The 144,179-nt window shown below is 42.4% G+C and overlaps 1 protein-coding gene across 4 annotated transcripts; it reads right to left on the bottom strand.

Annotated features, from left to right (window-relative positions):
* Positions 1-61,920: 61,920 nt before the first annotated feature.
* GPBP1 (GC-rich promoter binding protein 1) lies at positions 61,921-122,477 on the bottom strand. 4 transcript variants are annotated; one of them, XM_073343972.2, is made up of 13 exons: positions 122,290-122,477; positions 120,877-121,125; positions 118,895-118,963; positions 91,022-91,142; positions 81,865-81,988; positions 79,924-80,153; positions 79,053-79,119; positions 75,337-75,521; positions 74,016-74,156; positions 73,055-73,219; positions 67,486-67,667; positions 63,923-64,025; positions 61,921-62,882 (listed from the first exon to the last, which is right to left on the bottom strand). In XM_073343972.2, the coding sequence occupies exons 4-13, from the start codon at positions 91,082-91,084 to the stop codon at positions 62,724-62,726; spliced, it is 1,419 nt and encodes a 472-aa protein (XP_073200073.1). In that variant the 5' UTR covers positions 91,085-91,142; positions 118,895-118,963; positions 120,877-121,125; positions 122,290-122,477; the 3' UTR covers positions 61,921-62,723. The 4 variants fall into 4 exon arrangements, with proteins under 4 accessions (XP_073200073.1, XP_073200074.1, XP_073200076.1 ...); XM_073343973.2 differs by having other exon boundaries at positions 120,877-121,121; XM_073343975.1 differs by lacking the exons at positions 120,877-121,125; positions 122,290-122,477 and adding an exon at positions 120,057-120,075.
* Between the last annotated feature and the right edge of the window lie 21,702 nt (positions 122,478-144,179).

Genomic DNA, 144,179 nt, shown 5'->3' with positions numbered 1-144,179 from the left:
AATAAGCCCTAGGATCCTGCCATGGACTACAAGTAGCCCTGAGGAGCAGAGGAAGTTCCAGGAGTACACCCAGAGGTGGGTCATAGGATAGAAGAGAGAAGTAGGAAAGAGCCGAGGGAAACAGCAACAGGGTCACAGCTAGAGCAGACTGTGGTTGCTGGGAATAGGGGCCCGGGCTGGAACCTGGAGTAGTGGGTGAGCCCAGGTTCCCCTACCAGTCACTGGGGAAAATGGCATAGACTTGGAAGTGGATCAGAAGACAGCAGATAGACAATTTGTCCAGCAGGACTCCGGTACCTTAGAAGAGGACAGCTAAATAGTGGCCTGGCCAGAGGCTGAATCCCTTGAATCTTGAGGAGCAAGAGGGGCCCTGGGGCGAGCAAGCAATGACAGGGAATGCTAGATGGGATGAAAGCTAATCCCCAGACCCAGCCACAAGGGGGTGCGTCTAGTGCGGAGTAGAAATCTGCTACAGTGCTGCACATTTTAGAAAAAAAAAAAAATCAGGCCATTTATTGATATGCCTTAAAAATGGTCATAGGAGCTTAACTTTAGGTACCCGTTTTTGAAAATTTTGTCCATTATTCTTGGCACAAGTGTTTTCTTCTCATCTCTCTCTCCCTCAGGTTGTAAAGATGCTCCCTGCATTGCTGACATGGGTAAGATATGTACTCCAGTGTAGGATCAGGGTCCTGACACAAAATACACAAGTTCTAAAAACTTTTTTAAAAGTCAGCCTTCTGGGACATGTATGTTAATTCTCAAATGGCAGAATGAAGCACCCCAGCAGGGAGTTAAGGGAGGATTTTATCCCAAATATATTTCAAGGGAATGAACTGACTGTGGAAAGGGTTCATTTAAATTGTGTATTAGAATATTAAGTGCCTTTCCTCCTGTATTTGTGCTGGGGAAATCAAGGAAACATTTGACAACATCCCCAAATGGACAGAACAACATGATCTATTTGTTTATGATTATACAAAGCTTGTGTGTTAGCTCAGCACCCGTGTGATCACCAGGGGGCGGTGCAGCTCCCTAATGACTCTGTAGAAGTTTGAGGACTCCAGTGGGGGACCTTGCTTTGTCACCACACCTTACTACTGGGAGCCCTCAAAGCCTAGCAGCTTGGCTTCCCATGTGCTAGATGTGAGAGAAATTGCTCCCCTCTCTGCAAGCAGCATGGTTATACTCTCTATGGGCCAACATAGAAGACGACCAATGCAATTTGCTGAACTACATGGACAGTGATTTCTGTTCTCTCTATCGCCTCCTACTTCCTTCCTCTCAGCCTGCCCTGATTGCCCCTTTTCCTATATCCCCTGTCTTCCTCTGCCTACCCCATGTCCTCCCTCCATACCCTGTACTTCCCCCATTGCCCCTGCATACCTTCTTCTGCCTCATCTCCCACCCTAACATCTTCTATAATCTCAAATCCCAAGTACATGAACATGAAGTCAATATAGAAGAGTCACTTGTTCAACTGGATGATTTGCTGGGTTCAGTGGTGCAGTGAATGTATAATTTGTGGGAGCAGTTAGATTTCTCCTGGTAGCTGTGTTTACAGAACATGGAAGGGAAACAACATGTGGTTGTAAACTAAAAGGGAGGCAGAGCCATGCTTAATTTGTGCCAGGGTTGAGCCCCAGCACCTCTGGGCTTGCCAGGTCAGTTATGAAAGTAAAAGAAAAAAATTGCTTGAGCCCTGGCATCTCTTTCGTTACAAATTAAGCACTAGGGAGGGGAAATGTGCCCCTGGGAAAGTAATAGTGTCTCTCAGTGCACCAAAAGGTATTACCGGTACTGTGGTGTTTGTGTTGCAAGATGAAAAGATTACAAGTTTAGGGAATAATAAAGAGATATATCCTTGACATAGCAGGTTAAGAAATATTACATGTGTGGAGCATGTGCTCCCTTTCTATCTCCTTACAATGTAGTTACTACTTTATGGTATGGGAAAATGTAGGATACCTGTTAAAATAATAATTTAACTAATGACTATTGGCTTCTTGGATGAGAGGATATCTTTTACTGGCTGGTCCCCTCCAGAACTTACAGTTGGTTTAGTTTTATTTATAAGAACCGACATACTAGGTCAGACCAATGGTCCTTCTAGCTTAGTATACAGAACAGGATAGCTGGAGTGATACCCCCATCTTCCTCTCCCAGCTTCTAGCAGTCAGGGGTTCAGGTCTATGCTGGACATGGGGGTTGCATCCCTGACCATCTTGGCTAATAGCCAGTGATGAACCTATCCTGCATAGACTTCTGTAGTTCTTTTTTGAATCCAGCTCCACTTTTGGCTATCACAATATCCCACAGCAATGAGTTCCACAGGTTAATTGTGTGTTGTGTGGTAAAAGTACTTTCTCTTATTTGTATTAAACCTGCTTTTTATTAATTTCATTGCATGACCCTGGATTTTTGTACTCTAGGAAAACACTTATCTTCTCTGCACCATTTGTGATTTTATAGACATCTGTCTCCCCTTTGTAGTCCCTTTTCTAAGCTGACCAGCCCTAATCTTTTTCATCTCCCCTCCTATGAAAGCCATTCCATGCCCTTGATCATCTTTGATGCCCTTCCACTATATCCTCTGAGATGGGGCAACCAGAACTGGACACAGATTCAAGGCATAGGCACACCATGGATTTACATAGTGGTATTATATTTTCTGTCTTATTTTCTAACCCTTTCCTAATAGTTCTTAACATTGTTAGCCTTTTTGACTGCTCCTGTGCACTAAGCTGAAGCTTTCAGGACAAAGACACTGGAGCCTTCCCAAAAGTGACGGGGCCAGCCCCCCCCCCCCCCCCCCCCAAGATCCTCAAAAGAAAAAAAAGACTCTAGCATGTAAGTTACTCCCAGTTGTGTTGTGTGAGTGCTATAGCCAGCCACTCAAGAATTACACTGCAGAGAAACACCAGCAAATTCCTAGTCCCAGATTTTCCCCAAAATGTGTGTCTTGTTCTGCCCAGCTCTCTCCTAATCAATACAAGTGCCTATAAAGTCCGTAATTTTATTAATAGAAAATGATATGCACAAATATTATTTACTCCTTCTCATAAACACAAGAACTATGGGTCACCAAATGAAATTAATAGGCAGAAGATTTAAAACAAACAAAAAGGAAGTATTTTTCACAGAACACCCAGTCAATCTGTGGAACACCTTACCAGAGGATATTGTGAAGGCCAAGACTGTAACAGGATTCAAAAAAGGAACGTGGTGACTTATTACCGTTTAATCAATTTGTTTTAATACCTCTCTACTGACATATCAGTGTGGGTCAGTATTTCAGATTTGTAGGCCAAAAAGGATAGTTCTGATGTGATGCATGGAATTCATTTAGCTTCTCTGCAATGGCCTTGTCTTCCTTGAGGACTCCTTTAACAACTTGGTCACCTAGTGGCCCCATTGCCTGTCAGGCAGGCTTCCTGTTCCGATGTATTTTAAAATAATTCTTAAAGTCAGTTTTTGCATCTTTAGCAAGTTGCTTCTCAAATTCTTTCTTAGCCTGCCTTGTTAGGTTTAACCTGCCAGAGTTTGTGCACCTTCTTATTATCCTCACTAGGACTCTACTTCCAAATTTTAAAAGGATGACTTGGTGGCTCTAATGGCCTCCATTACTCTGGCTATTTGCCATGATGGCCTCTATTACGGTGTTTTTAAATAGCCCCCATGTTGCATTTAACCCTTGGGACCAGCTCCTTTTAATTTCCATCTAACAGCATCATTTTTATGCAGTTCCCTTTCTGAGGGGAAATGCTGCTATGGTTGGGGGGGAGGGGGTTGGTATTATTCCCCCCCTACAAGGATGTTAAATTTAATTACATTAGGGTCAAGGTTACCAAGCAGTTCAGCATTTCCCCTCAGAAGGACTACATCAAGAATTACCTCTCCCATTGTGGGTTCCAAGAAGCGATCACTTATAGTGTCTAGAAACTTTATCCCTGCATCACACCGGAGGGACATTTACCCAGTCAATTTGAGGATCACTGGAAATGTTAATTATTGTCTTTTCATCGGGGTCTACTATGCTTAGTAATAAGTTAGACAAGTTAAAGCAAAAATATAAAAATCTCTTTGTGCTCTTCCCTCCCCCTCTCTTTCCTATTCCCTGAAAGTCTGGCAAGAGGCAAGCATCTGACAAAGTAATTCAAAAATCTGTGGAATAAATGTCTAGCACACGATAATTGGAATTTTACTCATGTTACAAGTTCAAGTCAGACCCAGTGGAAATAGTATGTAACTAAAACCCTTATTGTGAAGGGAAAAGCCTTCAATATCTAAAGGAGAGGTTCCAGTGTATCAAATGAACTAAATGGTATTAAAAAGAACATCCTTTTCAGAAAGTTCAGATGCTTAAATACTACAGGGCATTCATACAAAAACCAAGACAGGTAGATCTTTAAATGACAAAAATTAACAGAATTCTCCAATATTCAATTTTTTCCAAGTATGGAGACATCTTTTAAGAATTGCTTTGTACTTTTTGCATCCGATATTACAGTGTGAAGCCAAGTTTGTTGTTCTCCACCTGCTCGAGACTCTTCAGCCAACACAAAATGTGCCCAATAGTAGTTTTACTCAAAGGATTATTGCAAAATATTCATGCCACTGAAACATAAGGTTTTGTTCAAAGCAAGAGTCCTATGTTTTTGCAGGCCAAGAGTCATTCTATCCACAAGACTCCATGTCCCTTTCTTTCCCACAAGTGGTGAAATATTTTAAAGCTTAAACAAAGTTTAAGAAGAGTCTTTGCTGGAGAGAAGGTGGAACATGGCATTTTGAGGGAGAAGGAGAGGTATCTTAGCCTTTGGAAGGCTTCAGGTCCATTTGGCCAGTGACCACGATGGACTTGAACTACATCTCCTAGTAGTCAGTGGGGACACCTGCCATCTTTAGGGGTTTTGTTTGTGTTTTTAGAATCAGAGAAGGGAAGGATTTACAGACTCAATTTCATATCAGATCAAATTCTCAAAAGTCCCAGATTTTGCTGTGTACAGCAGAAAGTGGAGAGGAAAATTTGGTACAGTTCTAATTGCCATGAACCCAGTGTCCTCTTACTATTGGAAAATAGCATCAGCTTCTGGTTCAAGTGTAAATGCAACCAGAATAACGATGATTACAGAGCAATATCTTATCATATTTGTATTAATTGTGGAGGTGGAGAAATACTCATTTCAGTTGTTCATCATGTGTTACACTGAATTTGTAGATCCACTGTTTCATTAATACAAAGAAAAAAGTATGAAGTGTGGAAGTTAAGCATATAGTACCAAGAACTCCTTTTCTGCAGAAAGAGGGTAGAGAATGGATAGTTTGCTCAAAAGAAAAAGGTTTTTCAGCTATATGGAGCAAGTTCTTCAAACCCTTGCTCTGCAGAGCCCAATACTACATCACATCCCAAGTGTGAGGCCTCTAGAGCATCCATAAGTTGCCTTTGCCCAGCAATCTCTTACTGTTTGGGTCTCTCCAGAAACACAGGTTCCCTAACAATGGATGACTACATATTACTCCTCTCTCTGAGGAAGGCAGATCCAATAGACGGCTGTTAATGGTGCTTGAGGACTTCTGCTGGGAAGGTTTTTTTAATAAGGGGAGCCCATAACCAAATGCACAACTTTCAGTTGCAAAGTGTTTTGTTTGCACATCTGTGGAGGGAGCATGCTGGTCAGCCTTATCTATGCAAACACAAAGAGAAGAGGAATAGAACTGCATACTCCTGATAGCATGTGCCTCTAACATCATTAAAGCAAGAGATTAATCATATGTTTTGTGGACACTATCACAGAGCAGTTGCTACAAGGCTCCACACCCTATTTAGGTTTGGTGTTCAGCAGGTGTGGAGTACTCTGATTTTGCATCATTCCCCTGGTTTTACTTCCAGAGGCCCTTACACCCCACCCAATATCCACTGACTGCCATTGACTTCAGCAGGTGTCAGATTGAGCCTTTCATGAGGAGTGGAGTAAGAGAAGTCAGCATAAATGCTACTCCTACACTGCTATATTTGGGGTTTCTCACTGCTTTTGCTCCTCACCACAGTGTGCAGTGGAGTGCATAAAGCATGCATTGCATTTTTGTAAGAGGCACATAATATTTTTTAAAATTAGTCACTTGTCCATCAAAGATTTTCTAGGTGCATTACATCAAATTCCATAAAGCAGATACACACGTAAGAGACATGAGGTGGGAACTTTCTAAAGGTACAAAAGACAAGGAATCTTTCTTTCATAAAGATGTGTTATTGATCCTGTAAGAAAAATCATTAATGTGAGCCATCAGCAATTTGGAAACAGGTTTGGCCTTTAAAAGCTCAGTCAAATTTGTTTTTCAGGCATCTTTAAATGAGGACTTAATGTATCCTGAAGCAGATGGTTCACGGTTAATGCTTCCTGTATCTAAAGTAATTTATTCACTATTGCAAAACAGCAACTTTAACAGCTGTTGAAAACAAATACTAATTATAGCATGAGGATATTACCATTTGTGTCCCAAAACCATTAATAAGTCAAACATGAACATTGAGGATGCTAGCAACAGACAATAAATGGTACCTTTTTGTGCAGGTGTGATTTTATACTAGGCAGACACTACCATCTGTGGTTAATTATTCCGGGATCATTGCCACTGTTTTTCAAGTTTTATCGTCTGGTTTTAGTAAATTAATGAGGTGTAAATGGATGGGAATGGAAAGTATCTGTACTATTGTTTATACAGCTGCACAGTAATCAAGAGTCTTTCCATCCTACCCTGTAAGCTTTCATTCTTCTCTATAGACTGTTTTAGCATCCTATCTGCTAGCTATTATGTAGGACTACGCATACACACACCACTAAGTTAAAAACATTAAAGTTGCAAAGTCAAGCACTTCAGGCCAGATGTTCAAAGGTATTTAGGCACCTAAAGACACAGACTAGATGCTTCTGAAAATCTCACAAGGCGCCTACATACCTTTGAACATCTGGACCTTAGATATTTTTTACCATCACATTTCCCACCAACGCTCTCTGCTCCAACTGTGGGCACACTAGTGGAGATGGGCATGCACCACATGCCTACGTTTTCTTCACAACACTAATGGATTTTCCTAAGGCTCATTCAGATAGGTTGCAAACTACACTTAAGGCATATCTAAGCCTTGACCCCCCCAAAAAAACAAAAAACACCACACATGAACCGTTCACTATCTTGAAAAGTAGTTCAGGGTCCCAGAAAATGTTGTTTGTTTCTAGTTAGCAGTAACTTTTGTTCTTGTTAAACAATTCAAGAATACTACAAATTCCTTGATTTAGCTTCCACTCTGGCCTTTCCATGAACAACGGGACGTAACATTTACCCGTTCCAAGATCTGTCTTATGCTATTGAATTCTTTCATTCTATTTGCAACTTTTTGCATGTTCCCTTTTAATTGAGAGAGAGAGAGAACGAACACATGAATGTTTTTCAACAATTACCATTACTATCAATAAAACTTCTAGGACCAAATCTTGCTACCCTAGGTAATGAAAACGGTCCTGTTGAAATCAGTTGGGCCAAGAAAGGTGAATAGGATGTGGCCGTATTTAGAAAGTTAATGTAACTTTTAGTCTTTGCCGGATTTCTTTCTAATCCAGTGTCACCAGATGTTTCATTCTCGTTATTAAAAAAAGATTGTATCAGTCATTCCTTACAAGCCAAGTAACTTGGCTACTATATATACACACAGTTCTATATTATCGATGAGTCTGGTAGCACCACCTATTGTTAAGGTTGCCCAGTTCTTCTCATTATAGGACCTTGTTTTGTAAGGTTATAAGCAACTGAAAATTATTTGGGCTGAAATGTCATGGTGGGCGTTGGCTTGAGGCTGTTTTATTTTGGGGAGGGGATGGGAAATTTGAGCTAAAATGGTTCAGACATTTCTGAGAATGAAGTTAGGGGAAAATGTTTTGCCCGTGTTAATGAAAAGATTGACTTTCTTTGAACAGCTCTAGCACCTCCATGCTTTAGAGCAGAGACTTAATATTTGGCAGGGAGCTGCTTTATTTATTAGGGATATGCCTTCTTGCCATCCCTCTGAAAATCCACCCAAATTAGATCAAATTATAAGTCTATGAAAAACAATTTTGCACATTCTCAGTTACACATAGCTGTTAAAAAAAAAAAATCTACGAGGATTCCAGCTTTGTTGAGAATGCTTGAAACTCTCTCAGACTATGCATGCACCCATCCCCAAAGCACCTGTGCTATCCCCAGAGTGGCTCAGAACACTTCCCTCCAGCCCTAGGCTTCAGAGATGAAGCCTGACTTTCCCTGTAATGGCTGTTTGCTCTCTGTTCTGTTCCTGGCCCAGAACAGAGAGCAGGGAGCCTGTCTCCCATGCTCTCAGTGACATTCCTTGCAGGCACCCAGGCAGTGTGGAGGATGAATCTGACTGCTTCCAAGACAGCCTGGACAAAAGCCAGACTGGAGGGAGGAAGAGGAAAGTAGAAGATTAGAACAAGAAGTCTGGCTTGGCCCTGAAGGAGCCTGTCGATGTCTCATTTACAACACGCCTCCAACTTCAGCAACAAAATTAATCCGGGGCCCTGTAGACAACAGCCTCCTTCACTCCATAACCCAAATTCATCTCCAGAGAAGAAGATCAATCCTGTGCACTAAATGAGGCAGTGTGGAAAAAAATAATAGGAGTACTTGTGGCACCTTAGAGACTAACCAATTTATTTGAGCATGAGCTTTCGTGAGCTACCGCTCACTTCAAGTGAGCTGTAGCTCACAAAAGCTCATGCTCAAATAAATTGGTTAGTCTCTAAGGTGCCACAAGTACTCCTATTATTTTTGCGAATACAGACTAACACGGCTGTTACTCTGAAAAAAATAATAATATGTGAGCAGGTATTAGAGACTGTATCATAAAGCACAAGGCGGACAAATTGAGGTTGTAGAGACCACCTTATTCCTAATCTTTAAGTGCTTTACTTTGCAATCTTAATGTTCTAAGCAATTTGTTTGTGTGGTACTATATCTAAATAAAACATGAATATTTAAGCAGCAATGATGGAGACCCATGGCATTTCCTGAAGATTAATGGCCGACTTGGTGTGTTGAGCACCAAGCTAAGGACTATCATTACTATCAGTGAGGCACTGATTATCGAAGAAATGCCGTTGGGATGAGGGCATCATTGCTGTAATAGGGAAATGGGAGAACTGCATATGGGTGATTTTGGGTAACTATCTATGTTGCAAGAGGGGGAAATGGTTCTATTCTACATTTCAACTTGATGCTACAGAAACAATTTGTCTTTGTGAAATCCTAAAATGAACAAAAGATGTGAATAAACTTAGTACAAAGCAAAAAAAAAAAAAAAGTAGCGGAAGAGATGAGACTCGTTTGTTTGGAAGTAATTAGTTAGGCATTCAGTCAGATGACAGAGGTTACCATTGAGCATAGCTGAGCATCCACTTTGAAGCAGCAGTTCAAAAACATTGTCTCAGTCTGTCTTAATTTGGTATAATCCCCTGAATCTATTAAACCAAGACCAGCTGTCTGACATTCTTCACTATTTTCTTTTCTCCGCTTGTTCTTTTCATGTCAGCGTGTCTAACCAATGTGACAGTTGGGTTTTTTGTTTTTTTTTCTCCCTCATATCTTAAATATGAGGTAGAAATGCAAAACCAATCCAAATGTTTTGTTTGAAATCATGAACCTCTCATCCCCACGTAGGGCTGTGCCAGTCATTTACACACACAAAGCAGCATTCTAAAGAGCCAGTAACCCTGGTTCTTGTTCCAAGTCTTAAGATCTCTTAAGTATAATAGTTAATACAAAGCCCTGAAAGTAAGCATTACCATCTACATATGTGGTTTAGAATGACAAAAAAAAAAAAACAAATGAGCATCAGAAAGAGGAGTCTTTCTGGGGGCGCCCCTGGAGTGAAGAGATGTGGAGGGGAGAGTAGCAGGTTCACAGCAACCATTTCACCTAAGGGTGAAATTCCAACCCTACTGAATTCAACAGCAAAACTTCAGTGGGGCCAGGATTTCACTCAAGATGCAGGGAGGTCACACAGAAGTGTAAGAATTGTTATTACTCCTCTTTATCCCCTTGCATGGGCAGAGAGCCTACCTCAGCCTCTCACCCTGAGACTGTAAACCCTTCTCACAGCAGAGATGCTATATTCATTTGTTCTTCCAAGTGGCACACATAGCTATGGTGCTACATACATAAAGAATAATAAATCCAAATCCAAAGCTTCAAGCGAGAGGGAACCTGGCAATCCCATTCCAATCCCTGGGCGTGCTTATCACAAAGGAAAATATACAATGCTGTGACTCCTGCATAATGTTTGATAGGAGCATTTCTCTTAGAACATTTATAGTAGTTCCTTGGTTCTGTACAGCAGCAGTGGAAGGCTGTGTTCTCCCCCAGTTTAGTGACTACTGGAAATATAGCATTCAAAGTGAAAACCTCATGTGAGATCTTGCACTCACAGGACCTTTAGCCAGTGCATTGAATTCCAAGGCCTGCAGATATTCTACTCTGGCATCAAGAAGATCATTCTCATACCAATTTTATGTTTTCTCTATTTATTAGAGAGCACTAGAATGGCAAGAAAGCTTAGGAGACAAATTGCTGCTGCAGTGATGGGGGCATTTTGTATTGAAAGAAAAAACAAATATACTTCAAATGTCTTATAAATTCACTCACACACACACCACACTAGATGAGGAAAAAGAGGTAAGAATGAGATCTAGTTTAATTCCTTTTTTCCTTTAATCACAGCTCATATGAAAGCTAACTCATTTCAGAAAAAACGAGGAGTCCTTGTGGCACCTTAGAGACTAACAAATTTATTTGGGCATAAGTTTTCATGGGCTAAAACCCACTTCGGGTGTAGTTTTAAGAATGCTTGCTAGAGATCAAATGAAGTGGGTTTTAGCCCACGAAAGCTTATGCCCAAATAAATTTGTTAGTCTCTAAGGTGCCACAAGGACTCCTTGTTGTTTTTGCTGGTACAGACTAACACGACTACCACTCTGAATCATTTCAGAAAGCTTCCGATAGCTAACTATCCAGTTAGCTAAACACCAGCCTCACTCCAGCAGTTATACGCGAGGGAAACTACTTGCATTTCTCAGCGCTAGAGAAATTAATTCTTCTTCTGCAGTGACAGGGCTGAACTTTCACAAATTGGTGCCTGAGTTGTGACTGCAAATTAGGAGCTCGTGCTATGTGACTACTCGCAGGTTTAAAAAGTTAAACACGTGCCTAAGTGCTTTGCTGGATCAGGGTCTATATGCACACAGGCTAGAACATGCATTTGCATATCAAAATGACTGATCACACATCATTAACAGTTTGGCTATTTGAAAGGTTTTGTTTGTTTTTTTTAAACAGGCGCAACTTTAGATTGTAAGCTCTTTGGGGCAGGGACCATCCCCACAATGGGGTCCTGGTCTGTGACTGGGATGCCTTGGTACTATTCCAATAAAAAAAACCAAACAATTTGAGCACCTTGTAAAGTAGTAAACACACCATCCCTAGCATCCCTTTCTGTCAAGGCATGATGCTGCAAGGGGTCCTTGTCTCCAGCATCTCATGCAGGCCATCTGCCTCTGACCAGTCTTCTGTGGCTCAGCCTTCCAGCCAAGCCACAAAGTTCAGTTCCCTTCCCAGGGGATCAAGAAAGTCCAGTTGAGAGTTCACAAAACATCCCAACATGAAAGAGCCTTCAGCCCCCCCCACCCTTGGGCGATTCTTCAGCCCGTACTTTGGGATCAGTCTTCAGCTCCACTGCGGGCTCAGCATTACTTCCACTGGACTTGCATGCCCCTTCCTCAGAGGTCAGTAGGGGAACCGAAGCCCACCCTCTACTCTGGGTTTCAGCCCAGGGTTGATGTATTAAGCAGATATGTCCAATTCTCCTGAAGTGCTGCTGTTTCCCTCAGCTGTTCCTAGCTCTCACTCCCCTTGTGCTGCTTCCCTGCTGCCTGTGTTTTACACTGCCTCCTTTTGGTTCTCAGGCCTTTGGCTTTTCCCTTCTGCTGACTTGAAGATATAAATTGTCCCCAAATCTAAAAGGCATTGGCACTCTTACAGCAGGATTATCTGGCTATTTGGACTCTCTCCTCAGACCCTACACTACCAGCACTCCCAGCTATCTCCGAGACACCACCGACTTCCTGAGAAAACTACAATGCATTGGTGATCTTCCTGAAAACACCATCCTGGCCACTATGGATGTAGAAGCGCTTTACACCAATATTCCACATGAGGATGGACTACAAACCATCAGGAACAGTATTCCTGATGAGGCCACGGCACACCTGGTGGCTGAGCTTTGTGACTTTGTCCTCACCGACAACCATTTCAGATTTGGGGACAACTTATATCTTCAAGTCAGTGGCACTGCTATGGGTACCCGCGTGGCCTCACAGTGTGCCAACATTTTTATGGCTGACTTAGAACAACGCTTCCTCAGCTCTCGTCCCCTAGTGCCCCTCCTCTACTTGCGCTACATTGATGACATCTTCATCATATGGACCCACAGGAAGGAGGCCCTTGAAGAATTCTACCTGGATTTCAACAATTTCCACCCCACCATCAACCGCAGCCTGGACCAGTCCACACAAGAGATCCACTTCCTGGACACTAGAGTGCAAATAAGTGGTGGTCACATAAACACCACCCTATACCGGAAACCTACTGACTGCTATACTTACTTACATGCCTCCAGCTTCCATCCAGGACATATCACATGATCCATTGTCTACAGCCAAGCCCTAAGATACAACCGCATTTGCTCTAATCCATCAGACAGAGAAACACCTACAAGATCTCTATCAAGCATTCTTAAAACTACAATACCCACCTGGGGAAGTGAGGAAACAGATTGACAGAGCGAGACAGGTACCCAGAAGTCACCTACTACAGGACAGGCCCAACAACAGACCACCACTGGCCATCACCTATCCCGGAAAATGATCCCTCACTCTCACAGGCTTTGGGAGGCAGGCCAATTCTCGGTTACAGACAGCCCCCCCAACCTGAAGCAAATACTCACCAGCAACTACACACCACACCACACCACAGAAACAGTAACCCAGGAACCAATCCCTGTAACAACCCCCATTGCCTTCTCTGTCTCCATATCTACTTTAGCGACACCATCACAGGACCCAACCACACTATCAGGGGCTCATTCACCTGCACATCTACTAATGTGATATATGCCATCATGTGCCAGCAATGCCCCTCTGCCATGTACCTTAGCCAAACCAGACAGTCTCTGCGTAAAAGGATAAATGGACACAAATCAGACATCAGGAATGGTAACATTCAAAAGCCAGTAGGAGAACACTTCAATCTCCTGGACATTCAATAACAGATCTAAAAGTAGCCATCCTTCAACAGAGAAGCTTCAGAAACAGACTTCAAAGAGAAACTGCAGAGCTACAATTCATTTGCAAACTTAACACCATTAAATTTGGGCTTGAATAGGGACTGGGAGTGGCTGGCTCACTATTAAAGCAATTTTCCCTCTCAGTATTGACAGCTCCTCATCAATTATTGGGAGTGGACCACATCCACCCTGACTGAATTGACCTTCAACATTGGTTCTCCACTTGTAAGGTAACTCCCTTCTCTTCATGTGCCAATATATATTTATGCCTGTATCTGTAATTTTCACTCCATACATCTGAAGAAGTGAGTTTTTTTACCCACAAAAGCTCATGCCCAAATAAATCTCAGGGTTTTTCGCCTTCCTCCGCAGTATGGGGCATGGGTCACTTGCTGGAGGATTCTCTGCACCTTGAAGTCTTTAAACCATGATTTGAGGACTTCAAGAGCTCAGACATAGGGGAGAGGTTTATTGCAGGAGTGGGTGGGTGGGTGAGATTCGGTGGCCTGCATGGTGCAGGAGGTCAGACTAGATGATCATAATGGTCCCTTCTGACCTTAATATCTATGAATCTATGAGTCTTTAAAAGTGCCACCGGACTCCTCATTGTTTTTATGGGTACAGACCAACACTGCTACCCCTCTGATAATTAAAATAGATAGACTCCTAGGAACAGGAATACTTCCCTGGGCCCATCTGCCTGTACAGTATTGTTTCTTCTTATCTGCTTCCTATAATGTCCCATCAACTGTCTCTCACCTTTCTAATTGTAGCTATTTTCTATAATTGACTTCTGTTTAAGAAAGATTGAGTCTGTATATTATGATAAACAGACACAGACAAAAAGAAAAGGAGTACTTGTGGCACCTTAGAGACTAACCAATTTATTTGAGCATGAGCTTTCGTGAGCTACAGTTCACTTCATCGGACGAACATGCTTCCACACAGCTTGATTTGCAGCTTTGCCTTCCTTGTTTGTCAGCCTACCTGGAAATCTATACAGCACAGAAACCCCTCCTGGCCAAATAACGTACCGCAAGTAAACATGCGGTTGCTTTGTTTCTAAAATATAATACCCAGTATTGTTTATTATAATGGTGACATTTACTCCAGTCTGTTACTACAAGATACTTGACCATATCGATCATTTTTTCATAAGTACGCAATAACTTCACAGGGGCTTGGGAGACTCTTGTTTCTGCTTTGTTTCAGATTGCCTCAGTCACATTGGACAAGTCAAGTCATTTAGGTGGGCTTCACAAGGAGCACATAGGTACTTAAGTCCAAAATTTAGATCTTCAAAATCCCCATTCAGCTGCTACCTACCCCTGTAGGCACCTGAACTTCCTAATGGCCTATATTTCTGCAGTGGCCATTTGCACAGCCACTTGAGTTAAGACTGAGCCACAGTGGGAGTCACAAAATAGGTATTCCCCTGCCTAGCAGTCCTGCAGGGCCACCCAGTGTGGTAGACATGCTCAGAAGCCAACTTAGAGAATGGGATCAAGCCCTGAACAAAACCCAGCCAAAGGAGAAGGTGGTGGTGATGATCTCTTATACCAGATATTTAGAGCACTCACTCAGAATGTGGGAGATCCAGATTCAAATCCCCCTCTGTAGGGTGCAGAGTAGGGACTTGAACCCAGGTATCCCACCTCCTAGCTGAGTGCCCTCACCACTGGTTTATAGAGTCAGTCTCATTCTGTAGCCCAATGAATATTTAAGTACTTTACACATAGTGAAAGTGTTTCAACAGAAAAGACAGAGACCCCCATACCAGAATATCCTCTAGCCCAAATGTAGATATAGGAGACTCAAGTTCCTACTCCAATAAATATTTAAAGTTAGGGGAAGGGTATTTCAGAAGGGTTGGGGGTGGGGCTATTTTTTTCACCAATACAATTGGACAAATTTGCAAAATGTTTCTGTCAACCCAAATCTGCATTTTTTCCAGTGGAAAAAAATTAGTTTGAAAAATTTCTTTCAGCTCTGGTTGAAAGGATACATATATCAATGGTTGTGAGCTGCTCAGGGGACCATACCTGAGCTAGAGATGTATGCAAGTGTTACTATCCGCATGCCTTTTCATACTGCTGCATTATAGGAGGATAACGAAGCCAATAACCTGGTCCATTTCTGCATAAAAGTGGCCTAGCTAAGCTCTTATCTGTGCTTTAGGCCATGAATTATCTCCTCTAAGTTATAATACTGTGCATTCTATTATTATGCAGTCTAGCAGCTCGCTGTCTTCTCTGTAGCAGCCCAATAGACTGAGAGCTATACGGTTTGTGTGTTTGTTTGGGGGAGGGAGATTTGAACACTAGCACATAAATCTCTTTACCCTCAGTATTTTCCCATTTAACAGACATTCTCTCATTTGGCTATTTGTTCCTATGCTTATTATTCTATTATCTGAACTGAAATGCATTTGCCATCTGTTACCCTAATGACCTAAAGTGCCTGTCACACAGTTCCTCTCACTTTGGCATCACCTGTGACTATGAACACATGTGCTGAACGGTAATTCTCTTTCAGCAACAAATGAACAACTGACAGAATTAGTCTAGGTGCATAGTAGAGACACAAGCATTAAAACACTTTAGAAATAATTTCAGTCTGGAAATTGTCTGTGACCTAAATGCTTTATATAGATTACCATTTCTCATGACTGTTTCCTAATGGCACAGTAGAACCTGTATGCCAGCATTTTAAATTAATTGCTAGAGTCAAATAGAAACATCCAAACAGCTGACAGCAAAGCACAAATAATCTTACAGTTTTTATTATGGGCCTGATCCTGCAAACACTTGTGTTTAAACTTATCAATCCCTTCTCTTCTTAGATCCACTAAAAATAGGCCCCTTTTCATTTCAAAGCTCTAGGAAAGTGGAATCTATTTAATCTCCTTTGTTTTGAAATTGTATTTAAAAAGAAAGAAACGAACAATAGGAAAGAAAAAAAATCTTAACCAGACGAATATGGCAGCTACCACAACAGATACTAGCACTTCCAGACGAATCGGGCAAAATTGTATTTCAACAGTTTTCTTAAAACTGTGGTTCTAGTCTGAAAATGACGACATAAAAATGATATGTTCATGGGTTTGTTGTCTCTCAGCAGCTTCATCTCAGGTTTGCTCAGTTTACAAGCAATAAAGATGTGTTTTCTAAGATCTGCAGTGAATGGAATTACATCAGGGATGAATTTGTCACATCCCGCCTACCTAGAAATTCTATCTGGAGCTTCAGTTCGTCTTCATATTCTTCATTTCCCATCCTAAACTGAAGTGTAATGTTACTATGCAATGTTACATCGCTCCTGTGTACTATCCCAGAGGTGGCTGCATTTCAGTTAAGGACAATTTCTAAACATACTGCATAGAAGCCCCAATCCATCAACGCACTAGGGCACATATGTAACTTTAAGTATGTGAGCAATCCCAGTGAAGTCACACACAAATAATTGGTTCTATTGTCATGTTTAAAATTTCACGAGCTTAAGTATTTTGAAAGATAGGGCCATCGTCTATAAAGTGCTTTGGAATAATTTTAGGGTGAAAGGGGTATACGGTAATATATTAAATACCTCAACTGATATAGTAAACAAGTTATTATTAACTACAGTAAGTAGGTTTGACCCTATTTTTAGAAGCAAATTATTCCTGTTAGGCCTAAACTCTTCAAAGACTTTAAACAAGAGTAGACATGTTAAGTGTTCATGTTGCATCCTTGCTGATAATTAATGTTGCTCAAAATTGGGTCATTTCCAAACCTGTATTTGTATTTGTTCTCCTGAAGAGAAAACCATTAGCTTGACTTTGTAAACTATTGCTTTAGACATAATTAATGAAGGGGATGGGCTGGTTAAATGGAAATAGTGCTTCAGAGATTTTTGACTAAAAGTACAAGCTGAGATTTGAATGTTGAAATAAAGAGGGTTATTGCTGGCCTCAGCTCAGTCTAAACTACTTTTTGTTATTGATTAGATAATAAAGCAAACTAACAACAAAGAGTCCTCATATTTTCTTAACCCTTTTCTCTCTACTGTTAAGCCAAAGCCCTGGGTAGGGTGCAACAGTCTTCATCCAATCCAGAAGGAGATCATCAGGCAAGACCAAGCATCCATGCCAGTTCTTTTTGCCTTTGGTGGCCACTGTGACACCTATTGCATTTCACACCTGTGCCCCAAAGCCTCCACTTGCTTCCATTTGTTTTCCAGGTGCACCCCACAGATGTCACGCGGACGATCAGACCCTCCGTGTGAAAGCTGAAGAGTTCCTGAGCCCTGCTGAGACGATACTTCACTCTTAGCAGCCACGCATAGCTGTTCATAGAGGAACACAGGGTGAAATCTGAACTCAAAGTCAATGGTAAAACTCCTACTGACTTCACTAGGGCCAAGATTTCACCCAGAGCATGTTTAAACACAGGTAAGGTTATCTCACTCTCCAACTTTATAATGTATGTGTAATATGTATATAGCATAAGGTCGCAAAATCAAGTAAAAGGTAGGAAGTGCCAGAATTAATGCTGTGCAACCATAATAGAGCCCCCTTGCATGTATGCATTATGACAGTCTCTAATTATATGGTCTCATACTATTTTTCCCCTTCGTTCAATGTACAGGATGGATGGTGCTCACTTAATGAGCAGCTATTCAAGTTTGTGTTCTCCTCATTATTTGATATGTGGCTGTAGGCCTTATCTCCTCAGTTTTCCTCCTCCCTGCCTCCTTGTCCCAGGCTCTCTGCACAGCCAGTACTACCCAGTCAGAGAAATCTATAACAAGGGGGGAGGGGAAAGTGTGTGTGGGGGGGGAGAATATATATTTTTTTCTCCCCCACACCCATGTTCCACTCCCCACTGGTTCCTAGTCCAAGTTTCCTTGTCCAGCCAGTCCCATCCTGTTGTAAGCAGGACAGACCACAAGGTTGAGATGTGGGCGGAGGCCAGATGGCTGGTGAGCATGCTCAACGCAGGTGGTCAGGGAGCAGCCAGGTCTTGCCAAGAGATCGGTGAGAGGTTGTTATCCAAAGGATGAAACAGATTGCATCAGGAGTGGCAGGTTCAGTGGCTGGGCTCAGTCTGGGGGGTGGGGGCAAGGCAGGTGATGAGCAAGCAAGGCGCAGGGATGGGATGGTCAATATAGGTAGCATGCAGACCGAGGGACAGGCTTGGCAGGATGCGGTTCGGGCAGGTCTGAAGACTAGCTTGGCTGAGCAGAAGTTTGGTTGGAGGGAATGCAGTCTGCTGCTAGTCAGCTGATCCTACTGAGTCAACAACTGTAGCCCCTGATTGTGGGTATCAGTTGCAGTTTCCTTGTCTGACCTCACAACACGGTGGCACAGAAGGAAAGGCTCTTGCTTGGCACCCGTACAGGTCTTGCTTCAAGATCAACAGCCCCTGACATCACCTACCCTCCACTCCAGCTCCTCTTTTGAATCATAGAATATCAGGGTTGGGAGGGACCTCAGGAGGTCATCTAGTCCAACCCCCTCTCAAAGCAGGACCAATCCCCAACTAAATCATTCCAGCCAGGGCTTTCTCAAGCCTGACCTTAAAAAATTCTAAGGAAGGAGATTCCACCACCTCCCTAGGTAACGCATTCCAGTGTTTCACCACCCTCCTAGTGAAAAAGATTTTCCTAATATCCAACCTAAACCTCCCCCACTGCAACTTGAGACCATTACTCCTCATTCTGTCATCTGCTACCACTGAGAACAGCCTAGAGCCATCCTCTCTGGAACCACCTTTCAGGTAGTTGAAAGCAGCTATCAAATCCCCCCTCATTCTTCTTTTCCGCAGACTGAACAATCCCAGTTCCCTCAGCCTCTCCTCATAAGTCATGTGTTCCAATCCCCTAATAATTTTTGTTGCCCTCTGCTGGATGCTTTCCAGCTTTTCCACATCCTTCTTGTAGTGTGGGGCCCAAGACTAGACACAGTACTCCAGATGAGGCCTCACCAATGTCAAATAGAAGGGAACGATCACGTCCCTCAATCTGCTGGCAATGCCCCTACTTATACATCCCAAAATGCCATTGGCCTTCTTGGCAACAACGGCACACTGTTGACTCATATCCAGCTTCTCGTCCACTGTAACCCCTAGGCCCTTTTCTGCAGAACTGCTGCCTAGCCATTCGGTCCCTAGTCTGTAGCAGTGCATTGGATTCTTCTGTCCTAAGTGCAGGACTCTGCACTTGTCCTTGTTGAACCTCATCAGACTTCTTTTGGCCCAATCCTTTAATCGGCCTAGGTCCCTCTGTATCCTATGCTGTACCCTCCAGCATATCTACCTCTCCTCCCAGTTTAGTATCATCTGCAAACTTGCTAAGGGTGCAATCCATGCCATCCATCCTTTGAGCTTAATGTTTCCCTCCTCCAACCAACTAGCTTCTCATTCCCGCTCCCAGTCCCAGACTCCTGATCCTAATCTATTCCTTTCCCTCCTCCCAATTTGGCTTTTTGCCCTCTTCAGTTGAATCAGATAGCTTCCTAGATGCCAGAAGAGAGAGCACAAGAGAGACAGGCTCCCTGCTCCCAGTTCCGCTGCCCAGCCCAGATCAGTCATTACAGGAAAAAGTATGCCCTTACCCCTGGGTGGGAGTATGCACAGTGGCTCTATAGAGATGGTGCATATGCAATATGGTCATACATAGGAGCTTGAGGGGATGGAGCATGCTCAGCCCCTCTATAAGGATGGTACATGCTCTATCTGGTCAGTACTAGGCACGGAGAGAGGCTCTAGTTTGTTCATTGGGGATGGAACCTTTGGAGTCTGTAGCTGCTAAAAATCTAAAGAGTCTCTATTGAGCATGTGCAAACTGAAATTTTTCAAAGGTTTATAACTTAGCCTAATTAGGGCAGATTTTCCTCAGGAATGGAAAAAGAGGTACATCTCTGACACAAAGGCTCTCTCTGACAAATTTCCAATCCCTGTTCCAAAGCATAGGGATATTTAAAAAAAAAAACCACACACCACACACGGGCAAAACGTTTTTCCCTAGCCCTATTCTCAGAAATGGCTAGGCTATCTTGGCTGAAATTTTCCAGAACAATTCAGCCTGAGGCAGACACCCCACGTGTAAAATCTCAGCCCAAACAATTATAAAAAGAAAAGCAGTACTTGTGGCACCTTAGAGACTAACCAATTTATTTGAGCATAAGCTTTCTGATGAAGTGAGCTGTAGCTCACGAAAGCTTATGCTCAAATAAATTGGTTAGTCTCTAAGGTGCCACAAGTACTGCTTTTCTTTTTGCAAATACAGAGTAACATGGCTGTTACTCTGAAATCAAACAATTATAGTTTGTCAAAGTTAAAGCCACCAAAAACAGCATCTTATAAGGAGAAGAGTTGGACAACCTTACATACGTTGTTTAAATATATTTTTACAAAAGAGATAAGCTGGGTGAGGTAATATCTTTTATTGGACCAACTTCTGTTGGTGAGGGAGACAAACTTTTGAGCTTACATTGAGCTCTTCTTCCATCTGACTTTGTCTCTTTAATATCCTGGGATCAACAAGGCTGCAACGACACTGCAAACAATGGAAGAGATATATATATTTTACCTATCAGTTAGAGAATGGAGGAGACAGACTTCCTCCAAAGCCTGCCAGTCTGCCCCTCTTAGAGGATGTTTTAGTGCACATTTTCATTATCATTTCACAATCCTAGCTTCTTCCTACCTCCAGTCCCTCTTTCTGCCGCTTCGTATTCCTTTGGCCCCTTCTGCTCCTTTCTGCATTTCACTATTTGTTTTGGGTGCATTTGAGACAGATGCCATGCTTCAGCACAGCAAAGAATAAAGGCCTAACTGACAGCCCTTTGCTCCAGAGAAGGTATCTTTGCAGCATTTGTGAAAGTAAGTTCAGTTATTCATGCTTCATCTACTAGCGGTGGTAGGTAATGTCAATCCTGCTATTCATTATTGGGTCATTGATTGTAGGGAGATAAATTAACTTGTTTTTTATCCATGGGTAGGTAAAGATTTCTTCCTCAGCTGAAGTGAGCAAACAGCCGCGGTTGCCAGATACGATTTCCTTTATAAGTGATAGGGACTCCAGAGATATCTAGGGCTATTGCTTAATATAATCAAATATTCCAAAAGTTGCCTGCAGGTTTAGTAGCTTGAAGGAGGGATCCGTTTGCTTTTGGGGGGAGGGGATATTGGCCATACAGGATTAGCAGCTGGGGTGGGAAGCCAGGTACATTGCTAGTCAGTAGGGTTGGAATAGCCCCAAATTCCGAGGTTTTGAACAGTGAAAGGCAGGCCCCTTGCTCAAGAGATGCAGTTAGAATTCAGCCACATGGGAAGGCCAAAGAAAGGTACTATATCCATGCAGGATGTTGTGATCATTTCTTTCCAATGACCCAAAAACTACCAAATAAAAACACAAGATATTTGAGTGTCACCCTGCAAACCCTGAAATGGATAAAAATATATTTAAAAAAAAAGTCCCAAAGGGACTGATCCTGGGATGTGGTGCTGAGCGCCCCCTGCTGCTCCCATGTGGGAGGCACCTGGCACATGTTTGTATTAAAGTATCAGCTAAAGGTCGCAACTGAGATCAGGGCCCCATTGTGAGAGAGTCAATGCCTTAAAGAGCTTAGAATCTAAATAGACAAAAGGTAGGAGGAAAAGCAGTGTGGAGCGGGACACCCTCACTCTAGTAGAGAAGAGGCTAAGGAGCTGCCTCCAGGGATAGAGCAGAAAAGAGGAAACCAGTTGCAGACTGTGAGATTGTATAAAGTAGAGGGTACCAAAAGGAGGGGCTGGAGGCAGACCCTGCCCCTGATCACAGAGCCTGCAGATAAGCTGGACCCCAAAGGGGTGACCAAAAAACTACCTAAGAGAGTGGCCACCTTTGTCTTTTTTTTACTCTGATTCTCCATCACCTAGGGGAGGGAGCGGGAAAAGCCAGTTTTTGTTTGGAGAATCCCTTGTATGCCACAAGCAGGGAAGGACTCTGTGAACAGCCCAAACTGTGGTCTGGTGGGGACTCGGGGCAGCCCTCACCCTACATACAAGAACATAAAGACATGAAGTGGCTTGCCTAAGGTCACACAGCAGGTGAGTGGCAGAGCTGGGATCTGACTCCCACTCTAGTACTCTATCCCCTAGACCTGTGTTTCTCAACCTTTTCTGATAACAGGGACTTGACTGTGTCAAACAGATCTCAGGGAGTGGCGCTGACTTTGTGGTGCTGACTTTGTGGGGGCAAGAGAGGACCTTGTCTTCTCCAAACTGTCATCCTCAGGGGCAGGCAACCTGAGTGTACAAATGCAAGGAGTTTTCCAGAGGAGACGGGAGACTGCTCCCAGTTTGCACTCCTGAGGCAGGGAGTAATTTTGTTTACAAACAGTGATTAACAGGTGATTAAGATGAGAAAGCACTGTTAGAATGTTTCCTAAAGTTAAATGATCTATTCCAAGCTTGGTGAACTGCAAAAAGTAAGTAGCCTAAATGATAGAAAGGAACTGTAGATTTTTCTACAGTTGTTGTATTCAAGAGGTGGTAGCAAAGTTACTAATAGCTTTAAGATAACTGATTTTTTAGACAAAGGAAATGCAGTAGATCTAATATACTTGGATGTCAGTAAAGCATTTGATACGGTGCCACATCAGAACTTATTAGTTAAATTGGAAAAGATGGGGATTAATTGAGAACTAAAAGGTGAATAAGGAACTAGTTAAAGGGAAGACCACAACAGGTCATATCAGAAGGTGACCTCTCAGGCTAGAGGAAGGTTATGAGTGGAATTCCTCAGGGATCAATCTTGGGACCAAATCTTATTTAACATTTTTATTACTGACTGTGGCACAAAGAGTGTGAGTGTGCTAATAAAATTTGCAGATGACAAAGTTGGGAGGTATTGCCAATACCAAGGAGGACTGCAATACCATACAAAAAAAAAATCTGGATGACCTTGTAAACGGAGTAATAGAAATGGGATGATATTTAATAGTGCGAAGTGCAAGGTCATACATTTAGGAACTAACAAGTTACAGTTTCTTTAAGCTAAGGACTTGTCCGTTGGAAGTGACAGTGGATGAGAAAAGAGATGGGGGTATTGATAGATCACAGGATGACTGAGCCATCAGTGTGACATGGAAGTGAAAAGACTAATGCGGTCCGGTGGTGCATCAGGTGAGGTATTTCTATTAGAGACAGGGAAGAGTTAGTACCATTATAAAAGGCACTGATGAGACCTCACCTGGAATACTGTGTGCAATTCTGGTCTCCCATGTTTAAGAAAGATGAATTCAGGTGCAGGAAAGGGCTACCAGGATTATCTGAGGAATGGAAAACCTATCTTATGAGAAGAGACTCAAAGAGTTTGGCTTGTTTAGTCTAACCAGTAGAAGGCTGAGGAGAAGGTATGATTACGCTGTATAAATACATCAGAGGGATACATACCAGGGAGGGACAGGAGTTATTTAAGTTAAGCGTCAGTGTGGACCCCAGAACAAATACATATAAACTGGCCATCAACAAGTTTAGGCTTGAAATTAGGTAAAGATTTCTAACTATCAGAGGAGTGAAGTTCTGGAGCAGCCTCCCAAGGGGAGCAGTGGGGGCAAAAAACCCAACTGGCTTCAAGACTGAGCTTGATAAGTTTTTGGAGCAGAAAGTATGACAGGACTGCCTACAATGGTGTGTGACCCATCAGCGACTGCCTGTAGCAAAAATCCCCAATGGCTGGAGAAGGGACACTAGATGGGGAGGGCTCCGAGTTAATACAGAGAATTCTTTCCCAGGTATATGCCTGGTGGGTCTTGCCCACATGCTCAAGGTATAACTGATCATCATATTTGGGATGAGGAAGGAATTTTTTCCGGGGTCAGAGTGGCAGAGACTATGGGGTTTTTTCCACCTTCTTCTGCACCATGGGGTCACTTGCAGGTTTAAACTAGTGTAAATGGTCGATTCTCTGTAACTTGAAGTCTTTAAACCACAATTTGAAGACTTCAGTAACTGAGCCAGAGATTAGGGGTCTATTACAGGAGTGAGCGGGTGAGCTTCTGTGGCCTACAATGTGCAGGAGGTCAGAGTAGATGGTCCCTTCTGACTTTAGTAAGAATATACATTACAATTTTAAACCTAACCAGTGTCCCAAAAGTGACTGGTCACAAGTTGTCAGAATATTATTATTATTAGAGCTGAGTGGATCTAATATTTATTTAATTTTCTTTCTTGATATAGGAATTTGATACAATGCTCCTGTCAGATAGTTATTATCTATAAAAACACTAGAGTTTTCAATTGCTCAAGTAGCCTCCGGAATCACAGTTTAAGTTGCATGTTTTTCCCCCTCCCACATCTGAAACAGCGCTCCTGTGGGCAGGCATGGAATTTGTGTCGTGTCCCCTCTCCCCCCACCCTGCACAGCTCTGTTGGGCTGACTGGAGCCACCCTACCCCACCCCAATATAGAAGTCAAACTATGCCTATGGGCGCTGGTCCACCACCTGGTCATTGAGAAACACTGCCCTAGACCACACTGCCTCCCATTACCTTGCAGAAAATATCACCCCAGAACTCTTGTTTCAGGAGGAACCATGGAACTCACTCCACAGTGCGGCAAGGGTTAAACATCCTCCCCTGTGACTATTACAATGATTGCACAGTGTCTAGCACAACTTGTGTTCTGGGTTTTGCTGTGAGACATGTCTGTTCAAGAGACATTAAATCTTAGAACTGTTATGTTTATTAAAAGGTGTCCCTGTGGGTGACAGATAAGAATGACGACTATGTTGGACTAACAGCTGGTATCAGATTTAATTAAAAAGGTGGCTAGTCGTGTTCTGATTTCTATGCAGACAATGCCAACTTTACTGCATACACATTAAGCCCTCATACAAGTTCCCTTATATCTGACAGATTTTCTACTGAAATGGTGTTAAAAATGTATTTGAATTGGATGCTGTGGCACTTCTCAAATCAAAACAACTCTGTTAACTCATTGTGTCAGAGTCCACAATTACAGGTGTCAAGAAATTCCAGGATCTCTAATATATCAAGCAAGAAACTGAATTTTAAAAAGAATTAGCTGTTACGCCAGATTTCAAGTGCTCTCATTGCATGACTATATCTCTACTGCTATAACAGTGAGCGTAAACGTATCAAAGCCTGTGTTACTCCCATTAATTTAAGCAGCTCAGAAAGGGCATGTCATTGGCTTACACTACAGTGAAAAATAAGCCACATGCAACATCTTGAATCAATAAATGCATCTGTGATAACTGGTAACTTTTTTCCCCAAAAACATTTAATGTGTCACTGATTATATTCTGGGCAGCTGAATTTTTTATTTTTCAGATGCATTATTTTATGTAAGTTAGACTTGATGTGGGTGCAAGGTTACTATGGGTTATGCACGCTCCGTAAATAAAGAAAAGCATAAAAATATACCATGCCCTACTTCCAGCCAAAATCCAGCATAAGCCAGCAACTATTGTTGATGGTAAGAGATACTCTAATGCTGTCAGTCATGCAAGAGCACCAGGTGTAATCTAAAAGTGTTTTGAAAGGCAGGAAAAGATTAGTTTATGGCTAAATATATATTAAAAAAAGAACAGGAGCACAGTTAATAGTAGGCTTATTGCCACATTGTGAATCAATTCACAAATAAAAAGGTTAACCCTATAATAGCCAGCATTGATAGTTGGGGACTTTTTTATATGATCCATGACACATTATGCTCTAGCGATAGGTGATGGCTTTGATCCTGAAAGCCCTCATGCACTGCACAGCATGGAAGGCTGTATTACTCTGTGACGTTGTATCAGTGCTCATGCCTATACTACATCCTCTGGGGCCCCTGTGCTCTGCTCAAAACACATCGGAGGATGAGCAAGGGCAAAATTAGCCTTCTGCCATCTCCCTCAGTTCTGGGACAGCCAAGAGCCAGTTCAGCACCTGGTGCACGCCGCAGCAGGCCTGCTTTAATTTGTGCTGGCAGCAGCAACCAGCCCAGGATCAGAGGAGCTCAGACCAAAGAGCTAAGCAGCAGTGTGCGAATTCACCTGGCTATAGGCACTTTATGGCATCTGAAGACTTCCCTGAATCTAGAGGAATCCCCAGCTGCCCACTGTTCCCTTTGCATGGCAGAAGAGGCACAAAAAGGACAGTGATGGGTCCAAGAACCTAGTACTATATAAGGGAGCAGATAAGATGAAGCACTAAGCATTATCCTTTGCTCAGAGTGGTGAAATCATCAAGTGTCCTCTGTGCATATTCACTACAATTAAAAAAAAAAAAAAAAAGAGGAGCAGAGTCTGGGCAGAGAAGATGAGGAAACACAGGCCCAAGGAAATGAAATTCTTAGCTCAGCATGCCCACCTTGTGTTAATCTTGCTGCCCAGTAGGAGGAATTTGGTGACCACACTGCAGCACCCTCATTAGCACAGGATCAAATTACTTGAGATCAAGGCTCGGGACTTCTGCTTAGTGCAGACTACTATGCTCTGCGCGCTGAACATTGCTTACTTCCAAGTGTAACTCCTTGCTGGGCACTACATAGGAACAAGAGTGAGGTATAGAAGTGTTACTATCCATTCTAATAGCTAGCAAATCGAATATGGGGACGTCCATGCGCCAGAGCAATGAACAAAGATGGGAAACTATTGTGCATGTTAAAAAAAAAGTCTAAACAATTAAGCAAATCTAGAAAGAATCCAAATGCATTTCCGGTGTTGGAATGAGCTCCCATATGGGATTTTCCCCCTACTCTTCCATTAAATACATCCTTAGATGTTCGAGTTTGTCCTTTGATGTAATACTCCACAGATTGCTTTCTTTAAAGCATCCCGTTTGCATAAATTGCAAAGAAATTTGACCTATCTGGTCGAAAGGAGGGGTAGAGGGAGAACATCCAATACAATTGGACAGACAGTGTTGGTTAAACATTTTTTTAATGTTTAAAATAATATTGAAAAAGTCTCTCCTTTGGATCTGTTAGTTCATGAAGATCATGGAGTCTCCCTCAGTGTGTCATATCCTGACAAAGAGAGGATGTTTTCTTTCCGTCAGCCATAACATTTCCAAATAATGTACTATTTGCATGTGTTGTATTTTTTTATGTCACAAGTCAGAGTTCCAGGTCATGCTGGTGATTCATTGGATGCTACAGTTGCGGGTCATGCTAACTGTAAAGGAAAACTCTTGGAAAATGTCAGCTACAGAGCTCATATTGGTGATTTGTTAAAAACACATTAAAATTTACACAAAGTGGGCCAGTCTGGCAGGGCTGTGAGTTTGTCTCCAGCTTGCACCTCAGCTAGCAGTGATTGGGAGGGAAGTGTACTCAGCCCATGAGGAAAGGGAGCACCTTTGTGCAGTTCTTAAACTCCTCCCTCTGACTGACCCAGGAGCATGAATGATGTGCTCTGGATGGTGCTGCATCCAAACCTCCTCCAGTAGAACGAGGAATCAGCCCAACACTCGGCCTTTCTAGTCAGTAGTTAATAAAGGAGGAACATAAAGGGAGCCTCAGAGGCAAATTTTACTTAAAAAAATTAAAGAAAGATCTCATACTTCCTCTCATGCCTGCATGTACCAATAACCACATTCTATAAAGAGACTAAACGCATCTTAACCCGGTGGAGGTGCCTGTGGTGTACGTGGCTAACAATGCCTGATTTAGAGTCAGAAGTTACGTCTACATTGTATTTTAAAATCCAAGGCAGCAAATGCTGCAGTCACACCCTGTGAGTTTGAGGCTGGCCATTCATGCATCCATAACAGTCAAATTACCATGATTGTAAGGTTATCAAACTCAAGACTGAACTCCTATGGAAAGTTACCTTTTTAGTGACAGATTGACTTGACCTTTAACTTTTCCTGGTCCAGGTAGAGTTTGCAGTGGAATATGAAAGCTCAGATAAGAAGCCCCCTTGGAAAACTACCTCTCCTCGGACACATGGCTAAAACTCCATCTGCTAACAGCCTAGGAGGCATTTACGTCATAGACTGTTCCATATAAACATGCAAACTTGGAAAATTATAAAGAGGAAGGCTTAAAATGAGTGGGAGCTACGCTAATGTTGACATTGCTATTCTGCTGAGGGTAGTAAACAAACCTCGGTGTATAACGCATACCACAAAGAAGCCAAAATGGCTCCTCCAGTGTATATCAAAAAAAGCAACATAACTAGAATTACCCCCGGCATAACTTGGCTTTATTTAGCAAAAGGGGAGTACAGAGAGAGAACTTCTCATTGCGTATTTTAAATGAGGGGGGTGGGAAGTCTATTTTTATGCTCTCTCTTTATCGAAAAAATTTAAATTCTGCAGCTGTTTATTTCTGTTCTTTGTTAGTTTTGGAGCCTCTTGAGATGGTTTGTAGTGTGCATCTATAACAAGGTTGCTAGCAAAACAAATACAGATCTAAACAGACAGATTTCTTCTCTCCGTCTTTCAAAGGCCTTGTATAACAATCATTTAAATGTTACTGAAGCTGTGCCTCAGACAAGTGTAATTGCAGGTTTCCATGATGAACTATTTCTATCCTTCTCATATCTATGCTCTGGATGCACACGAGTGCAATTTTAACAAGAACAAAATGGCATCAAGAAATAACTTTAGGATGTAGTGGTGGACCATGGCAAAAGCATAAGGTACTGCTATAGGAGGTATCTTTAACTTTTGCTCCTCAGATTGTTGTCATGGCTCCTAGGATAGTGGGGATAAGAGCACCATCTGCGCTGCTCTGTCACTTGTCCAAAAGGGGTTGGTGGAGAGGACTCTCTTCCCACATGCCTGTCCTCTCCACCAACCCCTTTTGGACAAGTGACAGAGCAGCGCAGATGGTGTCCAGAGGATTTGCCAAGCCCTTCTCTGCTCAGAGGAAAGAGAATGATGTGATATGAGAGAGTCTCACAGCCTTGCCCAAAAAACTCTATGGGTGACATCTGCACCCCAGCTCCAGGCCCTGTATTCCACATAAGATGGCTAGAGAGGTGTAAAGGGCTACGGCTGGGGAAACATTCCCTTAACAAAGGCACTGCAGAGACAGTCAGAAGGCTGTCTTCCAAAGGCCCCCATGGAAGTCTTGACATAGTGCCTGACCCAGCAGCAGCACAGAACATTCCAGAGATTCCAGCCATAGGCAGCTGAGGCCAGGCTGCTGTAATTTAGACAGGACCACCAAGCTAAGTTATGCCAGGAGCTGCAGAGAAGCCCACAATTGGGAGGGTGAAAGTGTAGCTTAACACTACCATAGCCTCTTCTCTCAGGGCAGCGAGTTCTGCGCTATGTCCGGAGGTGCAGCATTGAATCGCACCTATTTTCTCAAGTGTGTAACTGTCATGTAAAGAGTGAAATCCTGGCCCCATGAAGACAATGGTAGAATGCTCATTAACTTTAGTGGGTCTAGGATTTCACCCAAAATGTTTATCAAAGGTGGCTGCCATGTCTGCTAAAGACCAAACCTGGCAGTAGCTTGTGCATTTTTCAGAGCACACTGTTCAATTGTTCTATCTTGGATAACACTCTTAACATCCAGCAGCAGTGACTGTGCCAATGAAGGAATCTTCAAAGCTCTGTCTTTGAAAGGTGAGAGGAAAGATGCCTCCCTACACCAACTTTCCCTGCAGCCAGTCATTGAGGCATAAAGCCAACCCTGCCCTTCCCTGAATTACACACTAAGGCCAACTTATTAAATTCAAGATCAACCCTATAAAAGGAGGTGGCGCAACAGCATAGTGGTGATAGAACAATTATTTCCATTAAGGGAACTTTCCCCCAACAGCAAACTTTACATAGTTTACATCCCTGCAGCCAGGAAATTAGTCCGTACCTATTAATGAATGTACATTGTACCATGCAGTCTCTATCACAGTAACCAAAATGCAATGTGTATTATATGGTCATCCTTAACATGGATCAAATAAAGGTCAAGGACAAAAAAAATATGGGTATATAGATGACAGTTTTAGACTTGCTAAATGGACACTCAGTTCAGCAATAGGTTGCAAGTTATTTTAGGAATTCTAGGCACACATTAGGTATTGTCAAAACCATAATATAATAAATTAATTTATAGCAATTTATTGTTGAAACCTTCTAATCAACTGGAAGACAATGGCCCAACATTTCAGAACTGGTGTAAGCAGGAGTAACTCTTAAGGGCCAAATCCAACAAGGAGAAATAGTGATGCAAGTTGATGAGAAAATAGATGAGTAACTGGTGAAATATTTTGTCTTCCACCTTTATTTGCTTTTCCTGAACCCACATTGCACATCTTTGGCATATTTTACACACCCACTTAATGCCAAATAGGGGAAAGTTACTCAGCAAATGACATCCATTGTGTAATTTACACCATGCCTCTGCTTAACTGGGACTGCACTAGGGCTGGCAGAAATTTTTCTATTAAAACTGTTTTCATTGGAAAACTGGGTTTTTTGACTAAATCACACTTTTCTTGAAAAAGTGCCCACTTACTGCAGAAAATTTTTATTTGTCATTGGAAAAATTATGCACCTGAAAACTGAAATATTTGAATTTGGATATGATCCCATGGTGCTTTCTGTCCCCATTAACCTCTATAGGCCAGGCTACATCTCCCAGAGGAATCCCCTAATGCCCCATCATCAAGAGGAGAGACCGTGCTGCATCACAGGAGATGTAGGCCAACCAGGGAATCTGGCCTATAGAGAAGAAGAACATGAGACTCACAAACTACCAGTACTATGATGGCATTTTGGAACAGAAATATTTTGGTTTTCAATTTTCACCAAAATGTCAAAATTTTCAGCAAGAAAAAAAAGAAAAAAGAAAGAAAACCACTTTTCTATCAGTTCTATTATACGCATTTCACTGTTCTCTCTCCACAATGCATTGCACCCCATGCTGTACCACCCTTTTGCTATTTATAAAATGATTTGATCAAATCTCAGTTCCAGAAGAGTAAAATTAAAAAACTATTTTGCACTTTAAGATAATGGCAAGGTGCCCAGAGCCTAGGATTGGTGCATTCTTCAGTATTTTAGACATCTAAGCCAACAAGAATGACAGAATTGTTATTAAACATCAATATCAAGCACAAAATTATGTGCTGAAACCTCCATAATTCAAAAATCATGAGCAAGGTCCCCAAAAATCATGAGATTGGCTTCAAAAAAAAATCACAAGATGTTCAAAATAATAAATTTATGGTTCTCTATTTGCCTGATGGGTTTTGAGCCTTTGGTGTTCATGTTTTCCAGTGATGACGACTAGAAATGCATTTTTTTAAAAAAAGAAAAAGAAACCTGAGGTAATCATATATTTACAAGACTCCAAGAACTGGGTTTTTAAGTAAAATATCAAATATTGTGAGACATGATAAAATCATGAGAGGTAACAACACTTCCAGTCAGAAAAGAAGAGAATGATAAAAGTGTTATGCTCACACTCAGCTAGCGACCTAAAACTTTCATCACGCTGCTCCCATGTCCCTTACCTCTGAGACATTGGAAAGCCTGCCCCATGCCTTCGTTGAGTGGAAAGCAGGTGCAGCAAAGGAGAACAACTGGTCTTTTACAGCCCATAAGGGGAGGGAGAAGGGACACCAGCAGATCTAGAGTTTAGCAACAGCAAAGAAAAGAAAAACACACACACAAATCACACTCCATGTTATTCATAGAATATCAGAGTTGGAAGGGACCTCTGGAGGTCATCTAGTCCAACCCCCTGCCCAGAGCAGGGCCAATCCCCAACTAAATCATCCCAGCCAGGGCTTTCTCAAGCTTGACCTTAAAAACTTCTAAGGAAGGGGATTCCACCACCTCCCTAGGTAACGCTTTCCAGTGTTTCACCACCCTCCTAGTGAAAAAGTTTTTCCTAATATCCAACCTAAATTTCCCCCACTGCAACTTGAGACGATTACTCCTTGTCCTGTCATCATCTGCTATTTATTATCACCCACTGCCTGCAACAGCCCTTTGGCTTTGCCTTCCTGGTTAGATTCTTTGATCTAACATTTCAGATGCAATCACCACCAAAAGGTCTGCAATTCTGTTTGATGTTTTGGTACAAGGTACCCCACCTGTATTAATTTATACTGTAAAAATATGCAAAGAAGGAGACTCCTGTGTGAGATTTTTCGAAACCCTTACCCACCACTGACCCATTGTGGCTTGCAAATTCAGATCTACTTTCCCCTAAGATTCACAACTAAACCTGTACAAGATTTTTATAGCTATTCTTCTGAAACCAAGGTCATCATAAACTCAGGAATTTTTAAATTACATTTTTTATTATTGTAACCCTTCTGCCAGGTGGAGCCAGCAGCAACAAGGGCCAGGTTCAGTATCTAGGGGTTCCTTTTCAACAATACAACACAAAACTGGCTTGAGCCCCCACCCTGTGACAATTACTCACCACCCCGTGGGTGCCTCTAAGAGGCAATACTTCCCCTCTTGCAAGTACAGAGTCAGAGTGTAGCAAAAACTTTTAATAAAAGAGGGGAATTAACTCAGCATTAATTCGGGAAAACATCGCAACCAGGGTTCACAAACACAAACCATGAGCAAAAGACCCACCACCAAGTAAGTTGGGCAGTGTCCTTTTTCCCCTCAGGGTCTTAAGTCCAGCAAACCAGAAGTCCCTTTAAGGTGCCCAACCCTTCTATGTACCCCACTCACAGTTGCTGTCCTTGACCAGTGCAGCCTCAGAGTTCACCTCTCACCCTGGGGGGGGGGCGGGAGGGAGTGGGTAAGGAGACACCTTACATGCTCCACTGCTCAAGCAGTTGCTCGACGCCCCAATGGCCGATTTCCACGCTTCTGCAGGGCTCTGCTCTGGCCCCCTCTGCCAGCTCCCCTGCTGGCCGCTTGCCATGCTTCTCCACCAGCCGCCCTTCTGGCCACTCACCAAGATGTCTTCAGGGCCCACCCCCCTTTAACACAGCTCTCAGTGATTTCAGCTGTTAGTGGGGGAGCCTCACTGCTGGTGCACACTGGGCAGTCTCTTGAAATAGTGATTTCAGCTCTGCAGCATGTAATAAGACTCTCAATTGAATCTAAATTAGCTCTATTATACCATGGAGAGAGGAAGTGTCAAATGGTGCCAAGAACCCTTAAAGAAGGCCCACACTACCCAGTACAAGTACCTGTCCCCAGCCTCTCTCAGCTCATTGGTCTTTGGAACACCATGTCCCCTGTCTAGCGAGTGCCATTCAGTTGAGGGCGAGTCCCTCCATCGGGGTATGCCAGGTACAGTTCTGCTGCCCTCAGTTCACACAACTCTTTATTACTCCTGCCCCAATAACCAGGAGACTGGGGATCCAACACCAGCCACAAGTGATCATGCTGAGCACCTAGACAGGGTGGGTGTGTCCATGCAAACATGATCAGCTTCTGAAGTCTTTTTCCACAGCTCACTACTAGATGTCAGGGGAGAGCTCATTCAAACTCTGCTTACATCATGACCCCAAAATGCATGATAGTCCAGGAAACCTTCCAGCTGCTTTCTAAGAACTTGGGGCTGAACTGGTTTCTGGTTTGTTTCAACCCAGCTAGGCCCTCATCTCCCTTCCCCCCTGCCCCTCCCTCTTCACACAGGAGACTTGGTTGTGTGCTGCAGAGGAAGCCAAAAGACCTTCTGTTTCCATGAATAGCCCTCTCCAGCCAGCTGGTCCATTCTTGGGTTCCTGTTCTTCAAAGGTCAGAATGTTGCCAACTCTTGTGATATTTAGTGTACTTCTTACAAACCCAGCTGTTGGAGTTAAGAGCGTCTCGGCTTTCACTTCAAAAAGAATCTCTCCAACCCTCACCATTACAAAGAAAGGCTTAAAAACATGACATGAGTTCACCCTAAAGGCTAAGAAAGCAAAGAAAAAGAACAATTAAAAAATTTTTTTTTTAAAAGAGCCATGATTTTGTGGGCCTGACTCATGACTTTTGAACGCTTAGGTTTGGCAGTGTGGCAGGCCCCACTAAATCCCATTGTATGTTGTGGGATTTAGTTTGTTTGTGTCTAGCAGGGGAAGAGGGCAGTGAGTCTGTGCTTTTGTTGTGAAACATGACAGGGATTTTTTTGCTTCTGGGTTTCCTATGAAGCCTAAACTGACGTGAACCTCACAAGAGTATCAACTTCTTGAGGGCTTGGCTTCCACAAGAGGTTACCCAGGGAGTTTTGCACACCTCTGTCCAAAACTCAGTCTGAATGGGGAAAATTCAGACCTGGGATAAGTGGACTGATTTCACCAGGGTGGGACCCGCTTACAACGTGCTCAGTATATTGCTAAAATTGCTGCTGGTGCCTAATTTAACAGTTACACCATTTAAATGTGTACCTTTTGGTAAGTAATGCTGCAGTTGAAAGGGCAGCATCCTGTTTACATTTTATTGCAATATTATTTGTTTATGGTTCAGCAAAGTAGGGGCCATAATCACAAAATGTCAGCAGCTTCTACCAGGGTATGTTAGTTAGATAGTGTTTAGGTTAGACAATCCATTGTTGATATAATCTTGCTGAGTCATCTTGAACTTTCCTGGAAAATGAGTTTGTGACGTAGATGGGTCTTGTTGCACTCAAGGTATGAATCACGAAGAGGTCAGTTTTTACCCTGGAAACCATGCCAGAGATTCATGTTCTGGCAAGCAAATCCTGCCAGTTTGCTGGACCCATTGCTTTGCTTGATGGTATGGCCAAAAGGTGCATAACCTTTCATGTGGTCTAGCTGATAAGAGAAGAGACCTGCGGGTTCTGGCCCTTCATTTGGAACATTAAGATACTCCGGGTGAAACCCAGGTCCCACTGATTTCAATGGGGCCTGTTTTTCAGGAGTACACGGAAGCGTGGAAGGATGGAATCCTACCTACTTCCTAAAATAGGTGCTTTGGCATTCCCTTTTATAAGTATTATTTTTCAGTTGTGATCTGGATTCAGGCAAACAGAAAATCTGAGTCTCAGCTGACCTTGCACAGCTCATGAACTGTTCAAACCTTATGTTCATGGAAATACAGTTTACGAGAACTAAGAATGTACCATATGATTCACATAGATTTACCAGTTGGCACCAAGTCACCTAAATATGGCAAATCCTCCAAAGGTGCATTCTCTTTAAGGATAATTATTATACAACACTTATATAGCAAAGGCACTTAGAGGCAATCTTTCTTAGCTATGGAAAGAGCTTGGTTTTATAATGCTACCTCAAACACAAATGTCTTTTGAGAAAGGTAGAGCTACTTTGTAGCATTTATGCAGGGTTCATGCACTTGGCAACACTCCAGGCACACCCGGAGTGTTGTGTAGGAGCAGTGCACACACGGCTCCTCTCAAGGGCATGAACCTTGGAATCTCGCCCAGAGGACATGAACCGTGGGAAGCCTCCCAGGACTGGGCTCAAGGCCCGAGAGCCAGGAATGCGGTAGATAGATATTGGTAAATAAGAATATTAAACAAAGCCAGTGTATTCCTTTTATCTGTTGGAGTATGTAATGCGCGGGGGGAGAGAGAGAAATAAGAGAGAGGGTGAAAAGCTGACAGGCAAACCAGCCGTCGGCAGACCAGCCTGCTTGCTTGCTTAAAGCCTTGTTCTGTCTTGTATTTGAACCGCAACACTACTTATCACACTCTAAACACTCATTTTTAGAGATGCTTTCAAACCATACATTTTCTTAGAATAGTAACTAAATTTTGATCAAGAAACCAAAATATAATCATTTAAAGATGAGCTTTTAATTATGGATCTATTTGAAAGAAGGCTCACTACTTGCATCTACATTTGCTTGACTGCAACGAACAGTAGTGGGCAGTGGACAAAATGGGATAGGGACTGAAATGTAGAATACTGTGAGATGGAGGATGTTTCTGAATAAATCAAACTGAATACATACAGGACACAGGCTAGATTTCAGTGTTATTCTGAGAATCTACATAATATCAGCAAGGTTACATTAATTATATCTGGGATTAATGAGTAAAGTGGCCAACTGATACTGGAGAGACAAAGTGGGTGAGGGAATCTCTTTTCTGGACTAACTTCTGTTGGTGAGACAGAAACTTGTATGCAAGAGAACTGTGTAGCATGAAACTGATATTGGTCATTTTTGGCATATACAGTGAAGCGGTCAAGAGGTTTAAAAAATTGGGGGCAGAATATCGCAATAGTTTATAGCCTTAATGATCGGTCATTGATCAGAATAAAAATTTTCTGGGGGTGTCTTATCTGTTGTGAGGCTGGCTCATGCATCACTGGTATAAGGCCCCTGCTCAAGAACTTGTGTAATATAATTGATGCTTCTTTATGTCTGGAAGAGATAAATTGAAAGCTCTGCTTACACATTTTAAAATATACAGGTGCTATGTATGGGGATAACAGAAGATTCCACAAACCAGTTACAGCCATGAATATAAATACAGCTCTCCTTAAAATCACCTAATACTTCTACTATGTTTCACCTGCGTAGCAATCCCTTAAATAAAGGATGCATTACATAATGTTTACCTTGCATCAAGGATTTATTAATACTTAGTCTAGGATTTACTTATCTTTAATCCCTTGCTGGATCTTCTGTATTGCCATTTCAAACTTTTTCATGCTGCTCCACTACAGAGTAATCCAACACATACTGGCTGGTCTAAGCTTATTATTTTAAATGCAAAAAACTCTCAGGGTTCCCTTCTAAAATATGGGCCTGATTCAAAGCCCACTGAAGTCAATGGGCTTTGGAACAGGCCCTTATAGGTTTGTGAAAGACCAGCTTTAGGTTCTGTCTGTTGCTTATCTTCAAAGTGCCAAACTCAGATAACCAGTCATAAAAGACATGTTTGAATTATGAACAGAATGTTGAATACGTACACAAACGGTTCTGATCCAATCCACAGAGGAAAAACATACCCACCAAATCAGAACTTTTAAAAAACAAACAAAAAAAAAAAACATGGTATTTACTATCATCAGATTGTTCACTCTGTTAGTGTGTTCAACCCCTTCACCTACCATGTGTGTCTTGTCTATTTACCTTGTAAGCTCTTCAGGGCAGATACTATCAGCTACCCTGTGTTAGTACAGGGCCTAGCACAATGGGGCTCTGTCTCTGATAGGCTCTTAAGCACTACCATTACTAATAAAGGAACACAGGCAAGGAAGCCATGACCTGCTTACAGGCATTACATGAATAAAGAGACAAGCTTAATTAAATAAATTTGCTGTGAGTTATTCACTCAGCCCCACTGCCAAATGAAATATCCAGATGTTATGGCAAGATAAGTAGCAGCATTGTACAGTTATTAAATTAATGATTGTTATTTATGGGAAATATGAATGCAACTCCATTTTTCAAATGTACATTTTAGTAAGCAGGAGTTAATCATGCACATATTTTCAGTTTCTACTATAAAAATGGAATATTCCAACACAGCACCAGGACTGCAAAGAGCCTTTCTGTAATGCTTTTTAGCAGTATCACAAGGCCTGAGCTTTGTAATTAAGCTATTGGAAGAAAAATGGCAAAAGTTACATTTGAAACCAAAAGGAAAGTTAGCCAAAATGAGTATGCTGCTTAAGCTGAAGAGGACCGTAAGACAGAGGCAATGGACACAAATCAGATGTCAAGAATTATAACATTCATAAACCAGTCGGAGAACACTTCAATCTCTCTGGTCACGCAATCACAGACATGAAGGTCGCTATCTTAAAACAAAAAAACTTCAAATCCAGACTCCAGCGAGAAACTGCTGAATTGGAATTCATTTGCAAATTGGATACTATTAATTTAGGCTTAAATAGAGACTGGGAGTGGCTAAGTCATTATGCAAGGTAGCCTGTTTCCTCTTGTTTTTTCCTACCCCCCCCCCCAGATGTTCTGGTTTAACTTGGATTTAAACCTGGAGAATGGTCAGTTTAGATGAGCTATTACCAGCAGGAGAGTGAGTTTGTGTGTGTATGGGGGTGGGGGGGATGTGAGAAAACCTTGATCTATGCAGGAAATAGCCCGACTTGATTATGTAAAGAGTTGTCACTTTGGATGGGCTAGCACCAGCAGGAGAGTGAATTTGTGTGGGGGGGTGGAGGGTGAGAAAACCTGGATTTGTGCTGGAAATGGCCCACCTGTTGATCACTTTAGATAAGCTATTACCAGCAGGACAGTGGGGTGGGAGGAGGTATTGTTTCATGATTTCTGTGTGTATATAAAGTCTGCTGCAGTTTCCACGGTAAACATCTGATGAAGTGAGCTGTAGCTCACGAAAGCTCATGCTCAAATAAATTGGTTAGTCTCTAAGGTGCCACAAGTCCTCCTTTTCTTTTTGCGAATACAGACTAACACGGCTGTTCCTCTGAAACCTGTCAAAGAGTAGAGAGTAATTTACTTATCAAGTATCATTTAACATGGCCACCGATCCATGGGAAAGATGAGCACCTGGCGAAAGCAAACAACAAGGAGTGGAGAGAGGGAAGATTCTGTCCCTAGCTCTGGCAAACTTGAACTAGTCAAAATTTGGCCCAAATTTTCACAAGTATTTGATAATTTTGCGTACCCTGCCTGAGACATCAAGGGCCTGATTTTCAAAGGTGATCAGCTCCAACTGATTTCAATGGAATTAATGCATTCTGTGGAATATGGGGATAATTTACTGTGACAAAGTTCCTCCTCTGCCTTGGTGGGTCCTGCGCTTATTGGTGGATTTGCTCACCTCAGAGGTTCACAGCAGCTCTCAGTTTGGCCACTTTAATGGCTCAGATCTGCCATTCACTCAGTTAGCCTCATCACTGGCCAGCATGGGGAAAAGGAATTCTCCACCCTCTCTGCTGATCCACCTAGTGGATCAGGGAACAGGCCAGAGACCTTCCCCTCTGGTAGAACCCACAGTCCAATTCAACTCCTCCAGTATCAAGTTGGGGGGGGATAGAAGGAACCCAGGCCCGCCCTCTACTCCAGGTTCCAGCCCAGGGCCCTGTGGATTGCAGCCGTCTACAGTGGCTCCTGTAACAGCTATGTGACAGCTACAACTCCCTGGGCTCCTTCCCCATGGCCTCCTCCCAACACCTTCTTTATTCTCACCACAGGACCTTCCTCCTGATGTCTGATAATGCTTGTACTTCTCACTCTCAGCTTCTCGCTCCCAGCTTCTCACACACACCACAAACTGAAGTGAGCTCCTTTTTAAACCCAGGTGCCCTGATTAGCCTGCCTTAATTGATTCTAGCAGCTTCTTGATTGGCTGCAGGTGTTCTAATCAGCCTGTCTGCCTTAATTGTTTCCAGAAATTTTCTGATTGTTCTGGCACCTTCCCTGTTCCCTTACCCGGGGAAAAGGGACCTACTTAACCTGGGGCTAATATATCTGCCTTCTATTGCTTTCCTGTAGCCATCTGGCCCAACCCTGTCACATTACCAACCTAGGAGGCTTCAATTCATCATATGTAAGGTGCTGTAGAAATGCAAAGTTAATATATTATCAGTATTACCCTTCTATTCCCTCCAGTTGCATCTAGTTTTAATGTTTAAAATTTAGTTTTAATGGCCTGACCCTAAATTGACCCATTAGTTCAAATGGACCTACTCACATGAGTTAAGTTATGCATGTGAGTGTTTGCAGAGGTGGGCCCTTAGATTCCAGGCTCTTTGGGGCAGAGACTGTCTTTTACTAAGTGTCTGAATGGTGTTGAGCCCAATGAGGCTTTTTAGGCACTACTGTCATCCAAATAATAAGAACAGATGCTGCAGGAAAAGCCTTTGTCCTGCTGTTGACCTCAGCTATTAATAAACTTTTTCACAACCCTCAATACCATTTTTTAAAACCCTCGCTCATTATATTTATCAGGGCAAAGATTATTCTAGCCTCTCAATTAAACTTTCAAGAACCAGAAGAAATCCTATGGGCATTTAAGTTTATTTCCATGGCCTCTAAGCTTATAGACACAGTTCATTATGTTGTTTCCAAAAATCATTTATTTTCCCCATTGGTTAATTCTCTCACTCCTCTACTCCTACCAGTGGAGCTTTTAGACTCTGGATGTACATTTTATCTGTAAGGGGGCCACCAGCAGAGTGGATAAGTGCCAGGGTATTTTGTACAGAATGGTTGTTTTTTTAATTCTTCCTACATACTTTCAAAAAAAATTAAAAAGAGGCCTTTTCTCTGCCCTTTCCTACCCAATTAATCTTTTGTTTTATTTCACTTCCTTTGCTTGTTTTAGATGGTAATTAAATTAAATCAAAACATCAGTGACTGATAGCAGTGAGCAAACACAGCTCTTTATGATCAACAATTATTCAGCAACTAGTGAGTGCCAACTTTGCAGGATAAGGGCAAAGATACACCCTCAGGAGACAATTTTATAACTAGATATTGGGCAGAAGCCCTCCTACATCTCCCCAACCCACCTCCCACCCCGCACTGCTCCCCATAATTCTAACATTACCACAATTTAACTGACACTAATTTACAGTGTAGGTATGTGTGCTTCTACTTTATGATAATTGGGGCATTCAGGGGAGCAATCCTGCTAACGTTGAAGACAATGGGAGTTTTACCAGATTGGGGAGCAGATTTGGTTCTAGGTAAACATGCCATTGTGGTCAGATCCTTGGTCCCCACTCCATCCCACTGTGCTGTTTCCACAATGCAAAGGAGGTGGTAACCTGTTGTAATAGTAAAACTAGTTGGCACCTGGGAATTCCCCTCACAAGGGGTAATCTCTGGCTGGCGTAGAGTCAACATATATGGCTCTGTACCACTTTCACCAACACCCACCCAGCATAAGTAACATGTCGGGTAAGGAGAGGGTGTGGGTAAAGTGCTTTTCAATCTGGTAAGCCTGCAGTGGTAGAATGCATACGTTAGTCAACTACTATTAGACATAAAAATCTTGATTCTGTTTATAACATGGATTTGCACAGCCTAGTACGAAGAGCGTTTTTATGAGGTTCGAAAAGAAAAGCAATTTTAAATCAAAATCGTCTCTGTGTGGTTGTAACCCAAACAACATTATGGTGGTGTATGGGAACTATGCAGGCTAGATACCACAGTGATGGGTACTCTTAACAGAAACAGAAAATAAAAACTGAGAAATGAACTAGTCTATTTTAATTGCTCAATTAATCAATCAGAGAGCATTAATAATGAAAGCTAATTAGCATTTGCAGATTTAATAAATCTTACTACTTTTTAATGAGGTTTTGTCACTATAATCTTGAACAGTTTTTGTCACAAAACAATACCACTTTTGCTCTATTTTTCTGCTTTCAGAAGTCAGAGAGCGGTCCCAGGCTGTTAATTTGTGCATCTTGGAGAAATGTGATAAACAATGTAAATTACAAATTAAATTAACATGTCACAAAAGTAAATTTGCATTCTGAGAAAAGTCTGCCACAACAGCCAAAAGTTGCTGATTGCTGCTTTTGTTTCACAAATGCAAACTCACTGCCTATCATAACATCTGCAATGCCAGTAAACAAACATGATGAATGCATTTAATTTAGAGTTTCCATTAACCTCAAAATGTCTTAAACTTCATGGACAAGAGTCATTGTGTGACAAGAGTTCTTGTGCTTTAGAATTTATTTTCCCCATGGTTCTAACATCTGGTGTAAAAGGTCTTCAACAAAAACAGTGTCACAATTTTTCCTTTCAAAATAAGCTGATTCATTGCTGAACCTGATACTTCACATACACTGAAGGTTCAAACTTATACTGTGTAACTCCAGGTTTCAGAGTAGCAGCCGTGTTAGTCTGTATTTGCAAAAAGAAAAGGAGTACTTGTGGCACCTTAGAGACTAACCAATTTATCTGAGCATAAGTTTTCGTGAGCTACAGCTCACTTCATCGGATGCATCCTGTGGAAAGTGTAGAAGATCTTTTTATATGCACACAAAGCATGAAAAAATACCTCCTCCCACCCCACTCTCCTGCTGGTAATAGCTTATCTAAAGTGATCACTCTCCTGAAAATGTGTATGATAATCAAGTTGGGCCATTTCCAGCACAAATCCAGTGTTTAACAAGAACGTCGGGGGGGGGGGTAGGAAAAAACAAGGGGAAATAGGCTTGAATAGAGACTGGGAGTGGCTAAGTCATTATGCAAGGTAACCTAAGTTAATTGTATCCAATTTGCAAATGAATTCCAATTCAACAGTTTCTCGCTGGAGTCTGGATTTGAAGTTTTTTTGTTGTAATATCACAACTTTCATGTCTGTAATCGCGTGACCAGAGAGATTGAAGTGTTCTCCAACTGGTTTATGAATGTTATAATTCTTGACATCTGATTTGTGTCCATTTATTCTTTTACATAGAGACTGTCCAGTTTGACCAATGTACATGGCAGAGGGGCATTGCCGGCACATGATGGCATATATCACATTGGTGGATGTGCAGGTGAACGAGCCTCGGATAGTGTGGCTGATGTTATTAGGCCCTGTGATGGTGTCCCCTGAATAGATATGTGGGCACAGTTGGCAACGGGCTTTGTTGCAAGGATAGGTTCCTAGGTTAGTGGTTCTGTTGTGTGGTATGTGGTTGCTGGTGAGTATTTGCTTCAGGTTGGGGGGCTGTCTGTAGGCAAGGACTGGCCTGTCTCCCAAGATTTGTGAGAGTGTTGGGTCATCCTTCAGGATAGGTTGTAAATCCTTAATAATGCGTTGGAGGGGTTTCAGTTGGGGGCTGAAGGTGACGGCTAGTGGCGTTCTGTTATTTTCTTTGTTAGGCCTGTCCTGTAGTAGGAGACTTCTGGGAACTCTTCTGGCTCTATCAGTCTGTTTCTTCACTTCCGCAGGTGGGTATTGTAGTTGTAAGAATGCTTGATAGAGCTCTTGTAGGTGTTTGTCTCTGTCTGAGGGGTTGGAGCAAATGCGGTTGTATTGCAGAGCTTGGCTGTAGATGATGGATCGTGTGGTGTGGTCAGGTTAAGTCATTATGCAAGGTAACCTATTTCCCCTTGTTTTTTCCTACCCCCCCCCCGACGTTCTTGTTAAACCCTGGATTTGTGCTGGAAATGGCCCAACTTGATTATCATACACATTTTCAGGAGAGTGATCACTTTAGATAAGCTATTACCAGCAGGAGAGTGGGGTGGGAGGAGGTATTTTTTCATGCTTTGTGTGCATATAAAAAGATCTTCTGCACTTTCCACAGGATGCATCCGATGAAGTGAGCTGTAGCTCATGAAAGCTTATGCTCAAATAAATTGGTTAGTCTCTAAGGTGCCACAAGTACTCCTTTTCTTTTTGTGTAACTCCAGTTATCCAGATTCCCTGCATCTGAAAATCTTAGTTATCCGAATCTACAGCGTGTCCTCCGGGTAGTCTTATGTTCGTTAATCACTTTTATTTATCTGCATGCCTTACCTGAAACTTTGGATGTCCCCCAGGCCATTCAGATAAGCGTGCCGTATCAGATACTGTACTTTAGAACAACTAAACCCAGTTATGCTTCGTAATAACCTGAAACTACTTGTGGTGTGTTCAGTTTCTGTTCACTGGAGGGGCTGGGGGAAGAGGCTAGGGGGAAGAGCACTGTATTTTGTGCTACTTCCAACAGTGTGCTGCAATGTTCCCCTTAGACTAAGGGAGAACGTTACTACAGAATGGAGCTGTGCCATGCCACCAATGCATGAAAAAGAATATTTGTATAAACCAGTAGCCTGCATAACTAAACACACCCACTGTGGCTTTTGTACTGGGGCAGATGTGGAGCCCTGCATTGCCACATGGCAGCATATGTAAGCAGGGGCCACACACAGTGCAGAAACCCATAGTGAGGTTTTCCCAGTCCCTGAGCTCTGAGATGAAGTCCACACACATACCATTTGAAGATGGCCCGCATATGCTTAGACCTCACTGAAATGTTTCCATTTTGCCACACCAAGGTGTAGCTTTAACCAATAGCAAACATACACTGCTCTGAACAACTGTAATTGACTTTTCTGTCCGATTTTATAGGGACAGTCCCAATTTGGGGGGCTTTTTCTTATATAGGCACCTATTACCCCCCACCCTGTCCCAATTTTTTTTTACACTTGCTGTCTGGTCACCCTAGGCGTAACTAAAGCCAAGATGCAGCATCACAGCCTTACTTTGTTTATCCACCTCGGTGCTTCTCTGACTCCTCCCCCATCCCTTTGGTGGAGTTTGCAAAGGTACATGGGTCCTTGGTATCACAGCAAACCAACTAGTAGCTTTTAGCTTGAATGTAGAACTTGGAGACAAGTTATAAAATAAACTGCTAGACTACATCAAGCTCAAGCCATGGAAACATATGACCTACTATTTTCCTGAGAAGAGGATATTCATGTCAGTGGGTTTAATGCCTATTAATTACAAATGTAATCAGTGTTTCTGTTAGCAGAGCACACAGGGAGATCTGAGTGCTGCATCAAGGAAGAGGTAGCAATGTTAGTATTCCAAAGGAAACTATAGATATAAATGTGGGCCAATTTTTGGAGTTTAAGTGTGATTAAAAGATCCACTGGCTTCAAAGGGAGTTTTGCCTGAGTAAGATTAAGGTTTTGTCCCAGCTGATTATCTGGGGCGTATTCACACCTCACAAAGTATGCACATCTGTCATGTATACTAATGAACTTTTTGCCCCCAGCAGGAATTTTTCAAAGTTTAAAAATCAAACCAACAAAGAAAATTACAAGCCATCATTTGCTAAAAGTCTCCCTTCTTAGGTTCTAAATGTTTGGCATGGACTGTGTGATGAACAGTGACATTTACGATTCTGTAGTACACTGCTGCTGTATTTCATCTTGCCATACTGTCAGATTGCTCTAGATAGAGAAGAATGGTGACAATGTCAGAATAGCTGCTTTAAACTTCCTAACTCACTTCAGTTGTTGCAAAAAGTTATTTTGCTATGGCAGCACTAATTCTTATGAAGTCGGGTATCATCCCTCTTTACCATAGTATGTATATCTAATGGAAGGAGTCCTCCAGTCAACTACACTGTTATTTATTGTCCTGGCACACAATTTTTCATCTCTTAACTGACTTTGTGCAACATTCCTTTCTCTGTAGTGTGAGAGTTTTTTCAAAAAATTTTTTTTTGCAAGATAAAGGATTTTAGCTCATTTTATAATCTAAATAATTATGTCATAATGTGTCTTTTGAAGCCCAAATTGCCTCAGACTATTGGAACATCTGTACTGAAGGGAGCCCTTTATGAAACTTAAGATGAACAATAAATGGCAACATAGTACAGCTGCTTTCCCTCCTCACATTTCAGAACATAGGTAAGTGGCCTGCTTTCCCCCTACCCCGACTGCCTATAGAACACACACATTCTCTCCCACCCTATCCTCAGCTACAGAGGATTGCAAACATCGGCAGATGGAGGGGTGTAAAGTAACAGGCCTCCAGGTGTAAGGTACAGCTGTCTGAAGGTTAAGCTAAATTACACTGATTGCCAATGTCCCCATGGGGTCAAATTGGGAGCTGAGGTTCAGCAAGACAAAGAAGCTCTGGCTATGTTCTTTTTGATCCAGCTACACCACTAGACCAGCAGAAAAGAGATTGTGAGGCTGCTACACTGTTTATACATCACTGGAGGATACCCATATGGTTGGATGACCTTACCAGGGCCAGATACACCAGTTTACAGCCAGATTCTGCCAGCAGTTTGTTCCAATTTTACCTCCTTTCCTCAGCTCTCCTTCTGTGGATCTCCAGAACCTTTACATTTTCTCAATACCTTCCAAGTAGCAGCAGTTGCTAAGTATGCTTCTAATCTCTGCACTGTGCAAGAAGGTCAGGTCCTTTTCTTTCAGGTGCAGACATTGCCACAGATATCCATGGCTGTGTCACCTTGAGGATGGGCGACTTCAAATGTGCAATACATGAAGCTATTCCAGAAAACCATCCACAAGTTGCAGCTAGCACAAAACAAGATGGTCCTCTATTAAGTGTCTGACAGACAGCACACAGCTGTGGTCTATCATTTACTGTGGTTACAGTAGTACAGAAGTTGAAGGTAATAGCTTTGACCTAAGAGGTCACAAATAGTTTATGACCCAACTATTTGGCAGACCACCTCCCTCCCCATTATACTGCAACAGTTGTGACCATCTGAAAGGTATGAGCTAACATCCCCACGCAGAAAGTCTGGGGGTTGTTCCTCTCCCCCCCCCACCCCGCTCCCGAGAATGGACTAATCTTGTTGCCTACACTCAGATAGCAGCAGACAACACCGTTTCATTTGGAACAGTCCCAACATAAAGTCAGCCTCTCCCACTTCAGCAGCAGGCTTCCTGGGTCCCAAAAGTGTATTCCAGCCGAAGTCTGTAAAAGTAAGGCATTCATCTTATGTAAGTGCACAGCAGCCATTACACCCATAGCCTTTCCTTTATTTGATTTTATCAAATTTAATAAAATGTTCATTATAAAAGAACAGGGAGGGGTAAGTGGCTTTCTGGCCCAATAGCGTTTTCTGCTGTACTGGGACTGACCCAGGTTTACAAATGAACATGGGTCTATGGATTTCTGGCCATCTTATTTTACAATACATCACACAGATTGAAACTTTTAGACAGTTTTATTTCTGCAGCCTATGTCTGGAGACCTGCAGCATCTCCTGCCTGACTAGAGGACTTGTATAAATATCCACTGTGAGTATAGATGCTTACCTTCTCTCTCAGGTAGAGAAAGAAGCTCAGAGAATCCTTAGAGGCAAGCAATAAAGAGCATTAATTAAGGGCTATAAGCCAATATTTTCAAATCCGGCTAGCTAAAGTCAGATATTTAACTATGGGTTTAGGAGCTTAAGTGTCAGTGGCCTGGTTTTCAGAGGTGTTGAGGACTGGTAGCACCCACTGGCAACAGGAACTAGGATAATTGCTCAGCACTTTTGAAAAATAAGGCCACTTCTAATTCAGAGCTATGCAGGTTTGAACATTTGGGCCATTAGGCCCAAGAACAACTTGTTTTAACTGCTATTGGCTGGCTTCCAGCACATATGCTTTAGCACTAGAAAAGCAGAGTAAAACCCAGGTTAAAATTTGGGATAGTAGAACAGAAATAGACCACATGCAAGGCAAAACAGGTTAAAGAGAGAACGAACACTGGCTTTTAAAATCTAGTGGAAAATAATGGTCACTTCTTTAAGCTGCGGGTTGCAGATGTTTACTGTCAGAAAAATTTATGCTCAGACAAGGAGATGAACTTTAGCTGCCAAAAAAAAGTGTGTTTTGTGGACATCCCTTCGCTGTCCTCTAGTGGCAGCCTTTTAGTTAAACAGCAAAGTTTGATAAAACGTGAATCTGTAGCATATTTTCATTTGTTTCTGAATAAAAAACTAATGTGAATTATAGTAGATGTACTGCCATCTCCCTGCAAGAGACCCATTTTCCATCAAACCAAATACATTATGAAAATATAGACCACCATTTTCAAAGACCGTTTGTTAGGCTGCAAAAGCAGTAACAGCACAATAGAATAATGCAGCTGGAAGCCTTAACACAATAGCCTTTATGCCAAACTGAGAGCCAACACAGATTGGAGCCTACAACTGGCCTTGCCAATTTATTTTCCCTTTAACATACATTTTGGTCAGTTATACAGTCTATTCACCCTGGCTAACTGCAGTATTTCCCTGAAGTTAGTGTATAGCTGTCCACTGTTATCCGACAAGGATGTCAGAGCATCTCGTGTGTTCCCTTTGGCTGTATAATCCGATCGGTGAGGAACAAGGTTACAAACAGATATCACATAGAATCCTTAATGATGCATGAATGTCTGTGTGTGAGGTTTTTTTTACATGAGAAGATCATTACACAGTGGCAGTATCATTCTCTTGGCTGCTGAAGTGAAAGACCAATGCCACGAAAAGTCACAGTGACTGGAAATTTAAGAAGCCACCATGGCTGGCCATTGACTTCTTTTGTGCCTTGCCAAGCCCTATATAGTCTACAATACATCCTTGCAATGCCTTTCTACCTGCTGGACTTAATATGCTGTGGATAGGCATTTCTACCTTCTACCTGGTTTAGCCCACCAGTCAAAGTGGTGTTCCAGGATGTGGTCACAGCTACTTAGAACCACAGGGGAGAGCTGGGTGTGAAATGAGGACCAGTGAAAGAGAGCCACTCAGAGTAAAACTGTGCCACAGAAGGGGTTGTATTAGTACAACTAGGTCAGTTAAAAAAAAACACAACTGAAACACCCCTCACCCAAATAATTATATTGGTAGAAAATCTGTGTGTAGACCAGGCCTAAGTAAGATCAGAAGTGGGCCCACAGCCTTTCAGAGAATCACTTTAAATAGAAAGATCCTTAGCACCATCTGCTGGTTTGTGAAGCATATTATTCATCAAGGGTGCCACAGGATAGTTTATTGATGACTAAACAATATCTCTACTATCATGACCAACTTAGAGGCTAACTAGCAGGCAATACAGGAGAGATAGCACAAAACATTCAGTTGAGCAGTTTAATATCCTTCCTTCTATTAAAGTTTTCAGAAACATCAGACTTGAGGTCCATAAGGCATTATTATAGGGTGACCAGATGAAACGGACAAATAGTAAGACACATGGGGGAAGCAACAACAAGTGGCCAGAGTCGAGTTGCCGAAGCAACAAAAAAAAACCCGCCAGAGCGTCCAAAGCCGCAATATCGGGAGAAATGGCGTCCCGACCATGCATCGGTAGGGACATGGGACAAAGAACTAAAAATCGGGACAGTCCCAATTTTATCAGGACATCCAGTCACCCTATGTTATTATTTGTATTTCTATAGCACCTAAGACCCCATTGTACTAGGCACTGTACAAACACAGAATAAAGACCAAATAAAGAATAAAGACCCTGCCACAAAGACCTTACAATCTAAGCAGAAGACTAGAGACAACAGATGAGTAAAGGTGGACTAATGGGGGAGTACCAGGTAACACTGAGAATGTATGGGCCAAGGCATCAAGGCAAAGGAGAGTTTTAAGAAGCGATTAGCAGGAGGAAAAGGCTGCAGTTTTGCAGATGTTTACAGAAAACTCTTCCCAAGTGTGAGAGCAGCATGGGAGAAAGCATGAAGGTGCTTGTTTGAAAATGTAACGAGTGGGTGGTGAAGGCTGATATCACGGACCAATTGCAGACGGGAGTTAACATTTCGATAGCGAGTGAGAGATAAGTAGGGTATGGATAGGCCATGAAGAGTCTTGAAAGTGAAGGGAAGCAGCCAGGGGTGAAAGCGAGCTGGTAGGGGGCCAGTTCTGCGTACCGGTAAGAACCCACACCAGCCCATACCCAGCCCACAGAAAAGCGTTGCCGCAGCAGCGCTTTAACATCCCTGCCCCTTCCCCCTGACGGAGGCCCTGCTGGTAGGGTCTGTTAGGCATAGCTGGGAGGCGATGACCTAGAGAAAGCTTGTGAAGAACAACAGAGATATCTGTATCATTTTTATTAATGCTGTGTACCTCAGTTTACCTGCTTCCTGTTATTCCATCTGACTACATGGAGTTGAATCAAAAGAGGTTGTTAGGAAGAACAAGCAGGAAATGAAACAAGCTACAACAGCCAGGGCTAAGACATCTTTGGAGTAAAAAAAATAAATAAATAATATGTTGAGGGCCATTAACTGGGAAAATATTTCCAGGTGCCAGCCAAAATTACACAGCTGGGTTGCCAAGACTGAGAGCCTAAGATCAAAAGGACATGGAACAATTAAAAACTCTCTCTCTCTCTCTGGAGAGATAGGGAGGTTTAGTCGTCAGGGCTGTTGACAGACAGCAGACAGACTGAGATGCAGACTCTGTGGGATGGGCCTGGGCAGCAAGACTGGCCCAAGACCCAGGCACATAGGCCATTTGTTGTTTTAAGCTTTTCTCTGATTGTTGTGGGCCTTTGCGTGACTAAACAATACACTTGTTTTTGAATAAGCTGTTCTGAGTCACTTTGATTAGCTCTGGTCACAGGCTCCTGGAGGAAAGTTTCTTGCAGGTGCCAAATATATTTGTGCCACGTCAACATGGTTGGAAAACAGGGGGCTGCAACCCAGAGTTCCAGCCTAACAATAGTTGAACCGTTGGATACCACCCTTGAGAGGTGAAGGAAGCAAAAGCTGTCATCTAAGGGGTACCTTCAAGAGGGATTGCAAAGGGGGCTAAGGCAGAGGTCATCCTGTAATTGTGATAGAGGTCTGAGATGAAGATGAAGCCCAGGTTATGAATCTGAACGACAGGACAGATGGTGGCCACACTGATCAAGAAATGAGATAGGGGTTAAGGCTTGGGGGAGGGGGACAGATTAAGAGCTCTGTTTTAGCCATGTTGAGCTTGAGCTGATGGCTAGACATCCATGAAGACATGTCAGAGAGAGAGGTTTTAATTTTTGACAAAAGCAGATAGACCTGTGAGTCATCAGCATAGAGATGATAGCTGAATTTGTGTTTGTGGATGAGTTTGCCCAGAAATAAGGAGTAGAGGGAGAAGAGAAGGGGACCATGGACTTAGCCTTGTGGAACCTGCACAGAAAGTTGTAAGGTGGATAAAGAGGATCCTCCAAAGGACACACTGAAGTAATGACTGAAGAGGTAGGAGGAGAACTAGGAGATGACAGTTCTCGATGCCAAGGGCTTTTCAAGAAGAGGAGTATGGTCGGGGCTGACGACAAATCAATGAGGGTTAAGACTGGAGTATGGGTTGACATTTGGCAAGGAAGAGGTCACTGGAGATTTTGGTGAGAGCAGTTCCAGTTGAGTGCAAGGGGCAGGAGATAGACTGGAGATGGTCTAAAATGGAATTGGAGGAGAGGAACTCCGGACAATGATGGCAGACAGCATGTTAAATGAGCTTAGAGGTGAAAGAAAGAAGGGAGAAGGGGCAATAGTTGGAGACACAAATGGGGTCAAGGGTGGTTTGTGTTTGTTTTTAAGATGGGAGATACTAAAGCATGTTTGTATTGTGACGGGAGAGAGCCAGAGGAGAGTTAGAAGTTAAGGTGAAGAGTAAGCGAGGGGATGAGAATGGGTGCAAGGGAGATCAGGAGATGGGATCACTGGGGAAAGTGGAGGGGTTAGAGGAGGAGGAGAGCTGTGAGAGAGAAATGGAAGTAAAGCAAGGGGAGGAGGGAGGTCACATTTTGTAAACTTTCTCTTGGAAGAAATCAGTGAGATCCCATGAAGAGAAGCTGAGGAAGGAGGAAGGGAGGGTTTGAGGAGTGAGTCAAAGGTAGTGAAAAGGTAGCTGGGATTGCAGGTGTGGGATTCAGTTAAGTTGGAGAAGTGGAATTTAGATAGAATGGGGACAGAAGTGGAGGAAGAGAGAAGAAATTTACAATGGAGGAAGTCAGCTTGTATGGGAATTCTGCCAGAGATGCTCTGCAGAATGAGAGCAGGAGCATAGAAGCAGATGTTGGGGATAAGTAAGGGCTGGGGGTTGGCAGGGTGAACCTTGTGGTGGGAAAGAGGAGCAAATATAGAGAGAAAAAAAGTAAAATCCTTCATTGTAGGGTTCTTCAAATGCCATACATCTTTTAGCCCCAATTCTTCTATATAATCTTTTGTAATGTTTCTGGCATGTGATTGTGTATGCTGGAGCTGCCCTGATTTGTCTAAAAAAGGGGCCAACACCTCATTAAAATCTCCCACTATGATGGTTGATTCTAATCTGATTGACTCCGTGCTTAATAATGAAATCCAGACTATCGTGATCTCTGATCATGAGCCAGGGATACTACAATTTCCCCCTCCAAAAACAAATTGGACTTGTAAAAGATGGAGACTGAACTCTTTTGAAAGAAAAATTTTCAGAATGTCGCAAAAGAAATTTGGTTTTTCTTCAAAACAAATGACAAAAGAAATATCCTGATCCACTAAAAACATTTATTATTAGGTGGCAGATCACTTCCTACTCAGCAGGTTGGAAGGCAGCTAGCCAAGCTTGGCTCTGGAATTAACCAAACAACTTAAAGCTATTGATTCAGAATATGCAAGCTACCCTTCACAAGAAAAATCTTTAAAAAAATCAATCAGTCTTCACTTGGAAGTCAATAGACTGCCTTCAGTGCAAGCTGAATTTGCTCTTTTTAGACTCAAACATATTGAGAGTTGAGAGAGAGAGAGAGAGAGAGAGCAGGGAAACTTCTTGCATACAGACTAAAAGTGATACACTAAAAGTGTATCAAAGGCCCCAAATGATACCATGCAAATCGGAATGTGAGTAGATTATTAACCAAAAAGAGATCCATGATCAATTTTTGAAATTCTCTTTACAATAACGATTCAGCACTTGACCCAAAAGAACTGAAAAATTTTGTTTAAACTCTTATCCCACAAATCTCAAAAGAGCAGCAGACCAGGTTGGCCTCTCGCTGGCAATAGGAGGAACTAATTAAGTCTAGGGAGAAGATGGGTCTGGGCAACACACGCGCACACACACACAATGGCCTACCAATAGAATTGTATCAAAGTCTGAAAGAAGTTCTGGCCTCTCGGCTGTTATCCATTTACAAAGATGCCTTAAAGAAAGGTACATTACATCCTAGTATGAGAGAGAGCCTAATTACTATAGTACTTGAATCAGGTGAGGATGTGCAAAAGTAACAGCTATAGACTCATTTCTTTAATAAATACTGATATAAAAATACTTTCACACATATTGGCTAAGGGGCTTGAAAAAGTGATTTGGTTCACCCTAATCAGGTGGGATTTATTAAACAAAGGCATGGTTCAGATAATGCACTTCAGATGATTAAATGTTATGGCATTCCATCAACACTGTAGAAATTCCCATGTGATCACTTTACTTGAGAAAGCCTTTGTCAGAGTGAACTGGCAGTATCTGTCTCTTACACTGGATAAATTTGGGCTGCAAAATTTCTTTATTTCATGGATAAAGCTGTTATATTCCAATCCCAATTCTTGTGTCCTAACAAACAACACAATAACCCCCACCTTTGTTCCGTTTTGGGGAACTAGAGGGGGATGCCCCTCTCCCCACTCCTTTTCAATCTAGCATTAGACCCTCTTGCATTACTAATTAGGGAACACCAGGGTATTCAAGGGATCAAATCAGGTCTCGGGGAGACAAAAATCTTTATGCAGACAACATCCTCCTATTCATTAAAAATCCAGATCAAACTATTCCAAATATCCTACAAACAATAGATAACTTTGGCAAATTCTCTGGCTACAGGATAAATTGGAATAAGGCAGAAGCAATGACGATCAAAGTGGATTTAGTTGGAAATGGCACCCCATAGGAACATTTAGATGGCAACAGACAAACCTCAAATATCACATATCCTGTTCCCTAAGGAAATTAAAAGCATAGTGTGACTAAGTGGGAATTTTTTTGTAATATTTTTATGAAGCCTATGTATCCCTCAGTTTTCCCTATATGCTGTATTGTTACCTAGTTAGGAGGGCGGGGGACTGTTTGTTCTCAGAGCAGGCTAAGACACAGGTGCGAGTACCATCTAGTTAAGTGCTAACTTAACCCCTACGTTCTGGGAATGCTCCTATACCCATACGTTTTAAGAACTTAATTGCAGAGTTAATTTGCTCCTATCAGATCAACTTGTGTTACAAGCTAAACATGTAATTTTCAACCTAATGGCTGTTAATTGGAAGCTGAATAAATCTGAACAACTGTGGCTCAGCAGAGCATTAAGAATTGCTAAAAGACTAATACGACAAAAATGGAAATCCAAACCTCAACCAACAATTGAAGACTAGAGCACAGACATTGTAAACTTGGCTCCATAGACAGAATTGTATAATAGAATAGAAATACCCAAGACAAATTCTGTGGTATGGAATGTCTGCCTGGAAGTAGCTGAATTATGTGATTTAATGCTTGGGTCCCCTTACTTCCCTCCCTATCTATCCACCTCTTCTGAATTTTGCTTCTATTCTTTACCTTATTGTAATATTTTTAACTAGTTGGATTTTTATAAACGAATTTTGCTGGTTTGTAAACTGTATAACAAATCGATTTATATTTTAATTATATTATATATTAAATCGTTCAAATATAACTAAGGTTAAGTAGCAAATGGTTAATAAGTTATGACTCTACCCTCCTCCTGTTTCATCCCCTAGTCACTGTACCCCTCACCCTCATCCCTGCCCCAACCCACTGGGCAGCCAAAGGAGCCAGTTCCCCCTTCCACTCCTGCCTATTGCCTTCCTTTCTTTATTTTATTTATCCCCTCCAGTTTTTGGCTGTTAGCCTCTATTTTCCCTACCCACCCCCTTTACCATTTCTATCCCAGCCTCTGGTGGCTGTTCGCATCACCTGCCCTCAATGGTATAACCCAACTTGGCCACATGTGAAGCTTCCGTGCCAGCAGCTTTGTCGATGGGAGGAGTGAAGTGGGGAACCCTTGTCACCTTCTTCTCCCCCCTCTGCCACCACAACACAGCTGCCAGTACATCAGTGGCCCCACCAGGGTGGCAGCAGCAGGCACAGGTGGGGACTCTGCTGCCAGACCTTTACCACCATCACAGGAGCCCCCTTTGTCAACAAAAAGAGCCAAGGTTAGGAAAAGGGCAAGAGCTCCAGCTGGAAGGCTCCATCCATCATGATGGCTGTACTGCTACGCCAACAGCCATGACTCCCCATCACCCTGCCATCAGCTGTGTGGGTGAGCACCACCACCCTGTATGCACAGGTGGCCGGGTCTGTTGCCCCATCACCATCTGCCACAGCCTTTCCACCCACCACAGTCTCCTCTTTTAACATCAACAGCACCTGGGAGTCCTTCCTCACCCTGACCAGGAGGCCTCCATGCAGGAGGCAGGGGAAAAAGGCATCTCAGTGGGGGTCCTCTTGTTTGTCCCCCTTGGTCATGTGGGAGGTCCTTATCTCTATCCCACCTTTTCTCCCCAATGCTGCCCTGCTGCTTCCCCTCTCTACCTTAGGGAAACTAGTCTCCGCCAGCAGCCCTCTGATGCTGGGCTGTAAAGGACCCCACCCTCCACCACTTCCACTCATTCTGCCAGCAAGTCACCAACCAGTTGCTGGCAACAGTGTGTGGCAGGGGGAGCTTGGTCCTCTATGGTGCCCAACCAAGGCTCCCTGTATCAGGTCCACTATTCAGTGGGGGAGGATCAGTGCTTCCTCTGGCAGACTTTGGGGCACGTCCAGAGAGGCAGTCCCTCAGCTCACCAAAAGAAGGATGCTGGGCACTCCTGAAACCCAGGAGCATATGGCCCTGCCATCACAAGCGACCCTATCTGCCCAGTTCCTGTTCCTCCTGCCCCAGCTGACATCCCTGTTTGAGAGCTCGGAAGCCCCGCCCCTCCGCAATCACACCCAGCCAAGCCAAAAGGCCCCACTGCTGATAGCCATAGGATGGGGTCCACAGAGGAGGGAGTCGTCACAATGCCCGGGAGCAGGCTCACCTCAGGGTAGCCCCATCTCTGTTTCCCCAAGTGCTGATCCTATCACCCTCGTTCCATGGACCCACACCACCACTGAAGGCTGAGTTCTAGTAATGTGGTGTAAACATGGTAAGCATAAGGCACAAGTCCACTACCTCCCTCTGGAGCAGGCAGCTGTGGTCTTCTGTAAAGGATCTAGGGAGGCTGCCAGTGTGCCTGCTGCTTCTACAGCTCTTGAGAAAGTCCAGCTGGTGGAAGCAGCTAAGGAGGCTCTGACAGTGGAGAGGGCAATACCACCCCCTTGCAGGAGTTCCTTATGGAGGAGGCCTCAGAGAGCACCTCTTCCACCTTTCTGTCACGTCTCCGCAGTCGGCACAGAGGTGGAACTCACCTCAGTTGCTGAGGAGGACTTCCTTGTGGCAGGCAGGGGAGGCTTCCAGCCTATCTAGAGGCCCTAGGGCTGGTCACTCTTCCAGCATCAGGTCCCAACAAAGCTCTGGGAATCGACAAGCTGACCATGGAGTTCTACAATGTATTCTGTGACATCCTCTGCCTGGACCTCGCCACCTTCTGGGCCCAGTCCTTGGGGAGCAGGGTGTTCTCTGTCATGCAGGTGGGCTGCGCTCATCCGGCTGCATGAGAAAGGGGACCTCCGTGACCTCAGCATGGACTACAAGATTGTAGTGAAAGCCATTTTTTGCTAGTGGATGTGATCCACTGTGATCAGACCATCTTCAACAACCTCTATCTGGTCCAGGACCTACTCCATCTTGCATGTGGGGATGGTCTGTCACTCACCTTCCTGTCCCTAGACCATCAGGTATTTGACAGGATGGATCACAGGTATCTCATTGGCATTTGACTTCAGATCCTGCTGACTGCCACCGTGGAGTGTCTGGTCAAGCTCAACTGAACCTTGACCAAACCCATTACCTTTGGATGAGGGGTACATCAGGGCTGTCTGCTCTCCTGCCAGCTCAATACCATCATTAGAGCCCTTCTTCCATCTCCTCCTCTACAAGAGGATAACGAGATCGGTGCTGTGAGAGCCAGACTGGCAGGTGGTCCTGTAGGCCTATGCCAACAATGTATTTCTTGTGGCCCAGGATCACAGAGAGCTGGTGTACTGTCTTGCTAAGCCATCCTCCAACTGGGTCAAAAGCTCTGGCCTGATGTTTGCAGACAGGCTGGCTCCCTCCCATCCACGTTGTGCCATCCAGTGGTGCACACAACCACTGCTCTCTGGGCATTTACTTTTTGCCACTAAGCCATCCCCACTGGAGAACGGAGTGAGCAAGAGGCAAGGTGACTGACCAGTTACGGAGGCAGAAGGGGCTGCTCCAGTCCCTTTCCCTTTTGGGGAGGGTGCTGGTGTTCTACCAACTGGTCCTGTCCACACTCTGGCACCAGTTCAACACACTGAACCTGCTGCCAGGAACCTTGGCCAGCCTCCAGAAGATGTTCCCGGAGTTTTTCAGGCTGGGGCTGCACTGGGTCTCTCTCACAGACTGAGGTAGCAGAACAGGGAAGGTTGGGCTAGGCGGAGTGGATTGTCTACTCTGCATCTGGTCCAGCTGCTGCCCTTTCTGCTCTTTGACGGACACACAGACTAGTTTTCACAATTTTTTTGCATTGATTTAACTATATCGAAATTGATTAATTACTGCCATCCCCTAATATGGATGCAGTTATCATGGTATACAGATACTTCTGTTGGCCAGCCAGTGTGTCTGTCAAAGCTATACACATATGCAATGGTTAAGGCCCACTGTTTTCAGTTTTTACCAAAACATTCTCAGGTTTTACAAATTTTCACCTGAATGTTGAATCAAATCCAATTCACTAGGTAGATGTGTTTATAGGAAGAATAAATTAGTTTAAGTATATATGTGAGGCTGTCAAAGGCAAGCAATGTAGTGGAAGAAATATCCATGCACACATGTACATACTGTTAATGTTCTTGAAATAATCCACAGCATTAAACTTACTTTCCATACTTACTTTTCTCTATTTTTTGCTTTTGTTCTGTCGTCCTGTCACCCAGTATTAACCCTGATATTTTCCCAGAAAACTGGAGGGTCTTTTGCATTGACTTTCACCCATTTTTAAATGTTTGTAATTAACATGTATAAATTCCCAGGAAATTTTAAAACAGAATAAAAACCTGAAACAAAGGGCATTGGCAACTTTATACTAGTATAACTGCAATCAAACTAGACACTTGCACCTATTTAACTCTACCAGTTTCTGAACAGATAGATCAGTTTGTTCAAAACCATATTTAGAAAAGTCCTAAACTGTACAGAGCCAGCAAGTGTAGTAGAGACTAGAGAAGGATAATGCCATTTCAGCTGTGCACAGCAGGGAAGCTTTTAGGCCTGGTTCTCCCTTCCCACATGAAATCTTGCCATGGGTTCAGTGTAAAGGCTAGGACTGCCCCCCTTCAAACACTCAGTTGTTCATATATTATATACATTATTCCCCTGTCAATTTTCTCCAAGTGTCATTAATTTACAACAGTCATTTACGACGACAAAATCCCCATTCTGACAACACCATTTCCCCCAGACTGGGTACATAACAATAGTTCTATACCACTTACTGCAATAGTCTTTCTAAAGAGAATTATAGAGGGGAGAGTGGTTTAGCTTTTGGAGTACACACCAGAAGCCAGGACAGCTGATTCTATACTGAAGTCAGCCACTAATTCCAATGTATAACTTTGGGCAAGTTACTTAACCTTTCTGTGCCTCAGCTCATCCTAACAATGCAGGAGAAACCTCCATACTGATGCAAAAAGTTATAATTTATTCTCGTTAGGTCATTACAAACTTGCCTGCATCTTTACTGAATTTTAAGAGATACCTACAATTATTAGTCCCATCATGCTTCGAAGATATAGTAGCAAAGCCCAACATTTTTGGTTGCTTATTTTATTTAAGATGTTGTTCAAGCTAATTAAAAAGATTTATGGTCAAGCCCCCTGGAATCTCACCTACGAGTGTTTACACAAACTTGAAAAGGCAGCTTCCATAACTTTTCTATCTTGTTTTATCTTTCTATATGAATTTCCTTTACACTACGTGCTGAAAACTTATGTAAGCATTGGTTATTGAAATTTGTGCTTTGAATAAAATATTCAATAGAAGTCTTTAGTTGCAAGTTGTAATATACTGCAAATGATACATCCAAGGTCCATTTTGGCAAAAAGGCATCAAGGAGTTTTATCAAACAAGACACTCGTCTGGTACGAAATCTCATTTGATAGAATCTGAGAGAACTTTTTGCAAAATATTTGTTTTAGAAAGAGTCCCAAGTTTAAAAGACAGTAAGGATGTCATTCTGTTAAAAGAAAAAAGGGAGGGATGCATAAAAAATGTTATCAGAAGCCATTAAACTAAAATGTTAAAAAATGGGCGGGGGGAGTCCTTTTACCTATTCCTTTTCTTCTTTGCAGGAAAAACCTCAGTTAACGCCTTCAAAATTATTAGGAGTAATTTCTTCTATAAACACTATCTTTATATTTGCAACTAAGAAAAACATTGGTTTGAAAATACCTTACAGAATATGTTGTTACCTCTAACTCAGATTTCTTCTCAATGATACAAAGTTTATTCCTTAAATGCCTGGAAATGACAAGCTTCTTTTGAGATGTATATTTGCAAATGTTACCTAAATGCAAAGCTACTGAAATTTAATAGCTCCCCATTATCTTTGCTACATAAATGGCAAGATGTTTTATGTACCATTATGGAGTTCAATAACTTGCTGTAACTGTTCACTATAAAATCAAGAAGCTATTTGAGTATAGAATATTTATATTAACTGGGAATTAATTTATCTGGCAATGCTTAAGCAATGTCCATACCAATCAGAACAACAAAAATCACTTCTTCAAAGATTAATGAGAGGACAACTACATCAACTGAGTTTAAAAAAACAAAGAATTAATAAAGTTTAAAAAGACTATTTTGAGAACCAAAAAGCTTTAAGAGCGTATGGAATTATTTGAAACAGAATTTCAACTCCTATTATTTCCTTTAGCTTCATTGGGGTTTAATCTCTGAAAAATAGACTAAAACGAAGATGTTAGGATAATTTCCTGCCACAAAAGAAGGATAACAATCAAGTTGAGGAAAAATTACACCCCCTATTGCTTATACATTATTCATGAGCTGAAAAGGTTACTAAGGCCAACCCAGGAAGGCACTGAACCAGTGAATGGATGACAACAAATTTGAACTTAACCAAGCCTGAAAGGTTTGTTTTCCTCCTTGCATAAATTTAGAGGAGAGCAGTATAAAACTCTGAACTGAGCAAGCAGTTCGCTCTGTGCTCCGCTCCTCAATTTTACAGCACTCAGCACAAATCATCCTGTTCATCTCTGCATGGTAGCTGTAACAGACTGGAAAAAAGAAAAGTCAGAGCAGCGTCAAAAAGAAAACCTACTAGTTCAAATGACACCTTCAGGACTTTTGCCAACTTTCATTTTACTGATCTATGCTGAAGCATGTGGGCGTACCATGGATTTATAAAGCGGCAATATCATATTTTTTATAATCCAGTTTATTTTCCATGTAGATCCAGTCAGTATAATCAATTTTTCTGCATGTGAATAATTTATCAACATGCAGATGTGGTCGCCCCATTTCAAAAAAAGATATATTGGAATTGGAAAAGGTTCAGAAAAGGGCAACAAAAATGATTAGGGGTATGGAATGGCTGCCATATGAGGAGAGATTAGTAAAACTGGGACTTTTCAGCTTGGAAAAGAGACGACTAAGGGGGGGAATATGATAACGGTCTATAAAATCATGACTGGAGTGGAGAAAGTAAATAAGTGTTATTTACTCTCTCATAACACAAGAACTAGGGTCCACCAAATGAAATTAATAGGCAGCAGGTTTAAAAAAAAATTTTTTTTCACAGTGCAGTCAAACTGTGGACCTCCTTGCCAGAGGACGTTGTGAAGGCCAAGACTATAACGGGATTCAAAAAAAGAACTAGATAAATTCCATCAATGGCTATTAGCCAGGATGGTCAGGGATGGTGTCCCTAGCTTTGTTTGCTAGAAGCTGGGAATGGGCAACAGGACATGGATCACTTGATGATTACCTGTTAATTCCCTCTGGGGCACCTGGTACTGGCCACTGTCTAAAGACAGGATGCTGGGCTAGCTGGATCTTTGGTCTGACCCAGTATGGCCATTCTTATATTCTTAAGGATAGGTGCTTTACACCCAGAGTCCTAGGTAAAAAAGATTGGGGATACCTAAATTAACCAGGTCACACCTTAAGCCCTTGGTAGGGTACAGGGGGAGTGCCCTAAACGTTTGCAGTTGACAGCATGAAAGGTGCTGTGAAGTGAAAAATCAATACAAACCAGATTAAGCTATCAAAAGTGAGTGACGGAGAGGGTGCATTTTGTAACTATTCCAGATTCTGATATTAACATGGCAGTTCTCTTTAGAAAGAAAAGATTCCCATTCTTATTAGCATCTTGGACAAAACCAGACAATTAAAGAAAAGAACAACATCCTTTCAGATATTCTGTGCCCAAATGAACACACACTTAAATTTGTTCAATTTTCAATAGAACCCTGCCTTCATGCATGGACTAAAAGTATACCGGTATTTGTTAAAACTCCTCTTTTACCCTCTGCCAAAATGAGTCTATGTTCACTTGTAAAAATTTTTCCCAACCTCAAAAACTAAAATATGAAAAAAAATCTGCCCTTTAGAAAAAAAATTTTCCACTGTGAAAGTCAATCTTGGATAAAACATAACACTATACAAGATCTAGTACAATAGGAAATATTTTAAGGGGAAACCTAAATATATCTATATAGATCTACATTATAGAATATGAAATATCAAAATGCATTTATGCTTATGAATTATACTGTTGGAACAACCTCAGAAGGAAAAATATAAAAATCTAAAAAGGAAAATGAACCAAATAAACCTGTACAAATAATTTAAGAAATGGCACTGCCAAATTATCTCCAGTAACCAATAAACCATATAACAAGACCACAGTGGTTTAAGAATTAGTGAGACTATAAAACAAGATTTTAAACAAGGCCACTGAAATAAACTGCTTATTGTACAGATGAAACTGACCTAGCAGTAAATGCAAAGACTGGTGATCAAATTTTGTTTTACTTTCTCAAAGCTTAAAAGTCAACCATTGCTGTCACAGTATACTTCCAACCTGATAAAGATAAAACAAACTAATTGGGTTTTATAAACAATACTTGTGATGTTATGCACTGAGACAATATTCTGTAAATCCAGTTTATTTTCCATGTAGATCCAGTCAGTATAATCAATTTTTCTGCATGTGAATAATTTATCAAAATGTTTATTTTCCAACAAAAATCTTTGTTAATATCCACTCAGACTCCTGGACCTTGCAGCACCCAAATAAAGCTCTTGATTTTAAGTCAGTTCTATAAATCTGGAACTGCAGCAATAGTCTTTTTGCTGTAACAATAATTGAACTATTAAGGGCTAAAGAGCAATTATGTTTGGAAAAAGTGGAACAGTACAACAGCTCAATTCAGGAAAACAAAGTTTTAGTGCACTTTGCTCATTTTAGCCAACATGCTACATTGCCCATATTTTTTTTTTTTGCGTACAAAGTAGACTTGAGAGTTTCCATTGTAAGAAAGAAATGACTCAGCAAGCAAAACACTGTCAAGTTGCCCCTTTTTGTTAAAGACCTGGACATTTTAAGACAGAAGCTTTGCAAAACATTATACAATTTTTGCTTTTATTATTAAATGAGAAAATCTCATTTGTTACATTGTCACATTGCTAGTCGAGAAATGCTGCAGTGATGAAGAAAGTCGACGCTGGATCAACCAAAGTCCTCATTCTACAACATTGATTTACAAAGTAATTATAGTAATGTTCACAGCCCAACACAATATTCCTTGTTTTCTTCATAGAGAAGTCCAAAACATTCTTCCTCTAACAGGGTATTTTTCTACATAAATTATAGTTTGGGGGTGGGGGGCTTGAACAATTCACCCCCAAACCTGCATGAGATCACACAAGCTTCTAAAGCTGTTAGAGAATTCTTCACACATCATCATCATCTGATGTGTCACTGCTGCTTGTCTCTGTATCCTCATTCTCAATAGTGGGTTTGAAAGTGCTGTTTTTCCAGGGGCTAAATTTAAAGTCACAGATGAGGCCATTTTTTAGAATGCCATTTTTTCTAAGGCCATTTTTTCGTAACTGAAATGTAAAAACAAACATTTAGTGAGCTGAAAATTGACAGCAGTAACGAATTACACTAAAACAATATCGCTTTTTTGTACATCAACAACTATGCCTCTCATAGGACAGTTCATATGTATAATGTGGTAAGATTCAACACAAAGAAATAGATTTTTTTCTTGTCATTAGGATCATATACTAAAAATGAGAAAAACCGTCACAAGGTCAGAATTGTTTCTTCACCCCTTTTCCTTGGAAATTACTGGACAAAGGTTTCCAGAAGCCAAAGAAAACCAAGATTTTAGAAAATTATGCAACTGCAAAAAAGCATGTAGGTAAGAAAACCCCCTCTAGTCAGATTGAGATGAAGAAATTGGAGAGCCCATGGAATCTGTGCAGCTCCATCACTGGTAGCAATGAAAGGAAATTAAATAGTTTTACTGCAAGTCCTAGATGTAAGCTTATCTTTTATAGACAGACATTTCATGCACTATGAATTTTCAAGGCTCACTCCCCTAGCCTTTTAAGGCAGGAGGGGAGGATTTTAGAGCCCTGAAAATCTGCAGATTTCTGCAGATCATTTTTGCGGATTAGATGCAGATACAAGGCTCTAAAGATTTAAAAAAAAAAAAAAGGGGGGGGGGGAGAAGGGAGGATAGTGTCGAGTGCCAAAACCCTCTAAGAGACACAAAGTGGGTGAAGTAATCTCTTATTGGACCAATTTCTGTTGGACAGAGAGAGACAAAGCTTATGTCTCTCTCACCAACACAAATTTGTGCAATAAAAGATATCTCGCCCACCTTCTCTCTCTAATATCCTGGGGCCAATATGGGACAACACTACTGCATTAACCCTGTAAAGCCATCCAGATTTCTGAATTTCCCTTCATACTGCAGAACACAATACATTTATAATATGTACCTGTTGTGGAGTCATCTCGAGCTACCCAGTTCACTCACTGTCTCAATCCAGTTTTGACAATCCCTCAATTGTGTTTTTTGAAGCACAGTGTAAACAAATAGAAAATGTAATGCTTGGTAGTTTTTAGTAAGTATCACCTGTTCACTAATGACTTGGAATTCCCTCATCTCATCCTCTGTTAGTGGAGCACAGGTTTCATCATTTTCACTGTCTTCCTGCCAACCCATCTCCTTTAACAACCTTTTTTTAAAAAAAAGAATATTTTGACATTTACATCAAACATTCAGAATTCTGCTTTTTGAACATCGCTTAAATAGATAACGTGTCTTCAAAATTTGCAAGCAATCAACAATACTCAGTTGCAAAATACACATACTTCATTATGTTTGTTTTTTGACACAGGGGGAGTTTGTTGCTTTTATTTTATTTAACCTATGCACACAGGTTGAAACATGAGCTTGTCCTTCAGAGTTATTCTGATTCTTCAGTAAATGCCTATATTTGTAACTTTGTAAATTAATCAAACATGTCTAAATGCTAAAGGTGAAGCTTTCAACAGACCTTCAAAAATGTGTCCACAATACCTGGAACTTGCACATGCCAACTATGTAGTTAGGCTTGTCACTACCAGATTGGTCAATGGATCCATGTCTAGTTGGCAGCCGGTATCTAGCGGAGTGCCCCAAGGGTTGGCCCTGGGACTGGTTTTATTCAATATCTTCATTAATGATCTGGAGGATGGCGTGGACTGCACCCTCTGCAAGTTGCAGATGACACTAAACTGGGAGGAGAGGTAGATACACTGGAGGGTAGGGATAGGATACAGAGGGACCTAGACAAATTGGAGGATTGGGCCAAAAGAAATCTGATGAGGTTCAGCAAGGACAAGTGCAGAGTCCTGCACTTAGGACGGAAGAATCCCACGCACCGCTACAGACTAGGGACCAAATGGCTAGGCAGCAGTTCTGCAGAAAAGGGCCTAGGGGTTACAGTGGACAAGAAGCTGGATATGATTCAACAGCGTGCCCTTGTTGCCAAGAAGGCCAATGGCATTTTGGGCTGCATAAGTAGGTGCACTGCCAGCAGATCGAGGGACGTGATCGTTCCCCTCTATTCAGCATTGGTGAGGCCTCATCTGGAGTACTGTGTCCAGTTTTGGGCCCCACACGACAAGAAGGATGTGGAAAAATTGGAAAGCGTCTAGCGGAGAGCAACAAAAATGACTAGGGGACTGGAACACATGACTTATGAGGAGAGGCTGAGGGAACTGGGATTGTTTAGTCTGCAGAAGAGAAGAAAGAGGGGGGATTTGATAGCTGCTTTTAACTACCTGAAATGTGGTTCCAAAGAGGATGGCTCTAGACTGTTCTCAGTGGTAGCAGATGACGGAACAAGGAATAATGGTCTCCAGTTGCAGTGGGGGAGGTTTAGGTTGGATATTAGGAAAATCTTTTTCACTAGGAGGTTGGTGAAGCACTGGAATGCGTTACCTAGGGAGGCGGTGGAATCTCCTTTGAGGTTTTTGCAGTCAGGCTTCACAAAGCCCTGGCTGGGATGATTTAGTTGGGGATTGGTCCTGCTTTGAGCAGGGGGTTGGACTAGATGACTTCCTGAGGTCCCTTCCAACCCTGATATTCTGTGATTTACACATGCAGAGATAAACTGCTAACTAGGGAGGCCCACTGAAGAGATACCCATAAAAATCTACTTTTCACAAAGAGACCACCACCACTCATGCCATCGTGAGTGAGGAGGCAAGGACATAATGTTCACATAATAGACAGCATCCCTGTTTCTGATCACTCATAGAATAAACCATATGATCTATTTTCTAGGGCTGACAATAGTGCTCTATCAGTCTAAAAATGAACTGAGGGTTTATTTAGCTCCCAGCTTCTCTCCAGAAGTATGGCAACAAGGAAAAACAGACTGGAAGCAAAAGACCAAGAGATGGAAGCTGGACCACAGTCAGAAAGTTAGAATGCTGGTGTACAGCCTGTCTTAAAACAGACAGACAATGTGTTAGCAATAAGGACCTGCAGTTCATTAAACTATTGCCATTAGCAAGGAGATTTAAGATATCTGGGATAACTGTTGATGGGCTCAAAATAGTGGATCCACTAATTTGTTAAGACCAAAACTCAGATTCCATGCTTAAGCTAGTAACATTACCAGATGGTGAAACATACAGCTTTATAACAGGATAACCGAAGAGTAGTTTTCCTGTTCCAGAAAATCTACAAGGACTAATGAACTCACTTTGGGTCTGCTTGTATCACTCAGAGGCTTTAACCTGCCCCAACTCCATTAATACCTTATGGGATCAGTGTGTTAGAGAAGGTGCCATACAGAAATTGTTCCTTGAAGAAGGGAAACCATGAGAAGGATCTCCCCCTACCTCCCATTTGATACATAGTGACAAACATGTTCTGTTCACTTTACTCAAGAGAGCCACGTAAGAGAGTCCTCCCAAAAGTCAACCACCACCAAAAAAAACTCTAGAAGAGTCCATTCACAGGGCACCAGTATAAGGAATCAGGACTGTCAGCTCAGTTTACCAAACCAATAGCGTACGCAGAGAACACCTTCACTACAATCCAATCCCAGAAAGAAACACTTCTGGAAAAGTCACCTTCATCTGGAAGGCTGTAGAATACTTAGATGAACACTGTTCAACGCGTGTCACTGCCTTACTAGAAAGAATGCAGGCACGGTTAACTAAGATTCCTTCTACTTGAGAATGTTAATGTAGAATTCAGTCTAAAGAACTCCAAAAGCCCAAAATGTGGTCTTTTAAAATTGATAGTGCATAAGAGAACCAGTACAGGCAAATGAAACCTAGTCCTATGGACTCTGATGAAACATTAAAAAGTCGAACAATTCGGTTTTTAGAAGAACCCCCCATGAGAAGTTGTATTTTAAACCGATTAACTATGAACTCAATATCAGGGCATGAGTTTTATCCATATATTTAAATTACTTAAGTTTATATCAGTCATGAATAGGGCCCTACCCAATTCACGGCCATGAAAAACGTGTCACAGACCGTGAAATCTGGTCTTTTGTGTGCTTTTACCCTATAGTACACAGATTTCACAGGGGAGACCAGCGTTTCTCAAATTGGAGGTCCTGACCCAAAAGGGAATTGCAGGGAGATCACAAAGTTATTTTAGGGAAGTTGCGGTATTGCCACCCTTACTTCTGCACTGCCTTCAAAGCTGGGTGGCCGGAGAGTGGCGGCTGTTGGTTGGGAGCCCAGCTCTGAAGGCAGCGCCTAGCCTGTAGCAGTGAGGAAGTAAGCGTGGCAATACCATACCATGTCACCCGTACTGCTTCTGGCGGTGGCTCTGCCTTCAGAGCTGGGCTCCTGGCCAGCAGCCGCCGCTCTCCAGCTGCCCAGCTCTGTCTGAAGGCAGCACTGCCACCAGCAGCAGCACAGAAATAAGGCTAACAGTACTGCAACCCACCTCCTACAATAACCTTAAACCTCCCTCCTCCCCCACACAACTCATTTTTGGGTCAGAATCTCTACAGTTACAACACCATGACATTTCATATTTAAATAGATGAAATCATGAAATTTATTATTTTTAAAATCTTATGACTGACACTGACCAAAATGGACCGTGAATTTGGTAGGGCCATGAATTCAGGAAAAGATGTTCAACAGCCAACACAGGCATCGATATAAAGTACATACCTATGCTCTGCCTCAAGTGAACTTGAAAGGACATCTGTCTGAGGGAAAGTTGAAGATCGAATGATCTGCTGAGAAATCACTGAAGCATTTCCATTCTCTTGAGGAATTTCATTTTCAAAGTTTCTGTTTATGTCCCTCTCATGATGAGCATTGTTGCTGTTATGCAAATTAAATGAATCATCCTGTTAAAAAAGTACATTAAATATAGATTATAATTCAAAGGAGACAGTATCCACAAAGTAATACTCTGGCAAACTGCCATTTTTCTGGGATTATGTACCATTTAAAATTAGCTTTAAAATGGAGCAACTCACCATCAATTCACAAAATCTCTTTATTCATCCTTCTAAATATATTTAAAGTTAGAGGTACTGGATTGCCCACAGCAGTGGAAAAGGCAAGTTAGTTACCTTATTGTAACTACACTTCTTTGAGATATGTGGTGCCTGTCTGGATTCCACTATGGGTAGACATGCAATCGACAAACCTGAGACTGAAGGTTTCTTGCAATTAAGAAATTGTTGGTTTGGTTGATGCCTGTGACTCCACATAGTGTGGACTGACTGTATATCCAGTTTCTTCTCTACCACGAATCTCGTCATGATTCAACACAGAGAGGAAGGGATGGGGACAGGGTAGTGAGCAGGGACCATACCTCTTGAAGAAATCATTACAATAAGGTAAGTAACTTCCCTTTCTTCAAGTGCTGGTCCCTGCGAGTATTCCACTGTGGGTAACTACGAACAGTACTCAGAGGAGGGTGCGAGAATGCTACTATAGCTGCATGTACAACTGCTGTGCTAAATGATGCCTATGTCTCATGAATGTGTGGATGAAACTACACATAGCTGCCCTGCAAATATCAAGCAGGGACACCTCTTGAGGTGATGCTACTGAGGCTGCCTATTGCATTGTACAGCAGTGGTCCCCAACTTTTTCAGTCACATCCCCCTTACCCGGTCCATGCCTGTACCATCAGAGTAGGTGTCGATGGTAGTTCCTTATGGGGCTCTGATGGTACTTCTGGTAAACGAGTCTCCAACTTGATGGTTTCGACAGTACCAGCAGTTCCCAGTACTTTGAGTCCTAGTGTTTTGTTTTAATTGGTACTACAGTTGATGCTGAAGTTGGTACAGAGGCTGGTACCAAAGGATCCTTGCCCCATGTGCCTTCTGATCTGCCCATAAGGCTTTGGGGGGGAGGGGAGAGAAAGAAGAGGAGGTGGTAGATTCTTGTGGCTTGAGCACACTTGGCCACAACTTGGAAAGGGATGGGGATGGATCTCTCCTCCCAGAAGGTCTAAGAGGGGGATCTACTCTTAAGTCTGAGAGAGAGTGCTCTTTATTCTCATGACAGGGCCCAGACAAAGGGTCTTTTCCTCTGATCCTTTCTGCTCTGGAGTCAGACAGTACTAGGTGGCATGCTCCTCAATGACTCTGGCCAACGTACAGTGGGCTTCCCTGGCACAAGTCTGACTGAGGCCTCATTGCATGCTCCACAATGTGCTTCCGAAGCTGGAGTTCTCATGCCTGCCACATTCAGCTGGGAAAAGAGCAGCTGATACTGCGCTCAGCAGAGATATGAGCTTCTCCAAGGTAGAGGCAGTGCTGATGGTTGTCGCTGACCTAAAGTGAGCCAGAGCAGGAGGTGCAGTTTATGAAGCCTGGTGTTTTGGACATAATTTAAGTCACATGCCGGGAGACAGAGAAGGTTCCCTGGGGTGGGGATGCTAACATTAAGTAACTAGTGAACGATCAGAAAACTAACAACAAAAATAGATATATACAACTGAATATTTATAGAAAGTAGACAAAGGATCAACTCCAGACAATAGACTCTGGTCACAAACTAGAGAGACAGTCCGTCCACCATGCCCGTTATACCTTCTGTGTGGAAAGCAAGGAAAAGTAGGGGTGCAGGCACAGCCCAACGGACACTGCTTGCAGGAATTCTCCAGTTTAGGTACGTGGAGCTTATGTATACCCAGAGTGGAATACAAATATGGATCAGTACTCAAAGTAGTACCTAGAGTTCAGCCACAGATCAGGTACAAAACAGCATTGCAAGCTCCCCTTTCTCTCTACCCTGCCAGTGTCTCTCAAACCTGCCCTGGATGAATAATTTCTATAGGTAAGGGAGGGTAGCTCAGAACCCATCTCTGTTGAAGCTACCAACAAAATCGCTAGTTATGCTTGAGATATGGCCAGATATCAGTTGGGAACTATTTGAAATAACAGCATCCCAAATTTAACCCTTTTATGGGACAGATTATTGTACTGGGGCTTAAATACCACGACAAGACTCCCCCTACCAAACCTGTCTGTCACAAGAGTGAAAAAGCCTGATCTAATTACTCTGTTTTTGAAGTACTGTATAAATTTACAGTGCTGTGATTTTTTTTTAATTAAAAAGCAATCAGCAGAACAGGGCAGCTTTCTATTTCCCCTTTTGTCTAGCTTTTGCTCTTTCCTTCACCAACGATCCCCAAATCAGTCTCTCAGAGGAGATCTGCAGCAATCAATAGGCATGTCTGGCCTCATCCACCTCAAATCCCAGTTGCCAAACCCACTCCCACTCCTATCCTTAAGAATTCTCCACGTCCTAACCAACATATTGGAAACCAAGAGCTCAGGCACAAAGCAGAACACCAACCTTAGAAACAGCATTACTTCCTTTTGCCTGAACCATAGTCCAGTACCAGCCTAGAAGAAAAGTCTTTTTCCTGCTGCTTATCAGGAGAGTATGCAGGCTTCATTCTTTCCCACCTGTCTCTGCTACTCAGTAACTTCTAAGCCACTTCTGAGCCCACTGCAACCAGGCCCTTTTGCAACCAATTCATCAAACTCCTTAATCCATGCAAATTTTCACTCCATTATATGAAAAATCTGATTTTACAATAGCAACTCATGCTCTCCCTCCACAGACCGTTCCATTGGACTAACTTCATGTATTTGCCATTCTAGAAAACCAACCACCCTATTAAGCACAGCTGCCTCCAGGTATCCAGGTAACTAATGAATGGTGGACATTAGTATGAAAATTTGAAGTATCTAAAGAAAGAACTTAAACATCTGTTTCCCCTTTCCCATTTTGAAGTGATAAATCCTCAAAGTATTGTTATAACAACAGTTTGCCTCATAACTAAGACTACACGCATGCTAACCAAATATTCTATGATGAACTGTATCAGTAGCAGAGATCTCCAGTAGGGACATTTCCAGATCAGCTCCCAACACTAAGGTTTCTGATGTGTCCATGCAAAATGCAGGCACCATTTCACATTTGGAATTTCAAAGGGGCTCTTTAGACATATGCACTGCTCTCAGGTATGTTCTATACAAAATTTATTCTCTTCCATTCTGTCAGAAACTGACCATCAGAACATCTAAAATTTAATGGGGAAAAAAAGAGGTGTGTTGGTAAGTGGAAACCACCCACCATCTTAATGGTTTCTGTCCACTAGAGTAGAGAAGGGGATTGGCAGACTAATATAGTTCTGAGGTATTCTTCTATAGGTAGGTCATCAGACCTGTGAGCCCCAAACTGGACAATGTGATAGGTTCCCTTATGAGTACCTAAGAAAGAAATAATACTCATGTGGCTTGACCAAGGACAGAGGGTCAATTGGAACCTCTTCTGACTATCCAGATACCTGAGTGACAGAGAAAACAGTTTAGAAAGAACTCTGTAGAGGCCTGGAACTTGAATCTTTTAGGGGCCAATTGTTTGCATTAGTAAGCCTGACAACTGTGCAGAAAACTGAACAATGCTGCAGAATCTGCCATGCCATATGTTTTCAATAAAGGGTGTTTCTTTTCTCAACTACAGGCATATGTGGTCTTGGTCAACCACGGAGAGCCACTGATTACACTTGGCACAGGACTTGAAGCTAGGAATCTTCTTTCTCCTGTACCTACCATTTACTAAACACCAAGCTACCACCATTTACCAGCAGACTAATTAGTGAATTCTCACAATTTAGATTAGGTTCAGTTTAGACCAGGAAATGAGGGAACTACTAGATCAATATACTTGCAATTTCTCATCAGTGGCAGAAAAATTGCTTCCAAAATGAGGAAATATACCACAATGCTCATATATGGTGGATTATGTATATAGTCTTCTGCAAACTACAAACTGTTAGATGGCTTTTAAGTTTGCTGCTCAAAGCCCATACAGTAGGATTCTGAGCAAGACATTCCAGGACACATTTTTCATTGTACAAGGATGGCAATTAACAACAATTTGGAAAGTTACAAATATTAATATAATTAGCATTGCAAGGAATTAACATGAATAATCATGTTCTTTAACAATTCTAGCCCTCACTCACGCTAACTTTCATTTCCAGCCTTTGCTGTGTTGTGCCTAGTTTTGATCACAAGCTACTTAAGAGTAAAGACTTGCCAATTTTATTTACCTGCAAAGAGTCCTGCACATAATAAAAAATAATAAACTTTAGAGAGAACCCTGTTTCAAAATATGCCATAATGGCCACTTAGTTTCTGAAATGCTCTCGTGAAAGTGTCCCTAAAAAGTATGTAACAGATGCCCCACAGCCTACTGAGAAGAGTAAATCTAAGGGCTGGTCTACGCTACATAGTTAGGTTGATGTAAGGTAGCTTATGTTGACCTCATTATGTCATGTACACGCTACAGCCTTGTCCCGCCGATGTAAGTGCCCTACTACACAAACATAATTCCACCTCCATGAGAGGCATAGGGATTATGTCGGTATAGTAGTTAGGGCAACAGTGTCATTGTAGACACTGCATTACTTACATCGGTGGTTGGCTGCCTTGTCAATTTCAGGGCTCCACTATGGAGCCCTGAGATTGACAAAGCTGGCCAACTGGAGCCCAGCTGGGAGCGGGGAGCTGAGAGCCCAGGGGGCAACTGGGATCCCGGCGGGGAGCCATGCAGAGATGAGCGCACTGGCTCTCAGCCTCCCACACTGTCCCTCTACAGTCAGTGGAAGCACTCCTGGTGAGGACGCGCACCACCGACAGAAGGAGGGTAGTGTGGACATCAGCCACTGCAGTAATTACTGTAGTTGCTGTAAGTCGACTTAACACAGGTCGGCTTAAGTCTGTAGTGTAGACATGCCCTAAGTCAGCATAAGAACATGTGAGAGGAGAAGTTTTAATGGGAATATTCACAGGAGTAGTCAAGAGTTTGTGCATAGTTGAACAACTGAATATATGTCATAAGAATAACTGAAGAGATGGTAGCTGGATGTATAATTTCATACTCTGCCATCAAGATCCCAGTTAATATTTTAATTTTCATTATAAAAAGGGACAAAGTGATGTTCAGAAAGGGACAGTGGTTCGATACCTGAGGGACATTAAAAGATAATTCATCTTTTCTAATATTAAATAGGCCTGGGATCCTGACCTCATTATTGTATTGCACTTCATATTTCTAGAAATTCTGTCATGGTAAGTTATGTTTTGCAGTTGTAAGTGTTCAGAGAAAGTGAAAGTCTCATTACAACCAAATAAAACAATATGTGTATGGTTTGAGATGTATTACAACTATATCTGTAACAGCTGGTGAATTGAATTACCTTCTCTTCCCCAACATGATTCTCATCTTCATGTTCCTCTTCAACTCTATCCTGTTTCAATGCCTTTAAGAATTCACTCTTTTTATCAGTTCGCATTCTTGTCAATTTTGTTAATCGAGGCTGATTAAGTTTGTCAACAGGGGATGAAGAATTTGACCGATTACACTAATGCGGGGGGGAAAAAAGTAAGAACACTGAAAAATTGGCAAGTTAAAGACAAATTACTGGATAGGACACAAGACAAGTTCCTTTTACTGAGCAAGAATTAAAAATGTACACCTACTGTAGTTTCACCCGCATCCAGAGTCCAGAACTGACTTAGTATGCTTACATAATATAGTAAAAATAAAGAGAGGAGTTTATTAAAATTCCCAACTATCCATGGGTAGTGGATGTATTCGGTGTGCACTCACTGATAAATCAGATTTGGAAGGTGTTAGAGTATTGCCTCAAAAGGTGGTACTTCTGGAATTGTATCACATCATCAGCAATTTTTATGTTCAGCATTCTCAGACTTAACATCTTCTAAACCATACACCTCTCCTCCTTCCAAACCCACAAAATAGGTCAACAGGTACTGCCAATGCTTGAGGTATATAACATTGGTAAAGTTTAAATATTAACTATTTAAATAATTAATCTCAGAGATTACATCTTTTACTGGCCTAAGTTCTGCTTGTGAGAGAGACAAGCTTTCAAGCTTAAACAGAGCTGTTCTTCAGGTTTGAAGACAGTCCGGACAAATCTGACAAAGAGTTCTGTGTAAGCTCAAAAGCTTGTGTCTCTCACCACCAGAAATTGGTCCAGTAAAAGATATTACGTCACCCACCTTGCTTCTAATACCCTGTGACCAACGTGGCTACAACACTGCATGTAACAGTTTTCACTTACAGTATATAGCAGGTTCCTCAGATTAATACCTTGAAATTTTAAAAGGATCTGATGCAAAAAAATACTATACCTCTTTCACTGAATTCTGTGATACACTAAAAGCCTTGGCAGTTGATTTGAAAGCATTAAAGTTGCCAATACCATATGAAGACTCATGAGGAAATGGAGTCCCAAGTTTATTCTCTTTTGTTTGGCTTTTCCACTGTGCAGGCTAAACGAAAAATAAAACCAATCATTAACTAAGGTCTGCTTATTCAGAAAAAACAAACACAGTCATTCTGTAAGACAGTACAAAAACTATTTTCTTGTTGAAAATAATTAATAAATCAAATGTAAACTATTTGGCACTTCTTATACCAATACCTTGTTCTGTTAGTTATCTAAACAGACCAAATTAAATTCAAAAGCTGTGTGTAATATTCTGTAGTATATCTAGCACTGCAATATTAAATAAATCATTTTCAATAACTCAAAATATTTTCACTATCAAATAATTTATGTCATTACATACAGAGCGTGTAAATTCCTGAAGTGAGGTAAGGATGAATCTAACACGGAGGCAATGGCTTCATTTAAAAAAACAAGACACCTAAAATGGCACTGGTGTTCTATGTTTATTTTCAATTACTTCAATAACAAATAGGCTCAGGTTTTTTTATTATTTTATTCTATTGCCAGCCCTGCAAATTCAGGTTGAGCTCTGAGAGCCAAGATGCATTATTTCAGTCAAACCTTACCAGGAGTACTGCAGGCCAAATTACACCCTAAGTAATACCTGTGCAGACCCTTTATCTTTACTCTTAACTCATTCCAGGCAATGCAAATTAGAAGGAATGATCTGACTAAGTCATTACACTGGTAGATTCTAAATTTAACCAGAACCACCCAGGGGAAAAGAAAAGGAAGGAAAGAAAGAAAGAAAGAAAGAAAGAAAGAAGGAAAGAAGGAAAGAAGGAAAGAAGGAAAGAAGGAAAGAAGGAAAGAAGGAAAGAAGGAAAGAGGTTGTCATTATGGAAAACTTGATGAAAGCCTCTACTGCATGCCGGGGGGGGGGGGGGGGGGAGGAGGAGAGGAGGAAAATGTTTATATGTATTAAAGAACTGAACAGAAAAATACTGAAAATATATTCACATTACACAAATCAACTGTGTCCCTTCGACTCTCACCTGGAATACACTGTTCAGTTCTTATCCTACCTCAAAAATATGTAGCAGAAATAGGAAGGGTCTAAATACAGTTCAGAAAAATGTTCAGTTACATTTTAAGTATAACCATACTTAAACATGGTAATGCTACATGAAGCAGCAGTACTCCCAGATACAAGACAAGCGTATAAAAAATTAGAGCACATTTCACAGACGACATTCATATTTCCAAGAGTTCAAACTTACCTTTGCAGGTGGAGTAGCAGGTTTAGGAACTAATCCTTTATAAACACTTGTACCAGTTCCATTCTTGACTGGTTGTGAATGAAGACCTCCTACTACAGGGAATCCAGATATTTGTAAATCTTTTGTACTACCCTTTTTAATGACCAGCATTCTTGGAGATCTAGATTTTGGATTCAGAGGATATTCTATATGGAAACAAAAGCAACATAAAATAAATCAGAGAATGAGCCTTCTCCCTAATGTTTCAGGATACAAAATGTTGGGTAGCAGTGTGGTCCAGGGCAAAGAGGCCAGAGAATCAGGAACTGATGAGTTCAATCTCAGATCTGCCAATAACTCATGTGGTGTGGGGCAAGTAAAGTAACTGTTCTGACTCTCAGTTGCTATAACTACAATACCCTACTTACCTCACATTTGTTGTGAGAATTAAAACTTGTGATGTGTTATTTACATACCCAATTATTAATGCTCTTGAGAAACAGTGCTAAATGTTAACATTTTCTTCCCTCAGGCACATTACTTTGCTCATTCAAAACCAGAAACAGTGTTTGATTTTGGAAATTTTACATCTGAATGGTAATATGAAATCTATAATGCTGCTGAGAGGAGACTTTTTCCTGCTTATTTTATCAACAACTGGCCAGGGCTAATTAGTCTTGCACTTTCTCCTGAATGATGGCTCATAGCCTAGACTAAAGGAACAACTCTCCCACATGAACAGAAGAAATATGGCACCCTTGAGCTCTAGAGCAGTAAGGGTCTCTCTGTCATTTCCTGTTTCAAGTTTTTTTATTTTGTTATTTCACCTCAACATGCCTCAGTTGTGGAAAGTATAATAAAATGCACTATTTGCATTTACTATCCACTTTAGGGGTGAAACATTTTATTTGAAGGACAGCACTTAAGGTCATTAATCACGTTTGCTTGGAGACATGGCATTTCTCTATAAAGTGCAACTCAAAATAAATTTACATAACTAAGAAATTACCACACTAAATCTTTTGCACAGAGGTATTCTACTGGAACTCTTTCGTTATTGGATAGACTATTTTCAACTCTAAACATTACAATTCCATTTCTATTAGAGAAGCTAATTTAGGGCTTGCCTACATGGAGACGTTAGTACAGAATAAGCGAGGGTATGAATTTAAAGCCTAATAGTTATTCCACACTAGCTCCCCGATGATGCTAAACCGCAAACAGGCGCTCTTAATGAAGATTAAGTGTCCACATGGAAAGTTAGAGTAGCATCAGCAAAACCGGTTTATATGTAATACACTAGCAAAGGCTGCCTAAAAGTAAAATCATTATGTTGTTCCTTATTGTTGGTGAGTGTTAGCAAATTAAAGTATACTATTTATTATATGGTAGTTGAATATTTTGTTCTTGTAGAATTTAACAATATGTGAAGTCATTCAGAGCATGGAATAAGCTCTTGTACCATATTTACAAAGTGAAATAAAATAATGGAACAAAAATTATACTCCATTTTGACCCAGACTTTAATATGTAATACATCTACGTGAACTACAATATCTTCCAATTGTCTTGCATGTTAGTTTTCTGTTAATCTGAAGGCTATTCTTGTTCCAATTTAAGATTTCCAAGCAGGGCCATCCCTAGCTATTCTGGGGCCCTATGCAGCCCCCCCTTGGGGTATGTGTGGGGGGCCCCAGACCTCTGTGGGGGAAAGTGGGGGGGCAGGCCCCAGGCCTCCACAGGGGGAGCAGAGCTGGCTTGGGGGCAGGGGGGAAAACCACCCCCCAGCACTCACCAGCAGCGCGGCTGGAGCCAGGTTTCTGCACTTCCTGCCGCCAGTGAGTGCAGCTTCAGCCCTGCTGCAGAGCTCAGGGGAGTGGAGGCAGGGCTTGGCAGGGGCAGGGAAAAAGCTGAGCAGGGCGAAGCAGGGGTAGGGGCCTGAGGAAGAGCCAGAGCAGAGGCTGGAGCAGCATGTAGGGCACCAGGAGATTTGGTGCGTTACGCAGCTGCGTACTTTGCGTATGGGTAAGGACGGCCCTGTTTCCAAGTATACTTTAAGTCTGCAATTGCAAGGTTGTAATGAAGTATGAAAGATGTCATTTCCCTCTAAAATCAAGTAATGCACTGCAACAGCAAGTTATCATTGTAGTTTATGCTCATGTGTTTGGCAAATTAAACTATTTCTTGCCTTTCTTATGAAGATCAATCTGACTGTAGCCTAACACCCCGGAAAGCTAATTCTCCTTCAAATCTAACTGAACTGTTTCCTGTTCCATTGATGCTACTCAGTTTGCAAGGATCTAGCATTAGCTATATAACAGGGGTGGCCAAACTGTGGCTCACAAGTCACATGAGGCTCTTTTACCATTAAAGTGAGTCTTGCAGAGCCCTCCCTCTTCCCCCAGCCTCCCCCTACCAGAGTGGAGTGGGAGGCTTGGATCCTCTGCCTTGCAGTGGGGTAGGGGCTTTTGCCCAGCACGGGGGGAGGAAAGGTGTGTCTCAGGGCTCCAACAGGAGTTGGGCTGAAGCCCCGAGCCCCAGCTCTTGAACTTCTGGCTGTCAGATGTGGCTGGGAGTGGGGGAGAAGAGAAGTGTTTTATAACCTCTTCCTGCTTGGCTAGAAAATTAAACTCTTGCTGACCTTTCTGGCAAAGAAATAAGTGGCTTGATTTTCAAAAGTGGAAGCTGCTGGGTAGGCATCTAAAAGAATTTACTAGCCTAACTTTAGGAACGCATTTTAAAATCTTGGCCTGTGTCTGTTTGCTTTCTAAAAAGGTGAAACTGTACAGCTGAAGTAATCCAGAGTTAGCAAATCTTTTGAAAAACACCACTCATTTTTCAGGTTTCAGCTTTGACAACAATAAATCCATTTCTAAATAGCAGCTTTTATGTATGTTTAACAGAATGTTACATTCCTCAAAAAGGCAGCTGAAATACTCAAAAAAATATATTCTCCAAACATGCATTTCCTGCATTTGTCAACATGTTACTGTGAATCATGCATCTGTAGCACAAACTTAAGCTGGAAGGCAGCTACACCAGCTGGGAAAGGTAAAATAAAGCCCAAACTACAATTCAGTCCCTCTCCTCAGAGTTGACTTTATTACCAGAAGGGGGGGTGGGGGGGGGGGGGCAGGAGGAGAACAGAATAAGAGACCAGCTACTCAAAACACTTGCTCCCAGGCACCAGAGGCCTTTCCAACTTTCAGCAAGACAAGGGCAAAGGATGCACTTTTCCCTCTGGGCAGCTGTCTTGGCTATCTTGTAGGCCTCCTGCCAGGTCCCCACAGAGGAACTTCTCTCAAAGTCTTACCTCAAACATCTTCCAAGACTGATTCAGAAGCATTCTTTTATAAAATCTCCAGTTGGCAGTCACATGACACTTGGTCAACTGACCCCTCTTCACCATGTGCCCTGCCTGAAGACCAAATCCTAGCAAACCCTTGACCAAAAGATGCCTTGTCACCATAGCAGATGTGCCGACCATGCCTGTGCTTACAAGCCAATGTTCTGTTACACAATTATAGACAACAGGCACTGTTTTCATAAAGGAAAAAGTAAACTAAATTTTAGTAAGGACCAGAGTCCTTTTAACTTCAAATTACATGCTTGTGAAAAAAACTAGCATTGTTATATCCTAAAAACTCACACACCCCTCTTTTCATTGTTTTATTTAAAACAATCATCATCTCCAAACCTTTACTATATTTTCTATCAAAACAGTCAAAAATACTTACCCCACACACCTGCTGCTAAAGATTTATTCTGGTTTGGTTCTCTCTCATATTCAGGATTCAGAGAGGGCTGAAAGGAAATAATTTTTAAATTATTGCTTAGTTGGTTCATATTTCAAGACTGATTATGAATGAAATTTAGTATTGGAGAATCACATTAAAATTCATTTCAAATGTGAGATCCTTTCTCAAAGGAAATAAGTTCTTAAATAGATAGGACTGAGGATAGACCCAGGTTTGTTTCTGAAACAGATCAATACTTTACAGTAATTTACATTCTGCTATTTTTCTCTGGTGCCTAACCCCTCTCCAATATCATGTCCTTCATAATGGGCTTCTCTCACACTGCAATCAATGCCATTTTGTGGACTCCTTGTCCAGAAAAGGAGGAGAATGGTGTTGGTCATCCAGAACAGAAAGGCTCAAATCCTCCTACATCCTGCAATTCCCAGGTTTCACAACTCAAGAGGAAGATTCCAGCCTGGGTTTCTACATGGCAGAAAGGCTACTTACTTATTCTACTCCCAGTTTCTGAAAAGAAAGTTGTGTAGAATTTATTATGCAGTACTTGCCATGGTAAACTGCCGTAAAATATTGTAATGAAGGATTTGGAACAGACCTAGGTCCCAAAAGCTATCGTCTATAAACAAATGAATTGAGTACTATACACTAATACAATTACAATAATAAGAGGAAGTAAGAACAGAAACAAGTTAATGGATAAACCATCAATGCCCTCTTACCTATGGAAAGGGTGATCTCTGTATAAGATGAGCTGAAATTGGTGAAATCTCATGAAGTAGCTTGCATAATGAGCAAAATGGCACTTGCAGAAACAATGAAACCTTGTTTATTATAATTACAAGTAACTTACAAAATCCTCAGCCTCAAACTGCTTGGGTTCTTCCTTGTCTTCCTTTTTCCCAGTTTCATTGTCAGGTACATTATTTTCATGCAGCAGTCCTTGGCTTTTTCCAGAGTGGAAAGTGCTGGTACGAGAGCGGGAACCTCCACTATGGTATCCTCCCCCACGGTGGTGTGTGTTTTCTGTCCCATTCCTGCCTTGTGAACGCCAACCATTTTTCTCTTTTCTCCCAAAATGTCCTTAGATTTTTAAATTAAAAAAAAAAGTGATTACAAGCAGTTTTGAAAGAATTTCTACGTTGCAAAATTGATACAGAAAGTTAAAATCATGAATGAATCAAATCACGTTTTATGTTCATTCTGGATCTGATAGCATAGTGAGTTTCTTTTCACTCATACAGGCAGTAGAATAGGATCTCTACTCTGTACTAAGGAGACAAGCTCCGTTTCAGAGCAAGACTGGAAGTAGATGGCCCCAAAGGAGCTTGGTCTGACAATTAAATATTGTCAGGCCCCTCTCCTGTTTGCTTGTGTGTATGTTGCTGTCTACAGCACACACTAGCTGGGTATTAATACCGCTCCTTTTCAAAAGAGCAATACATTGCACCCAGTGGCACATTGTTCTAACCAATCCGAGGCCATCCTACCTGCCCTGAAAGAATACCCCTTGTATTGCTTCCATTCTCCGTGCCTCCATTCTCCTAGGGATTAAGCCTTCCAACGCTAAAGCATTCAGTGTTTGCATATTAAGAAAGGAAAGAAAGTCTATACTTTACAGAATGTAAAAATACTCCTGAGGGAATTCTGCACCAAAAAAATTAAAATTCTGCACACAATATTTTAAAGTTCTGCAAATATTTGTCAAATGTGGAGGCTCCAGCATGGCATTGGGGAGCACAGGCCACTAGCTGCACAGAGATGGGAGATCATTGTGCAGCTCCCCTCCGGGACACAGACTCAGTGGTGAGGCTGGTCCCCAACCCTGACACAGCACAAGGACTGGGCCTGCCCCAGAAACACTCTAGGGCCCTATCCCTCCATGCCAAGTGCACCAGGTATGGGCAGGCAGGATCCAAGTGCGGAGGGGCTTAGTGTGTGGGGGATCCAGGTGTGGGTTAACAGGGTTCTGTGTGGGGCAATCTGGGTGCGAACGGCTCAGTGGGGGATTCGGGTAGGGGGTGCGATCCTGATGCACAGGGGCTTGTTGAGGGTTCTAGGTGCAACGATAAGGGGACTCGGCAGGTGGGTCCAAGTGAAAGTGGTTGGGGCTCAGCATGGCTGTCTGGGGGGGAAGGGACAACAGAGCTTGGCAGACGGGTCTGGGAGTGGGGGTTTTGGGGGGGTCCAGAAGTTGGGGGAGTGCGGTGGGGATCCAGGTTGCTCATCATCAGGGGCGTCTGGGTGCAGGGGGAGTGAGGCTCGGCAGGAAGGTCTGGATACGAGGGGGTTGGGTGGATGGGGGAGCAGCTCCCTCTATATGGATACCTCCCCTTGCAGCTGAGGAGCAATGGGTGCAGGAAGCACTGGGTGGGGGGATGGGGGGGTTCAGAGCTTCCTACAGCCAGGGGAGAAATCTGGGGGCAGTTCTGACATGGCCCCAGATTCCATGCTGGGAAAGAGGAAGTCCCAGCCCAGCCAGGACTAGCAGCTGAGCCTGACACAGTAGGAGCCACCAGCCAGCTCTTCCCCAGTCCCGCCCCTGACCCCACAGTGATTTACCTCTCTGCCAGCTGCCCTGGGCACCCAAAACATACTGCTGGGTAGGGTCGCATGACCACTCTTGTGGCTTCCCTTTGCTTCCCAGTCAAAGTCAAATCTGAGGGGGACAAATGCTGCACATGCGCAGTGCTGAAGAATTCCCCCAGGAGTAGTAAAAAAAACATTAAAGCTCTACGAAGAACGCTTATAAACACACAGCACTGACTGAGGTTATTCAGAAATAAAATTATACCTCCATTAGGACGTCCAATACTAGGATCAAACCCATCTGAAGAGTTATGTCGTCTGCGGTTTGCTTCATAACGATTCTCTGTCCATGATAAATTTTCAGAATGCTTTTCAAAATTCAGTGATGACTGGAAATAAGCACAAACAGTATATCAGTGAATGTAAGAACGGCCATATTGGGTCAGACCAAAGGCCCATCTAGCCCATTATCCTGTCTTCCGACAGTGGCCAATACCAGGTGCCCCAGAGGGAATAAACAGAACAGGTAATCATCAAGTGATCCATCCCCTGTTGCCCATTCCCAGCTTCTGGCAAACAGAAGCTAGGGACACCATCCCTGCCCATCCTGGCTAGCAGCCATAAATGGGCCTATCCTCTATGAACTTATCCAGTTCCTTCTGAACCCCGTTATAGTCTATGCCTTCACAACATCTTCTGGCAACGAGCTGCACAGGTTGGAAGTGTTGTGTGAAGAAATACTTCCTTTTTTGTTTTAAACTTGCTGCCTATTCATTTCATTTGGTGACCCTTAGTTCTTGTGTTATGAGGAGTAAATAACACATCCATATTTACTTTCTCCACACCAGTCATGATTTTATAGACCTCTATCATATCCCCCCTTAGTAGTCTCTTTTCCAAGCTGAAAAGTCCCAGTGTTATTGATCTCTCCTCGTACGGAAGCTGCTCCATACCCCTAATAATTTTTGTTGCTCTTCTCCAATTCCAAGATATCTTTCCGAGATGGGAGGACCACATCTGCGTGCAGTATTCAAGATGTGGGCATACCATGGATTTATATAGAGGCAATATGATATTTTCTATCTTATCTATCCCTTTCCTAATGATTCCCAACATTGTTAGTTTTGACTGCTGCTGCACACTGAGTGGATGTTTTCAAAGAACTATCCACAATGACTCCAAGAGCTCTTGCTTGAGTCATAACAGCTAATTTAGACCCCATCATTTTATATATATAGCTGCGATTATGTTTTCCAATGTGAATTACTTTGCATTTACCAATATTGAATTTCAGCTGCCATTCTGTTGCTCAGTCACCCAATTTTGTGAGAAACGGAACAGTCTATTAGGATCCAATAAAACAAGCACTTTTGGTTATGAGAAGCAAGATAAAAAACTTATGGGAAAGTTGACAACAGGAAGTTTCTTTAAACCTCTCTCAGTTCACCATAGGTCATGTATTGTGGCAGATCCCAGATAAACTAGAAGGGAGAATGAGCCAAGATTTTTAAGGTTTTTTGATTCCGGTAAAGAGCACTGCTAAACTGCTTTAAATTGAAGTATTCAAGTAAATCAAACCAATGCTTTTACTAACATTCACGTGACAGATATGGTGGTTTTCTCAAATATACTTGGGAAATCTTACTGAATTAAGTTTAAATATCTGTGGGGCACATTATATTAAATGAATGATGTGCATATTATTGTGGGTGGGATTGTATGTAACCTCTCAAGGGGGGAGGTGTAACAGATGTGAGACATGGAGGTTCAAAAGAACTCTACTGAACAATGGACTTTTGGATTAAAAAGCATTAAGTGGTTTTCCTGGGGAACATCTAGGGGCAGGTGAATGCAAATTCCCCACTTCTGATTATGCAAAAACCTAACCTTTTGAAGCTATGCCCCGAGGAGTGGCCTATTGTCTGCTGATCACCTGTTACATGAGGCCAAGATTAAACACACAAACTGTATACAGGAAAGACTGAACTATTCATGGTTGTTCTGAGTCAGAGACCTATGGACCTGTAAGCATGGGGGAAACCCAGTGGTGGGTTTTGGAAGACTAACACCTACCCAAGCCCGAGGTTGGCATTGGGGGTGACCTCTGATAAGCTTTTTAGTATGTGTGTAGGTTCTTTCATGTGTTTTCTCTGCAATGCTTTCACCTTAATAATAAATGTGCTTACTCAGGAAGAGCTGCGTGGTAACTTGTGACTACTATTCATAGTCTTTGGAGAGAAAGTGAAGCACAGACACTGGCCTGTTTAGGCAGTCTGGCTTGCTGGGGATATCACACTTTAGTCAGGGAATTGTGCAGCCTGGAAAAACCTTAGTCAAGAGGGAGAGACAAGCGGGTCTGTGCCCAAGAGAGATTACAGCTGCAGCCAGAAGACTAAAAGTGGGCGCCCTTGGTTGACCACAGAGGAGGAAATACAAGCGCCATTGCCCTGACCTGTGACAGCTCATTCCTCAGACTGAGTAGGAGCATGCATTACACCATTTATCTTTACTACTACTTCTACCTAGCTATGCTGCTGCTTTGGCTGATTTAACATGACAGCATTTTGCTAACAGGGCCTCCTAAAAACAAAGGACATTTTTTAAAAAATTAAAAAGAAACTATTCAGAAACAGCCAAAAAAATGGGAGCCAAAATTTTATTTTCCCCTTGACATTTTCAGTGGACCAATCCATTATCTGTGTGGACCTAAAACGTCTTATGCATCTAACAGAACGCAGCCACAGTGTTAGGGGGTGGAGAGGTATATACTTTTTGCAGTAAAAAAAGAAGTTTTCATATACAGATACTCGGAAAGCCAGGTTAAGGAACATGTGTGTACATTTTTAAAACATATTATGGGAGCAGCACAAAACCCACTAAATAATGATGATGGGTTTGCCATGCATCGTTAATGCCATGTTTTAGAAGTTTAGTGCCTGCGCAGACTGCACAGAAAAATTGTAGGTTTTTAATTTTGCTCACTCATTCACTATAAGACATTAATTTCTGATAAATTTATAGTAAGTGGCAGAGTGACATCTCAGGGGCGTAAAGAAGTGTCTGAGGAAATTCAGAAGTTATTTTTATTCAGTGCTAGACTGTAAGAGAAATCCAGAAAGCAACAGCACTGTTTTTAAAATAAATGTTTATGGCAGTCTACTGAGTTACAGTGAAATAGACAAAACATCCAACTCTGAACACAGGGGAGGCAGTTAAATTACTTTTTAGAACTTCAGACAAAATTCAACCCATTAAAGGGTGCCTGAACAAGATTTCCATGTGTCTTTATAACACCACAGCCACTTATTTTTTCATGCTAAGGTGTTATACAAGAGAACTCTGGCAGAATTTTTCTACAAATTCCAGCTAGCATAGGAAAGTGGAACTACCCTTCCTACACCCCTCCTGGGAGGAAAAAAAAGAGTGGGGAAAGAAAGGAGGGTAGAGCCATTGGTTTGTTACTGTAAGGTGGAGAGTGTCAGTTCCACTAAAGACTCCACTTCCTCATTTGAGAGAAGACAATCTGATTATCTAAATTCCCAATAAGTGTGCTATTAAGTGCCACGCAGGCGCTCTGGGCTGCAGCAGGGAGAGATGCCTCTCCCCCATCCCCGGATCTGCCACGGCAGGGAGAGGTGCCCCTTCCCTGGCCCCAACCCAGGACCTGCCAAAGCCCAGGGGAGAGGCTCCCCTCCCCCAGCCCGGACCTGCCGCGGCTGGGGGAGGGGTGCCTCCCCCACAACCGCAACCCAGTCCCGGGCCTAGATGTGCCACAGCCAAAGTAGGGGCACCTCTCCTCTGACAGGTCCGGGCCAGGCCTGAGTTGGGGCCAGGGAGGGGCGCCTCTCCCCCAGCAGCTCTCCATTTGGCCAGAAACATGGCTTTAAGCAGGGGTGGAGACGTCGTGGACTTCTTGGGGGAGGGACTAGAGCTGAGAGAAATCGGAGACTCTGTCCCTCCCCAGAAATCCCAATATTGGACCTTTGTTCCTGTCCCAAATGGAAGGAGCCGTGAGCGCTGGCTGGGGCAGGAGGGAGCACAGGCTGCCCCTCGCTCTGCAGTGGGGATGCACGAGCTGTGCTCCCCAGAGGCTCCAGGCAGCATTGGTGGGAGGCAGTGCTGCTCCACGCTGCTCTTGAGAGAGGCCATACCTGACACGCTGCAACCTGGGACTGGGCTGGGCCTGTCAGTGAAGTAGCACAGGCACTGCAGTGCCTTCGGGTTGCACTTTTCCTGTTCTGCGAGGGGTCACTGATAAGGGCTCGATACTGCAAACATTCACCACCCAGCACAGTGCACAGCCACTGATCCCAAGGGGACTGCACATCTGGAAGCACCCGGACATGGGTAGGGCTCAGGTGATGCCCAGGTTTGTGCTGGCCCACTGCACAGAGCAGAATCTCACCCTCTGTCTGATGGTGATTGTAGAAGCTACTTGTGATGCTCCCAACAAGGATGCAAGAGTAGGAGCACTAACCTCAGGCGCCCCTCTCCCAGCCCCAGCCTAGACCTGCCCTGTCTGGGGGAGTGGCGCCTCTCCTCCCACAGCCCAGGTGCTGCTCTGGGGAGAGACAGTGAGCTGTGGGGAGCCTCTCTCCATACCACAGCCCCGGCATAGCCTAAACCCCAATCCCTGACCCCACCCCAGAGCCCGAACCCCCAGCCGGACCCCTTACCCCCCTGCACCCCAACCCTCTGCCCCAGCCCTGAGCCCACACTCTCAGCCCACTGCACCCCAACCCTCAGCCTCCTCCCACACTCTGAACCCCTCAGCTCCATCTCCGCCACATGAATTTTATGTGCACCAATATGGAGGTGATGTGTGAGACAAAATGTGTGCACATAAAATTCATTCTGCACAGGCGTGGGAAAAATTTGAGGGAACGCTGCTGGTTAGTATGACTCAGAGAGCTCAGTGCAGGCAGAAGTCCATGTCCTTGGCTGAAAAGTGATTCAACTCAGGAGGCCTGGGAGCCTGTGGAGGAGAGAGTGAGCTACCTAAGGAGACTGAGCACTCACAATCAGGAGCATCTATGTGTCTTAGCTTCATGTGGGATCAAAGGGATTCTAGGGCTACATGAGGATATCTGAAGACATAGGGGTAAAATCCTGACCTTACTGGAGTCTGTTACATTAAACAGCTTGACACTGCCCAGCAGCCATGCAGAAATTCCCCCAAAAGGGCAATATTTTCAGAGTTGGGTGGATACATCCTATGCACACCCACATCATATATCATCTGAAACTTTACTTAAATGTACATTTAGAGAAGGTATGATGTGGAGCCGTCAAGTGGTGCCACATGAAGGCAAAGTGAAACAATGGTACCCAAAACGAGAATGTCTTCTTCCACAGTTCCAGAAGCAGTAACATGACTTTGGCTACAGTTTTTACTGTTTAAAATGTTAATGTTAGAGGTCCTAGAGACCTCTAATTCTGGAGGCTTAAAGTATAGTGTCCAAGAGGTGGCCCCAAACAGAACAGCCTTCAGGTGAATGGCAGGCACCACCAATTTGGTTGACTTAATTTGCCATCTTGCATGCATGCATGCATGCTATTATATTCTCAGATAACCCAACTGTCACACTGTAGAAGGCAATTTGGGTAGCTCCAGACAAAACTGGTAATTTGTTGTGTAAGTAACTAGTTTGCTGACTAAAAATCAGAAGCACAGCTGTTCACATTTCTGCATGCCTATCTTTCTGAAATTCGAATGCTAAACTGCTAATATTGGCAACAAGCTTTAATTTTCTTAAATCAGGTAAACAACAGAGGCAGCTACAACCAAGTTTTGAAGTTTGGAGTTTTCAGGAAAAATTTCAAGTTCAAACCAGGAACTCCCTTCCCACCACCACCTACAATGCTTCCTCCCTCTTTTCCTTAAAATATGCTCTCACAACTCACTTCAAGCTTGCCTAAAAACAGTGAAATTCAATCAAGCCAATGATGAAACTTTTTTTAGAACCACCTAGATGCATACATCCACCTCCCACACAACTCTACTTACCTTGTCCCTTGTATTAACTATTCTATTCCCCAGAATCAACTTTCAACTAAATGTAGTGTCTAGCTCAGTGGTCTCCAAACTTTTTACACCCAAGATCACTTTTTGAATTTAAGGGCAACCCAGGATCTACCCCATCCATTCCCCAAAGCCCCACCCACTCCATTTCCCACCCCCATATCACTCCTTCACCCTCACTCACTTTCATCTGGCTGGGACAAGGGGTTGGGGATCAGGAGGGGTGTGTGGGCTCTGGGCTGGGGCCAGGGGGTTCGTAGTGTGGGAGGAGGCTCTGCACTGAGCCTGGGGCAGGGGCTGGGATGCAGGAGGGGATTGCTGGCTCCAGGAGGGAGCTCAGGGCCAGGGTGCGGACTCCGGCTGGGCAGCCCTTACCACAGGCAACTCCCGGTCAGTGGCGCATTGAGGCTAAGCCAAGTTCCCTGCCTGCCCTGGTCCCATGCCGCTCCTGGAAAGGGCCAATGCCCCTTTGCAGCCCCTGGAAGGGGGGCTGGGGGACACGTGGCTCTGTGCGCTGCCCCTCTCTGCAGGCACCATCCCCAAAGCTTCCATTGGCCACAGTTCCCCGTTCCCGGCCAATGGAAGCTGCAGGGGTGCTTGCAGGCAGCATTGCAACAAGACCCCTATTTCCCCTCCCACCCCCCCCCCCGACCCTCAGGGCCATGGGGGGATGCTAGCTGCTTCTGGGAGTGGCATGAGGTCGTAGCAGGCAGGGAGCCTGCCTTATCAGCAGCCCTGCTACTGAGATCATGATCCATGGGAGAGTCCCGAGGATCAACCAGTTTATTGCGATCAATGGGGTGGGGACCACTGGTCTAGCTGTTATGGTTGTGCCAAAAACCTTGAAAACCTGAACCAATGCAACAACGTCAGACTGGAGACAGACTGAAAAAAAAAGCTCTAAAATGTTAAAGGAAAGGAGAGGGAGGACCAAATGAAGATTTACAATCTAACTTGAGTAACTACTTGTTTTGGTACCACAAGTGGCTGGGCTTGGGAGAATACCGACCTATTTTTGTTTTTTCCCCCATCACGCAGCAGCCAAGGCCAAGCAGGGCCTAAGGAGTCCAATAAAGCCCACAAGAGTATTCAAACCTCAGTGAGTGAGACTGAAGCCCAGCAACCATTCACTGTAAAATGTACATCCTCATTCTGGAGTCTCAAGTGGGGACTCTGCCACTCCACCCCCCCATGTGATCTCTAAACAATACAGGTGTCCTATTTATTGGTGAAACATTACAACAAATAAACATATATGAGGGATAACATTTTATATTTAAAATGTTTGGGAAAGCAAGAAAAGTGTTGCTGTTAATATTCTGCTTTCAGAGTTATAAATTGAACCTTGGAACAGGCTGCCAGGAAATAACTTATCACCACCAGGCGGAGCTGCATTTGCTATATTACTGATAACCAGTACATACAGACAGACAGCAATTGTAGAAGGTAGCTTCATGTCTCGTTTATACTTTCACATATAAAGATCTTGTAATACTGCATTTAAACGTAATTAGTTAAAGGCATTTGATTTTTTCTGTCCTTTGGGCATTTCAGTCTTGGCATTCAAATAAAGAATGTGGTAATGTACATGAGAGTCTCAAGCCTCTACTCAAAATTAAATGGACAGTAACTGCCAGATAATAAAGCTTGGCTGATAGACAACCTGGTACATCTAAAGACAATTAACGAGTAAATATAAACTCAGTATATTTCTCCAAATACTGTAGCTCAAAAGTTCCTTTAGCTGTGCAATTAACTCTTCAGTAAGTTTTAACAATAAACACCCTCTTAACTGGCTAAATATTAATGATCCCTTTATTTAAAAGGAAGTGTCAGTCCCATGTAAAAAAATTAATCTATAAAATATTTTATATACAAGTACAAACAATATAAGTATCTAATTTGCTGAAATTAATTTGCGCATATACAAAATCAGACAGTTCACATTTTCACCACACAATGGCGCTAACGCTCTGTCAAGCTTGTGCTGGAGACAAAAGTAACAGTTTTGTAGTCATCAGGATCTTTATTGTTAATATCTAAAAACTGAGAAATTATCTGGCACTCCATTCTTCAGACAAAAAACTGATATTCAAGAACATGGGAGAAGAAAGCTTGTTGCTTTACAAAGTAATATGGTAGTCTTGCAAAAATCATTGAAGTTTACCAGCCTAGGTACGAAAAATTCTTTACTGAACTGTTTTTATTTATGGAGGGGGAGGGAGCGGGGAGCAGGGGAACAACAACCTATCATCCTCAAAAAGAAACTCCCAGCAATACATTTAGCCTACCTGTAACATGGATCATGCACATTCAGACAATGTTCACAGAAGCCTGACTTCTTGGTGTTGGGTTCTCCCAGTGCTAAATGTATTTTGTATTAGTACTCAGGTTAGCTATTCAGTAAAGAGGTTTCTGACAATGATGCATTAGCTAGAAAGAAGTACTGCCAAAAGGTACTGGTGAAAAAAACTTTGGTTCTTCAAAAAGAGCTTAAACAGAACATACTCTAAACATATCTAGTTTAAGTGATCATACTTGTAGCATTAGGTAGAGATACTTGCACGCTGCAAATCTCTATCAGACTTTCTCCAAGTCCAGGGTGTTTGAATTCCTGAGGATCTATTTTCTTTATAAAAACCATAATTAAAAATAAACTGATACCATAGGAGCTTGAAGGCCTGGAATCTGAAGGACCTTGACACTGTAGCTCACCATAAAGCATCAGATAGGAGTTCAAGTGTGCCATATCAAAATCCTAAATAAAGATCTTGTTTATAAGCAATTAGAAGGTGAAAGAGCTGCTGCTAGCTAGGATCTCCAGAAAAATACTTCACCTCTTGCTAATCTGTACTTTTGGTTTCAAACTAAGAGCTACCCTCGTGACTGCTCGGCCTAGGTGGCTGCCTATATGGAAATCAGGAAATTGGGATCAGAAGTGGAAGATGTGGTTATGTTTAGACAAATAACCATTCCTGTTCCTAAATTTTATGTTCTCATCCTAAGTCCAATATTGAACATTGCATAAAGACCATAACACAGAAAGCAGCCTGTAAATAAAGCTGCAAGGTCCACAGAATGCATTCCACCTTACTATTACTTTTTTTCTTTTCTTTCCCAATTTAATGACTTTACAACAAGGGAATTTGAAGTCACATGATTACTATGCAACTGTCATTGTTATGAAAGAAAACTCAGATATAAAAGGCTGAACATTAGAGTAGATTTCAGTCATGCCAGAAATCTGGCTTTTTCACTGGAAGTTGCTACTTCATAATGACAACAAGTACACCAACAGAGGGGGCTAAAAAAATAAGTATCTTTACGAGTATGAGAGAGGCAACTTTTTAAAGTTTCTTAGTATATCCTTGTATGTTCAGAAGGACTTCAGAAAAGGTACCTTTGTTGATGATGGCGGAGTAGGAAAATTAAGCCAGGCTGGAGCAAAGTCATGCTGCGCCATTTAGGTCCAGTCTCTCCAAAATCGGTGAAACAAGGCTTCAGCACCTCATGGCAAGTCCCTGTCATTTGGAAAAAGTTGATACATTTTAGACTTGTATCTTAACAGGATGATGTATAATTTTGTCTCATTTCCAACCATGCCTCAATTTTCCTGATACTACTTTCAAGAACAAATCTACTCCCACCCCATAATATCAGAGTTCCTCAAACATTAGTAACTGCCCTCACAATACCTGTGAAGTAGGTAAGTATTATTTACAAATATGGAACAAGACACAAACCAAGTAACTTGCCCACGGTCACACAGGAAATCTGTGGCAGAGTCAGCTCCTACCTCCCAGTTCAAGACCATCCTTCCTCAAAGAATTTTTCAAATCTGAGTTTCTACAGTTAGGCCTCTAAATCCATATTTAGATATCTAAGAAAGTGGCCTGATATTCAGAGCTGAGAAGCACCCAAAATTCTCACTAGAGCCAATGGAAATTGTGGAAGCTCAGCTCCTTTAAAAGGCAAGCCCCTTGGCTCGAGTATTCTCCAATTAAGTATCTCTGGCTTCGTAAGTGTGCAAGCTTTAGTTAAAAACTGATATTTTATGTCATTCTAAGTATGTTCTGTTGGAAATTTAAACAGAAAAAAGTTAAATGAATGTTTGCTCACGCACTGGAGTATTAGGGCACCAAATGAAGCTCTGAGTTTTCTTACTGTTCAGTACAACAGTGACAGCATATTAATTTTCAAGTTAAAAACAGAATTTAGAGTATTAACCTCTGAAATCTAAAGCTACTAAGCACAAACTATTGTATTCTATACCAATATAGGTACAGAACAATTATTTTGGGAGAATGTAATCAAGGTATTTTTGGAAAAAAATGAGACATGCAAATGGTTGGTGCACGGGAAAGGCATTTTAGGAGGGGGAGAAGTGGGAGAGGGGAAGAATAGGGTCAGAAGTTTGGGGCTTCACTAAGGGAAGAAAGATAATTGGGAATGGATGAGGGGGTTGAAGGACTCCGATGGCTGTCAGGCAGTAAGTGGGGGAGTAAAGAGCAGGGACACCTGTCAGCCCCACATTCTACTCATGTGCATGCCAGGATGTGGGCAGTCTTAAGCCCCTCTCCCTACCCCCTATGTGAGCTGAGATATGGAGGGGTCTTTCCTCTCCAGGGGTGCCTGAGCGCCCCCCCCCCCCACCATGTGTATGCCAAGATCTGGGGACCCCTGCCCATCTATTGGGGTCTAACCCCCGCTCATGCCCCTTCATGTGAGCCAGGTTTGGGGTTAACAGGGGCTTGCCTTTTGGCAGGGGATCTGAGCCCCTCTTCCTATCCCCCTCAGGTGAACTGTAATCTGTCCCCCAGGGGAGTCTGAGCCCTGCTTCCTACCCCACCATGTGGGTCAGGATCTGGAGGAACCCTGGACCCTATCCATCTGTGTGAGCCTGACCCCACCTCCCGCATCTTGTGAGCCAGGTTGGGGTGAGCTTGCTCACTTACTGGGGGGTCTGAGCCCCGCTCTCTACTCCCATGTAAGCCAGGATCTAGGACGCCTGCCCCTCTGTATGGTAAGTTTAGGCCTTGTCTATACTACAAAGTTTTGTCGGCAAAAGATGCCTTGTGCAAACAAAACAGAAGATATGTACACACTATAAAGCTACTTTTGGCAGCAAAACTCTGCTGTTTTGCAGATAAAACCAAACCACCTCAATGAGAGGCATAACGCTTTTTGCAGCAAAGTTAAAGTGACAAAGCATCAACGTAGACACTGCTGTTTGTTTTGTCGACAGAACTGGCTTCCGCTAGTATCCCACAATGCCTGTCATGACTGCTCTGCTCTCTGTTTTGATCTCTGCTGCCCTTCAGGCATGCACCCCTCCCCTTCCAAAGCTCTGGGAAGTATCTGACAGCTCGATGTACTGCTCCCTTTGGAGAACAAAGAGCAAATCATTAACGTGGAACGCTCCTATTTTGTCCTGCACTAGGAAAGGCAGGCAGACTGCTGCTGCAGGGAGCAGGAGGAGGGGAATGGGACTGCTGTGCTGCTTTGACATTCCTCAGCATGGAGAGCTCACAGAGCTGCTCAGGATGCAACTCCCAGCAGCTGAGGAAGTTGTGGGAGAACTCTGAGGAAATCACAGGACCATAGGCAGGCAGAACAGGCTGCTTCAGGAGAGACTCTGTGCAGAGCAGAGCCGGGGGCTGACATGTGGGGATGTCCCCCTTCCCCTGCCTCCGGATAGGTCAGTCAGCCTGCTGTCTCTCCCCCTCGCCCCGCCCTTCCCCACCTCCAGACACACCACTCTCCTCTCCCTCACCGCCACACTGCAGTTGAAAAAGCAGCTGACAATCTACTGGGATGTCCCTGGAAGAATGGGATTGAGAAACCTATATCCTGTGACTCTGTACCTTCCCCATGAGGCACTGCAAACCCTTCCCAAAGCACCCTGTGGCCAGTTGCATAGTGGGATAGCTACAAGAGTGCTCTGCTCTCTGTGTCAATGTTAGCGTGGACATGCGATAGCAGTTTTAATTAAAGCAGCATAACTTTTGCTGATGAAGCTTTGTAGTGTAGACCAGCCCTCAGAGCATGCACCAAGAACGCATTGCTGACCCTGAGGTGAGGAACTGAGAATGGCCTAGGCATGCATGACATATCAAACTCTACAGCACCTGGAGTGAGGTGTGGGGACGAAGAATAGCAACAGTGGAAGAATGGAGCAGTTCACAGACCTGAGAACTATTGTTTCAAGCTGTATTCATCCCTGAGTTCTCATTCATATTGAGTACCCACTTCACACCTCTACGAGCCTCCTGTGCTGCTGATGGATATCAAAAGCTGTGTGCTACACCTACCAAGAGTATGGGAGGTGGGGGAGGGGCAAATACAGACTTGCCACGCAGGGCACAGAATTCAGCTTCTTTTCAGAAAATTGTGGTAGCTTTTAGAAGGGAGAGTCTGATTCCAAGGCCTGGTCCAGCTGGAAATCTGGGTACACCACCACACATACTTGGGGAGAGAGGGAGGAGGATTAGATAAAATAATGTGGTGGGGGGCCAGCTGAGAGAACTGCCAGACTGGATGGGACAGGGCTGGTTAGTGGGGCTGAGCAGAAGGGGGAGATAGCTACAGGGCCAGCTCAGCAATCCACTCAACTGCAACTTATCTACAACTCCTACTAACAAGTTTTCTTTCTGTTAAAAAACTAAAAGGCAAATAACTTTGTATTTCCTGGTTTTCTGAAGTTTAAGTTTTGCTCAACTCAAAACGTTCTGGAAGGCCACAAGCTGTCACCAGGAAACCCTAACTGCATTAATGAAGTATTTTGCCATTTAATATTTATAAAAGAACCTACACAATTTAACAAGAACTCAATGCATATCATTTTTGACAAACAAGGAAATCATTTGCTTCTCCTACCTCAAATGGAGAGACACCACTGAGGGCTAGTCCACACTGGCAGCGCTTTAACATGGCTTGTGTAGTTGCAGCCCAACAACAACAAACAAAAAAACCACACATCACAAGGGGCGTAGCTCCCAGCACTGTCTACACTGGCACTTTACAGCCCTGAAACTTGCTGAGCTCAGGGGTGTTTTTTCACACCCCAAGCAAGAGAGCTGCAGTGCTGCAAAGTGCCAGCGTAGACAAGCCCTAAGAGAAACATCATCTCTCCCTAACTTCCTCACTCCAGGTAGGCTGACCATTAAAACTTCAGAAAGGCTTATTTCATAGCATACAGTCAGGGCCAAATAAGACAGACCTCTATTCCAGGGAACTTACACTCTAAAAACCAAACGGAAACACAAATATGGTGAGAACATAAAGCTGGCCATCTTTTTTTTTTTTTTCTTAAGTGTTACATTAGTGCGTGTTAAGTGACAGAAGAGGAAAGGAATCATATACAATACAGATGCAACTGCGTTTTAGATACCAAAAAACATTTTTCCTGTGTGTAATCATGTGGAGCTAAATCTCCCTTATTTTAACTGAACTGCAGATGGAAGAATTGTTTCCAATAAAGTCTTTCATAGTCACATGAACATAAGACAATAAAGCAGCCTAACACGGAAGTGCAATGAAATCAGGAAAACATGAACTCATATCTATAAGTTTACTGTAAGTAACTTTAGAAATGCTTATGGTCTATTAGGAATGCAAAGCTAAGTGTATGCTAACATCTCTATGTCTCTTCTCTATATGCAATACAGTATATCAACACAGCTTGTGACACATGATGATCAGACATATGTAGTAGGCCCTCAGACTAGCTACTTTCTGAAGTAAGCTGAAAGTGGGGGTTATGGAGATATTAACATACTTGCTACCTGAGGCCCCCCCCCATTTCATTCTTTTCACTACATGCAAAAAAAAAAAAAGGTTTCTTAGACCTTTGATTTACAATCCAGTTGAATTTGCTAAAAATGCAACCTCAAAACATATGCCAACAAAAAACAAAAAACCACACAATCAGTTATTGCTTAGCTTACGTCAAGCTGTATATCAAAAGTTCTTATGTATAACCACCCAGATCACTCCTAATATAATACTTGTATTAACATTTAAATTTATTTAAGCTATTTAAACTCCAGGCACGGTGGGACATGCCTGTAATCCCAGATACTTGGGAAGCCAAGGCTGGAAGATCACTTGAGCTCAAGGGTTTTGTGCTGTGGAGTGCTATGCCAATTCCCTTAAAGCTGAACCCATTGTGGTCACTCAACATCAGATGAGTTTTTATAGTAGGAAGCATTTTTTAATCAGTTAAAGTACCTGAAAACAAAACTTTTTAGCTAAAATTGACAATTTGCACTTCTACAGCACCTTCCCCTTTCAAGGATATCAAAAGTACCGTAAAAAAAATTAAGCCTTACAACATTTGTGTAAAGCAGACAAGTATGTTTTGTTTCTTTTTATTTTAAAGACGGCTGAGAAAAATGAGGCACAGAAGAATTACATGAATTAGAGGTCAGAGGAGAGTTTTGTGGAGATGCTGGGAACAGAATCTAAATTAGATCCCCTTACTCCCAGAATTGTGCATAAGCCATAAAAGATCATCCTTCCTGAGGTGGTATCTCAGCCACTTGTGCTAGTATATACTGAAAAATGTTCAACTGAAACTGGTTGGGTAAGGAAGAATAACTGGATGGGAGTGTTTCTAGGGAGATTCCACAGAGACTGGTACTAGACCTGGTTCTATTCAACATTTTAATCATCAGATCATCTGAAAGTAAATAAAAGTCACTGCTGATTTGCAGATGACAAATATTGGCGGAATGGTAAATGAGGACAGGCCAGTCAAAGCACTCTGAATCACTTGGTAAGCTTGGCCTTTTCAAACAAAATGTGTAATTTTGCATTTGGCTGTATTAACACACATTCAGGAACGAGGAATGCAAGTAATACCAACAGTAGAGCGCCTGTACCCTGGAAAGCAGACACTCTGAAAAGGATCCATGGGTCACAGTGGATGTGTAATTGAATAGGAGGTCCCAGACTGATGCTGTGGCACATAGGGGTAACATGATCCTTGGACATACACACATGGGAGTAGGAACAGGAAGTGATTTTACCTTTGTATATGGCATTGGTGAGGCCAATGCTAGAATACTGCATATAGTTAAAACTAGGACATGAGAAAAGGATGTTGAAAATTGGAGAGGGTTAGTAGAAGAGACTAAATTGATATGGAGCCCAGAAAAAAAGCCTTTAAAAGTGAGGCCCTCTCTACACTACGAATACTTTGTTGGTATAGCTATACTGGCAGAGGCGCCCAGAGTATACGCAGCTTATACCAATAGAAGGCATTTTTCTGTCATCTTACGACTTGTCTAACTTAAAAAACCACTACAGCCGCACAGAACAAGGTGAACAAGGTGTTGCATTAGTGCACTCTGATCAGCCTCCGGAAAAGTCCCATAATCCCCTTACGTCAAGTGACCACTCTTGTCATTGTTTTTGAATCGCTGTAGGAATGCGGATACGCCCTTTGAAAACTCCATTTCTGACAGCCGGCTGCTTATCTGCTCAGAGACAAAGCAACCATTAGTGTGGAATGCTGTGTGAGAGGCAAAGGGGGGGGGGGGGTCTGCTGCTGTCTGAACTTACAAGACAGCATGCTGACATGCTCTCAGCACCCCCAAAAAACCCACTCTCCCCCCACATACACACAACACACTCCCTGTCAGACTCCACACACACACACCCCACATTTGAAAAGCATGTTGCAGTCACATGCATGCTGGGATAGCTGCCCATAATGCCCTGGTCCCAACGCTGCTGCAAGTGCCGCAAATGTGGCCACACCAGTGCGCTTGGGAGCTGCCAGTGTGGACAGACTGCAGCACTGTCCCTACTGCGCGCTCCGAAGGCTGGTTTAACTCAAAGCGCTCTATACCTGCAAGTGTAGCCATTCCCTTAGTGCTGTCTATATGGTTACTGACATTGGCTTAACAATGGCACTCAGGGGTGTGGATTTTTAAATTGATCTAATCTTCTAATGTAGACCAGGCCTTAGTGAAACCACCACCCTGAATGACATTCGCTATGCCAACAGAAGCACTCTTCTGTCACCATAGCTACGTCTTCACTAGGGGTTTTGCTGACATAGCTATGCCTGCTGGGGAATGTGTTTTCACACAAGCCTGGCCAACACAGCTATGTTAACAAAACTTTGCAGCATAGATCTGATCTGCGAGACTTAAAGAACTCAGTATGTTTAGCTTATGAAAAAGATGACATAACTGGTTTCAGAGTGGTAGCCGTGTTAGTCTATCAGCAAAAACAACAAGGAGTCCTTGTGACACCTTAGAGACTTACAAATTTATTTGGGCATAAGCTTTCGTGGGCTGGAACCCACTTCATCAGATGCATAGAGTGGAAAATACAGTAGCAGGTATAAATACACAGCACATGAAAGGATGGGAGTTGCCTTACCAAGTGGGAGGTCAATCTAACAAGACAATTCAATTAACAGTAGGATGCCAAGGGAGGAAAAATAGAGATAACTTGATTACAGTTTAAGTACCTTCACTGGAATAAAATATAGGGTGCTATAGTGGAAAGAAGCATAACAAGAACCAATGGCTGGAAGCTGAAGCCAGGCATATTCAAATTGGAAATAAAGCACACTTTTTAAACAGTTAGGGAAACTAATCATTGGAACTCCCAAGGGCAGTGTGTTGGATCATATTAAAGAAGTTCTGTATTAAAATCACAAATGAGTTTGATTCCCCAGAGTTTAAATTCCAGGGTATTACTAATTAAGAGGTCTCTTGGTTTTTGGTATTGTTTCTCTCCCTCTATGTGTGAAACTTGCAAGCTGCTAACTGTGTTAGTACATTCTAAGACAGAGTCTGTTCTCAAAGCAATTCACAAGAGAGAGAGACTCAAAGCAATACTCTAACAACAGAAACAGCACCCAGAGACTCCCCACCCTTTTGCTGTATTAACAATTGTGATTAAAATAGAGATAGAGGATGTATGTGGATGGATGCTTGGTGTGGATAATAACTGAATGATCAGGGAGGTGCCAGCCTAAGAATCCAGTGTCCATCGGCTGAAGAAGGTGTCAAGTGGAAATAACCAGAGGACCCCACCCGGAGGGCAGACTGGAATCCACCCAACAGCCTCAAGAAAGGGAGAACCAAAGAACAAGATAACATCTTGGAGCCGTCAGGAATGTGCTATCTGCTGATTGATTCAGCAACAGCATGATGAAGCAATTCCCATAGACTGGCATAGGAAGAAATTCCTATAAAAATAGACTCTAAAAAGTGAGAACTTTGGGGTCTGATTCTGCAAACCAACTTCCAGGAGCATCAGATGAGCATCTGACAAGGCCCTGCTCCCTCCTCATGTCCAGGCCACCTGGCCAGTGGCTTGGCATGAGCAACTCTAAGGCTGGTAACTATGATAACAATCTTGCAGAACCTGTGTGTGTGTATGTGTGTGTGTGTGTGTGTGTGTTTGTATGAATGAATGTGAGAATAAATATGAGATTGAATGGAATGTTATAGCTATAACTAACTGCTTACTATGATTCTTTCTGTATTCACAATAAATGTGGTATTTTGCCTTTTTCCCTTTAATAAGATCCTGCTGGTTTTTATTTTATTGGTACAACAAGTGGTAGATTCATCATCTCTTGATATCATCAAGACTGGAAGCCTTTCTAGATATGCTTTAGCCAATCAAGTTATTGATCTTAGTACAGGGATTATGGTGAAATTTAATGGTTTTGATATACATGTCAGATTAGATGATCTATTGGTCCCTTCATGAATCCTAGAAATTAAAATCAAGTTTTCCTTCTGCTTTGATACCAGACTAATTGTATAAAGAGCTTTACTTTTAATATTTAAAGGAATATCAGTTTAATTGACTTCTTTTTAAAATGTAATTTCAGACAGAACACTTTTTAAATAGTAAACCCTAAAACTTCTTAAAATAATATATTTAAAGAAAAATATTAAGAGTTTTGCTGCTTCTCTGTTTATGCTTATAAGAGATTTGACAGAAAGGGAGAACCTGACTATTGAAGCTAAATAGCTAAACTAACTAGACACAAAGTGCTCATATACACAAAGACAAATGAAGTAAGATCAATACTTTCACTAATTCCCTTCAGTCATTGTAATATTACAGGTACTTATAAGCACAGTAGGCAGAAATATTTAATAGAAATTTAATTTTCAAGTTGAGTACATCCCTTTAAACTAAAGTTTGTTAGGTTTAAACAGCAATGTTCTTTTGAAGTTAAGACCACATTAATTAAAGGAGGATAGCCTAATCTTTACTTTTTATGGGATAATTCAAACTTGTTTGTACTGCCCCACTTGCATTTTATAAAAATATTTCCCGAACAGTAAAATTAAACAACCTAAGCCATAAAAAAATTTTCTTCTTCATTTCTTTTGATTGTAGAATAGATTAAGTTTTATACAGTGGATTCTATCAACTTCATTATCGGAAAGTTATTTTGACTTTGTTCTAAGTGGGTGTGGGAGAAAGCATGAAATTTATAGCAATGCTTGCTTCTCACATAAAACTGAACTTTCCTCGTTATCCTTCCTCCATTAGTCATTCAAATACTAAACCTATCCCCTTAGCTGACAGGGAAGAGCACACAACGTCATCTCAGAGATTTCTACTTCCAATGCAAATCAATGACAAAATTTACACTGCGTTGTTTCTTAATTTATTTTCTGCTTTTATTATAATTTAAAAATTCTATCTGAACTTTTTAATCAACTACTGATTTTCAGGGGAATTCTTATTTTTGAGCTAACAATGTGTATTAATGTTCAAGCTGCATTTACGAAATTAAGTTGGCAGTTACATAGGCCACCTTAAAGAAAGAACATAGAACTGGAGCATTAAATACACAAGGAAGAAAAGATTCAGCTGTAAAAACTATGTTATGAAGCCAAGTGCAAGGTTTTCATCATTCACTGAAAATCCATTCTCTTAACTAACTCAAATTTCAATAAAAATGTATTCTGTTTCTTGCTACAAATAAGCAATATTGGAATATATTAAATAAATTGGAAAAAATATGAAATCCTTGCCTATGCAAGTGTATATGTAGTGTATTTGCTTAGACACATTTTGAGATTGTGAGGTCTAAAATTATACCTCCCTATGCTTTGGTTGTTGGAATCTGGACACCTATAAACAATTTTTCTTCACTTGGTCCTGTTTGTGTGCAGAATATTGAAAAGTATATGAATGTGCACATTACATAACCAAATCTGACTTTTATTGGGGGGACTGCTATTACATGGTAGGTAGGTAGTGTGGATAGATATAAGATATGACTATACTTCGTTCATGTGTAGTCAATGTTCTTTTTAAAAGCCCTCAAAATTTTCTAGAGCATGCGTGCACACAGAAAAGTAGCACCATTTTTTTTTTGGGGGGGGGGGGGAAGAGGGAGGTTTGACAGTGAGCTATCTTGCTACTCTCACATACCAGGAGACACATCTGCGGCTTGTGCATCTTTTTGTTTAGATATATAGAAGCTCCTTCTTATCAGTATCTTGTTTTGCACTCATTTACATTAGAAAGTAAAACAAACCCTGCTGTAGAATTTACTCAAGAAGATTAAAAACAAAGCATGTCCCAGCTTTAGAACCATTAATAGGAATACACTCCAAGTTCACAAACCTAAAATCTAGCAATCCTAATAGTCTGCTGCAGTTACATGCCTATATTCATGTTTTGTTTTTTGCTGAGGAAGCATGGAAACAATGTTAAGGAAACAAAAGCAGAAACTGAAAAATTGTTTTGCTTATGTTCCAAAATGACTACCTTTCTAAAAAATAAGGCCCCTTTTCTTAGAAATACACAAACACTGACCTTGTACCAAAAGACACCTCCAAAGCAGTTTGTATGACTTGTTGCTGTCTCAGGTCATAAGTAGATTTTTTTTTAAAGAAACTAGTATGTAAACAAAAGAATGTGAGGAACAGGTTGTTAAAGTTTTAACTTCAGAATATGAGAGGGCAAGAATAGATAAATGCAAGTGGTCAGAAAAAACAAAATATTACTGAACTTTTAAGAGATCTGAAGGAGGACTGTGTTAGATGCTTAGTGCATCGCAATAGATGTCACTCCAGGTGAAGGGAACGGGTGTGGGGGGAGGGAGATAAAGATGCAAGAGTGGGAGGACTACATAAAGGGGGCAACAAGATCTTTGAGTGGACATGAAGACACAAAGTGAAAAAAAAATTAAAAAATGACCAAATGGTTACTAAATAGGGAGTTCTGGGCCCAGCAGTGCAACTCCTATATGCGCAACTCCTATGCAATTCAGTGGGTGTGTTTTCATCAAGTGAATTTTACCACTGCAGTTTGATAGAACCAGTGCAAGCTGCAGCCTTCTACAGCATACACTAGTCATCCAGTTTTAAGTCACACACTTTTAACATAGCAAAACTCCCTACAAGCAAGTAAAAGGCCTGTGGATTGCTTTACCTATCTCAAAATACCATAAACAGTTCCCCATCTTGGCATATACATATAATAAGCACAATATATCTCATGGGTATATCTGGATTCTTCTTTTGCTTGTTCTGAAAGGTTCTGACTAGCATAAGAAGCCATGCATGTGCTGGAAGGGGAAGCTAAACCTTTGCACTTCCAGAAGCCATGGCAGAGACAGCAGCTGTCTCAGCACCTGTTAACAGACCAACTCTGGTCCTGGAGATCCAGTACTATAAGAGGAGTTTATAGCATTTCTGTGGTTATAACTACCAGTGTCCATTTTAAGTCCTTTTTAGTTGCTTAAAAGTTTATCAAAGTTTAACCATTTGCCTAGACTTTTCCACAGTTGCTCTCTGCCTCAGGATTTTTATTTTTAAGTTTCATTGAAAACTCCTGTCACTTCTGAAAGTTGTATTAGGTAGCTTTGCCAATTTTATCATGCACCCCTCGTGCACTCCCCTGTAAAAAAAAACACAAAAAAACCCCACCTCTTTGAAAAACTCCAGTTCTTCCATGCTTTACAGTAGAAACCTGAAATTTAGCAGGGGAACAGTCCTGGTGTCAAAGGGGCACTTTTTGCTATCCCCATGAAAACTGCCACATGCAGAAAAGCTTAAGCAGCTTACTACCAAAAGCCCCAAACATGACATCTGCACTGAACATGTTTCAACCCACAGTGAACCCTATCACCTGCATTGAGCATCCTCCAAATCACCACTGAGCCTGTGGCAGACAAAGCAGAGCTATATCTCTGGAAAGTTGGGGCGGGGGAGGGGGTCTGAGGAAGAGGGAGGAGAAGAAAGAAGAAATGCAGCAACCATTTCCCACTTTGGCACAAAGGAAGATTCACAGGGTTAGGAAACCAGAAGATTATGAATGAGTTCAGATCTCAGCTTCTCCAGACTGGTGGTAGTACTTTGTACTTGGTAATCTTTATGGTATGGGTATGAGGTCTTGTCTGGTGGCAAACACATAGCATACTTTATTTATAAGAAGAGCGGGCACCGAGGTTTAAAGTCACTTCTGGCAGAAGAACCACCCCCAAGATCTCTAATATGGAAAGTCTCACTTAACCTCACTGTCTTTTAGAATGAATGGGTCATATCTGTGCTTGACTATCGTGTCCATAACTACTAGCTCACACTATTCTCTAGTCAAGAATATGAACTAGAATTTTTTATTCCAAATATTCCTATGCTGTCTAGCAAACAGTTGTGCAATTGTGTTTTGCATCCCACTCAAGTTGCTGATCCACATATAAGGCAACTACCTACAACAGTGTATACTACCACCACCATCACCACCAGTTACTCAAGGTGATGAAGGTATGCTGTGGAGCTGGAAGTCCTATTTTTTAAACTTAGTGGATAACCCATCCAGGGCCACAATATGGTTCAACATGAGAGAGTTTGTTTTCCCAGTATACTTAAACAAAAACCATCCATCTAGGAAATCAAATACCAAAAACTACATTAAAAGAATTTGCCAAGTCAACCATTCAAGCCAAAATAAAGGTTACCAGCACAACCTTAATTCAGACATTTTGCATGCAGGCAATATGATACAGTGCTTAAGTAAATGATCACACACCATTTGTTCAACAGGATCCCTGCCTCATTCAGTGCACAGAACGAACAATGAATAAAGCAGAGGATTTTAAGAGAAAGGACATTCTCTTGTGTCTAAAGTATTGGACTAGAGCCAATGGGATCAGAGTTCTATAACTAACTCTGCCACAGACTTCCTTTGGGATGTTGGGCAAGACCCTGCTAATGACTATGCACAAAAGGGAGAAGAGGGGAACAGTGCATGGACAACCTTAATTTTGGCTTTTCCTAAGTTGAATATACTTTGCAACCTTAATGTTATTTTAACGTAATTTTTGTATGAAACTATTTCCAGCACTGCCACCTCTGGTTGACACTGTTTCAGAGCAAAATCAATCTCCTTATTGTTTCAATGTCTTCAATCATTTTCATTTTTTGTTCCTTCATTCATTTTGTTGGGAAAGGGAGAGACTTTTTTTTGGTTAGGTAAAATTTCTCTGTCCTGCATTCCACTCCAGGATCCAGAGATAGGAGTGATTCAGGCCCAGATCTCAACACAGAACATCCCTCAGGGCTCCTCTATGCACACCACCCAGTTCTTCCCTTCACCTACTCTAATGGGGACACTGGAGAAAGTACAATTTTGGGGGTGAAGAGAGAAAGAAGGCAAGTGTTTGCTTGAGCATCATGGTGTGTACTGTGCCTGAAAGGCAGCAGCATGGAACAACATTTGTGCATCTCAGGTAATGAATGACCCTTTTCTCTTTTTCAGAGGTCTGGGGTTTGGGGAAACATACCAGGATTTCTCTAACCTAGAGAAGGCCCCTGATCATTCATTCAGCCTTTAGGAATAGAAAGTAGGGAATGGCTTGCTTTGCTTTCAAAGCAAGTGCAATTATGACTCACTTAAGGGTTCTCCTTAAGCTGATTTAGACTCTTGAGGTTGTAAGCAGCAAAGTCCATGGACCCAGTGGGCGGGGGGGAGGGGGAATTGTCTCCTCCTGAGTCACTGAGGAATGGTTACCCAGCTGGTAGGGAGGCTGCACCTTCCTTTTTGAGGCCTGGCAATTCCCTCAATTGAGTCCTGATTTTTTTTTTTTTTTTTTTAAAAGGTGGAAGAATCTGTTCTCTACTGAATCTCTTAATTGGATCTAACTACCAGGGTAGCACTATAGACAACTCAGCCTCTCTGGGACACCTGCCAGTAACTTTCCTTTTTGGAGGTGGCCAACAAGGTGCTGTTGCCCTCTTCTTCAGGATTGCAATAAGTATTAAACCCTGCAGTCAAGACCATACAATCCTATATGGTAAGGCTTTGAAAAGCCACCTTTCAACCTTTCTGTTGAGAATGCCGGGATTCCGGAGTAGATGTTCTACACAATCTCTTTTGTCCACTCCAGGATAGTCTGAAGTCTTGGGATTCATTGCCTCAGGCACTAAGAACTGGCCACTTAGAGCTGTTGGAATGGCAGACGCCACAAAAGCAGAGCCACTTCTTCGGCCAGTCCCCAAGACGGTTCACAGTGAGGTCACAGGCAATGATGAAGAGCCTGAGCAGCTATGCTCAGGACTATAGAGACCTGATGACTTGATGGGGTAAGCCTATGGGGCTGACCAAGTAATGGGTGACTTCAAACTGTTGCCAAGGATGAGTCCGCAGACATGATATCCTTGAGAGCAATGCCAGAACAGGTGGTCGGTGCATAAAGACACTAACAGAATTTTGACTGGAAGACTGGACTGGGAGTCACCAGCCCTTGAAACAGATCAGTAAACTCCTTTTACTGCTGGCTTAAGCTTTTGAAGATACCTGTTCTAAGAGGTCGCTTCCCTCTTGCAATGTCCTTTTTTTCCTACTATCTCCCAATCTATCCCTACTTTTTCCTATGGAATCTTGTGATGATTACAACAATCTATGACAGCTCATATGGATGTAGGATATGGCAGGACTGGTCACCGGGGCAACCAGACCCTGAAAAACCTGAAAGAAAAACCCCCTTGGGTTTGTAAAAAAATAGTCACTTTGGCCAACACTGCAAGAAGCATTTGCAGGCTCCAAAAGGATCCATTTCAAGTGCTATTTGGTTCAAGAGGGACTTATGAAAGAAGCCTCTAGAGGGGGGTATGAGAAAAGCCTTGAACTCAAAAAGGATATTTTCTGAAAGCTATTGGAGGAGTGACGCTGACACTTTACCATCACATTATATGAAGTTTTTTATCCACTCCTGTCTGAGGCTTTACCACCACCTATTTTAAAGAAAACTGCATCTCTTCACTGCCAAATTGAATGTTTCTACTAAAGTCATCCATTAGATTCACAAAGGTGATAGCAATAAGGTAGAATTATGGTCTCAAGCTGTGGACTATGGAGTTCCTCCTGCAGTTTCACAGAAATTAAAAACTATACAATAGGTGGTCCACAGAAAGCTCTGAATCTCCCTTCACATAGGTGGTTGGTGTGTCTGAGGCAGCTTTGATACAGATATGGCTGTTTAGGAAGGTTTATTTTTGACAAAGGGTGTTAGGAAATCCTGGGAAATTCTGATGGCACTCCAAGTTTCCCTAGCTCATGGCAAGAGTCAGAAAACAGGGGGAACCCTCCTGGCTTCTCTCCTGCCATCCCCACTGCTGAGGGAAAAAAAACACCCCAGAGCATCTTTGCTGGTGGAGAAAGGAACCAGGAATTGCAGAGGACAGGACGCAAACACCAAACACAGGGCATTAAAGTGTCAGATTGGCTCTGCTACCTGTCGATCCAGTTAATTGAAGGAGGCTCACCCAGGAGTTGCAAACCGGTGTCAGCCAGCTGCAAAACTCTGTGCTATGAACGACACATATGAATTGAAGGCATTTAAAGTACAGTTTAGTTAGCAGGCTGCATGGAGGTGGAAAAAAATTCTTTATCCACAGCGATATAGTTCCAATCATGTTAGACAAAATTTAACTCTGCTCTCACAGCTATACTACCAGCTGTGATACAGTCTATTCAAGCACTGAAGCGGCATACCAACTATGAAGTAAGTAAATACAAACAGTCCACATTACTTTGGATATCTTTCCAGCATCAGTAAGAATGGCAGCTTTAGAACTGAAGATTGGCACTAAATGTCAACTGGGGACCGAGTAAATCAATCTTCTGCCAGTTAAAACTCACCAGCACAACAAAACATAAGCAACTTGGTCTAATGGACATGGGCCTAGAGATACTCAGTATATTCCAAAAGAAAGAGGAATAAGCTAACAGAATGAAAATTTTTGGAGTCCTAGTTTCTAAAGTAGTTCCAACAAAAATGAACACCTCCACTCCCAGAAATACGATTCACTCTTTGTTGGTTAGAAATACACCTTTCCTTCTGATCTGCCAGGAAAAAGATTGTTTCCTCTTGCTGAACAAAGCTGATTTTGAGGACACTCATTATTGTTGAAGACTAATATTAGATGCTTTGACAGAGCCTTAATGAAAATGTCAGATTATACCAATAATGAATAACTGCAAGTGTCTTTATAATTCAGAATATTAAGACTTAAACCACCTCATTTTTAGACCTTTAGCAATTTTCTCAGGCTGTTAAAAGATCAAGATACAACACAGAAAGCAAATGTAAATAAATTCAACCTTCTTGGAAAAAAGATTGTCTAAACATTCATCACACAATTGGCTGAAATGCTTTTAAGTTTAAAGTCGTTTGCGTGGCTCTTTAAGCATGTCAATGCATGTTTAAATAGCCTGAAAGACTGACCTAACAATCTACTCTAGGACTAAGCCTACCAAACAGAGTGATCACTACCCCGCCACCACTCTCCAAAGGCTATATGTATTTAATTTTTATCAGCACATCTTCACTCACCAGTTCCATACCTAAAACTCAGTTCTGTCCATCACCATCATCTCTTAACAGCAGGAGAGCCTTGCAACCTCTATTCTCATTGCTCTCCTGGGCATGCCACAGGCCCCTCTGCCTCCTGCACTCCTCCTCACCTACATCCTTCCTCTTAGAAATGCAGCAGACCAGAGATAATTCTGCTCTTTGCCAGTCCCCAACCCATCAGTCCCGTTCTGGGAAGAGAGAAAAGTTACCCTGGAGCCACACTTCTTCCTGCCTTCCCCTTCCATTTGGTGACAAATGTAGTGTCAGTGTTGCTCTGCTCCTTCCAGGGTCTTCCCATCCTCAAAAAGAACTGGCTCCAGAGACTGATCTGCTCACTTGCTCCCTCCATTAAAGGGGAAGCAGCGGTTGGGCACTTTGTACTCCCCTCCACCCCCTCGCCAGAAAAAGGGACAGTGATTCATCTGCCCAACTCAACAAAATCTTCATAATACAGACTGCTATTTGCTCTGGGTGACCAAGGTTTTCCAAGGCCTGGTTCCAACAGTGTATGTAAAAATGATTACAAAATTAAATCAAACACCTCTTAACCTTAGAGTGAAGTAAAGTAACAAAAAGCAAGGCTCAGATTTTAATGCCAGAAGGGATCATCTAATCTGATCTCCTATAAAACACACACATCATAGAACTTCATGCAGTGACTCCTGCATTGAGCACAATAACTTGTGGCTGAACTAGAGTAATACCTTTTAGAAAGGCATTCTACGTGGATTTAAAGACATTATCAAGCAATGACAAAACTGCACCCAAACTAATCCGTTATTTTGCCAACACCATTAATTACCCTCACACTGTTCAAGTGTGCCCCTTATTTGACTTTTTCTAGTTTCAATTTCCAGACACTGAATCTTGTTATGCATTTTATTATTAGGTTACAGACACCCCCAGTATCAAATCCCTTATTCCTTTGTAGGTTCTGTGATCAAGGTGTCTCAGCCTCTTCATATTGAGCTCCTCAGGTCTCTCAATGACTAAAGTTTGTTTTCCAAAACTTGAATTATTGTAGCTTTTTCTTGAACCCTCTTCAATATTTCAACATCCTTTTAAAAGTGCTGACATTGAAACTGGACACAATATTCTAGGAACAGTCTCACCAATAGCACATACAGAAGTAACAACTCCCTGATCCTATTTCAAGACTGAAATTCTGCCCTTAAAATATTACAAATGTTGGCCTATTAGTTGTAAAGCTCAAGTGCCAGGGTCTCTTTTCAAAGGCCAACTCACTTTCCTTCAAAATATCAAAAGATATACCCTGCAACTAATTTGCATTAACTTGAGGCTTCATCTCTGGCAACTGAGAATTCAGGTGTTTCAATTTTAAAGGCTGAATAATTTCAGGTCTGAGTAGCATGCTTACATAAGGCAAATAAAGTAGAGATCACTGGAAAACTTAACACGAATAGAAGCAGATGCTTCAAGTACTCTTATTATACAATTTCAAGTTCAGTTGCCTTTCTTCACCTGACCCACTAATACAATGTCCTTCTTAAAACTTTATAGTAAAAGCTATAGGGGAAGTCAGATGTGAACTGCACTAAGATCCTCATAGAAGCTGTGCTCCAATTAAAAGGTCTCTATACATTCCATTCCTTAGCCACAAAAAACACCATCTTAAAAAACAAAGTCATACCAGTATGATATTACAAGCAGTTAATTGAACTCCAAAGAAAAGAAGAGGTGAGGAAACCATGTCAGGCCTAATTTAGATCAGAGGAAGAACAGATTACAGAGGCCATCCCCACAAAGATTTAGAACATGTCTTGTTTAACTTGCCTAACCAGTTTCTAACTGAAGACAGGAATAATGGTCTTTTAGTTAAGGCATCAGGTGGGGATTCAGAAAATCTTGCCAGCTCTGGCACAGACTTCCACAGTGCACCTCAGGCAAGTCATCCTCTGTGTTTCTTTAGCTACAAAATGGAAATACTTCCATAGCTCAAAAAGGTATTGAGGCTAAACTCATTAATTATAAAGTGCTCAAATATCACTGACAAATGCTATTTAAAAGCCACCATACACAACTACATATTGCTATCAAGATTACACAAAAATCAACTTTTTAAAAACGTAAAGCTTTTAGGTTAAAATTGTAAATATGTTACAGTACATAGTGAGAGGGAGGTGGACAGCCAGAATGATTGAAACAGGACCACCAAATAGACGGTTTCTAAAAGCTTAATGACTAACTTTACATCTCTTCCTATTTGGGACACATACTTTATAAGTTTAGGCAGTTCATTTTTAATGGAAATAAGATTTTAAAACAATTGCTTTTTTCTTTTTATCTATTACAACAAATGAAACTCAAACTCACTCATAAGCAAAAGACTGGAAATATAGTTCAGTACTTCACATATAACCTGATTAATTGAATTTACAAGGGAAACTAAGGGTTTGGCTACACTTGAAATGCTGCAGCGGCTACAGTTGTAGCGCTTCACTGTAGAGACATTACCTAGACTGACAAGAGCTGCTTTCCCACTGGCAGAGTTAATCCACCTCCCCAAGAGACAGTAGCTAGGTTAATGGAAGAATTCTTCTCTCCACCTAGCACTGTCTACAACAGGGTCCGGTTGGCGTAACTATTTCACTTGGGGGTGAGGGTTTTTCACACCCTGGAGCAACATAGCTGTGTCAGCCTAAGTTTAGTGTAGACCAGGCCTAAATTTCACTGTCTTGTGGGTGGCTCACATCAGAAGAGAAAAAAAATTAGAATAGAGAAATATGATTGCAATACCACAAAAATCAATAGGGGTGGCCTAGGCAAAAGTAATATTGAACACGACTTAGCTTTTTTTAATTGAATAAATTTCAAGTTGACAATCCCCTCTGAAGCTACACTTTAAAGCAGAAGAAGGGAGTTAAAATCTCTGGATGCTCACTACAGAATGGTTAAGAACAGATATAAAAGTACTGATGTACAGAATGAAGGCTCTAGTAAGAAGCAGATAAACTAAAAAGGGAGATGTGCACACACAAAACATCTTTATTGTGAAGCAGTTAGGGTTCCACACACAACATACCTGACAAAAGGAAATGAAAAGTTAGGTAGCTTAGTAGTATATATCCTCTTCTCATTTACCCACAGGCTCACATCTTACTACTACCATAACTACAGTACACCACAGCCATGCACCCAAACCTTAACTCTGCCCCTCAGACTACCCTCTCCACCACAAACCCCTTTACCAATCTACCATCACCTCACACTATCAGCTGTGAGTGTTTGGCACAGTTGTGCAGGGATCAAATAGCTTTGGAAAGGGGAGAGAAGGAAGGTTGGAGAACCTTTGGGGATCAGAGCTAAGCTTGCATTGCATTGTCTGTGGCATGCAGTAGTAGTGGTAAAAATGCTAAGGTGGGTGCCTGAAGGTAAAAGAAAAGAGGTTATGTACTGTTCAGCAACTTAACTTCATTTTTTTGCCTTTGTGGATTTGAGTCAGGCACATGGTACAGGGCATCACTACCCGTTTCACAAAGGATTTTGTATATTAAATTCCTTGGATTTTTTTTTTTAATGTTTAAGTGAGGGTTTGGTAATGCATGAAGATGAGATAAATGGTAGATGTAAGTCCAACTCCTAATGAAGACTTTCTGCACCAACAGCTGCTATACATTAACCATTATTGCTATGTCTACATTACCAGCATTACAGTGCCATAATGTAGATCAGGGGTCAGCAACCTTTCAGAAGTGATGTGCCGAGTCTTCATTTATTCACTCTAATTTAAGGTTTCGCGTGCCAGTAATACATTTTAACATTTTTAGAAGGTCTCTCTATAAGTCTTCAATTTATAACTAAACTATTGATGTATGTAAAGTAAATAAGGTTTTTAAAAATGTTTAAGAAGCTTCATTTAAAATTAAATGAAAATGCAGAGCCTCCTGAACCAGTGGCCAGGATCCAGGCAGTGTGAGTGCCACTGAAAATCAGCTCGCGTGATGCCTTTTTTCACACTCCTGACCATCATGGCTATAGCAACCTAACATTTAAGTGTAGACTAGGCCTACATGTCAACAGCTGCACTTAAAAACCTCCTGTTACACAACCATAGGGCACCCAGTAAAATTTTTGCAGCTTATCATTAACTGTTTGTACATAAATATTTTCTCATCACAAATAAACTGACAAAAGTGAGCAAAAATCCATTTAAAAAAAATCTACATGTGGCACCAAATCTATCTTCTAGAATGACACGTTTCAGAGTAACAGCTGTGTTAGTCTGTATTCGCAAAAAGAAAAGGAGTACTTGTGGCACCGATGAAGTGAGCTGTAGCTCACGAAAGCTTATGCTCAAATAAATTGGTTAGTCTCTAAGGTGCAAGTACTCCTTATCTTCTAGAATATACCTCTCCTCTAATTTTGTGTAGATACATGATCTTTTATCGATTGAATAAATGAACTGCAAGGAAAATTTTCAGAGAGCCATATTTCAAACCCTTCCTATTAAGTTATGAAAAGAAACCAAACTGCGTAAAAATTTCAAAGGGTTTAAAAATGTGATGTTCACACCAAAAGGCTACCTACTTTCAAAGAAAAGCAGGGATTTGTGTCACATTAGGCCCACTTCAGAAAGCAAACCTAACTTTGGAATAGCTACTAGGGCTGTGTGAAACATTTTTGCTGAAATAAAATGTCACAAAAATATGCTCTTTCCTCAAAATGATTCAGCTTTGAGAAGACACATTTGGTTCAAAGTTTACATCAGAGACTGAAAGAGACTGACTTTCCTCACACTCTATAGAACAGCAGTATTGGCTTGGGATACAGGAGACCCAGGTTCAGGTCCCTGCTTTAACTTGATAAGATGAAAGACTTTGCTCTGAATCAAGTAGAGTGGGGACCTGAACCTGGTCTCCCAGATCTCAGGCCAGTGCCCGCACCAGCTATAGATATACGCTCTGTTTCCCAAATCAAAAAGCTCAGGTTTTGATCAGAAAACAGACTTGACAATTCCAGTTGTGATAACATTTGAAATGTTTGGTTTTCATTCAAACGTGGAATGCAAGTTTTTGCAAAACGGAATTTTCATCCTCTAGTCAGCTCTAGTCATTGGCAGAGAGTCTCCACAATAAGACAAATTCTATTTTTACCAAGTTAAATATTTCTAATAAAAAATGTCCTTTTCTGTGTCTTCACCTTGTATTATTTCAACTGAAGTCATTTTAAGTTTCAACAATTAAAACAGACTAGTTAGTTTCACTTTGTAAAATACAGCAGGGAGTATTTAGATTTCCAAAATATTATTTTTGCTAAAAATTTTAAACTCAGAGTAATTAAATTCAGAATCAAACTCAAATCTGAAGATTTTGTAAAAACAGGGATTTACCGAAACTAAGGTTTTGGTCCAAATCAACCTGATTTTTATTTTTTTAAAGATGGCCACGCCCCACATAGTTGCTTATACCAATTCCTATCTTCCTCCAAATGTAAAGGTGACAAGAAAGGGATTGTTTAAGCTGGGTTTGTGCCTTTTTATTTTCTTTTCATGTAGAAAGGACCTCTGAAAGTATAGGGGGGTTGGAAGTGTTGCCACACAATATTATGCATTCAAGTTTGATTTTCCTTAGTTTTGCTGGAAGAATTCTTTACTGCGAGATTTCACACCTTAACTGAAGGTAAATAGGTGGAATCTTGAAACAAATTTCTTTCCTCCAATGACTTCAGATGTCAAAAGCTTTAAAGCTTTTAACATTGACAAAAAAATTCCCATCCCCTCTCAATTGCACAGCATTTAGTTCATCTCCAATTGTGATGGAAGTTTCTCTATTCTGACCAGTTGCCATGAAGTCTTCCATAATTGACAAGACCTCATTTTCTAATGTAAAAAAACAAGCAGAATTTTGGTTTTGAAGGGAAAAAACCTCTCAGTTTTTCCTCTATAAACAGAGAAGCAACGAAGGGTACAAACTCATTTTCTCTCCCTCCCTTTTCAAGTCACCTTTAGAAAGCCATGAGGACAAATGTCACCTGAGGACCAACAGCAAGAGAAAACATTAGGAGTTTTGAATGAATTCAAATTTGGATGAATTCAAACTGGAACAGGTACAGAGAAGGGCTACTAGGATGATCCGAGGAATGGAAAACTTGTCTTATGAAAGGAGACTCAGGGAGCTTGGCTTGTTTAGCCTAACTAAAAGAAGGTTGAGGGGAGATATGATTGCTCTCTATAAATATATCAGAGGGATAAATACCAGAGAGGGAGAGGAATTATTTAAACTCAGTACCAATGTGGACACAAGAACAAATGGATATAAACTGGCCACTAGGAAATTTAGATTAGAAATTAGACGAAGGTTTCTAACCATCAGAGGAGTGAAGTTTTGGAATAGCCTTCCGAGGGAAGTAGTGGGGGCAAAAGATCTATCTTGCTTTAAGATTAAACTCGATAAGTTTATGGAGGAGATGGTATGATGGGATAACATGGTTTTGGTAATTAAATATTCATGGTAAATAGGCCCAATGGCCTGTGATGGGTTTTTAGATGGGGTAAGATCCAAGTTACCCGGGAAAGAATTTTCTGTAGTATCTGGCTGATGAATCTTGCCCATATGCTCAGGGTTTAGCTGATCGCCATATTTGGGGTCGGGAAGGAATTTTCCTCCAGGGCAGATTGGAAGGCCCTGGAGGTTTTTTGCCTTCCTCTGTAGCACGGGGCACGGGTCACTTGCTGGAGGATTCTCTGCTCCTTGAGGTCTTCAAACTACAATTTGAGGACTTCAATAGCACAGATATAGGTGTGAGGTCTTTTTTAGGAGCGGTGGGTGAAATTCTGTGGCCTGCATTGTGCAGGAGGTCAGACTAGATGATCATAATGGTCCCTTCTGGCCTAAATATCTATGAGTCTATGAGTTTATTGGGAAAGAACAAGTAGTTAAAAAAATGGAGGAAGAACTGCTAAGTTATCTGTCACACACTTTGACACGCTTGGGGGTTTTTTAAATAGTAATATGGCTGGGCTCTCCAAGTATGCTTTGATAACAGACATGTAAATGCTGGTGTCTCTCATAACCAACAATGGAAATGCATATGCAGGTGGAATTCCCCCTCTGCTCCGAGTGTGCACACAGACATTGTACATATTCTAAACTTACTCACTTCCTGGGATTTGGCAAGTTTATACATAACTATAAAATCAGTTTAAGCTCTATCAAAACTGGCAGCTCCTAGGAGGTTGGGGTTTGTTTGTTTGTTTGTTTTTTTGGGGGGGGGGGGAAGGAGGAAAGACAACTCCATCCCTGTCCCTTATACCATTTACCTGAGAGAAGCACTTTCACCCCTCTTATAATCAAACCATGTACATACCACAGAAGTGCACCAGCTGAACTAAGCCAATTGTTTTTAAAATCTATTTAGTTAAACCAATGCATTTCTCTAGTACCGACAACGCTTTACATTGTAGCTAACTGGATATACCTCACCAAACTTCAGAGTCATTTAGCAAAAATACTTCTGCATTTCTACAGAGCTTAAGAACCTGACATCAGGATGACTCAACAGAAGAGTCCTGCTTCCCTACATAAGAACAGCCATACTGGGTCAGAGCAAAGGTCCATCTAGTCCGATATCCTGTCTTCCAACAGTGGCCAATGCCAAGTGTCCCAGAGGAAACGAACAGAACAGATAATCAAGTGAGCCTTTCCCCATCGCTCATTCCCAGCTTTTGGCAAACAGAGGCTAGGGACACCACCCCTGACTAATAGCCATTGATAGACCTATCCTCCACGAATTGTATAGGGTTCAAAAAAAAAGAACCAGATAAAGGGTTGAAGAATCTGTCACTGCTACAAAGTTAGTCGAGCACTAGTGTTAAGACTATTACTACCATATTTCACTACCTTTTCTGTATCCTATGGAATTCCATCCATCCAGCCACACATCTTTCCTCATTTCTCCCCTCCCCATCCCGTTTTCTTGCTTTTTGCTGTTTAATCCTTTATTTTGCTGCAGCATTTTACACATACAAAAGGACTCCAAAAAGAGAAATTGAGAGAAACTAGTTAGTTTTGCACGGGCAGCACCTTGCAGGTAGAAGGTAATTAAATCCTGATCTACTTCCCTATGCAGGAGGGTCAAAGTGCTTATTATTGCACTAAATGCTTCAGGTGCTGACTGTCTAGTTTTCAAGATTCATCTAGGCTGTGTTAAACAAATAGGAGCCATTATATATATGTACAGTGACAATATAACGTGACTGAAGAAGGAGTTGAGTATATATTGGATACTGAAGGCAGTAGAGAACGGCCATGAATGCAGCACCCTGCCTGCATATAACCTCCTCAGTACGGGAAGGCAGCCAACTGTGGAGCTGTCCATGTGTATTATGAAAAGGAAACAAAGGGCCTGTAGCACCATACCTATTCAGGCACCTCACTGTAGGACAGTCAATGACTGATGTCACAATCACTGTCAAGACAGTCTAACGGCAAAGCACTACTATAAACTAGTTTTTTTTGTTTTGTTTTTTTAACCACACACAGTATGCACCATCTTACAAAACTAGCGCTCCGTACAAAGAGGCCTATCACAACTAATCCTCCCCACAGAAGAACATTAACTCAGTTTACTCAAAATTAAACACAAAACAAGATTAAGAATAGGAAACTCCAGAAGTCCATGAGGAATTTATGTATTGCCCATGTGTTCTATTCAAATTTATTTTACATGGAAGAAACTCATCACAGTGACAGATAGAGGTGCAAATCTTAAAGTGGATAAAAATCCAAACAAATCGCAAAGCAGGACATCTGTTCAACCTCCTCATATCATCACATTCACTGCATCCTATCAATCTGTATGTACGTTAACTCTTTAGGCCTTGTCTAACGATAAAAGCTTATATATGTATAGATTTGTGTACTGCAAGGGAAACGAGCTGTACCAGTATAAGACTTCTTTATAGCAATATGACTGCATGCCCTAGGGCAGAGGTTCTCAAAGTGTGGTGTGTGAATAGTTCCCTCTAAGGTGCGCGCCTGGGTGGCTGCAAACGAGAGAATGAATGGCCACCTACCTAATTAGTGGAGCTGTGCAGGCGTGACTCCACTAATTAGGTGCCTGGACCCTGGAGAAGACGCATATGTAAGGTGAAGTGGTGGCCTTGGGAGGAATAGGGGGGTAGATGGGAGGGGGCAGTAGGGTGAGAAGTGGGACTGGGGGGAATTTGGGATGTGCAGAGCTGCGGCAGCCAGAGAAAGAGGCAACCTTCCCCAGATCCAGGGCTGCAGCTGCTGGGGAGAGATGGCCCTCCTTCCCAGTCTCAGCTCTGTGGCCGCTGTGGCAGGGGAGAGGACACTTCCCACCCCTCCATCCCCCCCCGCTCCAGCTCAGGGGCTGCTGCGGTTTGGGAGAGGGAGACCCCTGCCGCAGCAGCCCTCAAGCTGGGGCTGGGAAAAGGAGAGGAGAGAGGGCACATCCATCACATTAGAAAGTTAAGACTATGGATATTAAAATATGAGTTGTGTGCTTTTATTTGTAGAAAAAATATTAATTATTAAGTTTGTTTCGTATTTTGCGCTTTTATCCAAAGCGCTTTACAACAGTTAGCTAATGGTACAAACAACATTTGGAAAGATCATTAAGTGGTCCGCCAAGACCCTCAGCAATTTTCAAGTGGTCCGTGAAAAACAAAACAAAAAATTTGAGAACCACTGCCCTAGGGGTTGTGCCAGGATAGCTATATTGATAAAAAACCTACAGCCCTGACAGTTATACCAGTACAATAAATGTGTTTAAACCAAGTGTTATAGCATAAATTCTTCAGAGCAGGGACCTCATCTTCATATCTGTCTGCAAAGTGCTGCAGCCTAGTAAGTGCTATCAAAATTTTAAAAATATCAATAAAGAGGCGGCACTGTAATGGACCAGCATGGTGGCAATTTTTTCCTTAGGAGGCCCTAACTACTGTATGAATTTTGGTCAAGGTGCAATGTCCCATCAAGAGATACAGTAACAACTACAGGAGAGCTTCAAACTATGTCCAATACATATGCATGCAAAGCAGGATACTTAGCTCTCAAGTGAGATCATCCTAGGATCCTAAGTTAGGGGATAGTAGTGAAAAGAAAAACTCTCCTGCTACCAGCAACTAGGAAAGTGTAAAGAATGGAGTCAATGTATCAAGAGTGAAGGGCACCCTTCTATATACCAGACAGAGAACTAGGGTAGAACCATCCAGAGAAAGGGAAAAAAATCACTCCACAGAATGAATGTCCCAGGGTGGGAAAGGGCTTGATTTCAATGAGAAAACTGGATCAAGAACAAGTTATAGTAAAACTGAAAATCAGCAGCTTGAATAGCATTAGGGTCTTTCCTATTACTATGAGTTTTAAATGGAAGACACGTAGATACTACATTGATGGGCAGTAGTATGGAACCTATAGATAGGTAATTTAAGGAAACACCATCAACTTTAAGAAAAATCACTTATGGCTGAATTTTTTTTTTAAACCTACTTGAAGCAATAACATATTATAATTGAAAGATTTAAAAAAAGGTATTTCTCCATTTTTTAGTTTGCTTACTTTATAAATTTACAATACTTTGTGTATAGACAATCTCACAATTTATCCTGTATAATCAATTAGCCCCCAGTCATTCAATTAACTCCATTATAAAGAGATCCATGAGTCAGTGTAGAGCCCAATTAAATTCAATGGGGTTCCTCACAGGCAGAGGGATCCGTCCATGCAGAGCTTATTACAGGATCAGACCTTTAATCATTTTCTCATGATTGCATGGGTTAAGCAAAGGAGGAAAGAAACACTTGAGGAAAAAACAATAGGAGAATTAGAGTAAAAAACCCCACAAAACTTGGCCATGGGATTTGGGAGTAGGTAGAACTCCTGAAACTATCCCAGAACCATAACTAGATCAGGGTAACCCTTTAATGATGGTGTACATAATAGATTTTGATTCAGCAGAAGCCAAATAAGATAGTGAGGAGTTTTATTCTGAAGTGCTGTATTTAGTATAAAGCTCCTCCAACACTCAGGAGGGAGGTGGAAGTGGGTAATTCTGATCACACAGGAACCTGAATACAGATCCTATGAAGTAGGCCTATTTAAAACAAGATCTTCCTGGTCAAAATATCAGCATATAGAAAAAGCAATTCCAATAAAGTCATCAAGGCACAGCTTCACATTCCTTTACAATTGCTTGTATGTGAGGTTTCCCTTCAAGACACTGCCCCAGATCCCATTTTAGAGCCCTGGAGAAGACTCAAAATTGGTATTAGCAAATAAATTTTGAAGAGCTTAAAGAGAAAATTATGAAAATATGGCCACTTCAGTAAAGGTGCCAGATTACAAATAGTGCTTTAATTATTTAAACCTAGGTCAACATGATCTTTATGTATGAAAAACAAGATTAAAGCTGAATAAAGTTACCACTGACTTTTGAACTAGGTTGTTTTGTCCATCTTAAATTTTTCTTGAGGCAGTAGTGGATTTGTTGAAAGCAAACCTGCAGAGAAATTAATTTAAAATATTGCAGTAAATGTTTTTACAATTAATAGGCAAGCTGTTTCTTGTAATTAAGCTCCCCATGTTTCCGGTGAAAAAGAGGAACAATAATAAATTTAACAGTAAAGATGTGAAATTTAACAATAAAAATGTGAAGTGGTGAATTAAGCAACCTATTGGTATCTGAAGAATCAGAAAAATCAAGGGAGCTTTCAGGAACTAGACAGAGGGTTAAAACCCATCACATTTCACTAAATTACTCTGAATGCAACTTAAAAAAAGTCAGCCTGCTTAAACAGATGTTTTATCAAAACCTGAACATGGACAGGAACTACTGTCTTCACCCTTAATTCTTAACATGCACAATTTTGTGCTATGTAGCTAAATTGATTTCCTGCAGTGTAAGATATGAAGCGTCTATCACTTCAAGCAACCTTATGAAAAGTTTCTAGGCGGTAGTGTGTGCATTGAGAATTTCATTCTTTCCATCTGTACGCTGCTCAATCAACTTAGTCAAAAGTATTAACTTCTTGATGTTCAGCATACAGCGTAAACAAAAAAAACACAGAATACCTAAACATTTATACATCAGCACACAGTTTAAAGCAGGGGCTCTCAAACTGGGGGTTGGGACCCCTCCGCAGCTCACGACGTTATTACATAGGGGGGTCGCAAGTGGTCAGCCTCCACCTCAAACACCACTTTGCCTCCAGCATTTATAATGGTGTTAAATATATTTAAAAGTGTTTTTAATTCATTTGGGGGGGGGAGGGGAAGAAGAGAAATGGCACTCAGAGGCTTGCTATACGAAAGGAGTCACCAGTATAAAAGTTTGAGAACCACTGGTTTAACGCAAATCCTCAAAATCACATAAGATTTTCTCTACTTAATGTTATATCTTCTTGCAACAGCTTCCAATATTTACAGAGACCTTGCTAGTTACTAAACACTGCAAGTGAAAATTGGACTGTGAGCTCATTTGAAGGCTTTCAAAAACAGCTTAACATTTACTGTGTGTGGAACATTATTTATGCCTCTACTGATGGGATAGTTTATTCAAATGTGTATTGATTCATTCACAGTACAATACTTACAAAATCCAAGAAGACTGTACAAGTTGTTAGCTCAGTGTAATTTGTATTTTCCAGTTTGTTTTCCTTGAAATAATAGCCAGAGTCCTTGAAGATACTACATCAGTAGCTATTTGACAGAGTTCCCCTCTCAGAAATCAGCTACCCATCCTTCTCGTTTACAGCCTTCACAAATCTATTTCCAAAATTTGCAAGTCTGATTTAAGAAGCTTGTTCTATCTTTTTGCGGCCTCTTCTCTTTACTATTCCATGTACATCTCAATGTAATGAGCATCAGCTCCTGATGAAATAAATATACCTTTTATGACACCAAGAGTAAAACTGAAAAGCCAAATTTCACATCTGAACTGAAGAACATTTCTAAGATTCAGCTCATAGAGGCATCTGCAAACAATGGCTATCTGGATACCGCCATACTGATTGTTGGCAACATTTTACCAAAAAACTCAAATAAAATATAAAAGGAAAAAAGAAAAACAAAGTTCTATTAATCTCTTCATTTAGAAAATAGGTTTCATTGCAAAGTAAAAAAGGCTGTGTCAGAATATTTAAAAAATAAAATGAAGGTAAAAATATCTGCCATGAAACTCTTCAGCCGTGCTTAAACAGCAACCAAGGATTACACTTAATGCAATCTAAAACCAGTTGACAAAACTAGTTATGCATATGACTCAAACGTATCTTAGCCAGTGCCTGAAAATTTTTAATTCAAAGGAAAAAAAACACCTTTAATTTTAACAGCAGAAGTATGCTGAGCTTAAGAAATTTAACTAATTATCCATTCCATGTGGACAAAAGCGTCCACAGATGAGGTGTCTCGTACTTTTGAGTAGAGAAATTCAAGACTTCACAAGCTTTCAATTTACTTCTTAGATGTTTTCTGACAGTTTCAGAAGCCTTGTGAGTAGGACGTGACTGAATAAATCATAATTCCAGGTCGATGTCCAGTTATTTTTTTCCCCTCTTCAACTGAAGCAAAAGCTGCAGGTCAACGTCCACCTTTCTCCCCCTCCACAACAAACTGAAGCAAAAGGCTCTAAATATCCAGGATAGCCTTTATAATCCAAACTGCCTACAGGAGGGGAAAAAAAAAAAAACACAATCAGTTTTCCTTTCTGAAAGTTCTATTATATATTTGCCTATAAAACTAATCTGACATCTTTAAAAAAAATGCAGTGCTCACATGATTGAGAGAGAAGAGGAACAAGGAAGAAGCAGACATTTCCTAGTGAACAGAGCACAATACAGTATCAATAAACATGCTGCGCACGCTGAAGTTTCTTCTTGCCTTAATACAAACAGACCTTTGCTCCCCCACCAAAGAGAAACCAACCAGGAAGGTTTACAGACTTCTCATTTTCATTAAAAAAAAGTGTTACACCAAAAAAGGAAGCTGCTGATCCTAGGTTAAAAATGCCAAACGGCAAAAAAAAAAAAAAAAAAAAACACCCTCCAGACATTAACGAGCTACCTGGGAAATCCCTCCAGCACTCCCACTAAGGAAGAGAAATAAACAGGAGTAACGAACGCACAGGCTGCAGTCAGGATTAGCTCACACACCAACGTGAAAGCTTTCAATTGAATGCGTTTGTTTTTAAGGCAGCGGTGGAAGCGCATTTACTGCCGCCACCACGCCGCAGACACACACGCACAGCGGCAAGAAGTCACTTTCCCGGAGGGATTCGCCTTGAGGCTTCGCACGCTGGATCTGTCGAGGAGAGCTTTAAAATCCTCACTCGGGTTCTAGTGCTGCCCCTCGCCCTGATCCAAGCACTTGCCGGCTCAGCCAGCCCCACCCCCGGCAAAGCCCTGTGCTCAAACCCAGAGCCCACATGCACCGCGGCTGCCCGGCCATGGGGAGCGGGACCACCAGCAATGAGGCGCCCAAAGGGGGGGGGGGGCGGCAGGAGAGGGGCTTCCCGTGCTAGGAAGCCCCCCTCCCCGCCCCCGCGGGACCCGCGCCCACTCGGGAGCCCCCACCAGGCAGCGAGGGGATCCTTCCTGCGCCTGCTGCCCCTCAACACAGCCCCGCTCCCCTCCTCCATACCAGCCCCCCAGCCGCAGCTCCCCCTCCCCGCACGGAGCCGCCGGGCCCGGACCCCCTGCCCGCCAGCGCAGGGAGGCCACTAGCCCCCTCCACAACGGGGATTCCCCTCCACGGAGCTCCCTGCCCCCGCCGCGAGCGGAGCCTCCGAGCCCGCCTCCCGTAGCCCCTCGGGCCTGCCCCGGGCCGTACCCGGCTGGCTGGTCCCGGCGGCGGCAGGCAGAGAGCAGAGGGTCCCAGATTTGAAAGCTCCTTTTGCCGCTTCTCCACACACAGTCACACAACTCGCCTCGCTCCCAAAATGGCGCCGCTCCGAGCCGCAATGCTCTGCGCCCAAACCTCGCGAGAGTCAGCGCGCCCCGCCGACGCCGCGGGACGGGCCCCAGCAGGCCAGCCACCCGCAAGGCGAAAGGGGCGGAGTTTCAAGCGGCGCCAGCCCACGCCGTGGAGGAGTTTCAAGGAACCCCCGCCGTCTGCTCCGCCCCTCCCCCACCGCGCCACCTGAGCCAGCGGGGAGCCCCCCGTGCTGTGACGTCACCCGGAACAATCCCGAACGTTCTGAGAACAGCTGAGGGGGAATCCCCAGCGCGCGTAGCTTGTCTCTGGTCTGGGAGTGAGGCGTCCCCGACCGCGGCTCACCCCAGTGGGGCGCAACCGGGAGAGTGTATTAATCCTAATTAATAGTATCCCTCGTGACCCCACTGTCTCTGGTGTTGTAACACCTGGGGACCCCTGAGCAGGAGCGGCCCGGGTACGAGGCTGAGTTGTGTATTGTGCTGGCTGTGGAGAACACAGCTCGTTGTTACTCTGTGATTGAGGCGCTGTGTGAAATTTGAGAGCAATCTTTAGTTCTCCACGGTACTGGAATTTAGTTACAATGCACCTATGCGGTGACAGACCTATTAGCGATGAGTGAGTTAAAGAGAAAGGTTTTAGCCTGCAAAAGCGCATGCCCAAGTAAATGTATTAGTCTCTAAGGTGCTACAAGGACTCCTCCTTATTTTTGCTGATACGGACTAACACAGCTACCACTGGTTTCAGAGGAGCAGCCGTGTTAGTCTGTATTCGCAAAAAGAAAAGGAGGACTTGTGGCACCTTAGAAACTAACCAATTTATTTGAGCTCAAATAAATTGGTTAGTCTCTAAGGTGCCACAAGTCCTCCTTTTCTTTTTACAGCTACCACTCTGAAACCTTAAAGAGGAAACAGACTGCAGCTAGCAGTACAGGGTTTTGCTTTTATAATATAGAACTAGTGGGCAAACATAGAGACCTCAATGTGTTATTTTATTAAAAATCTGATTATTTTAAACAAATCTCATAGAAGGAGGGGGCTAGGGCGTGTGCTTGACTCATGAGTTGTGAACATTTGGAGTTGGGAGTCGTGATCTGGGTTCTGCCATCATCACAAGCCAGCAGAGCCTAGTTATTGGAAACCACTAGCCTCAAAAACAATCAAAAGTGACAGCCTCAGAGAGAGTGTGGAACCAGACTGGATGAGATATTTTGACTGAGTAACTCAAACAGTCACCACCACTGTTTCCTCTGTGGTATTCCCACCAGTATTTAAAGCTACTCTTCTTTGGCAGAACAGTAGTATGAAAGACTTTTTCCCTGGGCAAATCCTCCCCAGCTATGCAGCTGCCCCTATGGGTGTAAGGGAGTGCAATCTGTCAATTGGTCATCCAGTATATAATAGTCATGGGAGATGTATGACAGTAATTAAAGATACAATCCTGAATTCCTTGCACACTCAGAATTCCCACTGAGTTTTGCAAGGGAGCATTGCTATGGCAAGCAGCTGATCCCTGGCTCCGTTCCTCCCTGCTCTGGCTCCAAATACCCATGCATGGAGAATAGAGGAGCTTCCATGTAGCTCCAGGGAGGTGGAGAGCATGACATGGAACTGGCATTTCTCCCTTCTCAGCCCGCTCCCAGTGGATTCTGATTGTCTGTATTCTACTTAGCTTGCATTAGTGGAGGGAAGAATGTGGCCCTTAAGCAGAGACTGCCCATTGTAGAGTAGTTTTGTAATGTTTACAGAGACCTTGCTAGTTACTAAACACTGCAAGTGAAAATTGGACTGTGAGCTCATTTGAAGGCTTTCAAAAACAGCTTAACATTTACTGTGTGTGGAACATTATTTATGCCTCTACTGATGGGATAGTTTATTCAAATGTGTATTGATTCATGGAGGAATGGAGCCAATACAGCAAATACAGTACAGTACTGTGTTAAACATAAACTGCTAAGACATAAAGGGAAAGCAACTTTTTTATTCTGCACAGTAAAGTTTCAAAGCAGTATTATTAAGTCAATGGTAAATTTTGAAAACAACGTTTTGTTACAAACATTTCAGAGTTACAAACAACCTCCATTCCAGAGGTGTTCAAAACCTTTTAAATTTTGTTTCCATCTATTTTTCTTCTTGTTGCTTTTCTTCAGTAAGGATCTTGCTCTGAATAAGACAGAAAGTGAAGGAAGCAATCCTCATTAGGGCACAACATATTTTCTATCACTTCACAGCACACTTCTCAATCACACACAATCACAGCTTTCAGAGTAGCAGCCGTGTTAGTCTGTATTCGCAAAAAGAAAAGGAGTACTTGTGCCCCAAGTACTCCTTTTCTAATCACAGCTTTGTGCACCATGCAGACTCCATGGATTCATTCATGACATACCCTAACATCTCCAATGCCCCTAAAACAAAATCATACACCTGTCTTAGAACTCAGATACCGTCATAAGAATTGCCATACTGAATCAGACCAATGGTCCACCTCTCCCAGTATCCCATCTTCCTTCCCACAGTGGCCAGAGCCAAATGCCTCAGATGGAATCAACAGAACAGGGCAATAAGCAAGTGATCCTTCCGCTGTCATCCAGTCCCAGCTTCTCCCAGTCAGAGCATACGGTTGCATCCCTGACCAGCTTGACTAATAATCATTGATGAACCTATCCTCCATTAACTTATGTAATTCTTTTTTGAACCCAATTATAGTTTTAGCCTTCACAACATCCCCTGTCAACGAGCTCCATGCGCTGACTGTAGATTATGTGAAGAAGTACTTCCTTCAAATACTTCCAGTTAAATACAAAATCAGCAACATTCTTTCTTTGTTATATATCCCGCTTGCCAAAAAATATTAGTGATTTGTAGTCAAAAATGGGGCATTCCCAGTGTTTAGCGTAATGGTGCCAAAATTGGTCATCACTTGTAAAAACATGGATTAAGGAGGTAGCTACACAAATAAATTCATGGCATCCTGAAGCGGAGATCTACAGATGAATGAGTCCTAAACCTTTTCTTAAAGGTTATGATCAAACCTATATTTTCTTCCAGCTAAGGGGGAATTAAAGGCAATTCAGGAACTGAGCTTGCAAACGCTTATGCATGTGCTTAAGTATAGCCACATGAGTTAGTTGCATTTTATTATTAAAGTTAAGCATGTATGTAAGTGTTTGCAGGATTGAGGCCTACATCTTGGGATCCCATGGAAGCAGACCAGCTGCTTCAGGACCATACTAAGGCCTGATCTACACTGGAGGTGGGGGTAGGGGGGTTCGATCTAAGTTACACAACTTCAGCTACTTGAACAACGTAGCTGAAGTTGACGTACTTAGACCTACTCATCACGGTGTCTTCATTATGGTGAGTCGACAGCTGCCGCTCCCCGTCAACTCTGCCTGCATCTCTCATGGCGCTAGAGTACAGGAGTCAATGGGAGAGAGCTCGGGGGTTGATTTATCGCGTCTAGACTAGACACGATAAATCGACACCCTCCCCCCCGCCGCATTGATGGCTGCCTGCCGATCCGTCGGGTAGTATAGACGTACCCTGATTCTAACAAAAGATAGCAGGAGTTGATAGGAAATTTAAGCAGAGCTATTAAGGGCAATAGGGTGAGAAACCTTCACCAACTGGATTTTGAGATTAGGAAAACAATATCTTAATTCTTGTGATTTAAATTTAAAACAGCATTGAGAGGTTTCATTAGGTTTCTATAAATTAGATTAAAATAGTTACAGTTTATATCTATATAGGAAAATGTGTTCAATTAATTTGAAATAATTTTACTTGTATCTATTTTAGAGCTATTGGTAACTTTGGCAACTGTAAAATATCTGGTTAAACTTCCTGACAATTTGAAATCACATTTTCAGGTAAAATTATTTCAATATAAAGCTGTGGAGATGAAAGTATGATTTAAGGAAAGGTAAAATGATTCTGCAATTAATAAAATGAAAAATTAAACAGAAAATTATGTGTAATTGTCATTAAAATAGATATTGGCAAGTATTTTTATCATTTGAGTTTGATTTTATGTTCATTATTTGCAGTTCCTTTTAATAGCTTAAAATTGTTATAAGTTCCTATATAATAGCCTGTCATAAATATAAAGGGAAGGGTAACCACCTTTCTGTGTACAGTGCTGTAAAATCCCTCCTGACCAGAGGCAAAACCCTTTCACCTGTAAAGGATTAAGAAGCTAATGTAACCTAGCTGGCACCTGACCCAAAATGACCAATGAGCGGACAAGATACTTTCAAATCTGGAGGGAGGGGAACAAAGGGTTGGTCTGTTTGTGTGATGCTTTTGCCGGGGACAGATCAGGAATGCAGCCTTCCAACTCCTGTTAAGTTAGTAAGTAATCTAGCTAGAAATATGTCAGATTTCCTTTTGTTTAATGGCAGGTAAAATAAGCTGTGCTGGATGGAATGTATATTCCTGTTTTTGAGTCTTTTTGTAACTTAAGGTTTTGCCTAGAGGGATTCTCTTTGTTCTGAATCTGATTACCCTGTAAGGTATTTACCATCCTGATTTTACAAAGGTGATTCTTTTACCTTTTCTTTAATAAAAAGTCTTCTTTTAAGAACCTGATTGATTTTTTCATTGTTCTTAAGATTCAAGGGTTTGGGTCTGTGTTCACCTGTACCAATTGGTGAGGATTCTTATCAAGCCTTCCCCAGGAAAGGGGGTGTAGGGCTTGGGGGGATATTTTGGGGGGGGAGACGTCTCCAAATGGTCTCTTTCCATGTTCTTTGTTTAAAACGCTTGGTGGTGGCAGCATACTGTTCAAGGACAAAGCAAAGTTTGTACCTTGGGGAAGTTTTTAACCTAAGCTGGTAAGAATAAGCTTAGGGGGTCTTTCATGCAGGTCCCCACATCTGTACCTGAGAGTTCAGAGTGGGGAAGGAACCTTGACATAGGCTCAGTGGTGAGCTGGAGCCAGTTCGCACTAGTTCGCTGGAACCGGTTTTTAAATTTAGAAGCCCGTGCCAAAAATGGTGCCTTAAGCCCCAGCTCACCTCCACTCCACCTCCGTCCCTGAACGCGCCGCCCTGCTCTGCTTCTCTGCCCCCCTGGCTTCCCGCGAATCAGCTGTTCACGCGGGAAGCCGGGGAGGGCTGAGAAGTAGGCGGCGGCTTCGCGCTGAGGCTCAAGGAGATGGAGCAGAGATAGCTGGGGCAGGGGGGTTGTGAGGAGGGCCTTCCGCGCCGCAGCAGATAACCCGGGAGACGCGCAGGGGAACCGCTCCCCGCCCCAGCTCGCCTCTGCCTCCCTGGGTCTGAACACGAAGCCACCACCTGCTTCTCAGCCCTCCCCAGCTTCCCGTGCGAACAGCTGATTCGCGGGAAGCCGCAGGGGGTGGGCCTTCAGGGGAGGGGGCAGAGCAGAGATGAGCTGGGGCCGGGTGGGGAGTTGCCGGTGGGGGCAGCCACCAAATTTTCCCCTTGGGGGCTCCAGCCCTGGAGCACCCACGGAGTCGGTGCCTAAGGCACCACTTTTGATGTGATCAGTGGGGGGAATGGTCACTCCCCCTGTTCCCTCCCAGCAGCCAGAGGGACCTGCCAGAAGCTTCCTGGGAGCCGCCCCAGGTAAGCACTGCTGGGACTCCCCACCTCACCCCCCAGCAGGTTCCTCTGGCTCTTAGGGGTGGGGCGGGCTGGGCACCCAGTACTGTGGCCCATGAGACCCTCCTTCCTGGTTCTGAGGGCGGCCAGGGGACAGGGTAGATGGGGCAGTGGTCCCGGGGGGGCGGGGGGCATCAAGGAACATGGGGGATTGGATGGGGCAGGATTCCCAGGGGTCGGGGCACGACCCCCTCATGGGATGAGGAGGGAACCGGTTGTTAAGATTTTGGCAACTCATCACTGCATAGGCTGATTTTAAAACATCTTCTAAATCCTGCCAAGTTACAAGTTTTTAAAACTTATTATGAAAAAGTACGTGCTGCCAAAACTGATCATTTTTATATTATTTGATAAAGTTATTATGTAAAAGAATAAAAACCAGAGAAAATTAGAAAGTGAAAAAAAATGTAAAGTACTTTCTTCTCTTTAAACATTACAAAAGGACTAGTCTCAGATAGCTATGCAGCTTAATTTTATTTCAAATCAATGCTGAGTAGTTAACCTCAATTTTATTAAAAGTCTTTAAATATTCTGTAGAGACACTTTCAATTCCATGTACATTGAGTTCTGCATTGATAGCTTTTGGGTCTAATGCTGCAGTTTGTAGCTTAGCCAAAACTCCCGCTGTCATCAATGGAAGTATTGTCTAAAAGATCTACAGGATTGGGTCTTTTTTTTTTTTTTATAAGATATATCAAGCATCTTGAAAAACAGAGCTCTCACTGTCCAGCAGGAATCACGTTGCATTTTTTTTTGTTTGTTTATTGAGGCCCTATACAAACTAACACATTCAGAACCACACCCAGCTCCCTCCTCACCCCCTTTCCGGCTACCTCCCAACTTTCTGCAACCTCATTCCACTCCCCAAAACTGTGAGATTATGTAGGTTTTGGTGTTTGATTTTCAACTACTAGTGCCATAAAAGTTCAGCTTTCCAAACAGAAGATGGAAAGTCACTAAGGAATTCAGTCTCTTCTGTGGGTTGCTGTCACCAGAGTCTTAAAGAACCCATGGATGGGAATCAAGGATAGTGCTCTATCTAGCAGGTTGACTGGAAATCAGGAGTGGGGCCAGTGGTAGAGTAAAAATACAATGGCATACATTCCATAGGCCTAAAGCTGCCACCACCATTTTGTTTTGTTATTAAAAGTATTTGTCAACACAACAACATATAGGCTAAGCTGTAATGAATCTAACACATTTAGCTCAGTTAGTAATAATTTGTATGGCAATAGCACCTAGAGGCCTAAGTCATGAGTCAAGACAATTGTGCTAAACACTATACACATACACACACATCATAAAAACAAGTCCCTGGCCCCAAGGAGTTTGCAGTCTGAGCATATGACAACAGGGAGGAGGAGAAGGAGAGCACAAAGTAACAGTAAAATTACACTCAGGAAAAGCAGTAGTGTCAGCCCACCAAAGGTACATTTAAGTCGATGGGAATTTTTCTATTGATTTCAATGGGCTTTGGATCACATCTCGCCATTTTTGAGTGCTGTGTGGCTTTGCATGCATTGTGCAGTGTGGATTTATCAAAAACAGAGACAGCCAGCAAAAGGCTATGCATCTCTTCTAAATTAATCCTTCCACCAAGTTAGTGTTTGCACTCTTTAACATATTGTTATTATATTTTCTGTGATTATGTTAATAATACTAGCCATACAAAAAGCTTTTGATTGCCTGTAGTGGAAATTACTTTAGAAAATATTAAGAGGAAATTGTTTGATTTATGTTATATTAATTTGTTAAAACAAAATATGACATTTCTACTCTAGTGCAAACCAGGACCTTAAACCTGCAACAATTTGGGGTTAGATCCTAGCCCCATTGAAGTCCATGACCAAACTTCCGTTGACTTCAGTGGGGCCAGATTTCTCCCTTGATGTCTCATTTTATACATTGTGAGTACTGAACTAGTCCCATTGAAGTAAGGGGACTACTCACAGTGCATGTAGATTTGTGTAAAGGATCTAAAATGCAAACACAAATAGTTGCAGGTACAAAAAGTTGATACTCAGCTAAAGTCAATCTGAAGATGTATCCTGTAGCATGCATTAACTCTTTTAAAAGTACGCTCAAAAAAAGTGGTAAAACTGGCTGTATGCTTATACAGGAAAATTAAGAAAAATTACCACTGATGTGAAATTGCTAGAAATAACAATGACCCTAGCTGTTCCAACTCCCATGGGACCAGATTAATCTCTGTCATAACTCTTTTGCCTTCAGAGGAACTACACTAAACTAGGGAAGAATTTGGCCTACTATGCCAGCAAATAATACAAATTATAAAGCTAATTTGTGCAGTGAAAGGCACTGAGGCAGAGCACTGACATGGGGAAAGAAATTGAAAACAATGTTTTATTATGTTACATTATTTAGACCTTTAAAATGCTACTATAAATCATGAGAAACATATTTTGTTCTCCTGGCTCAACACTGTTTTACAGGGACATTCAGAAGCATACGGAGCATACAGGAAGGAGAGAGATCAGAAAAAGTCTTGGGCAAATAACATTCTCATGGATGGGCACACTTTTAAATACAAAGGCAGCACAGACAATTTCACCATATAAAGAGCATGGGGCAAATACTGTGCTTTCCCACTGTGGTCAAGGGAGAGGATAGGGACTGGGAACCTTGGAGTGGGTGTTTGCAGGCTAGGCGTACAGAGAGTGAGAGAACACATCATCCCCCTCCAATCCTAGGAAGGTTATCTGGAAGAGATCATATAACAACTGGCCGTTATCTTTTCCCAGGGTCTCTGAAAGCAGCTGTGGCACTTTCTTGGTAGCATGGCTCCAATGGAATAGCACTGCCAGGAAGCAAGAGACAAAGGGGTACCAGGAACCAGAGTTGGGGCTGAGGCATGGGAACTTGTTTTAAAGACCCTAACCCATCTTGGATGCCAGAGATCTGCATGGTTTCCTGGGGATCCTGCCAAACTCAGGGACAGGCCCCTTAGCCTTTTCTACACTCCCCAATGAAACAGCATGTGGAGATTCTTGCCAGGGGATCTCTGTAGAGATTTTGTCCTGCAGGAAGATAATGATACAGGTCAAGGATTTATTTCCTTACTTTTGACCTTAAAGTTTCTTTAAAGAAAACCCCAAACCTCCCTTTCTTAAAAGAGAGAGATAGATAGATATTTTTGTTAATCTTTCAGGTGTCATATAAGGTATGAAGTTTTAAAGGGACAATTTCATGTCTGGTATTTATTGAGAATAAGAATATCTTTTTACATAGGTCATTGTATTTCTCTGATTCGATATTCTACATAGACTTTACCTTATTTGCTTTCTGGTCTTGCCTCCAACCCAGGCTTCATGCTTCCTTACAATAAATTGGAAGAGACAGACTGGCTTGAGTGGCATTAGATTACCCAGCAACAACAACAAACAAAACAAAAATCAAGGTGTTTTTTTTTTTACACACACACACCCCTTCCAAATAAGTCTACATATGGAAATTAACCTATGTGTGAACAGTACTAAGAGGTATTTGATGACAAGGGACACAATTTCCATTAAATTAAAAAGTTATTAACTATTTTATCAGAAAAAGGAAGCATAATAAAAATTAAAAATATCCTGTTACCTCATTCATTATACAGTGCATAGGTTTACCTTACATGTGTACAAAGTAAAATAAGATAATGTGTATTAAACAGAAAACCTGGTCCCTATATGTCATTACTTTCACCTTACAAGTCTGTATGTATAAATCTAGACACCTGTTTATCTGGCTCTAAATAGAATCAATTCCTGCTTAAAACTGAAATCTCCTCTTATTTCTTGCAAATTTATATACAAACATTTAAAGGGTGCCTGTTTTAAATCGAGCTGCATCACTCCACCTAAGTAGCCAAAATTGGCCAATCAAAAATTAACCTGACAGGGTTTAGCACTCTCCTCATCTCCCCAAAAACATCATGCTCATACAGAACCCCCTCAACTGTGTTTTCATATTTTACGGTAATGTTGATTTTTGTTATTTTATTGTACTGCGGGGTGGTTCTCCGTGTGGACTGCAAACATGCACATACTTAATTTTACACATTGCAGGCCGTCCCATAGACTTCAATAGTATTACTCACAGCGTTAGCACATACATAAGTCTTTGCAGGATTGGGACCTTTATTGCTGTCAGGGTATCTATAGCTCTTATTTTGTTTGTGAGGTTGGTCTTTTAAAAAGGTTATTTTGGACTAAAGTTAGTGAGCAAGTTCCAAAACCAAACCCAAGCCCCTTACATGGAAAATAGGGGGTCTGACTGGCCCCTGGAGGAGTCAGGCACACAGCCTAACTGACAGGCTCCACTAAGGAGAATGAGCAAACCCAGTGAGACCCAAGAACCCCTTACTGTCAACTGGCAAGAGGGTTACAGTAATATCTTGATTCTAGTACCTACATTCTGGTTCACCAACATTCTCATGTGAGGTCTTAAATAAAAGCTGCAGCCACAGTGGTTGTTAATATTCTTGTGAACTGTATGTATGGGATCCTAGTGAAATATCTTTCCATATGGCAACTTGATTCATTCCCTTAAGGTAAATGTATTAAAAAAAACACCACTGAAGGAGATTTAAGTTTTTACCTTTATTAAAGATGTTTACAATAATTACTTTACTTTATGCTGTTGTTCATCCAGAAAGGCAACTGAAAGGTTTGCTGTTAAAGTTTTACGTATGTATCCATGTGTCAAAGGTTACAATGATAATAGGCTTGATGTAGCACAGCACTGGCATGGACTGTGTAAGTGCAAAGTAAAAAAGCAATTATCAGGCAAGGACACTGCAGTCCCCGACCCTGATAGGTCTCAAAAAGTAACTGTAATAGTAATTGAGCAGATCTGTTTGCACTGTGGTCCCACAGGGATCAGTTCTTGGGTCTGTGCTGTTTAACATCTTTATTAATGACCCGGAAGCAGCGCTTAATTTGTAATGAAAGAGGTGCTGGGACTCAAGCAATTAGGTGCCATGGCCAGGGGCAGTGAGTTATAGGAGGCTATGGTGCCCGTGCTTCAGCACATTTAGGGCCCGGGGGCCCGGCTCCACCAATGTTCTGGGCCTCACGCCCCATGTGCCTCCCCTGGAGTGTCCCCCGCCTGCCGCCCCTGGGCACGTCCCCCGGAGCGTCCCGGCCTGGGCAGCAGGTGGCTGCCCTGCCGCTCTGCGCTGCATTTCCTCGCCAGCAGCTGCCAGCCACAAAAGGGAGCCGTGCCAGAGGCAGGCTGCGGTGGCGGCGCAGCTGCCTGCAGAGGGATGAGGCGCACATGTGATGGCCACTCCCCCCCCGGCTCCCATCACCCACCACGGTTGGGACGAGGGGGCTTCCTGGACCTGAGAGGGGCCTGGCCCCTAGGAGCATGTGCAGTGATGGTGCCGGGTGAGTGTGCTGCTGGGGCCAGAGAGGAGGACTCCCCTGCCTGCACCCCAACCTTCAGCCCAAGCCCTGAGCCCCATCCTGCGCTATGAACCCCGCATCCCCTGCCCCACGCTGCAGCCCTCACCCTCCATACCCAAACCCTCTGCCCTAGCCCTGAGCCCCCTCCCAAACCCCTCATCCTCAGCCCCAGCCAGAGCCCTCAGCCCCCATACCCCAACCCTCTGCCCTAGCCCTTAGTCCCCTTCCACACCCCTCATCCTCAGCCCCAGCCAGAGCCCTCACCCCCCCATACCCAAACCCTCTGCCCTAGCCCTGAGCCCCCTCCCAAACCCCTCATCCTCAGCCCCAGCCAGAGCCCTCAGCCCCCATACCCCAACCCTCTGCCCTAGCCCTTAGTCCCCTTCCACACCCCTCATCCTCAGCCCCAGCCAGAGCCCTCACCCCCATACCCAAACCCTCTGCCCTAGCCCTGAGCCCCCTCCCAAACCCCTCATCCTCAGCCCCAGCCAGAGCCCTCACCCCCCCATACCCAAACCCTCTGCCCTAGCCCTGAGCCCCCTCCCAAACCCCTCATCCTCAGCCCCAGCCAGAGCCCTCAGCCCCATACCCCAACCCTCTGCCCTAGCCCTTAGTCCCCTTCCACACCCCTCATCCTCAGCCCCAGCCAGAGCCCTCACCCCCCATACCCAAACCCTCTGCCCTAGCCCTGAGCCCCCTCCCAAACCCCTCATCCTCAGCCCCAGCCAGAGCCCTCACCCCCCCATACCCAAACCCTCTGCCCTAGCCCTGAGCCCCCTCCCAAACCCCTCATCCTCAGCCCCAGCCAGAGCCCTCAGCCCCATACCCCAACCCTCTGCCCTAGCCCTGAGCCCCCTCCCAAACCCCTCATCCTCAGCCCCAGCCAGAGCCCTCACCCCCCATACCCAAACCCTCTGCCCTAGCCCTGAGCCCCCTCCCAAACCCCTCATCCTCAGCCCCAGCCAGAGCCCTCACCCCCCATACCCAAACCCTCTGCCCTAGCCCTGAGCCCCCTCCCAAACCCCGCATCCTCAGCCCCAGCCAGAGCCCTCACCCCCATACCCAAACCCTCTGCCCTAGCCCTGAGCCCCCTCCCAAACCCCTCATCCTCAGCCCCAGCCAGAGCCCTCACACCCCAACCCTCTGCCCTAGCCCTTAGTCCCCTTCCACACCCCAAACCCCTCATCCCAGCCCCACCCCAGAGCCCTCACCCCAGCCAGAGCCCTCAGCCCCCCACATTGTGCAATATAGGGAAACTGTTAAATGCTTACTGTTTCCAGTCCATTTTTACATTATTTAAATATATATATCAGCTTACAAAGCAGGGGTAGGGGTGGGTAGGACTTGGACCCATTCTGGGCACCACCAAAAATTATACAAACCTGCTGCCCCTGGCCATGGCTTTTACTTTCATAACTGTTGCAACAAGCCCAGAGGTGCTGGGGCTATGAACTGCTAAGCCAAGGGGTGCTGAGGCTCAGCCCTGGCACGTTCTAGCACAAATTAATCCCTGCCTAGAAGAAAAAAAAGTCCTCACTGATAAAGTTTGCAGATGACACAAAAATTGGGGGAGTGTTAGAAAAATGAAGAGGAGAGGTTACTGATTCAGAACGATCTAGATCACTGGTTCTCAAAGCCGGTCCGCTGTTTGTTTAGGGAAAGCCCCTGGAGTGCCGGACCCGTTTGTTTACCTGCCGCGTTTGCAGGTTCGGCCGATTGCGGCTCCCACTGGCTGCGGTTTGCCGCTCCAGGCCAATGGGGGTTGCAGGAAGGGCGGCCAGCACACTCCTTGGCCCGCGCCACTTCCCGCAGCCCCCATTGGCCTGGAGCAGTGAACCACAGCCAGTGGGAGCCACGATTGGCAGAACCTGTGAACGCGGCAGGTAAACAAACTGGTCCGGCGCGCCAGGGGCTGTCCCTGAACAAGCAGCGGACCGGCTTTGGGAACCACTGGACTAGATGCTTGGTAAACTGGGTACAAACAGTGTGTTTTAATAAGGCTAAATGTAAATGTATATATCTGGGAACAAAGAATGTAGGCCCATACTTACAGGATGGGGGGATTCTATCCTGGGAGGTAGTGACGCAGAAAGATATTTGGGGGTCATTGTGGATAATCAGCTGAACATGAGCTACCAATCTGACGCTGTGGCCAAAAGAGCTAATGCAATCCTGGGATACATGAACAGGGGAATCTTGAGGTAAAACAACCTCTCTACTCCTACTCTTTATTTATGTGACCACTGCTGGAATACTGTGTCCAGTTCTGGGGCCCACAATTCAAAGAGGATGTTGATAAACTGGAGAGGGTTCAGAGAAGAGCTAAGAGAATGATTACAGGATTAGAAAATGTGACTTTTGGTGACAGATTCAAGGAGCTCAATCTACTTAGCTTAACAAAAAGAAGGTTAAGGGGTGATTTGATTATAGGTACCTACTTGGGAAAACAAACATTTAATAATGGGTTCTTCAATCTAGGCGAAAAAGGTGTAACATGATCCAATGGCTAGAAGTTGAAGCTAAACAAATTCAGACTGGAAATAAAGGTAAATTGTTTCAATCAATAATTACTCATCAAAAAACTTATGCAAGGGTCCCAGCAGATTTGTCATCACTGGCAATTTTAAATCAAGACTAGCTGCTTTTCTAAAATCTTCTCTGGGAATTATTTTGTTGAAGTTTTATGGCCTGTGTTAGACAAGGGTTCAAATTAGATGACCACAATAGTCCCTTCTGGCCTTAGAATCTATGAATCCTGAAATAATGAGAGTATTGCCTTTTAGCAGGAGCAGGGGCAAAGAAAGGAGCATGTGTCTAATTATTTGCATTGCAGTTGCACCTGGAAGTCCCAGCCCCTTTGTACTAGGCACTGCAGGCATATGTAACAACAATATAGTTCCTGCCCAACAAGCACACATCCAGGCAGTAATTGCATGCTGTGGTTCACACCTTTTCTCTCAGACATGTCCATTCTTTGCCCATAAATTGTCCCTTTTTAATTTGCACTCTTGGAAGCGAGGAGAGGAAATACAGAGAAAGGACATGGGACTGCCATTCGATTCAGGGACCTAATTGTACCCAGTGCTTAGTGTTTGCTCCACCCTGTGTATGCTCCAGTCACACTTGCAATGGAGTGTAACTTTACTTCTAGAAGTAAATATAAAATCTCCAAATCTTAGGCCTGAAAGCAATTTCCAGGCATTGGAATTTTAAGGTCCTGTTGCCCAGGTCCTTGTACAGAAGCCTTCCACCTCCACAATCTGTAAAAGGGCCAGCAACAATCACAGTTCCTTCGCTGGAGGGGGTACAAGGACTGCTCCCTCCACACTTCCCTCGCCCTCAGGGATTCAGAGCAGGCTGAGAGCAGCAGGGACACAGACTGCACTATACCAAAGAGCAGTACAGCCAGTGCACCCACGCTGCACACTGGGGACTTTGAAGGGAAGGACTCTGTTAGCTCCACTGGGGCAATGCAGCTGTGCACCACCCCCTACTTTCTCCTAAGGCACATGCTGGTCTTTACTGATCAGCTACTTCTTAGAAGATAATTTAGGGGGTGAATGCGTTATGGGCATAAGCCAGTTGCTGCTGAAGTCAATGGGAGTTTTGCCATTCATTTCAATGTAATCAGGCGTTAATGTTTCTTGGGTGAAAACAGGGATGAGGATGAAATATTTATTTCGATTCCCAAGTAAGGTTTCCATCCATGAATAGCAGACTTCAAATTTCCTAATCTGTTATGCAACAGTTGTGTTTAGCTCAGGTTCATTTTCAGTTACACTCTCCTGCTTTCATGATGGAGTCACTCTCTTATTGATTTGCTTGCAGCTAAAGCACATCACCTGGGGAAATGGAAAAGATTTAGCTCTTCATTTATTTCCATCTCTCTGGTGAAAGTCCCATCTCTGCTCTGGTCCCTGTATGCAGGGTAAAAGGACATAAAGGAGAACTAAAAGCCTCATGCAAGGCTATAAGGAAGGTATTGTGGAAGCACTGTGAAAGATAGCCATAAGACTGCCTTTGGTAAATCCTCCCAAGCTCTGACCAATGGGATGTGCCTCTTATGGGTACAGCATAGAATACCCCTGGCATCTAAGGGCCTGATCCTGCAAGGTCTGCGCCTCCTGAGAGGTGCTGAACACTCCAAATTCCCAGTTAATTTAGTGGGAGTTAACAGTAGTCATCCCCTTGCATGAAGCATTCAGCAATTTGCAGGGTCATGTCCAGGTCTATCACTTGATAAGCAGGTGGGGATGTATATTTATTCTGAATGAGTACTTTTGATATTTGGTAGTTTGTTGACTGCATGTTAACATTTGTTTATAACCCACAGAACTCCTGACAGTTTAGATAACAGACTGTGAAGTTTGGAAGGTTCCATAAAGACAGTGAATGGGAAATGTTTGCTCCTGAGTTTTGGATCATTTACAAACATTTAAAATCTATAAGGCAATGTCAATGTAAACAATTAAAGCAATACATTGGGGATTTCAACGAAGTTATGTGCCCAAATCTCACTGAAAATGTCCCATCTTCCATTTTTTAAGAAAAGAAGTATTAATCAGAATCCCAGAGCCTTCCTATCGGAGGGAGTAAAGTTCAACCTACCAGTGTTCTGGGGTGCTATACTTTAGTATACATGGTAATAAAATGTTACATTCTTGTACATAATAGAGCTTAGCTCCAAAATATTGTGTCCTAGCGACACAGATTGGTGATTTGACAGCAAAAATTATATATGAGAAAATGTCTGGTAAACAGAAAAAGCAGTTTAGTATCTTATTTGAATTTAGCAAGATAAAACTAGTAAAAGATCAGGCTCAATGTCATCTAAATCACAGTAATACTGAAAGAACTGAACATATTGGGCTATAAAATAAGTTTTAGTGCCATCACCACACAGATGTTATAATACACCATGCTGACAAACAACTTGCCTTGAGCAATAGACATTTAATAGCAGAGGCTCAAAACAAAGCACTAAAGTAATCTAAATAGAACAGAAACAGCTTTTGAAATTATGTAGGCTGTGCTGAACGTGATGTCTGTCGTGGAAAACTACTGGTTTAGGTTATAACAACAACCCTTCTGAGATTACGTTCAGGTAATGAATGGATTTAGGTGAGGCAGTGATATCTTCTGTGAAGAGTTTTCTCCTGCTATGTTAGTTTTGAAGAATAAACCAAGATTTTTGCCACAGATGCTCAAAAACCTTTAAACACCCTTTCAACAAGTGATGACATGAGTAAGGGATAAGCCAGGGAGAATTTAGACAGACATTGAGATTTAAGAGTAAAGCAAAGTATCCCATTTTTCAGAATGAATTAGAAGAACTGTATATAGTATGTTGGCTTTTTTAAAATGAATAAAAAATCATTGCAAGCATATAACAATTTCCTTACATTTAGTATTCCAGAAACAGTGTATAATTTGAGGCTCAGTTTGATTTTAGATTATGACTAGAGACTTTAAGGGGCGTGATGAGACATAGAAATGAACCTATTCCAGGCTGAGGGATTGTCTAGCTCAGTAAATTTATAAATTAAAAATAAGGTAAAGAAAATATTGAAATACTGAAGCATAAGTGATAAGCCCGGAATCCCTTTAAAAAAAAAACACCCAATATAAATTTAACAAAAATCCTAGAGTCAAACATTGCTTAATAAGAAAAGTACAGAATGAATTGGAAATTAAATGATTAAGAGTTCCATGTTGGCCTATGTACAGAAGAGTGAGAACAAAGATTAAGAATGGGTTTTGGCAGGCAATTCAAAGTTCTTAGTCTTTCATACATTTGTGTGTACAATACCAGACACTTACACAGGAAAACTAGAAAGCAATATAGCTCAGCTATTAAACAAATAGTAAAAAAAAATTAAATATATTTTATACATTTGTAGAGAGATTGTCATTAAGGATCTAAGTGCCATACAATAAAGCTGGTGCAAAATATTAATCTCAAACTAAAGATCCAAGCAGCCTAAACACACAGTCAAGTTGAACCAAAGAATCTGGCACAAAGCCCTCAAGCAAGCCAGCCCAAGGATTAATTCCGAGTTAATATAGGGCCTAATCCAGAAGGTTGCTGAGGCAAAGCTTCCAATGCCGAAGAATAGGGATGTTATTGCTTTGACCGATCATTTTAAAGCATTTATTTTGAGATGCATTCTACTTGTGTTACGAATGGTAAAACAAACTGAAGAGTATTTATACAATGGGGACCTAATCACAGTTAGAGTCTCTGGGCACGACCATAATACAAATAGACAGTGCTCACGTCAAAGTTTTCATTAAATTATCATCCAGCTCTATGTTCAAAATGTTAAACTGTTCAAGATAAAAACGTGAAAACACTTAATTCCTATACACTGCAGTCACAATCCCAAGAGACATTAAGGGCATGTCTACACTGGCAGAGTTACAGCGCCGAGAGTTACAGCGCTGCTCAGAGAGCACCGAAGGGAAACCGCTGTTGTGTGTTCACACTGTCAGCTGCCTGCGCAATAGCATGTTCACACTTGCAGCACTTGCAGTGGTATTCGGAGCAGTGCACTCTGGGCAGCTATCCCACAGAGCATCTCTTCCCCTTCTGCTGCTAAAAGTTATGAGAAAAAGGGGGGGGAGGGGTCACAGGGCATTCTGGATCCTGTCCCAAAGCCCCATGATGCATTGCTTCATATCCCAGCAATCCCTGTGCTTCCGTCCACATTTGGCACCATCTTTCAACCGTTTGCGTACCGCGCGCTCTGCCTCTTCAGTCTGCAGGAATGGATCCCGAACTGTTGACCAGTTTGCTGCTCACTCAGACTAACATGTCACAAGTGGCAGTTAAGGAGTTATTCCTTAAACTACAAAGACAAGAGGAGTGTGACATTGATCTCTCCATGGGTAGCAGCTACGACACAAGATTGCTTGTGGCATTCACGGAGGGGCTGACCACAGTGGAACGCTGCTTTTGGGCTCAGGAAACAAGCACTTAGTTGAGGGATCACATTGTGATGCACATCTGAGATGAGGAGCAGTGGCTGCAGAACTTTTGGATGAGGAAAGCCACATTCATGGGACTGTGAGATGAGCTCGCCCCAGCCCTGTAGTGCATGGACAGGAGAATGACAGCTGCCCTGTCATTGGAGAAGAACATGGCAATTGCACTGTGGAAGCTGGTCAGTCGCTACTCAGTTTGGAGTGGGAAAGTTGACGGTTGGACTCGTGTTGACAGAAGCCTGCAGGGCCTTTAATCGCATCCTGCTCTGAAAGACCATGACTCTGGTCAATGTGCGTGACATTGTGGATGGTTTTGCACAAATGGGCTTCCCTAACTGCGGGTGGCAATAGATGGCACGCATATTCCAATTCTGGCACCAGACCACCTAGCACATTAATCGGAAGGTGTATTTCTCAATGGTTCTCCAGGCGCTTGTGGATCACCATGGCTATTTCACAGACATTAACGCAGGCTGCTCCAGAAAGGTCCATGATGCACACATCTTTCAGAACACTGGCCTGTTCAAGAAGCTGCAAGCAGGGACTTTCTTCCCAGACAGGAAGATCACCGTAGGGGAAGTCAAAATGCCCCTTGTGATCCTGGGAGACCCCGCCTATCCCTTAACGCCATGGCTTATGAAGCCATACACGGGGCAACTTGAGAGCAGCAAGAAGTGGTTAAACAGGCTGAGCAAGTGCAGAATGACTGCTGAGTATGCTTTTGGCCGCTTAAAAGCCCGCTAGCATTGCCTCTATGGGGAGCTGGACCTGGCCGATGACAATATTCCTACACTTATAGCTGCGTGCTGTACACTCCATAATATTTGTGAAGGGTGAAAACTTCACTCAGGGCTGGACCACAGAGGCTTAGCACCTAGAGGCTGAGTTTGAACAGCCAGAGACCAAGGCTATTAGAGAAGGTGGGGTCGCCACCGAGTAGCGCATCCAGCTCTTTGTAGAACCGGCAGCTCGTGGGCGCAGCACCGGAGCAGCAGTTTGCCTCCTGCACTTAGTGGTAGGCATTCTGCAGCTTCTTCACTTTGACCCTGCACTGCAATGTGTCATGGCCCCTTTCTGTCATGCATCGTGAAATCTGTCCATAGGTATCATAATTCCTACTAGCTGGAGTGCAGCTCGGATTGGACAGCCTCCTCTCCCAAAATGCTGATGAGGTCCAGCACCTCGGCATTGCTCCAAGCGGGGGATCACCTGGTGTGTGGAGCAGGCATGGCCACCTGGAAAGATGCGCTGAGACCACTGCACGCATCACCCAACAAACAGGAAGGGGACTTTCAAAATTCCAAAGGAACGTACGGGGTGGCAATGACAGTTGGTCATCTGAGGTCAGGGCAGTAGAGTTTAAACCAATGACCAGAGAGGTGAGAACAGGCATTGTGGGACACCTCCCAGAGGTCAATCGCAGCGCTGTAATCGAGCACGGTGTCTACACTGGCACTGTAAACCCAGCGCAGAAAGCTCTATACCTCTTGTTGGAGTAGTTTTTTTTAAAAGCGCTGCACTGTGCAGTTTCTGCGCACTAAGTGGCTTGGCAGTGTGTACACCTCGTAAGTTACCGCGCAGAAAGCTGCTTTACTGTGCAGAAATTTTCCAGTGTAGACAGGGCCTAAGATCCAATAGTAGGGTAATACATATATGTTATCATTTCTTGGGCCAGGAAGAAAGGACTATGGGCCAAATCCTGCAACTCTTACAATAGTAGTTCCATTGATGTCAATGGGTCTATTTACAAACTAGAGCATGATTGGTCATTTTTTAAACAGGGCCAAATGTCATTTAAATTAAAGGGAAAGTAGCCACTAATGGCTTGATTTCAAAGGGGCTGAGCACCTGTAATTCCCATTGGCTTCAGTACACATGTGAGTGCTTAGAAGAAAACAAAACAAAAACAGACCATAAGTATTGCACCTACAACATTTGCATGTTGATTGCACCTGCAGTTGAACTTGGGTATTTACACCTCCAACTACCTTGTTGCAAGGGCAAATTTTAAGAGGTGGAAATACCCAGAATTTCACCCACAATTCAACTAAAAATACACCACTAAGTACTAATTTTTCCTTTCCTATTAAAGTAGCTATTGCTAGGAGTAGGGGGCTCAGAAACACTAGCTTAGTTTAAAACAACTTTATACTGAAATACACTTAACAATTCATTTTGATTGAAAAGTGCTGCTTTCTATGCAATCTAGCTGCTAGATGAAGTGGGTGCCCTATAAATGTACCATGAATGAGTGATGCCTAAATCATTTACTTTGCTGAAAGATAAATTCATTTAGTAAACCTTCCCTAAGTTACTTTACGTGAAAGATAAAAAACAAATAAAAATAGGGGAAGTTCTGGAGCCCTTATTCTTGATGTTCCTGTTAAAGTCAATGAGACTACTTATGTAAGTAAGATCAGGAGTTCATTGTGCTTAATTCCGGTGGTGTTGTTCCAATTAGGGAACTGCAATGACCATAACAAATAGGAGAAAAGGTGGGTGAGGTAATATCTTTTATTGGACCAACTTCTGTCAGTGAGAGAGACAAGCTTTTGAGCTTACACAGAGCTCTTCTTCAGGCCTGGGACAAACACAAACTCTGCCTAGAAAAATGAATATGCTATTTGAAATTTCAGAAAGAACCATCCATTTGGTTGTTTTTTTTTTAAGTGTTCCTAATAACAAAAAGTAATTTACTAGTTCATTCTCTATTTTTGCCTATCCTACATTGAATAAGCTCTACTTCCAACATATAATGGAATTTTTGTATTTTCCATAAGTTATAGAGAGAAACTGACTGGGTTGCTAACTCAGGGCACATGAAATTTACAGTAAATTGATTAGCTAGCTGATGGACTCTCATACATAATTGCTTTAACAAGAACAACTCATATACTAACAAAGGTACATTTCATAATCTCTTCTATTTATTCTTTAGCATTCATTTTAAATTTTGTTTACCTTATTTTTACAACTAGGTACATTTTGAAACATTTTACATGTAAGCAGGAAGCAAAATGTGTCTTTGAAAAGTTTCAGGATATTCAGTATATAATCAAAAAGAAAAGGAGGACTTGTAGCGCCTTAGAGACTAACCAATTTATTTGAGCATAAGCTTTCGTGAGCTACAGCTCACTTCATCGGATGCATATATGTATATAATCAGTTTAGAAACTTCCAAGATTTTCTTTAATTTCTCATATCTGTATATGTAGTTATTGTGGTGGCTCCCTTTGAGAAATCAGCTCAACATAAGCGTCATTATAAAACCAGTGACATTTATTTTTGTATCGGGTGTTAGAATCCCTGGTGCCTTGGTATTGTTGCACATATAGTACACTTAGGAAAACACTCGTAGTTCTGACAGTCTCTGAGCTTTGTGCTACAACAACCCTAAAAAGAACTGGACTGTTAAGGCTGATGCAATAGCCTCAACTCAGCAATTTCTTGATTTTATTGCCCCATATCTCATCTTAGAAAGACACTGTTTCATCACTTAGGACCAAAGTATCACCCATTTAAAAATAGGTTTCAGAGCAGCAGCCGTGTTAGTCTGTATTTGCAAAAAGAAAAGGAGGACTTGTGGCACCTTAGAGACTAACCAATTTATTTGAGCATGAGCTTTCGTGAGCTACAGCTCACTTCATCGGATGAATGCATCCGATGAAGTGAGCTGTAGCTCACGAAAGCTTAAGCTCAAATAAATTGGTTAGTCTCTAAGGTGCCACTAGTACTCCTTTTCTTTTTGCCCATCTAAAAATGTTTGCAAAAGGGTC

Source organism: Lepidochelys kempii, chromosome 5 (assembly GCF_965140285.1).
Source record: "Lepidochelys kempii isolate rLepKem1 chromosome 5, rLepKem1.hap1, whole genome shotgun sequence".
NCBI classification, from domain to species: domain Eukaryota; kingdom Metazoa; phylum Chordata; order Testudines; family Cheloniidae; genus Lepidochelys; species Lepidochelys kempii.
Note: the sequence above shows the minus strand (reverse complement) of the source record. Positions and strands in the feature narration are given on the sequence as shown.

Coding starts and splice junctions, on each gene's coding strand:
- GPBP1 (XM_073343972.2), bottom strand. CDS start 91,084: ATGGCGCAGCATGACTTTGCTCCAGCCTGGCTTAATTTTCCTACTCCG. Junction 75,522..79,052: donor TTTAGCAGCAGGTGTGTGGG/GTAAGTATTTTT, acceptor GTTTCCATATAG/AATATCCTCTGAATCCAAAA. Junction 64,026..67,485: donor TCACTTGAGGCAGAGCATAG/GTATGTACTTTA, acceptor TTTTAAAAAAAG/GTTGTTAAAGGAGATGGGTT.